Source organism: Chionomys nivalis, chromosome 3, assembly GCF_950005125.1.
Source record: "Chionomys nivalis chromosome 3, mChiNiv1.1, whole genome shotgun sequence".
Taxonomy (NCBI): domain Eukaryota; kingdom Metazoa; phylum Chordata; class Mammalia; order Rodentia; family Cricetidae; genus Chionomys; species Chionomys nivalis.
This window is the reverse complement of record NC_080088.1, coordinates 86504898-86649076: the sequence shown is the minus strand read 5'-3', so window position 1 is coordinate 86649076 and position 144179 is coordinate 86504898. Positions and strand designations below refer to the sequence as shown.

Sequence of the window (144179 nt, the reverse complement as noted above, 5' to 3'; positions counted from 1 at the left end):
GATTGTTTCCAAGATCTGGCTATTACAAATAATGCTGCTATAGACATAGTGGAACAAATGTCCTTGTAGTATGATTGAGCATCTTTTGGGAATATGACCAAGAGTGGTGTTGCTAGGTCCTGAGGTAGGTTGATTCTTAATTTTCTTAGAAACAACCGTACTGATTTCCAGAGTGTTTGTACCAGTTTGCATTCCCACCACCAATGGAGGAGTGTTCCCCTTACTCCGCATTCTCTCCAGGATAAGCTATCATTGGTGTTTTTGATCTTTGCCATTTTGCCTGGTGTAGGATGAGATCTCAGAGTTGCTTTGATGGCATTTCCCTAATGACTAAGGATACTGAACATGTCTTTAAGTGTCTTTCAGTCATTTGAGATTCTTTTGTTTATTCTTTTGAGTTCTATTCCCCATATTTAATTGGGTTGTTTGGAATTTTGATGTCTAATATCTTGAGTTTTTTATATATTGTGGAAATAAGTCCTTTGTCTGATGTGGGGTTGGTGAAGATTTTTTCCCATTCAGTAGGCTGCCTTTTTGTCTCATTGACTGTGCCCTTGCTAGGCTGTATGAGAAGCTTCATGGGAAGAGCAGAGTCCATCCTCACATCCATTCTTGTGCTCAAAATATTGTCTAGTTGCCATGTTTTCAGGTAGCATATTCTGAGCACCACCAAATATGAAATGAAGACAAAGCTCTGTGTATAATTTCTGAGTTGCATACGTGTATGATCCTGAAATGGAGCATTTAGTGCAATTATGAATTTAAACATTAACCTTAGTATACTCTGTTCTGTGTATATCATTTTGAATCATCTTTTCTGTTATCTTTGTTTAACAAATATCTAGAGACTGAAATATACAAGTTAATTCATCTGACTGGAATAGTCTTGACTAAGTCTTTGAGACTTTAGTATTTACAAGGTTAACTTCTAAAGTACAATGGAAAATTTACTTTGACACTTGTAATAACATTATATTTAGATGTGTGTAAAATCCATAGCCGATTAAATACTAAAACCTCGACTGTCCACAGGGATATGCACAACACTAATAACCAGTAGATTTACAACAGAAAAATACATCAGGAACACCAGACAAGATTGTCAGAGGCACAATGCCAAGAAGGAGCATGCTATTTCCTAAATTCACTCTGGAATCTTCCTTGGTGATTTTTCATATTCAGTGGTGGTTTCCATTAAGAACACGCTTACTTACATGGCAGTGTAGCTTCACTTTGTTTTTCCCCGGGTATTACTTTGGTCAAGCAGTTTCTTCGAGCTATACAGAAAACAGTCCTTCCATAAAGAATTGTTACACCCAGGGTGAGCTTTAATTAAGAGCACTAGTCATTTGAAGCAAATGTCTGAATAATCATTCACTTCCTAAGTGCTTGAGGTTCTTCCATTTCAGTATTAGAGGAACTTCAGGTTCCCAGCAGCATTGTGATCAAAGAGTCCACTCAGTGGACAATGAGGGCTGTTGAGAAGTCAAAAACAATAGCACTGGGTTTTGATCCTACTGCATGTACTGGCTTTGTGGGAGCCTAGCCTGTTTGGATGCTCACCTTCCTAGACCTGGATGGATGGGGGAGGACCTTAGACTGCCCACAGGGCAGGGAACCCTGACTGCTCTTCGGACTGGAGAGGGATGGGGAGGGAAGTGAAGCATGGCGGGGGGAGGGAAAAGGGAGGCGGGGAGGAGGCAGAAATTTTTAATAAATAAAATAAAATAAAATAAAAAAAGAAGTGTCTCTGTGAGAAACAGAACCTCCTCCTGGCCATAACTACTTCTTGAGTGTACTGAACAGACTGCCTAATAGTGCTGAACACAATCAAACAGAAGAATATAAAACATACTTCTATTCTGCCTCTTAGGATATAAAATCTAATCTAAGCTCAAGTTAATGTACAGGAATCCCTAGGATACTTATGGAAATAAAGAATTGCTTCCCTGTCACTATGGGAGTTTGAATTGGGTACCAAAATTCTCATCATAGCCCATATGAAAATAAAAGGATTAACTAGGTTAAGTTCATAGTACTGAAATTCTTTCTGATGAATAGAGCTTCTCCTCCATCTATTAAAAACACAAAGAAATTCATGACATGTATAATGGTTCATGCCTTAAATTCCAGGACTCAAGATGTAGAGACTACAGCCTAGTCTACATAGTGAAATTTAGGACAGTTTGGCCATAGTCTCAATAGTGAAATTTAGGACAGTTTGGCCATAGAGTCTCAATAGACAAAACAGAAACAATAAAAGGAAGTTATCAAAAAAGGTGGGGCAGGCATGGTGACACACACTTGTAATCCCAACACAAGGGATGCAGAGGCAATTGGATATTTGTAGGCCATCACAGTCTGCACAATGAATTCCAGGACACCCAGGAAAACATACGGAGACCCTGGCTTAAAATCATCAAGAGCAAGAATCTGACCAGAAAATTCATAAAACATGAACCTACACATTAGAATAGTTTGTGTGTCAGGAAGGATATAATATCCAGGGCATTTAAAAACTCTCTTCACTTTCATTTTATATGTGTGGGTGATTTGCCTGAATGTTTGTCTCTGCAGCACATGTTTGCACTGCCCAAAGAGGTCACAAGAGGGCATAATATCTTCTGCAACTGGAGTCACAGAGGGCTGTGAGCCACCTTTTGGCTGAGGGAACAGCAACCTGAATTCTCTGCAACAGCAATCACTATAAGTGAAAATTTTATTAAAGTATCTGAGTAATGTGTCCCAGTAACACATCTTTGGTACTTTGAATTAAGTCATGCATGAACACCTTCCAGATTCCAAGGGTGGGCAGAGAGGAAGCATTGTGGATGGCAGGTGCTGTTAGCTGTCAACTGAATCAATTGGAAGGCAGTGAAGTCACTTTGTATGCAGGATTGGATGAGATAAGAGGCAGGCACATACAGAATGGTTTTGTGCTTACTTGTCTAGGGTGGATAAATATATCTCCTTGGCTGGAGAAGTGTGTTCATGGAAGTGTGATATCTCACAATTAATTATTGAAAAGGCCAAGCTGTCTGAAGTACCAAGGATGCAACTGGGTCCAGGCCTGTTTCTTAGTTGCTGGAATTTGCTGGCAATCCTTTATACCTTGCTTTCTAGAAACTCACATCTCGGATTGATTTGCAATCATATTCTCTCCCCCCCTTCTCTCTCTCTGTATCTCACTTCTCACTTCTCCTTCTTTACCAGAGCAGCACTCTTTATGTTCATAAAACATTTTCATTCCAGTTTTGGCAAATGCTTTGTTCTTAAATTCCAATAGGAGCTAGTTCTCTGGCTTTGAAAGGAGGATGTGCCAAAGAGCTTCCTTTCTGATGTCAGAGAGGCTCCTGATATGGCATCTTGGTTTCGGGTCATTTTTGGAGTGAGGAAATTAGCCAGAGAGGCAAGGGTTGTAACATGGGCTGCAGCAGACCCCTCCCTAGACATTCTATTGTATCCCTGATAACCCTGGCATCCTATGTGATGTCAGCAGTGCTGTGGCAACACCAATTGCCTGTGAGGCATCTGTTCATTGCCTACAGGTTTTGGTCATAGCCATGTTGGCAAGACTAAGCAGACTCCTTGGGAGACAGAAGGGAGAGCATAACAAGTCTAGAGGGAGGCAGAAGGAAGCTGGCCTTCAAGCTCAATGTCACACATCAAGAAATAAATGGTTCTGGGGAAAACACAGTGAGTCCTGGGTAGGGAATGGGTAACTTTTTGATGACGGAAGGCTTCAGCTTGGTTTTTCATGGCATGATACGGGATATTAGAGCTTTGGGGAGGTAATGGATCTATCCTGCTTATCTTTGTTCCCAAAGAGTAGACCCGGAGTCTAGGGTCTGGGTTTCTGATGGTTAGTTAGGTAGGGAGCCAGTAATGGTCAACCCTGCAGCTGCTGTGCTAGGGGCTCTCTGTTTTGACTCTGAGTGGGAAGGAAGGAGAGAGGGATGAATGAGGTTTCCGTTTTAGCACTGTACTTCAGCACACTGGATTTCTTTTGGTTGTGGGTCACTAATAACAGGGAGAATAAAGTCCCCTGGCCAAAGCTGGCGGATCTCACATTTTACCTCAGAGCCACTCGCAGGGTAGGAGTCATCAAGTATTGCTAAGGCTTCTGAGTTCTGCCTCTCAAAGGCCATCATCTTTAATCTGAGTGTAGGAATGGGCCGTCATTCTTCCTGAAAGTGTTTGTTGTTAGTGTGTGAGGGCTCACCTCTGTGGATGCCCTGTCCAAGTGTCTCCAGCCTGTCCTGTCACTAGGTGATCTCACCTTTGCTAACATCATAATGGATGGAATGTATTCTGCTGAAGTTTGGGGGAAATTTTCATCATTACCCATGTGACTCATCTTTGGTGTGATGGGACACCCACAATCCCCATCACCCCCATGCATTGTAACATCTCTGTGGATCTTTCCTGAGGTACTCATTCACTTCATGGAACTGAACGTCCTCCATATCAACATGAGCTAATTTCTTAGTATCTTTCACTTCTCATCTTATTAATTAGAGATCTTCGGAGGGGAAAACCTTTCCTTGGGAATGCTGGAAAATGAGTCTTGACCTCCACAGACGGTGAAGTATTAAATTAGAATGAATGAAAGTCTAAGTAATCAGAGAAATCTCTGGATTGGAACAGGAATGTGCTGAAGAGCTTTCCCTGTGTCTCAGGGAAGGCATCTGGAACAGACAGCTTGGCTTTTGGTGAACTGGGGAAGAGACAGTTATGAAACAAGTAATGGCAGTTGGCAGTGACCCTAACAGTCCGTTCTCTGCACATTCTATTGCATCCTGGAGAGTCGGTGACCTCTTTGGTGAAATCATCAGTGTTGTGTCCTTGGAGGACTCATTGCGTACTTAAAGGGTTCACCAGAAGACACGTTGGTAAGATTGAGCACACCGGTTGGCAGAGAGATCTGACTTTTGAAGAGGGGTTTGGGGCTTGAGTTAGACCCTCCAGAAATGGGGTCCAGTAGCTGGGATCTGTTGAAGAGATGGTTCTATGCTGCTTCTCTGGGTTCCTAAAGTGCAAACCCATGGTCTAGGATTGGTGATGGTTAGTTTGGCAGAGAGCCAGGAGTTGACAAGGCTACAGCTGCTGTTCTGAGAGTTCCTTCGTTTATTTAGAGTGGCAAAGAAGGCCAGCAGGAGGCACAGACAATTAAGGTGTGAGAGTAGGGTGTTGCTACAACTCATCAGCAGTAGATTCTTTAGGTTCTGTGAGTATCTCATGTGAAAATTCCCATCTGTGCACCAGGGTCTCAGACATTTAGTTACTTTCATTCGTGGGTGAAAAGGGATTCATCATGCTAAGCACTAGAGACTCCAGAAACTTTCTGCATCACATCAGATATGAGTTAATACTTCCACAGCAGCATGGCTGGGTGACATATGTCTTCCAGGGTCAGTGGGGCTGCAGGGGGGCTGATGCACATAGCTAACCACAGTGAATGGAGACAGAGGCATGGCTTATGGGCTCCCAGCTTAAGAATAGGTGTCCTGCTCTTTGGGGTCTTCACCGAGTTTCATGCATTCACTCTTCCTCAGGTCTCTTCATGAACTCAACATGATCTCTCCTGAACCTGTGCCATACAACTGTATAAATTTACTTATGTTTATCTACCTGCAGGGAGTACTGGAAAGACAGCAACCCCAACCTCTGTCACTGAGCAGGAGCAGCAGATGAACAAGGTGGATACACTGACCCTTCAGCTTCAGATGATGACCCAAGAAAGGAATGAACTTCGTGGAATCCTGGCTAATTCTACCAACAAGGACTTGAACAACAGGTAGTCATTTTGTTCAGTTCCTTGGTGATTGCCTTGACCCTACTGAGTCAAACGCAGCATTCCTTAGGTCACTGGAGGCTTCACCTCCAGGGTGCCCTCCTGTCCAAACTAAATATCCTGAGGGCATCTGAGAGGCATAGCTGAACCCTGGGTAGGAGTGATATCAGGACACAGGCTGTGTGATTCTCCAAATGAAAAGCAGAGCCTGTGGCCTGGACCAGTCTGGGGATGAGGCAATAGTTTGTGAGCTCTCGGCATACATTTCATGAAGCCTTGACAGGTGTTGGCTTGTGGACGATGCTCGGTGCTGTGAGTTTACGGTGAGTCTTTGTGCTTAACCAGCAGATGCTTGAGTACCGGCTGCTCCTGGGAGCAGCTGCAGGGGCCTGGTCATCTTGGTCCATCTCAGGGTGTGACTTGAAGTCTGAACTTCATCACTGCTCCTCTCCAGTCTGGTTTCTTATATTTTGAGACAATTCCACCCTCCTATATTTATTTGGCATTCTTTGTCTGTGTCTCTGTGTTTGTGTGTGTGTGTGTGTTAGTAAGTGTGTGTTAGTGTGTATGAGTGTATGTGCATGTGTGTCTGTGTGCGACTGTGTGTCTGTGTGAGTGTATTATGTGTGTGTGTCTGTGTGTGTGTGTGTGTGTGTCTGTGTATACCCCTGGCAGTTGGAGGTGTGTGACAGGGCTTGTGGTTCTTTATGTGTCACAGTTTCCAGGTGATGCCAGCTCTAAGGTCAGGGAACACCACTTCAAGCAGCAATGCTCCTGGCCCATGTCCTCACCTTGGCAGCACATTGGAACCCACTGGAGACTTATAAATCTATCCTTAAGTCAGTTTTTCTTTTAGGAAATACTGATTCTGTGCTTCAGACACCCATGTAGCAATAGGATCCTGGGATCAAAAATCCCCCATTCTGAAGACAGGAACAATATTTTCGTAGATTTCTGGTGGAACCAGACTTTGTGAGACAGGCTGCTGAAGACTTTTCTATTCCTCCAGGCCCATTGATGGAACTGCTGCAGCCCCGGCTCACTCTATTTGCACCCCTGACTGCAGGTATGGGGCCAAGTCAGCAAGTTTAACAAGCAACAGGTTGTCCTAGTTGATAGATATCAGAATGTGACATTGACTGTGCTGGGGTGTTTAGGGCACAGCCTGAATTCATAGGATCATTAACTCCAGTGTTCATGGGGTTCTTTACTCCTGGGCCATACCCTACCACAGGCTGAATTTTAAGCTGGTGATGGTGAAAATGGAGCATAAGAAAGTGATGCTGGACCTGTAGAAATTCCTCAAGAATATTAGAGAGGCCTTGTATAAGTGCAAGGAGCTGACTGAGGAAACTGTCTCCTACAGGGGAGTGGGTGACCTCATTGGGATGCCCCATTCATTGGGAGTGACTGTTTTTGCCATGTTTTGATCTTTGAACCAAAGTGAGGACCTTCGTTCTAGCCTGTTGTAGTGGGCTGCAGGCAGGCCTGTTTTTCGTCCTGCCCTGCTCCTGCATGGTTAGTTTTACACCAGAAATAACAACACACAAACTATATTCATATAAACACTGCCTGGCCCATTATATCTAGCCTCTTCTTGGCTAATTCTCATGTCTTGCTTAACCCATTTCTAATAATCTGTGTAGCACCACGAGGTGGTGTATTACTGGGAAAGATTCAGCATGTCTGACCTGATGGCTGGCTCCATCACATCTGGCCAGAGAGGAGAGGCAAGGCGATTGCCTCACTTCCTCCCAGCATTCTGTTCTGTTTACCCCGCCTATCTAATTTTCTGTCCTATCAAAGGGCCAAGGTAGTTTCTTTATTAACCAATGAAATCAACCCAAAACAGAAGACCCTCCCACATCAGCCTGTCTTATTCTCTTGACTTGGGCCTCTTAGAACAGTTTTGCTAAGAGTGAAGTATCTGTGAGCCCATCCCAGCATTGTCCTGCCAGCCACAGGACCCTCTAGATAAAAAATCTATCTGCACCATGATGGGTGTGTCAATCATCTGTGGGTCTCTGGGAGTTCTGGGAGGGATTTACAGAGGTGATCTCATGGGACCCATAGATGGAACATATTTCCCTTGGGTCTTTTTTCCTCCTGTAGAGAATATTTGCCTTCTACCTCTCAACCTCATAATGTTTTCCCAACCATGAACAGTTAAGTACATGTGGTAGGAGGCAAATCCTGCTCTCGGAAGTACATGGATCCCTTTTAGTGTCGGGGATTTCAGAAGTAGTCTGAGTCTTTCTGGAATTTGATACTTCTCTGACTTTTGCCAGCTACTATATTATGCTGGCATGGTTACTGTGGGCTCTAGTGTGGGGCTGCCTGAGACATGGACCTTGCATGGATGATGTGGGAGTGGTAGAAGTAGGCTGGATGGGACTCATGGTGATTTTTGTGATGGTTCAGCATCCTCCACAACCAGCTACTGAGTGAGCGAACTCAGTTGAAGGAAAAAGTGAGCATGTTGAGAGAGGAGAACCGAAAGCTATGGAGGGAGCAGATTTCACTGCAAGAGTCCTGTGAGAAGGTAAAGAATCTCTGTGATGAGGCCCATGAGAAGATCTATGAGCTATGTGCCAAGGAGAAGCAGGTAGGCTGAAGCAGTGTGGGCAGGCTGTCCACCATCTGTAATAATACACACACACACACACACACACACACACACACATGATCATCCACCCACTTATCCAGCAGCTCACTAGCGTCCCATTCAATTGCTTATTTCTGTGATCATTCACAAGTCTTTCTGGGGATTTAGCATCTTGTGATATCAATGGCTAGGTGCAGCTTTGAAAGAGAACATTCCTGTATAAATGCCAAAAGAGTGGTTCTCTTTGTCATCCTTTTATCTTTTCTCATATATTACATCTCAACATCAGTTCCCCTTCCTTCCCTCCTCCCAGGCCTTCACCGCCTGCTCCCCCTATCCCAGGTCCAGTCCTCCTTAATTTCCCTTCAGAAAATAGCAGGTCTCCCATAGTTATTTGATCTAATTTTTAAAATAACATTAAACCCTGGGATTTGCTCATGTTTGTTATGCATTCTAACAATGAGATATACCACCAGATCTTTTTAAAGTCTCGATATGATCACATTACGTTCCACATTTTAGCTTTGAACTCATAATGTAGTTTGGTCCAGACTTTAATGTTCAATCCTTCTGTCTCAGTCTCTGAGTAGCTAGGATTAAGGGTTTGCATCACAAACTCAAACCTAGTCTAAATACTTAAATTAAAATTGAAGGTTAATCCACATGTCAGAGGTCATTGGATTACAAGTGTGTGTTTTTAAGACATGGGTGCTAAATTATAGTCATCTCAAAAGCATCAGTGAAAATAGAAATTAAAATGTGTTACCATTAGTAGACAGGTAGCTTTAAGATGAATAACATCAAGGTAGCTTTCATTCATTTAACCATTCAAGAGTCTATGTTGGAATCCCATAAATGCCAGGAAATAAGCTATACCTGGAGCAAACAGATAAGACGTCTGTCCTGAAGGAACTGATGAGGTTATTTCCTTTTATCCATCTTTTACACTATAGCTGGATTCTGCTCAGTGCAACCCCCCAGCTCTTGCTGTGTTTGAGACATCCAATAATAGAATTTTCCTTCAGGAGGCAAAATCCAACCCTTCTTATTGTTCCGCCCACAAAATTCAGTCTCCACAGAAAAGGCAATTTTACCTCCTGCCCATTAGCCACAGCATACAATTCCCAGCTATACATGAGAATGATTATATGTCATCAAATCATAGAGATTCCTGCTCCTTGTTAATATTTTAGAAGAATTAATTTTCAGCTTCCCCTTGGGTAGAGACTACATAGTTAATAATACTATTTTAAATTGCTGTTATAACTCTTCAAGGATACACATTTTTTATTGAGTAAACATTTCATTTCCTTTTATTGAAAATAAATTATTCTTACATACAATAGATCTCAATCATAGTTTCCCTCCATTCTTCCTGGCTCCCATAAACATCTGATTTTCCCCAGATCTGCTACCTCTTGGTTTCTTTTTAGAAAGAACAGAGAAGCATGACAAAACAAGACAAGACAAAAGTCCTCATGCAGAGACTGGACAAAGCATTTCAATAGGAGAAAATGTGTCCCAAGAGTAGGCAAAAGGTTCAGAGAGACACCTACTCCCACTATTAGGGGTCCCACCAAAACACCAACACATATGCAGAGAACATGGTACAGACCCAGGCAGGCCCCATGCTTGCTGCACCTGTCTCTGTGAACCTATGTGAGCCCTGTTTACTTGAGTGAGTGGGCCACATTCTAGTGTCCTCCACTCCATCATTCCCTCTGACTCCTAAAATTTCCCCTCCCCATTTCTTCTGAAGGGTTTCCTGAGCTCCTATGGGTGGGACTGATAGAAAGTTCCAATTTAGACGTTCTCTTCCACATTATGTCTGTCTGTGGGTCTGTGCACCCATCTGCTGCTAGAGAAAACCTCTCTGATGATGATCAGCAAGGCACCAAACTATGAGTACAGCAGAACATTATGAGGAATAATAGGAATGATTTCATTGATTTTTTTTTAGTTGTGTTTGGTTCTACCCTATGTCTCTGGGCTATTTGGTCTCCAGTTTCTAGCCATCCAGGGATTGCAGGGCATGGACTGCCTCTCCATGCATGGGCCTCAGGTTAAGCCAGACACTGTATGGCCACTCTCTCAACTTCTGTTCAAGAGTGCCCCGGCATAACTTGCAGGGAGGACAGACTGTAGGTCGAGGGTTTTGTGGCTGAGTTGATGTCATGTTTCTCTTTCTATAACCTGCAGAGTATCTTCCCATGCCAAACAGAATAGAGCATATGGGTGAAGGCTCCATGGAGGCAACACCTTGACCTCCCTAGGTTCAATGAGCTGTGTAGATGTTGTCCACAACAATGGGACCCCACTGTCAGTTTTCAGAGAGCAACACTCTGTCCTAACATGAGCCGGAGCTGTTTAGGGATCTCCACAGAATCCCCTCCAGCCAAATATTCAACTGAATGCAATCCAGTCTCAGCACTGCAAACCTTGCTTGGTTACAGTAGATGGTCAGTTCAGACTCTGTATGTTCCACTACTAGGAGTCCTCACTAGGATCCCCCACATAGATTACAGGAAGTTTTTATCTGTACTAGCTTTCTACAGCAGCCTTTGGAAGCCCCCCTACTCCAACTGGCTCTTGCCACGCACTCACCTTCCATCCCTCACCCGACACACATGATCCTTTTCTATCCTCTCCCCATCCAATCAAAGTTCACCTGCAAAATCTATTCTATTTTCTGTGGCGGCGCAAATGAATGCAGACAGATTATATAGATATATACAGCTTTAATAAGGAAATAAACTTACAGGACCACAGGTTCCCGCGGAGCACTGGAAAAGCGGAGCAAAAGAAAAGGGCTGCTGGGCTCACGCCCGGCAGATTTATCCGTAAACATTAGCCCGAGGCGAACACGCCCCCAATGGGTGGGGCTATGTCCCTACATCTCCCCCTTTTGTCTAAATAAGATAGAACCAAACCAAATACAACTATATACAATAATAACAAATAATAAATATAACAAACAATATTGAGAACAAAACTTTTGCTAAACATTCTATCTCAAGGATTCTAAATAACATAGAGAGTAACTACAATTATATAATCTTCAACTCCATCAAAGATCTGAGAAGGGAATAAATATTACTTAACAATCGAGAGATATCCAAAATGTGCAACAATTGACAGAGACAACTGACTACCTGGGCAATCACCCAAAGTCTCGTTTGCAATGTTGAGTCAACCAACTTTGGCTAAGGCCTAACATAACTGGCATACCATTATTAAAGGCAAAGAACTTTCTTAGGACTATCCTACCCTGTCTTGGCAAGATAAGACAATCCTGTTTCATCCACTTAGGGATATTCTGTATCTTTGTCAGAAGTTGAGGTATGGGCTTTTCTTAACCCAAAGGCCAGTTCTGCCAAGAAGACAAGCTCCCAGTGGAGTGTCTTTGGTGCTCAACGTTCTCTCGGGAGTAGAGTGGTGTTGCCAGGAGTAATTGTGTCTCTTTGGCACAGAAATTTTAGGTTAGATTAAAGGCCATTTTCTACAGCTCTTCGAAGAGGCTGAAGATCATACTATCTATACTAAATATAATCTCTATGTAACTAAAAGACCTGATAAACTTAAAAATAAATATGACAAACATATAATTCTCAATACCTATCTAACTTTGAAGACTAAAAGAATAAACAACTGTGCAATATATGAAGACAATGATCTTCAACTGTAAACAATGTCATAGTATCAGAGGTAGAAATGTACAATGTAATATGGTAGATGTATCAATACAATATGGACAAAGTTATAAGCATACTCATACAAAAATAGAGGTAGGAACACTCATATTCAATATTCAACATATCAATATACAAGAAACAGTACCAGTACAATTTTCTATAGACAGTAATTCACAAATACCAATCATCCCAAAAAACCAGTTACCCCTTCTTCTTCTTCTTCTTCTTCTTCTTCTTCTTCTTCTTCTTCTTCTTCTTCTTCTTCTTCTTCTTCTTCTTCTTCTTCTTCTTTTTTTTTTTCCAAAAAAAAATATCACCCCATCCCCTCAACCCTAAACCAACCATTAAAAGATGTCCCCAACCCTGAGGGCAAACTCTGTTGGGAGAGGGGATGCCGTCCTCTAAGATTTCTTCTAGCTGACATGGGGGCGACGTTCTTCTTAGGGGGTCCTGTGAAAGCAAATGATGGTAAAATTTCCAAATTAACCTTTGACCTAAGAAAATTGTAACTAGTCTCAGAGCGTTTTGAGAAGGTCCGACCAGAGTGTTGTCAAAAATGTGCACCATTCGAAATTGTCTCTTGTAGTTGGTACCAAAAAACAGGTCTAATATTAGCGCTTTAAAAAAAAAAATCATGACGTCATAAAAACCAGATGGAGTTGATGTTGTGGGGCCCCATCTTCATCCTGGAAACTTCAAAGATTACTGTAGGAAAATTTGTTGCTTGTTATGGGAAATTTAAACATTAACAACAAGGACATATACTGACATATAAAGAAAGACACAGATATGAGGAAAAGCAAAGAAAGTTTAAGACATATATATATATATATATATAAATTAATACTTACAGAACAAGTCCCTCCATCAGTAATTAAATATTAGGGGTACCTTAAATTCTTTGAAGATGGGTATTTTCCTGTGGAGATAAGAAGAGAACCCTGCCCCCAACCTATTTGTATTACTTACCATCAGTATGATTGCCATCCATGTGATTGAATTGTTATTTATCTTTCCCAACTGGCTTCTCTTCATCAAAACGAACCTTTATCAATTTTGATGGAATCCACAATTTTTCCTCACCTGTGGAGACAAGAGCAAATCCCCTTCCCCAACGCAGCACATCTCCTGGCTTCCATTGTGAGGTCAGCACATCCTTGAAATAAACTGGTTGATTTAGTTCAGTAGACTTTTCCATTATCCAATGTCTTTCTGCAGCCGATGTTCCCTTCTCATTAGCGTTGAGGAAATTCAAGGTTAACAAAGCATTATGTAACCTATTTCTGGGGGTGTTTTCCACCCCTTTCTGTTTGTTCAACATATCCTTTATAGTTCGATTTGATCTTTCTATGACTGCTTGACCTGTAGGATTGTATGGTATACCTGTAACATGCTTGATATTGTAATAATCAAAAAACCGTTTCATTTTCCTAGAGACATAAGCAGGACCATTATCTGTCTTTATTTGTGTAGGTATACCCATGATAGCCATGACTTCTAATAAATGAGTGATAACTGAATCAGCTTTTTCTGAACTTAAAGCCGTTGCCCACTGAAAGCCTGAATACGTGTCAATGGTGTGATGAACATATTTTAATTTGCCAAATTCTGCAAAGTGGAACACATCCATCTGCCAGATTTCATTCCTTTGGGTGCCCTTTGGATTAGCCCCTGCAGGCAGTGGCGTTTGGTTATAGAAAGAGCAAGTAGGGCATTTCTTTACAATCTCCCTAGCTTGTTGCCATGTAATAGAAAACTCTTTCTTCAAACCTTTGCTATTAACATGATGTTTTTTATGAAATTCAGAGGCTTGTAGCACACTACCAATCAATAATTGATCAATTTCTGCATTACCTTGTGCTAGAGGACCTGGCAGACCCGTATGGGATCGGATGTGTGTTATGTACATAGGGCAAAGCCTGTTCCTAATCAAATCTTGCACCTGGATAAACAAAGAGGTTAGTTCTGTATCATCAGGTATAAATTCAGCAGTTTCAATATGTAAAATAACTCTTTCTGCATATTGTGAATCAGTAACTATATTAATAGGTTCTTTAAAATCCCTTAGCACCATAAGAATGGCATATAATTCTGCCTTCTGGACAGAATCATAAGGACTTTGTTCCACCTTACCCAAGTCTTCTGATTTGTAACCTGCCTTCCCTGATTTATTGGCATCAGTATAGAATGTACGGGCTCCAGTTATTGGAGTATCATGGATGATTCAAGGAAGGATCCAAGAAGTTCTCTTTATGAAGTTAAGCCTCTTGCTTTTTGGATAGTTGTTATTAATGTCTCCCAAGAAATTAGCACAAGCTCTTTGCCATGGTTCATTATCTTCCCATAATTTCTTTAGTTCATCAGCAGTGAAAGGCACTATAATTTCTGCTGGGTCTATGCCTGCTAGTTGACGAAGTCTCAACTTGCCTTTTATAATTAACTCAGAGACTTTTTCTACATAAGTTTTCAGTTTCTTACTTGGTTTATGTGGTAAAAAGATCCATTCCAAGATAATATCATCTCTCTGCATTAAAATTCCTGTAGGGGAAATTTTTGATGGTAGTATGACGAGAATACAGTCGAGCTCTGGATTTACCCTATCCACATGTGCCTGTTGTAATTTTTCCTCAATCATCGTCAGTTCCTTTTCTGCTTCAGCTGTTAATTCTCTGGGACTGTTTAAATCTTTGTCACCATCCAAGGTTTTGTTCAAATGAATTATTAGATCAGGTGTTATCCCAATAGCTGGCCGTAGACTGGAAATGTCCCCTAATAGTCTTTGAAAGTCATTAAGAGTCCGCAGGCGATCTCTCCGAATTTGTGCCTTTTGTGTCTTAATTTTTTGTAAACCTATTTTATAACCTAAATAATTAACAGAATCTCCCTTCTGAATCTTTTCAGGAGCAATTTGCAATCCCCATTTTGGTAAAAGTATTTTTATTTCTTCAAACAGTCTGTTCAAGGTATCCATGTTTGAATCGGATAACAAAATGTCGTCCATGTAATGATATACTATCGATTTGGGAAATTTCTTGCGTATTATTTGCAATGGTTGATTCACAAAATATTGGCACAGGGAGGGGCTATTTAACATACCCTGAGGGAGGACGGTCCAGTGGTACCTCCTCGAAGGTTGAGAATTATTATAAGTAGGCACTGTGAAGGCAAATTTTTCTCTATCTTCTTTTTGTAAAGGTATAGTGAAAAAACAATCCTTTAAATCAATAACTATGAGAGGCCATCCTTTTGGCAATAAAGAGGGCAAAGGAATTCCAGATTGCAGAGGGCCCATAGGTTGAATAACCTTGTTGATAGCCCTGAGATCTGTCACCATTCTCCATTTACCTGATTTTTTCTTAACCACAAATACAGGAGAATTCCAAGGGCTGGTAGATTCTTCTATATGTCCAGCATCTAATTGCTTTTGTACCAACTGTTCTAAAGCCTGTAACTTTTCCTCAGCTAAAGGCCATTGCTTTGTCCATATTGGTTTCTCAGTCAACCATTTTAAAGGCAAGGCTGTTGGTATCTCTGAAGGGACATCAATTGCTTGTTCTTGTACAGCCCGAATGGCCGGTTTTCTCCGTTTGTAATATCTTTTAATATTATCCCCAGAAATATAGGCTCTAGAAGTAGCAGGAATGTTAATTTGGGTATTCCATTGTTGTAATAGGTCACGACCCCATAAATTCATTGCAATATTGGCTACATATGGCCTTAATTTTCCTATTTGTCCCTCTGGTCCTATACATTCAACCCATCTCATGCTCTGCCTTACTCGAGATAGGGTTCCAATTCCCAGGAGCTGAACATTTACATTCTGAAGAGGCCAATATGGATGCCACGATTCTGGGGTAATGATACTTACATCCGCACCTGTGTCCAGCAGGCCAGTAATAAAAATGCCATTTACACACACTCTCAGCTTTGGTCTTTGGTCATTTATAGAAGTTTGCCAAAACACACGGAACTCATCTTTCTGATCATTATTGCTTGTAACAGGCATGGGGCTTTCTAATTGTCCTGACGAGTCATGTTCTCTGTAGTAACTGGAAATGACTGAACCATGTTTGCCATGGGGGCCTGTGAGGCCCCCCCTCTCATGTTTCCCGTCTGTATCAGGTTGCCTTGTCTATCTCTTGTAGACCTGCACTCATTCGTCCAGTGTCTGCCCTTTCCACATCTTCTACATAAACCTGAAGGCTGAGTCCTCCTATTTCTGTTATTTCTAGAAGATGCATTATTATTATTTCTGAAAATCCGTTGTCTACAATTCCTTTTCATATGACCCATTTTGCCACAATTAAAACATTTGGTATTCTGATGTCTCCTTTTACCATTGGAAATTGCTTCTTCTACCCATGCTTCAGTGCCATAGTCAAATGTATCAACATCTAGTGTATGCAAGACCCATTCTTCTAATGGCGCTGATCTGAGCTTTAAAGGTCCCAAAATCCTTTTGCATTCCACATTTGCATTTTCATAAGCCAAAGTCTCGATCATTATACGTCTTGCTTCTGGGTCAGATATCCCTATTTGTACAGCTTTAGTTATTCTTTGTAAAAAGTCACTAAAGGGTTCTCTTTGACCCTGTTTAACTCTGACAAATGATTCCATCCTCTGTCCTGGGTCTTGCACCCTGTCCCAAGCCCTTAAGGCTGCTGTAGTACACACAGAGAGTATGTTTTCATCCAAATTAGCTTGTTCCTGAGGCTCAGAAAATAGCCCCTCTCCCAAAATTTGATCTATGGAAATCTCAATTCCCTTTGCTCTTTCTTGCTGTTCTAAAAGTCTAGCCTCTTGCCTGAATAAGCATTTCCATTTCAATTGCGTTCCACTCTCAAGGACAGCAGAGCTCAGTTGAAACCAGTCATTGGGCGTGACCTTATTCGTCGTGGCCCAAGATCTTAGCATCTCTTTAACAAAAGAGGCATTCATTCCAAAAGTCATTACAGCCTGTTTAATTTCTTTGAGATCATTCATACGGACAGGTTCCCATGTATCTTCCTTGATGACCCTAGGGTTTCTGGAACCAACTACTTTCTCAGTTGTTACAACTGGAAAGGCAGGTAGAACTGTAGGTAGAGCTTTGTGGGAATTGTCCCGGAGGGATTTACCCACAGATTTAGTTAAAATATGTCTTTCTACCTCTTGCTCTTCTTCCTCAGAATTTAGAAATTCCTCAATCTTTTCAATTCTATTCACCATTGCCTTCTTTAATGTCTGAATCTCCTGTCCAGAATTATGTTCTAAAGCCTTCATTGAGGATTCTAAAGTATGAAGCTTGTCCATTAGAGATAATGTCTCATCTTTGGACATAATTTTTATAGCATATACCGTGCCTTCTTGTATAGATAATCTTTCTGTCAATCTGTCATAAGCTTTAGACAAAATCCGATTGTCACATTCAGCAGTTTTATTCTCTCAGTTAATGTTTCTGTTCCTACTGAAAGGGACTGAAGCTTACGATCCAAATCAGCTGTTCCTTCTTCCACAGTAATGAATTTCTCCTTAACATCAGCCTGTACCTCTTCTAAATTTTTTTCAGTTTGTCGAGTTGTGTTAAACAAAGATCTGTTCTCTGCCTGGAGAACTTCAAACTGATTTTTGAGAAGATTGTTGTCATTCTCAATTGTTTTTAAGCGTTCAACCTCGTCTCGTAAAGACTTTATCATATTTCTATTATCAAACCATACAGTACCAAGGAAAACTACGAATCCCAGAAAGATCCATATCTGTGGGCTGACAGACACTTCTTGTAAAATCTCCCACATGGTACAACTGAAAAGGCTGTTAAAGTCTTGAATGGTAATGTTTTCAGACATTTTTCTTATTTATAAAAGAAAATTATGTACCTGTAATGAAGTTTTCCTGCCAGTGGTGGCTAAAGAAATGCACCTGAGTCCACGTGGTCTAAGCCAGAGCCGGTCTGAAACAATTAACTCAAAACAAAAATTATTGTACTGCCTGTTAAGGGAAGGGGTTGGTGGCTTTTACTTCAAAACCGCAGGTGCTTCCCTTAAATCAGGCAGTGAGGGTTTGGAAGAAGCAGGGAGCTATTAACTACTCTGTGGGGGTCGCTGCTCTGCGACTGGAGTGGCCTGGAGTGGGGGAAGGGAAAGCGAGCAGGGAGCGCACTGTAAATCGCCTTCCTGAGCTCAGGCAACTAGCCGGGAAAGGTGGAGCTTGCGCCCCCCCTGTGCCGGGTCGGGGGCAAAATAGCCCCACGTTGGGCACCAAATGTGGCGGCGCAAATGAATGCAGACAGATTATATAGATATATACAGCTTTAATAAGGAAATAAACTTACAGGACCACAGGTTCCCGCGGAGCACTGGAAAAGCGGAGCAAAAGAAAAGGGCTGCTGGGCTCACGCCCCGGCAGATTTATCCGTAAACATTAGCCCGAGGCAAACACGCCCCCAATGGGTGGGGCTATGTCCCTACAATTTTCTCTTCCCAGGAAAATTTTTGTGTTCCCTCTAGTGACCTTCTCTTTACCTAACTTATCTGGGTCTGTGGAATGTAGCTTGATCATCATTTACTTAACAACTGATACGCACTTAAAAGTGAATACATATCATATGTGTCTTTCTGGATCTCAGTTATCTCAGTCAGCTTGATTTTTTCTACTTCCACCTATTTGCTTACAATAGCAATTGGATATCACTTTTCATACAGCCAAGTAATATTCCCTTCTGTAAATGTACTGCCTGTTCTTTATCCATTCTTCCATTGAGGGACATCGATGTTGTTTCCAGTTTCTGGTAATTATGAATAATGCCACAGTGAAGATATTTGAGCAAGTGTTCCTGTTGTTGGAGAGAGCATCCTTTGGATATATGTCCAAAATGGTGTACCTAGGTTTTGCAGTAAATCAGTTCCAAATTTTCTGAGAACCACCTTATTGATTCCATCAAGGCTGGACAAGTTTGGACTCCCACCAGAAATGGAGGAGTGCTCCCTTTGCTACAAATCCATACCACCATGATTTGTCATTCATGCCACTGACATTAGCCATTCTGACAAATATAAGATGGAATCTCAAAGGAGTTTTTAGTTCAAATTCCCCTGATGGCTAAGAATATAGAACATTTCTTTACTTGTTTCTTGGCTATTTGTGATTCTTCTTTTTGAGAATTTTCTGTTTAGATCTGTACCCCATTTCTTTTTTTTTTTTTTTTCCGGTCATGCGTGATGTTTGTTTTTTTTTTTTTTTTTTTTTTTTTTTTTTTTTTTTTTTATTTTTTATTCTTTTTTAATTAAAATTTCCACCTGCTCCCCGTTTCCCATTTCCCTCCCCTCCTCCCAAATATTGCCCCCTCCCCCCACTCCCCTCCCCCTATCCCCACTCCTCTTCTCCTCCCCCCACACCATTCCCCCTCCCTCTCGATACTGAAGAGCAGTCCAAATTCTCTGCCCTGCGGGAAGACGAAGGTCTTCTATCTACGTCCAGGAAGGTGAGCTTCTAAACAGGCTAAGCTCCCACAAAGCCAGTTCATGTATTAGGATTGAAACCTAGTGCCATTGTCCTTGGCTTCTCATCAGTCTTCGTTGACCGCCATGCTCAGAGAGTCCGGAATCAACCCATGCTTATTCAGTCCCAGACCAGCTGGCCTTGGTGGGCTCCTAATAAATCAGTTCCACTGTCACAGTGGGTGGGTGCATCCCTCGTGGTCCTGATTTTTTGCTCTTGTTCTCCCTCCTTCTGCTCCTCATTTGGACCTTAAGAGCTCAGACCGTTGCTCCAAATTGAGACTCTGTCTCTACCTTGATCCATCACCAGATGAAGGTTCTAAGGTGATATGCAAGATATTCATCAGTATAGGATAGGGTCATTTCAGGTTCCCTCTCCTTAGTTGCCCAAGGTACCAGCTGGGGACATATTCCTGGACACCTGCGAACCCCTCTAGGGTCAAGTCTCTTAAATGGATGATTTGGTTTGGTAATATCTAGTCTATTGAATGCTTTATATATTTTGGATATTAGCCTCTGTCAGATGTGGAGTTGATGAAAATCTTTTCCTATTCTGTAGGCCTCCATTTTCTCCTACTAATGGTGCCTTTTGCCTTACAGAAGCTTTTGAGTCCTATGAAGTCCTTTATTAATTATTGATCTTAGTTCCTGCACTGCCAGTGTTCTCTTCAGAAAGTCATCTCCTTTGCCCGTGTGTTCAGAGTGATTCCCTATATTCTCTCCCATCAGGTTCAATGTCTGGTTTTATGTTGAGGTCTTTCATCCACTTGGACTTGAGCTTTGTACAGTGCAAATAATATCTATATATTTGCATTCTTCAACGTGCAGATGACCAGTATGACCAGCACCATTTGTTGAAGATGCGCTTTCTCTTTTCCAATCTATTCTTCTGGCTTCTTTATAAAAATCAGAAGTCCATAGGTGTGCAGATTCATGTCTGGGTCTTTAATTTGATTTCATTGATCAATGTATCTTCTTTATTCCAATACCTTGTGGTTTTTATTATTGTATATGCATAGTACAACTTGAAATCAGAGATGGTGATACTTCCAGCAGTTCTATTACTGTTGAGGATATTTTAAACTAGTCTATGTTTTTCGGTTTTCCATATAAAGTTGAGAATTGCCCTTTCAAGGTCTGTAAAGAATTGTGTTGAAATTTTAATGGGGATTGTGTTGATTTTGAAATTACTTTTGGTAGGATGACTATTTTACTATGTTGATCCCAACTCATTCACGAGCTTGGGAGATCTTTCCAATTTTTAATATCTTCTTCATTTTTTTTCTTCAAAGACTTGAAGTTTCTATCATATAAGTCTTTCACTCTCTTGGTTAAAGTGGCCACAAGACATTTTATAGTGTTTTTGGCTATTGTGAAGAATCTTGTTTCTCTGATTTCTTTTTCAGTCCATTTATCATTCATATATATGTAGGCTAATGATTTTTTGAGATAATCTGGTATCCAGCCACTTTACTGAATGTGTTTTTCAACTGTAGGAGTTCTCAGGTAGAAGTTTTAGGTATATATATATATATATATTCATACCATCTGCAAACAATGATACTTTTTCTTCTTACTTTCCATTTTGTATCCCCAAGATCTGCTTCAGTTGTCCTATTATACTAACTAGACCTTCAAGCTCTATAGTGAATAGATACGGATAAAGTGGACAGCCTTGCCTTGTTTCTGATTTTACAAATACTTTGAATTTTTCTCCATTTAATTTGAAGTTGGCTATAAGCTTGCTGTCAGTTGTCTTTGTTATTTTAAGGTATGTCCTTGTATCCATAATATCTCCACAAGTTTCATCATGAAAGGGTATTGGATTTTGTCAAAGAATTTTTAGTCTCTAGTAAGATAGTCACCATATTTTTCCTTCAGTTTATATGGTACATTACATTTACTAATTTTCATATATTGAACTATCTCTACATCTCTAGGTTAAAGCCTGCTTGATCATAATGGATGATATTTTTGGCATATTCTTGGATTTGGTTTTTTTTTTTTTGAGTATTTTTGAGTACTTTTGCATTGATGTCCATGAGGGAAATTGGTCTACAAGTCTCTTTGTTGAGACTTTCTGTGGTTTTGGAATTAAGAAAACTGTGTCCTGATAAAATGAATTGGGCAATGTTTATTCTGCTTTTTTATTTTGTGAACTAATTTGAGGAGTATTGCAATTAACTCTTCTTTTAAAGTCTGTTAAAATTCTGTGTTATAGTCATTTGGCCCTGGTTTTTTTTTTTATTTTATTTTTGGAGACTTATAATGATGGTTTCTATTTCACTGGGGGATGTAGGTCTGGTTTTAATATAACTTTAGTAAGTGGCACCTACTGATAAAATTATCCATTTCTTTTAGATTTTCCAATTTGATAAAGTACACGATTTAAAGTATGTCCTTGTGATTCTCTAGATTTTCTCAGTGTCTGTTGTTATGGCCCCTTTTGGTTTCTGATTTTATTAATTTGGATATACTCTGCCCATCTTTATTTAGTTTGGATAAGTTTTTATCTATCTTGTTGATTTTCTCTAAGAACCAATTCTTTGTTTCATTGATAATTTTTGTATTCTCTTCATTTCTATGTTATTGATCAGCTTGATTACTTCTTCTGATCTGCTCCTCTTGGACGTACTTCTTTTGTTCAATAGCTTTGAGGTGCTCTATTAAGTTGTTAGTATGATAGCTCTCCATTTTTTTTGTAAAATATTTATTTATTTATTTATTATGTATACAATATTCTGTGTCTGTGTATGCCTGAAGGCCAGAAGAGGGCACCAGACCTCATTACAGATGGCTGTGAGCCACCATGTGGTTGCTGGGAATTGAACTCAGGAACTTATGCAGAGCAGGCAATGCTCTTAACCGCTGAGCCATCTCTCCAGCCCCCTAGCTCTCCATTTTTTAATGTAGACACTTAGTGCTATGAATTTCCTCTTAGCACTGCTTTCATTGTATCCTATATGTATTCATTTTCATTGAATTCTAGAAAGTGTTTAATTTCTTTCTTTATTTTTGCTCCACTTTTCATTCAATATAGATATCTTTAGTTTCCATGAATTTATATGCTTTCTTTTCTTTCTGTTGTTAATATAGAACTTTAATTCATGGTGGTCTGATGGGTACAGGTAATTATTTCAAATTTCTTTTATCTGTTTGTTGACGCTTTATGTTTGAGTATGTGATCAGTTTTGGAGAAAGTTTCTTGGAATGCTGTTCAGAAGGTACACTCTTATGGGTTTGGGTAGAGTGTTCTTTAAATATCCGTTTATTTGGTTTAAGCTTCAGTTAATCCAGAATTTATTAGTTTCATCTGCATGACTTGTACACTGATAACATGCACATTGGTGAGACTGGGGATTTAAGTTCCCAAATATCAGCGTGTGGGGGGTCAATATATGTTTCAAACTATAGTAGTGTTTCTCTTACAAAAGTTTTTAGGGCATAGATGTTAAGAACTGAAATGTCGACCAAACAGCGGTGATGCATGCCTTTAATCTCAACACTCGGAAACCAGAGGCAGGCAGATCTCTGTGAGTTCAAGGCCAGCCTGGTCTACAAGAGCTAGTTCCAGGACAGGCTCCAGAGCTACAGAGAAAACTTGTCTCAAAGAAACAAAAAAAATTAATTGAAATGTCATATTTGTGGTGACCTTCCCCATCTCTTTTGATTAATTTTGGTTTGACGCCAATTTTGTTAGATATTTAAAAAGCTACACCAGCTTGTCTTTTAGGTTCATTTTCTTGGAAGATTTTCTCCAATCATTTACCTTGAGGTAATGTCTATACTTGACGTTGAAGTTTGTTTCTTGTATGCAGCAGAAAAATGGACCCTGGTTTTATATACATTCTGTCATTCTGTGTGTTTTTATCAAGGAAGTGAGACCATTGATAGAGAGATAGCAAATGATTAATTCCTGTTATTTTGTTGTACATGTATATGCTTGTACATGTATGTCCAGGAGTGTGTATTCAGAAATATCTGTGTCTGTGTGCATTTGAGTGTCCAACCATTCACTAAGAACATAATCTTCCAATGAACAGAAACAGGAAAAATTGGAGGAAAGACTGCAATACCTGCTGAGGCAGAGGGATCTGGTCACCAAGCAAATAGTCTTGGCAGAAAAGCTGCAGAATCCCTTCGCTGTCTCCCAGACGAGGTAGGATCCCAGGCCCTGAAGAGGGAGTTATACCCAGTAGTTCCCCGGTACCTGAATCTCTGTCCTACTTGGGTTCCTGGCCATTTGCATAGCCTTTCAGTCACAGCCAGGGAAAGAACATTTGAGAGTATTGGGCTGGCTCAGTCAACAGAAATGTCTGCACAGGAAGCTATATGTATTATTCTTAATCTTTCTCAATTGTGTGCACTTCTTCACTTCTGAGTGCTCTCGTGTGTTCTGAGTGCATTGATGCTGCCTATGGTAGTCCCAGACCTAACAGGGACAGTGTTAATTGTGCAAGACGGTGTCTCCTCCTGCCACTTTATTTTCCTCCAGGAGTATCTCCTTTAGAGATAAAATCCTACACTTGGGCAGATTAGCATACAGCACCTTCTTATTGATTATGGGTTCTCTACAGCTTGCATCTGTTTCCTGTAAGAAGGTTTCTCTGGAATTAAAATCAGATTTAGAGTTTGACATGTTGAACCAGGGAAGTTTTTGTGCTGAAGGAATAAAGCCAGCCTGCACTGCAGTGTTGTGTTTGCTCCCCTAGAGGGCCTCATACAGTTAATTTCCCAGGTTGCTCACAGTTTCCTGGCATCTATCTGTTCAAGGCCATGAATACCTACTGAACTGTGACTCGGACATTGCTATGCTGCTGTTTTTTCAAAAGAATGTATCTGAACTATTGGAGAAATGAACTATTTTTCTAGTTCACCATGGTGTGTATTTCTCAGTTCGATTTCTAACACCTTTAAAAGTGGAGAAGAAAGAAACTCAGGTGTTGTCTTATCCTTGAGGAAGCAAGGAGTGAATGAGCCCAGCTCAAATGTAATGCTGCATTGTGCAGCTGAGTAGAGCTGGTGGGAGCTCAAAAGCTGGCAGGGCAGATCCTTAATAGACCTGTGTCCCAGCTGTCTTCGTCCCCTAGGTTTGAAAACCTCCAGCATGATCTGGAACAGGCCACAGTCCAGGATGAGAGCCTCCTGCAGACGGACCTGCTGCAGCAGGGGCCCCGAGTGTGCCAGGCCAAGGAGCCACCATTGACTCCTATCCCCTGCAACCTTAGAATTCATGGGGTGGGTTTTCTTCCTTGACGTTTGTTTCCCATATGTGGTCAGGCCCTGATTTTGTCTAGGCTGTGGTCCAGTGAGGCTTCCTATGGGTCTGATTACCTCTCCTTCTCTGACAGCTCTGCTTTGGAGAACTGAGGAGGCTGAAGGAAGCTCCACTCTAGTAGCAACACCTGCTGAAAAACAGACCTCTCCTCATAGCTGTGAACTAACCAGTGAGGAAAATCTCCACCTACTGCAGGGGATCCATCCCCAATCTGATTCATGTTCTATTGGCGCACTATTCCTAGAGAAAGAAAATCACTAGAAAAAAGCCTGAGATTCAGAGAACCCACCAAGAATTACTCAGAATCCCGACATCGGTCAGCAGGTGGACCCTGAGTGGCGCACAGCAGCATGGAAAGAATATGTTGCTGAGCAAGGCTTACTCTGCCAGTTTACTCTCCATGTCTTTAATAAACCGGTTGAGCCCTCCATATGTGATGAGGAATCTCAGGAGAAAGACTGTACTGATGCCGTGCTGTAGTCTGTACACACCACAGGGAAAAGAACACAATTCCCTCTCCTGTGCAGTGCTGAGGCGGACTCCATGTCACAGGAAAGTGTTGCTGAAGATAACGCACTACAGAGAATACAGCATCCCTCACCTGTGTTAGTCATTGATCGTCCACAAAGAAAATGACTGGAGATTCTCCGGTTTCACAGCCTGGACTGGCATGTCAGTCCTGAGAAAGGAAGGGTCTATAGAGGAGGTCTGGTCACCTTTGGTGTCTTTAGGGAGCCAGATGTTCTCAATTGATTTGTTGGATCTAGAGCAAAAGAATATTTTTAGCTTAATTTGGGGTGGAGGTTCTGGTTTTGGTTCCGGTTTCGTTTGCTTGGGTATTTTTTCTTTGCTTTGGTTTAAATTTTGTTAGTTTTTGATAATTATTTTTTTCTTGTTTTAATAGTTGGTTAAGGCTCTACACTGTATATACTGACTACCCTTCCTAAAGCCCCTATTGAGCAAAATGACGATTTTTATGAATAAAAAAGCAATTTTCTTTTTTTTTGATTGTTCATTTAGATTTATTCAAAATAATAAGAAAAGAAGATCAATATTAAATTGTACTGGTAAAATGCAATGAAGGAATTTTAGCCTGTTTCTTTTGAGTGAAAAAGAAAACCCAGGTGCAGTGCACGTGATACATTCCTTACTGTCCAACCTCCCTCCTCTTCCTGTGCTTTCATTCAGCAATTGTCTCCCCAAGTCTAAACAATTGGCAATTTTTGTGTGCCAGACCTCACCCATAGAACATGAATTCTTCAAGAAGGATTCTACTTATTTAAAAGAAAAAGATGCTATTTATATTATTTACAAGTCTAGTGTTTGAACATTTTAATAACTCAGAGTTTTAGAGATTTCTGTCTCCAATGGATTTCTTTCTTATTTAATGTTTTCTTTTTTTCCCTTTAAAAAAGCAATTTTCAACTCCTCAATTTTACCACCCTTCTTTTTTTTTATTTTTTTATTGAAAAAAAAATTTCCACCTCCTCCCCGCCTCCCATTTCCCTCCCGCCCCTCTCCCCCTTCCCCCCTCCTCTTCTCCTCCCTCTCCAGCCCCAAGAGCAGTCAGGGTTCCCTGCCCTGTGGAAAGTTCAAGGTCCTCCCCACTCCGTCCAGGTCTAGGAAGGTGAACATCCAAACTGTCTAGGCTCCCACAAAGCCAGAACATGAAGTAGGATCAAAACCCCGTGCCATTGTCCTTGGCCTCTCATCAGCTCTCATTGTCCGCCATGTTCAGAGAATCCGGTTTTATCCCATGCTTTTTCAGTCACAGTCCAGCTGGCCTTGGTGAGCTCCCAATAGATCAGACCCACTGTCTCAGCGGGTGGGTGCACCCCTCGTGGTCCTGCCTTCCTTGCTCATGTTCTCCCTCCTTCTGCTCCTCGTTAGGACCTTGGGAGCTCAGTCCGGTGCTCCAGTGTACCACCCTTCTTGAGTCAGGTGTGGGGTTGCTCTCCCGTGACTCCAGAACTCACAGGCAGAGATGGATTTCTGCATGTTCCAAGAGCCTTGGTTACACAGTGAGTTCACATCCAGGCAAGTCTACACAGGTCTACACAGGAGATACACAGGTCTACACAGGAGATACACAGGTCTATCCAGGCAGGTCTACACAGGAGGGTAGTACCTTGAATGTGTTTGGCCTGGCCTACTCCTATCTTTATGACCTTGACTTTATGTTAACAGCCAGATTTAAGAGAATGTAATGAAGAAGGACTCTGGAAAGAAAGAAACTCCCGTTCTGCACCACATTAGTTCTCTCCCAGTGTCCAATCACAATTGCCCATTGTGATCCTGGGATAGCAAACTACTGAACGTGGCCTTTGAAATGCATGAGCAAAGTGTGCTCGTAGCAGAGAGGAACTGCTGAGCTGCAAGTTTGGATTCTGGAGATGCCTTCCAACCTCTCTCTCCTAACCCATGACTGTTACATTGGGAAGCTGTAGAGAAAGGGCCTGCTCCAGCACTGTCATCTACTGACAGTAGGAATATTGGGAACAGAGTCAGAAGGATTCATTCAAAGCTCTGAAATGGTCCTACCCATTGGTTTTATGTCACAAAACAGTTGATAAAATTCCATAAGGCTATCTCATATAGGATATTCAGAACACCATTCCATCTGCTAAATTTAAGAAGTGTGAGTTGGGCACTTGGAGAGATGGTTCAGTAGTGGAGAGTACTTGGGTTTGGTTTCCAGAACCCATAAGGGAGCTCATTTGAAACTAAAATTCCAGGGGACCCAATACCTTCTTCTGACCTCAGCACCAAGCCTGCCTGTAGTGCATATACACCCATACACACACACTCACTCACCCCATACACACCCACACTCACCCCACACACACAGTTGCCACCAGTTAGAACCAAGTGTTCTCATACACAAGTCTATGAAGATCATTTGTCTTGAGACTGAGTCCCGCCCTTGCATCTACCAAATGATTCTACTTTTGTTTTGTCTTGGTTTTTGTTTTTCTTCCTTGATCCTGCTGGCAACTTCTTCCATCTTTTCACAAGCAGTACACAGGCAGTGCAGGTGTCTACTGAGCGAGTCTAGTGCAACCCAAAACAGCTGTGGAAGTCCTTGTCGTAATGTTTACCGCCCATGAAGCTGGAGTACTTGGCTCTGAAGATGCAGCAGTCCTCAGTGCTTTAGTGTCTTTGGCTTGTGAAAACAAAACATCTTTTCTTCTGGGCCATAGTTTCCATGTGCAGCAGCATCCACACAGTGTGAGCTGCACCAAGACAACTCACTCCAAACACTCACCCTGTCTACTGCAAATCCAGTAAGTTTGCTGTTTTTATATGCTACCTAAGGTTTAAAAAATCCAGAACCTACCCAAATAGTATAGCCTAAAGTGATGATGAATCAAAAATGTTAAGACAAATCCATGATAAAATGATGTGCATGTGTATAAACTTGTCAAAAGTTCTTAAAGTGGTCATGTGGAACTATTTTAATGATTTAATAAAAAAAGATGAAGTCAAAACACAACGAACAAATAAGTTTGACGGGAAATTTGCCAACCTTTTACAGTTCATAGTTCTTCTCACTCATTGTTTGCTCATTATGCAATTTATTTTCAGAGAACAAAAACAAACCGTCTATGTTAATTTAACACTTTTATCATCTCCCTCTGTTTTTAGTCAGAAGGGCACATGGTATATATAGGCTTATGGTTACTTTACCATGATATCAACAATTTGGAAAATAGAAAAATGAAGATGATTGAAAAAAATATGAAATTTTGTCTTCAACTCCTATTTAAGCATCAAAAATAATTCATTTCATGAGCTGTGGTCATGCATGTCTTTAATCCTAGCACTAGGAAGGCAGAGGCAGAAGACAGTTTTTGAGGCCAAGGCTAGCCTGCTCTACATAAAGTGTTCCAGACTAGTTAGGGCCACATAATATAAAACATTTGTTGCTCATTTGGAGTGTAATAGAGAAGACCTGACAGTGTCTGTCTTGGTCCATGCTTTTACACTGAGCATGGAAATGGAGTCTACTAAAGTATCACAATGATTTGGTTTGAGATGTGTTGAACTGAAGAAGTTTGACATCTATTATTTCAGGTTTGTGATACATTTATAAAATGTGTAAACCAATGCCTTTTGGTTTACTAGATTTACACATATGTGTAATATCTAATTTTTTATTAGTAGCATTTTGTTTTTTAGATTTACCACTTGTATATTAAACATGTTGGTCTCTTTGATTCCAACCATAAGTACTCTAAAATCAATATTGTTATCATCATCATCATGTTGGCATAGTAGCCCTTGAAATCACTTCCAGATCCTTTAAAACAGGTTTCCTTTCACATTGTAATTCTGGTCTTCTGTATTTTCTTTAGAAACAGGGTGCTTATCTTAAATGATATTTTATAATTGTGAACAAAATGAATTAACCCTTTGCTACAGTGTCTCTACTAAAACGTACTTTACTATATTTTCAGGACATTTTAAACCAGGATACTGACTCACCTTTGCACAAGTCTGTTTCAGGTATATGTAAAGCTTTGTTTCAGATCTCTGCTTAAAATAGCTTACATAAAGTAGCAGAAACTAAACTTTCAAGTGTTAGTGCCCAATGCTTGCTAAATAAGTATATACATTTAAATTACAGAATAACTTAACTCACTGAAGATTATAAGGTTAGGAAGTAAGTGGTAGACTCTGAAATGCAGTTGTGTTTGTGGTTTTCCTTATGTTTCTAATAGAAACCTACTTGTGTTGATATTTTGTTTATGATCTAACCAATAGAGCTTACCTGGAGATCAGAGTGCACTAGTAAGCCATACAGGCCATGCAGTGTTGTAATTAATCCCAACAGCCACACTAGTTAGCCATAGAGACTGGGAGATGGACACACACACCTTTAACACCAGGACTAGAGAGGAATATAGAGCAGAGTTAGACAGGACCTTGCTCTCTCTTCAGTCTGAAGATTTCATGGAGATAAGAGCTCTCTAGTGGCTTGGATGATTTACTTCTCTGATCATTCAGCTTGAACCTCAATGTCTGTCTCTGGGATTTATTATTAGAGCTACATCTGGTTCCCAACTTTTGGGGTACAAATTCACAAAAAAAGCCCTTTGCCTGTGGCTTTGCAGCCAACAGCATAAGCCAGAGCTCCACACAGCCAAAGTCACCACACACCGGCTAGGTGTTTCTTTCTTCTCTCCTAGTGGGCTTTTCCTGATCCCCATTCTGAGGCTGCTGCCAGCCTAGATAACTGCCTTTAAATCCAGTCAGGCTTTTACTGTTTTATGCAGCAGCAGTAAGTCTCACATCATCCTCATCAGTGGAAGATTTGATGATAAAATTAGGACGTCTTAAATCGAGGAATTAGTTAAAAGAGAGAGATTTTTCTCACATTAAAAAATGGAAGATGCAATTATGGTAGAGAAAGTTAGGTCTCTATATGACTATGTAATGTATAATTTAAAAATGGAACAAATCAATGAAGGGATAATCAACTTAAATGAAATTAACATACTGTTTTCATTTTGATAATTCCTGTTGTTGTTGTTTTGATAATTCTTGGTTTATCTGTTAAAAAGTTGTTTGGTTTGACTCCCAAGATACAAGCCTTAGAAAAACTTAATAAAACCCAGCACTCAGGAGGCAGAGGCAGGCGGATCTCTGTGAGTTCGAGGCCAGCCTGGTCTATAAGAGCTAGTTCCAGGACAGGAACCAAAAAAGCTACGGAGAAACCCTGTCTCGAAAATCAAAAAAAAAAGAAAGAAAGAAAGAGAGAAAGAAAGAAAGAAAGAAAGAAAGAAAGAAAGAAAGAAAGAAAGAAAGAAAGAAAGAAAGAAAGAGAAAGGAAGGAAGGAAGGAAGGAAGGAAGGAAGGAGGAAACAAAAACTTAATAAAACATATCATAGAAATATTCCACATAGAGAAATTTAGTGCAGTCAATTTCAGCATTGCATTATAAGGTTAGAGAGGAACAGTCTAGGGTTTTCAAATAACCAACATTAATATATCCAGTAACCTTACAGGAATTGCCAAATGATAGAGGTTCTCTAAGTGCTAATTTGGCTCTTGTGCCAATGTTGGATTCAAGGAGATTCAAGGAAGAAATATTCTTATATGGCATTAATCCACCTTTTGTGAAGCGATGTTAAACCCGTAGTCAGTTTGTAATAGAATTATTACTAGAGACTGATAGACTTGGTTAAAGCTGCTTTAGAGGCTAGTCCACAATTACAATGGAATGCCTGGTTCAGAGAAGAGGCTAAGACTATTGAAAAATGAAGTAAAGCTAGAGGTACGGAAATCTCCCAGAACCAACTTCTTGTAGAAGGAGATTGTGCTACTATAAAAAGGCAATCCCTATATGATGACCACACCCTGGCTTTTCTGGCTTTATTCTGTGCAGCAACTTTGAATGTGTGGGACAGAATTGGAAAAGTAGGAAATAAAATTGAGTCATTTACTAAAGATATACAGGGCACAATCATGAATTTCTTACAAAGATTAACTTCAGCAATAAATAGAATGATACCAAATTCAGAAGAAAGACAAATAATAATTGAATCTCTGACGTTTGAAAAGTATAATTCTCAATTCTAAAGGATAATTAGACCATTAAAGGCAAGGTCAGCACCCTTGGTGGAATGGATCTGAGGTACGAACAATATTGAATCTCATGACCATCACGATACTTAGATAGGAGAGGAGATCTCCCCAGGTTTGAGGGAAAAAAATCAAAATATCAAGTGTTATAATTGTGACAAACAAGATTACCTTAAAAGGGATTGTAAACACAGCATTCCCAGAAACACTATTTATTGTAAGCATAATCCAAACAGAACATCCTTCCCTTCTGGATTATGCAGAAGGTGTGGCAAAGGCGGGCATTGGACTAATGAATGTAGATCAACAAGAGGTATTCAAAGTGATCCTTTGCCATCAGGAAACTCCTTGGGGGGCCTCTTGCAGGCCCCTATGCCAGATTCAGTTCAGTCATTTCCTGGCATCATAGAGGAAACTCCTTCACAGAGCTACTAAAGAAACTAATGCCTATTTTAAGAAACCATATATATGACTCTGGATAATGGAACAGCTATAGAAAAAAGAACAAAAATTTCAAGATAAACTATAAATAAAGTATTTTGGCAAACTTCTATAAAACATCCGACCTCATACTGGTCTGTCACGTCTTCAAGCACAAGGTAATGCAGAAAATAATCTATTATTTACTGGAAATGTGCTGAAGGCCTCAGAACTTCATTTTAAAAAATCATGTCAATATCAAAGCTTTTAAATTTTTATTGATTTTTTATTGGGTTCTACATTTTTTTTCTACTCCCCTCCCTACCTCTCCCCTTCCCTCCAACCCTCCACCCAAGGTGCCCATGCTCCCAATTTACTCGGGATATCTTGTCTTTTTCTACTACCCATGTAGATTAGATTAAATATGTCCAACTTAGAGTCCTCATTGTTGTCTAAGTTCTCTGGGATTGTGACTTATGGGCTGGTTTTCTTTGCTTTATGTTTAAAAGCCACTTATGTGTGAGTACATGTGATAATTGTCTTTCTGGGTCTGGGTTACCTCACTCAAAATAATGTTTTCTAGCTCCATCCATTTTCCTGCAAAATTCAAGATGTTATTTTTTTTCTGCTGTGTAGTACTCCATTGTGTAAATGTACCACATTTTCCTTATCCATTCTTCAGTTGAGGAGCATTTAGGTTGTTTCCAGGTTCTGGCTATGACAAACAACGCTGCTATGAACATAAGTGAGCACATGTCCTTATGGCAGGACACGTCACATGACAACAAGCCAAGGAAATTATAAGGAATGTGCTACTTGTTCTTTATACAACCAAACACCACTACTTGCAGAAAGTAACACAAAGGGTACTCAAAGTATTGAAATGTTGTGTATTGATATGTTCCATTTTATAGAGTTTGTAAAACTAAAATATGTACACCACACCATTGATACCTGTGCATATTTTCAAAAGGCAACTACTTTGAGTTAAGAAAAAGCTAATTTAGTAATCACTTATTTGTTATAAATTATAGCTATCATGGGTATACCTGTACAAATAGACAGACAATGCTCCAGCATATGTCTCTAAGAAAATGAAACAGTTTTTTGTTTATATAAATCATATTACAGGTATACCATGTAATCCTACAGGGCAGGCAGTTATAGAAAGGTCAAATCAAACTCTGAAGCATATGTTAAATAAACAGAAAGGAATGATAACAAACCCCAGAAATAAATTGCATAATGCTTTATACTAACTTTGAATTTTCTAAATGCTAATGAGAAAGGGACAACAACTGCAGAGACATTGGACAGTAGAACAAAACTATGGAATTAAATCAGCCTGTATACTTTTAAAATGTACTAACCTCTGAATGGAAATCAGGTCATGTGTTACACTGGGGAAGGGGTTTTACTTTTGTTTCCACAGAAAAAGAAAAGCTATGGAGACCATGAAAATTGATAAATATTTAATTTGAACAAGAGATATCTCTTAATTAGAAGAGATGATAGTTCGTCAAGCAGCATGGATATTTAAACTAACTTGAAAAACTAACAAATGCTTTTCATTTGATCAGAAATAACTTTCTAAAAGAGAATATCCCCAAAATTAGGGTTGGAAAGGCTTTTGTTTCTGTCTTTTCAGGAGAATAAAGGTATCCAGCTAAGGAATCCAAAGGTGACTGGACAAATGAGATATACAAAGGAAAAGGACATTTCATCCAGAAAAAAATTTAAAAAATGTCCCAAGGAAAAGAGTAAATTGGCCTATTGGTATAAGACATTTCCAACAGGATAAAATTTCATAAATCTTGTTTCTTATCCTCTCTACCAACATGTAATGCAAATGGTTTTTTTGTAGTCCTAGTCCAACTAAATATTAAAGCTGATCCTGGAGTTGGAGTGTGACTCTCTCCTTCTCTAAACCAAAACATATAGACAATAGTCATCTATGTTTTTCATACTTACAGTTAGACTAATCAGGTTCTTTAGATGCATAGGGATTGTATTCTGCATAGATAGGTAATCTTCAACCACTTCAAAGAACTGTAGAATATGGTATTTAAATAACTTAGGGTTCTATTGAAGTGAGACACAATTGCTCCTGGCAGCACCGATCTATTCCCAAGAGAATGTTGAGCACCAAAGACATTTCACTTGGAGTTTGTTTTCTTCTTAGCACAATTAACCTGTGGGCAAGGAACTGCCCATGCCTCAACCACTGACAGGGTACATGGTATCTGGAAATGGATAAGTAGGACATAAGGAACAAGACTGTCAAATCTTGCCAAAACATAGTAAGACAGTTTTGAAAATTTCCTGCCTCTGAAAATGGCCTTTCAGTTATGCTAGGCCTTAGCCAAAATTGGTTGCTTCAGTGTTGCAAATGAGCTGGGTGATTGCCCAGGTAGCCAGTTGTCTCTGTCATTTGTTATATATTTTTGGAAGTTGCTTGATTGCACTTCCTGCTTACTCAAGTAATATTTTTTCCCTTCTTGGATCTTCGATGGGGTTGAAGACTAGATAGTTGTAGTTATTTTCCTCTCATGACTTGGCCAAGTTATTTATATATTTTATATATAATATATTCTTATTATATATAATTTTATTATTCTTATTATATATATTTTTGTATTAGGCTTAGAACTTTCTTATTTAAACAAAAGGGAGAGGTGCTGTAGAAATTTCTACTGCCAGTAGCCTTTAAGATACCCACCCACTCAGGCATGGCCTCTTATACTATTTATGCAGATGTAAAGCCATGTCTAGCCTCTTTTCCTGCTGCAGGATTCAGTTGCTGTTGTTTGTTCCAGCAGAGGATTGTGACTTGTGAGTCTACCCCTAAATAAATAACCCTCTATTATTCTCAATTCTGAGCTAGTGTGGGATTTCTTTTAAGCATCCTTCTTCATCTGGTGCCCCACATGGATTAGGACTCCACACCTACTGGGTGGATGGCCTGAGGACCTAACTGGTCCACAGTCCAGAAAGTCTCCCAACCCTGCCCACTTGGCTTGCTTTTACCTAAGCAGTTATTTGTAGAATCCCCACCACAGTGGAGCTTACTGCGTGTGGCAACTTGGAAATTTCTCAAGCACACCCCCCCACTGCCATGTTCCCTGGCACAGTTCCCTGGCATGGTTCCTTGCTGTATGGCAACTTTTACAGCTTCCAGTTTGTGCTTCCTGCCCTTGAGTTCTGGATTTCTTGCTCCATGTATAGAATTGATTTAATTGCTTTTAATTTGTGAAGCAAAACATATTTCTCAGTATTTATCCAGTACCAAGGCAGGAAACTAAAGCAGCTCAGGACCCATTGCAACACTGCTAGTCATAACCCTGCAACCACAACACCTGCTGGACAATAAAGATTATTACACCTAAAATAATTTACCAGATCTCATAACAAGTAATTAATAAATCAATATGGAAGACTACATTAACATTGAAACTTTTAATAACTTTTTTGCTAATACTATGTATTGTGTTCTGCAATGTTTATATGGTTATGGTGATACATCCATTTATTGTAAATTGGGCCTCAGTTTTTTCTTCATATTATATCCTTAAGAAAGAATGGGGCACTTTTAGAAATGACACAGTCTTTACAGACTAATAATGAACAGCTAGTTGTCAGTATTAATACCATTGAATGTCAAAAGTTACCTAAAAAAAATACCATTGAAAAGGGTAACATTAATTTGACAGACAAAATTGAATCCATATTTAAGGGTATTAAAAAATTATATGAAAGAATTTATACTGTTGAATTTGGTAATCAAAATTTGTTAAAAAGTTATGATAGGCTAGCAAGTAGAGTATCTCTCCAAGATGCCAATCTGCATGCTATCCAAATAATGTCCAAGGATGAGGTGTTATCTTTAAAGGAGAAACTTCAGACCTTGGAATCACATGTGCAGAATGAGGACCAGAGGGTAGGTGCCTCAATGAAATCACTAGAAATATATACAGGCCAAGAGATTCAGGCTTTACAAAAGATAATAATAAAAAGATTTGAAATGATAGAGGAAATTATTGGAGCTGATTAACAGGAAAGAAGGCACAAGGACAGGATTCAATGTCACCAGTAGCTGTCAGAAATGCATACCCAGGGTTTTAGCTTCCTACCCTGTAATCTACTTTGACAAGGCATCAAGTTCTAAAGGCCTAAAATCATCCAAAGAAGTTAGATGGATACCTATAGGAATGAATGATCTAAAAGAAATTAAGCAAGCTGTCATAGCTTATGGCTTGCATTCCACATTTGTTAGGGAGATAATAAAGACATGGGGTTCTAGCATTAAGACAGCACCACATGACTGGCTTCAGTTAGTTTCACCAGTCCTGGATGGCAAGCCTCAACTGATATTTAAATGTTATTTCATGGAAGAAGCTAAAATTTTAGAACAACAGGTAAAATCAAATGGACTTGAGACCCCCAAAGATCAAATTTTTTGTGAGGGCACTGCACTTATGCTGACCCACAGGTTCAAGTTCTTTATGATGGACAAATCATGTCCCTATGCCACAAAACAGTCTTAAATGCTTGGGACAGGATTCAAGAACTAAGAAAACTAATTGAATCATATACCAGGGTTAAACAGGGCCAGAGAAAACCCTTTAGTGACATTTTACAAATATTAACTAAGGCTGTAGAAATAGGAGTAACAGACCCAGAGGCTAGATGAGTACTTATTGAAAAGCCAACTTACAATACAAAAAGATAATAAGTGAATAAGAACTTTGTGTAGATTTTTATTATACTTTCTCTTCTCTATAGTTACATTTTCATTCCTTAGAGCTAATGAACTTTTTCTATATTTATAAAAAAAAGAAGAAAAATTACCTTGATACAAATCATAAGGTAAAATGTGGTGTGTTACTCTCAAAATGCTCAAGGTTTGATTATGTATAATTTGTTCCCTTTCTCTAAGTGTCCATTTTTTACCTTTCTCTTTCTGCTGCCAGACCCAAGTGGATTTTCTTCAGATGATGACGAACACTCAGAACTACAGCAGCAAAGAGTTCCAGAAAGGTAACCCAGGATGATTCACAGTGTGTGGATCAAGAAACCCAGAGAAAAGAAGGTATCAGGACATATGCATGGGGCAGAGTGGTCCAAGGTCAAAGCTCCTGCCAAATTACAGAAACACTTGTGCATGGATGTTATCTAGGGAGTCCATGAGAGCTTTCTAGAAGTAAACTGGTGTAAATGACCAAGAGCCTGTCGGGTAGCCACAGAGAAACATTTCATGCCTGGAAGTCTTCAGTGGTGGAGAAGAGTCTGATTCTCAGTCCCTTCCAACCCCACTGTTCTGGATCTCTGCCTGGGAATTTGTATCTGGGCCCCAATCAGAAAGCACGCTGTGCAGCAATGGGGATGGTCCATGAGAGTGAGTAGTGAAATTGTGTTTAACATCTTTGTCTGCAATTAATTCTGCTCTTTATAAACAGCATCTGGGAAACTATGTACCCTGTACTACTTCTTCCTTCAGGCCCCCAGGTTATAATATTATTCATGCTAGCTTTGTGACAAAAATTATTATTACTATTACAGCTAAAGAATGACTTTTAAATTCTGCTATTTCATATTTCTAGTTATTAAGCAGCATGAGAAGAGTTTTCAAGCCTTAATTATTTGCTTTTTAAAAAATATCATTCAAATATATATTCATTCATTTCTAGGAGTGTGATCTTTTGCATTCCCTATTACTTTCTTCTTGTGATTAGTTACTTTGCATTTGAAGTTGTCATACATGTCCACTTGGGGCCCTTTTGGCCTCAGGAGGACTTGCATTGTCTGTTCTTTAATTTTGATTGCTAGAAGAGACTTTAGAGTGTTTTTTGGTCAAAGAAAAGCATACACTCCTCCACCACAGTGAAGCATCTGCAGGACAAACACTCTACCATTTCCCACCTGTTTTTGTTTTTTTCCTTGTAGGAAAAATGGTCTCACATTTACTAATAGTAAGGCATTTGTCCTAGTCACTCATCCTGTCACTGTGACAAATGCCTGACAAAACCCTTCAGGACAGGATTATTCTGACCCACATTTAGTGGTTCAGTTCATCATGGTGGGGAAGAGCTGGTGATAACAGCGGGAGACCACTAGTCACATTGTGTTGGTAGTCAGGAAGAAGAGAGCTGAATGCTGGTGCTTACCTCACACTCTTCTCTTTATTTAGTTGGGGATCCCACACCATAGAATGTCCCATTCTAATTTAAGATGGATCTTCTCACATAAATAAAGATAATTCCAAAGGGAATGCCCAGTCTTGTCTCCTAGGTAATCCTAGATCCTGTCAAGTTGTCAGTCAGTATTAACCACTGCATTTCTTATGTTTTTAAGTGTGTATGAGGACAGGTTGTGGTGGGTAGAGCTACACATTTGTGGTGGTGAGTCTGCTCTAACAGGACAGATGGGTCACAGGTGGGCATCAGAGTGGAATTCAGTCCCAGTGACTCTTGACCTCCTTTCTCTGTTCTTCCCTAGACAGCTGGGAGCATCATTTGAATTTCTTCTCAACTGTGATGTTCTACTTTGATCTTCATTATCTACAATATTCTTTTCCTTTTAGCTCTGTCTGATATGGAGATCACAGCCCAATAAGTTGTTTTTATTTTCCCTGGCTGTGAAGTCACAAGCACGTCTACTCCCTTCATGATGTATACACTGGGAACCCACCCTGATGAAGAAACTTCAGGATGAGATTGACAGAGCTCTGCCCAATAAGGTATGCATACCTAAAGAAGGTGTACATAGGTAAGGATTAGTAAGAACATGACTCATCAGTCTCAATGACAATTTTTACAGAGGGCCATCCAATAGTTCTTCCACCCAACAAAAGTCTAAGAGAAACAAAGAAGGGACATAGGAGATGAATGCAACCTATAGAAATATGCAATCTTTAATACAGAGCTGGCTCTGATGTATCTTTATCTATTATGACAATAATACTAAGTAAGAGACACCCAGAAAAGCTGTGTGGCACTTGAAAATAAGCACCAGTCCTTCAGGTGTCTGGACAGTTATCTCTGCTGATGTCCTCCTGGTGCTGTCCCTGCTATCTAAGGTGGTAGGGCTGCCTTCACTCGTCTTGGCAGGCTGGCTGACACTCCTCTCAATTACTCTGCTGTCCAGGTGAATAGCATCGCATTAACATGTGTGGGTGTGTGGGTCAACTAGGGATTCTTTCTTTTCCTGTGATTTTGATGGTGTTTTAGACTATTTCATGTCTGAAGCCCTGATAGCAATTAGCAAGACTTTCATAATTTCCTTGAGTGTCACTGCCCTCTGCTGACCATAGCTTGCATTACAGTCAGTGTGCTGGACAGGTTCTCTCAGGGACTCTCTAGGTCAGACCCTCTGAAGTAGCCAGGGTTTCAGATTCAGGTGTATGGGAATGCACCTAGATATGCACTAGAGGAGTGCCTGCCTTTGTGCTTTTATGAACTCCTAAGTATTGGTCACCTGCTGGTGAGATGCAGCCGTGGGTCCAGTTATGCTGTGGGAAACATCTCATGGTTGAAGTGCAGGGGAAAGACAGCTCAGCAAGATTCCACATCCTTGTCATGCTGTCTAGGGATGGTTTTGTTCGGTGGTGAACAGAACTTTAGAAAATGAGGAAGTTCAAAGAGTTGGGGAGTTTAAGAACACACTGAATCTCTGGCCAACAGCCTAAAGAAGAAGATGAGAGGAGGAGACAGATGTGCCTTTCAAAGCCAACACTCAGAAAGGCAGGCAGACTCTGCAGAACCTCAGGGTGGCAGGCTGGCTTGTCGGAACTGCACTGGGTATGGGTAGAGGAGGGAAAGGGCCTAGTGGCCTCCTGAAAGAGAAAAGTGCATTATCTTCAGGTGAACCTGCGTTCCTACAGGCAATCTCCTACCTGTCCTGCCACCCTGGAGCAACCCTTAAGGACAGAGACAGGACCAGTCTCCACCTAAAGGGAGAGTACATGGTTTATATTGAAATTGTTTTTAAATTTTCCTTAATATTACATATGTATAGTCTGTGGAGGCTAATCTTAGATGTGATTTACACTACATTTCTAATCCATGAATCCAGGCACTGGTGAGAGATTTTATTGATTGGGTGACTTGAGGTGGCAAGACCCACAATGAATCTTGAACACAGCTGCTGGAGTTAGCCCACATAAAAGAATATGAAAAAAGGAAGTTTCTGGGATGCTTTTTTTTTCCATCTCTTTGTCCTTGCTCTCTCCAGCAAGTTCATCTCTCCTGTTCACAAGATACTCATTCACTGGTGTTAGACCCTGCTTTGGGATTTCAATGCATACTGAAGACCAGCAGCTCTCTGGGACTCACCTGGAACCAGCAGCAGACTGGGACTGCTGAGACATTCAGGTTCCTAGGCTGAAGAACTGCCATGTGCTTGTCCTTTCCATTGGGAAACCGCCTTTGTAGGACTTGCTGGACCTCAGTTGTGAACCACTCTAATAAACCCTCCCTTAATATATATGTTTCTGCATTACTGGATCTGGGCTGTGTGTACATATGTGTGTCTGTGTGCATGTATGTGTGTCTGGTGTATGTGTATTATTTCCAGTACTTCTGTCCCTTGGGGAGCACTGACTAATATTGGTTGTTCTGTCTGCATGTGTGCCTCAGCACAACATGAATGCAGTACCCAAAGAGGACAGCAGAAGGCGACAGATCGTGTGGAACTGGAGATGGCACCTGTGGGTGCTAGGAATTGACTCCATGTCCTCTGCAAGAGTAGCTAGTAGTACTTTAAACTACTATCTCTCCATTCCATCTTTATGATTTCTCACCAATATTATTTTATTGATACAGTTCAGTTCTTAAGATGGTTTGAATGAGAATTATCTCCATAGGCTCATATGCTTAAATAACATAACCCCTGGTTGTTGAACTCTTTGGGGAAGGATTAAGACGTGTGGTCTTGTTGGAGTAAGTATGTCACTGGGAGTGAACACAGAGCTTTCAAAAGCCCATTAGCCAAATTGCTTTCTCCCTGGCTCCTGCCTGTGGATGAGATGTTTATGGACACATATTCTTTTTTCTCACTTTTTTATTATTATTGAGCTCTACATTTTTCTCTGCTCCCCTCTCCCCTTCAACCCTCCCCCAAGGTAACCATGCTCCCCATTTACTCAGGAGATCTTGTCTTTTTCTACTCTCTAATTCCCTTGTAGATTAGATCTATTTAACTCTCTCTTAGTATTCTCATTGTTGTCTAAGTTCTCTGGGATTGTGGTTTGTATGCTGGTTTTCTTTGCTTTATGTTTTTATGAGTGAGTACATTTGATAATTGTCTTTCTGAGTCTGGGTTACCTCACTCAAAATAATGTTTTCTAGCTCCATCCATTTTCCTTCAAAATTCAAGATGTCATTACTTTTTCTGCTGTGTAGTACTCCATTGTGTAAATGTACCATATTTTCCTTATCCATTCTTCGGTTGAGGGGCATTTGGGTTGTTTCCAGGTTCTGGCTATGACAAACAATGCTGCTATGAACATAGTTGAGCACATGTCCTTGTGGCATGATTGAGCATCCTTTGGATATATACCCAAAAGTGGTATTACTAAAATTTCCTAATTTTCTGAGAAATCAACACACTGACATCCAAAGGGTTGTATCAGCTTGCATTCCCACCAGCAATGCAGAAATGTTCCCTTTTCCCCACAACCTCTCCAGCATAAGTTGTCATCAGTGTTTTTGATCTTGGCCACTCTTACAGGTGTAAGATGGAATCTCAGATTTGTCTTGATTTGCATTTCTCTGATGACTAAGGATGTTAAACATTTCCTTAAGTGTCTTTCTGGTGTAGGAGGGTCTTCTGTCTATGTGTTACTTTCATTGGTTAATAAAGAAACTAACTGCCTTGGCCTTTTGATAGGCCAGCCCTTAGGTGGGTGGAGTAGACAGAACAAAATTCTAGGAGGAAGAAATCAGAGTCAGGAAGACACCATGAAGCTCCGGCCCAAGATGGATGTAGGTTAAAATCTTCCCGGTAAACCACAACCCCATGGTGATACACAAATTATTAGATATGGGTTAAAGCAAGATGTGAGAGTTAGCCAATAAGAGGTGAGAACTAATAGGCCAGGCAGTGTTGAAAAGAATACAGTTTCCATGTAATTATTTCGAGTAAAGCTAGCCATGCAGGAGCCGGGCGGGATGAAAAGCAGGCCTGCTCACCTCATCGCTACATCTTTCAGTCATTTTAGATTCCTCTGTTAAGAGTTCTCTCTTTAGGTCTGTAGTCTATTTTTTTATTGGATTATGTGTCCTTTTGGTGACCAATTTCTTGAGTTCTTTGTATATTTTGGAGATCAGACATCTGTTAGATGTGAGGTTAGTGAAGATCTTTTCCCATTCTGTAAGTTGTTGTTTTGTCTTGTTGACCATGTCCTTTGTTTTATAGAAGCTTTTCAGTTTCAGAAGGTCCCATTTATTAATTGTTTCTCTTAGTGTCTGTGATGCTGGGGTTATATTTAGGAAGTGGTCTCCAGTACCAGTGCATTCAAGTGTATTTCCCACTTTCTCTTCTATAAGGTTCAGTGATCTAGCTTTATGTTGAGGTCTTTGATCCATTTGGACTTGAGTTTGGTGCATAGTGATAGATAAGGATCTATTTTCATCCTTCTACATGTTGATAGCAAGTTATGCCAGCACCACTTGTTAAATATGCTTTCTTTTTTTACATTTGATATTTTTGCTTCTTTGTCAAAAGTCAGGTGTTCGAAGATGTGTGGATTGATATCTGGGTCTTCTATTCAGTTTCTTTGGTCCTCCTGTCTGTTCTTATACCAATACCAGGCTCTTTTCAGTACTGTAGCTCTGTAGACGAGTTTGAAGTCAGGGATTGTGATGCCTCCAGAGGTTCTTTTATTGTACAGGATTGTTTTGGCTATCCTCGGTTTTTTACTTTTCCATATGAAGTTGAGTACTGTTCTTTCAAGGTCTGTGAAGAATTTTGCCAGGATTTTGATGGATCTTTATTACTCATGGCAACAGCAGGATACCCAAGAAGACTCCTGATGATGTTCCAGCATTAATGGTGCACCATGAACCAGACCAACAACTCATGGCAATGAACATTTGCAAGTAAAGCTGTGTGGGCACAAGGGTCTACTGTGTGACACACCACAGCTCCCAATGCCTCTAAGACAAATGGAGAGGTGGGAAAAACCAAGAAGGGAATATTGTTTTTTATTAGTAGTACTTTTATTTTTTAAAATTTTCTTTTGGGTGTGGACACTGCAAGGATGGATGCTGAATATGGATGGACTGGGAAATGAGTGGCATTGGGGTGCATGATGTGAAATTCCCAAAGAATCAATAAAAGATACTACATTTCAAAAAATCCAATGCAAACTATGCAGTGGCGCGTGTTTTTAATCCCAGCACTTGGGAGGCAGAGGCAGGCAGATCTCCAAATTCAAGGTCTTGTCAGTCTGTCATCACTGAGAAGATCTGTTTCATCTGGTGTGAACCTGTGATGGGGAAGAAAGTGTCAGGTGTCAAGGAACCAGGACCATTAAAATGTTCCAGCCAGTTTTAGCAAGTAAGAGGTATAGCAGGAACAGCTCTTCTTTGGTCAGGCCTACTTCGAGTCTTTTCTTGGATTTGATTCTGTTTGTACTGTGAGTGATGTCCTAGCATCTCAAAATGCTGCTCAGGCTCTTTCACTAGGGGATATCCTTATAGACAATACTTAGGAACTTTACAAGAAAACAAATGATACTAACAAGAACTTGATTACCTTTTTTTCATTAGTGTGGATGTTTTACCTGTATGTATGTCTGTGCTCCAGGTACAAGCAGTGCCTGCAGAGAGGCCTAAAGAGGGCACTGAAACTTGAGTTACCACATGAGCCTCCATGTGGGTGCTGGGGATTGAACCCTGGTCCTTGAAAAAGCATCCAGTGTTCTTAACTACTGAACCATCTCTCTAGCTCTTTGAGAAAACACTTAAAGAAAACTGTGAATGCCATCCCTAGGTGTCCAGTGCCTTTCAATTATTTAAAGGCATTCTTAGAGTGCACAATTGTTTGCATGTTTGGTTGCTTCTGCTTACAGATTCATGGTTCATTTAGGACACTTTACACATTTAGTGCTGGTGACACACAGATTTTGTTTTATGTACAATACCAGGTTTACCTTTAATTCCAGCACATGGAAGGCAGGGGCAGGCAGATCTCTGTGAGCTAGTTCCAGGACTACAAAGGCTACACAGAGAAACTCTGTCTTGAAAAACAAAAACAAAACAAACTTCCATCATATATATATATATATATATATACATATATATATGTATATATATATATATATATATATATTAGCACATTACTTGTTTTGCCAAGGTAAGCAGATATAGAGAGGACAACGTAAATGGCAGGTTTGCTCTCTGGATGGCACTGATGAGGAATAGCAGACATGTCCAAAGAACTTCACTGGCTACTTTGTATGTTGGGAGTCCAGTTATAATGCAGGGTTTTGCATATCCATAAAATATCACTTACTGGGCCGGGCGGTGGTGGCGCACGCCTTTAATCCCAGCACTCGGAAGGCAGAGACAGGCGGATCTCTGTGAGTTCGAGACCAGCCTGGTCTACAAGAGCTAGTTCCGGGACAGGCTCCAAAACCACAGAGAAACCCTGTCTCAAAAAACCAAAAAAAATATATATATATATCACTTACTGGTTTCTTAACATTTATTTAGCTTACATATAACCCTATAAGCTTGTGCAAAATTTTTGAAGTTCAGATTCTTAGCCCCAGCCATTTCTAGTTGCAGAGACATATTAGAGCAGGTGCTTATAAAGTACTCATTTCAGACCTCAACAATGGATACTCAAACAAACCTTGATAAGATAACTCGTAAATAGCCAAAAGTGACAAATTCAGTAAATAACAAAAGCAATTTAATGTTTTTTATGTTTTATTTATTTATCCATTTGTGTGTGAGTGCACGAGCGAGTGTGATGCATGCAATCCTGGGTATGTGTGTGTGTGCACATGTGTGCATATGTGAGCCAGAGGTGAGCCTCAGGTGTCATTCCTTAGGTGCTATTTTTGGGATAAGATCCCTCACTGACCTGAGATTGTATAAGACTGGACTTTCTGGCTAGTAAGCCCCAGGGGTCTGCCCATCTTTCCTTCCTATCCACCATTAAGTCCAGCTTTTGCTTGTTTTCATGTGGATTCTGGGAATCAAACTGATGTTCTCTTATTTGCATGGTATTTTACCACCTGAGCATAGATTCTTGATAATTTCTTGATAATTTTGTGAATAAAAGACTCAGAATGAAGGTTATATGTATACCTCTTCTGAAAGCCGATCAACTGATGAACTTCAACAACTGCAGAGAGGTTGGGATGGTGCAAGCCCAGAGCCAAATTATCTTAGGCATCTGTAGCCCCTTCATAGCCATTTATTGCCATCTTCTCTACATGACCCTATATCTTTGTGACCATTAGGTAACTCTTTGGAACATACAAATAGAGCACTACTTTCCAACCAATCAAAAGCTGAAGATGTCTGTTGACTGAGGTTTCTGTCCCACCTGGTCCCACAGTAGTTCATTCCCAAAGAAACACACAGAGGTCTACATTAATCATAAACTGATTGACCTATTGCTCAGGCTTATTAACTCTTTTTTACATCTTATATTAGCCCATTATTCTTGTCTGTGATAGCCACGTGACTTGGTACCTTTTATCAGCGAGGTGTTCTCATCTTGCTTCCTCTCTGTCTGGGTGATGACTGCAGACTGCATCTTTCCTCTTCCCAGAGTTCTCCTGTTATCATTGCCCCACCTATACTTCCTGCCTGGCTACTGGCCAATCAACATTTCATTAAAAATAGTATTAAGTGGCAGGATAAGGACAAGGATCATTGTCCCACAGCAGATGTCCTCAGGCAGCACCTGAGGCCTATAGATCCCCCATGCTGCTTTAACTCTCCTTCCTAATGTTTCCCCCAATGTATGTGACAGCTGCCCTGATTGATGACTCTCTTTGTTCTGCCACTGTAAAATCTCCATGAAGAAGTTGGGGAAACATAGATCTCTATCCCTGGGCCATGGTCACTCATAATTGGTGTCAGCAACCCATATCAAATGAGATATTAAAGTATCCAATCTTACAGTATTTACCACAAAATGTGAAAGAACCAATATCAGCACAAGACATCCCAAGACCAAGTTCTCAGTACCAAGGAGATTTATCTTCCCCAGATGGACAAAAGTCAGGGAAACAGAGACAAACACGGGAGATAGTGGATGAGGAATAGTACAAAGGGATATTTGTCCCAAAGGGAGAAAGGACTGCCTTTGGATAGAAAGGAGACAGACATGACCCATAGGCAAATGGCAGTTTTTAAGGGTAAAGCGAAATCCCCATTTTAGGATGAGGTGTTTGATTTTGTTTGAACATGTTACTTCAGGTAGTTAAGGGGTGGGGGTTGGTTGCTGGACTTCAATACTTTGATAGCTGGACCTTGGTAGTCATCCTGAGGAAGAAGTTGTCAAATAAGGGAATAGACTTTGGTGGCTACCTTTAGGAATACAATCTAATGGGTTTTTTTTTTAGCAAAGAAGAGGGAATAGGGGTAGGGCAATGCCTGCCTGAGCCATATTCACCATGCTTGGGCCTACTAGAGCCCTTCAAAATGTATTTTCCATTAGCAATCATTATCATAGAAAATGTGCCCATCTCAACATAGACAAAATACATGTGTATTTCATATGAACCAAAGCCTAGAAATCATGTAAAACTATCTCTACAGAGAGGCCAATTCTAAATTAATGTTTAGGATTTATATTTTAAGTTTGATTGTCAAAAAAAGTTTAGAAAATTTCTTAGCATGCAACAAGAGTATTTTAACAATCTAATCACCATTTAAATTAAAGATATTGATCATCCGTCCAGTACAACCTGTAACAAGATAGTTTCACAGCCTCAGCTTCCAGAATTAACATTTGAGAGCACCAAACCATTGCAGCAGCAGGGAAGATTGAAGATCCTATTTGAAGCAGGCAACATTTTGGTGAGGCTTGCTGGAGGAGAGTCTTGTATAACCAGTTTTCCTGCAGTCTTGCATTTTACAGAAATGATTAACTTCTTACGTCTTAGCTGAACATCTTTTTAGAGGAAAAAAAGGGGGGAAGCTCTATGGAAGCAACAGTTTTACATATTAAATATGTGATCTAAAAGTCATTCCCACACACCCTTATCATCAGGGACACATCTTTGAGTGAGGCAGAGGCAGGACACTATAACCACAGGACAGAGTCTATACTAGTTGTTTTGAGATATTTCTCTGCCAAAAGAATTAATCCACAACTCTTCACTTTAGTCTCACACAAATTCTTCAGACATTGGCAAAAAACAGTCACTTTCTTCACCAAAATATCACAATGATCTCTAAGCAACATATTAAAATTCTCCTCTGAAACCTCTTGAGTAAGACCTTGACAGTTTAAATAACTCTTAGCACCTCTGTCTTCCATGCTCCTACTAGTATGGCCCATTATGCAGTGCTTAAAGCATTCCACTGCATTCATAACCCAAAGTACCAAAGTTCAAGATCCTCCAAACAAAAGCATGGTCAACCCTATCACAATGATACCCCAGTCCCTGGTAACAACTTCTATCTTAGTTAGGGTTCTTTTTTTTATTTTATGTGCATTGGTGTTTTGCCTGCATGCATATCTGTGTTAGGGTGTCAGATCCCCTGGAACTGGAGGTATTGATAGTTGTGAGCCACCATGTGGGTACTAGAAACTGAACCCAGGTCCTCAGGAAGATCAGGGAGTTCTCTTAACCACTGAGCCATCTCTTCAACTCTCACTGTTGCTATGAAGAGATACCATGACCATGGCAACTCTTATAAAGGAAAACATTTAATTGGAGCTTGCTTATACTTTCAGAGGTTCAGTCCACTATCTTCATGACTGGGAGTATGGTGGCATGCAGGCAGATGTGGTGCTGGAGTCATAGCTGAGAGTCCTACATCTTACAGGCAGCAGGAAGTTGACTAAGACAGTGGACAGTATCCTGATCATAGGAAACCTCAAAGCCTGCTGCCATGGTGACACCATACCCACTCCAACAAAGCCACATTTCCCAATGGTGCCACTCTCTATGATATCCTGGGGGCAATTACATTCAAACTACCACAGAGGGTCACTGGTACCTTATCTAGTCAGGACTCTCACAGGTGGGACCAGATCCAATGACCTTGTCTCTCCAAACACCTTGTTTGTTCCTACCTCTATAGGGAAGAAAGCAGGGTGTTTTCACAACATACCTACCACAGAATGACTACTCCACGGGAAACATTTTCAAAAATCAAGGAAGACAGACAGATGTCTGACTACTGGTGTGGGATGCTTGTCCCCCTGCCTATGACCCGGAATGAAGCTTGGAGGAGCGGGAATCCTCCTATGGGTGCAACTCCACAGCTCTAGAGGCTCAATCATTGTCCAGAAGCTCACATGGGGAGCTTCTGGACTGGTCCACGGATCTGACCTGCAAGCTGCTATGAAATGACCTGGAATGGTCACTCACTTTGTAAGACACATCTCTGGGAGGTATTTGGGTCCTCAGACTCACACCTTCATTGTGCCAGCACATCTTGGAGACTTCCGACAATCCAGCACAGTGGCAAAAGTATTGAGCTGCCACCTGCATCCCACTGCAGTCTGAGCAGAAGGCTGGGCTTGGAATCTCAGTCCTGTCTCCATGCAGTGGGCTGGCTTCTGTCCTGCTTCCAGTGAGAACTAGAGTAAGAATCATCACAGATGCCCGGGGCGGCATCTGTAATAAAGACTGGATACACCATGTCTTTAGAGACAGTTTACGTTTACTTTCTGTTTACAAAGGTGGGAAACCCATCCTCTCATTTCATCATTTGCCAAGAAGCTGCTTGCTCTCCAGGAGCCTGGGCACAGTGCAGAGGCTTCTGGGTAGGTCAAGTACTATGCTCCAGGCTCTACAAAAATCCAGGCGTCCTGGGTAAAGACTCACAATGCAGGCACAGGGCACTCCTGGTGATAAAACAGCTGTCCTAGGAAGACATATTCGTTTCCTCACTACCTGCACAGTCTAGGCTTGATTTCCAATGCTCCACAAATGAAATGCTACCCCAGCTTGTGTTCTGTATCTAGCCAAGTCACAATAAACAACGTGACTTTACTCTAGATTCCTTCAGCGAAAGAGGGAGAGCATCCTCCTGAGCAGAAGTAAATAATAAAAATACCTCATATGCCACGAGTGTCACAGATTATTTATGATTATTATGGAGACTCAATGTAGCTAAGACCATCACCATCCTGGTCTCTCTGCCCAATGACCATGTTGTCACCATGTCTGGAGTCATCTACTTACACTAGTCCTTCCCCATGGCGTCCACAGAATTCTCTCTGAATCTCTGGTCACACAGAAATTTAACACAGATCATATGGGATCTTCTATTGTCTCCTGAAGACAACGTCAACTAAAGATCCTGTATGTGCCCAGTTTCTTTCCCCATGGAATTGAGCACACCATGTTGTCATAAATAAGCAGAGCCCTGTAGGGTTACACGTGTGATTTTATTTAGATGTTATCTGTGATCTATTGTAAGATATACAAACAGATTAAAAATTGTTTGACAGTTTTTAATACCACTTTAGATTCAATTCACAACTGCATTGATAATACTGCAAGATAAAGATATTCTCCTTCATAAAACAAAAACTCCTTGCCAGTCTCGCTGACACACTCTTTGCAGTCTTTAAGGGATTCAAATGTATCACATATTTCTGTTGAAAATATTACAAAGCTTTCATGACCCTTTCCATCCTCTGCTCATAACAATTCTGATGTGTTAAAAATGTATGGGGATGAAAACATCCATCTTCTAATAGCATCTTAGTGAATAAAATCTAAGTATCAAAGCTCATGGTTTGAGCACTCATTTGCCTTCTGGGGTGCAGTGATGTGCAGACTCAGGCATCGTCTATCCACTACCTACCCATGCACCCATCCATCTACCACCCATCCAGACCTCCACCCATTCGTATATCCACAATCACTTCATCTATTTACCACCCACTCATCCATCCACTCACCAATCCACCCGCCCACCTACCACTCACCCATTCACTCACCCACCCATCTATCATCCATCTACCCACTTACCTACCTACAATCCATCCATCTGTCCACTTCCCACCCACCCCTCCATCTATCCATCTGCCTGAGTCTATAAAATGAGAAAAAAAATGTTAGAAATTCATCTAAAATACATAGGGACACAAAAGCTGGGAACAATTTAAAATAACCCTAAAATTTATAACTGTAATTCTAAGATTGAAATTCATAGAAATAAAATATGCTATGAAATTCTGTTCTTCATTTGTTTTAGCAGATACTTTTTAAAAATAGAAACAGAAAATTTAAACATTTTTGTTTTGTGCTCTTCTGTAAAGTATTGTATTAGAAGCAACTTGGGTTTAAACTTTAGACTAGATCAGATTTGCCGAAAGATACTCTACAGGTAATCTAAACTGGATTTTAGCCACTTTCTATTCTTTCAAGAGTTACAGAATACATTGGGCAAAAGATTTCTCACTAGCTATAAAACAAACTTAAACTAACTGGTTGATGAAACTATAAGACAACCAACAATTGATAAGCTCCCAAATATTTATGAATAAAGTGCCACTAACTTCATTATATGTGATATCAGAAAAGAAATCCTGACAATGGCTGGTAGCTTTAATGTATTTCCTCCACCCTGAGAACATAAGGGTCCTACCAAATGAAGGAGTTCTGCTAAATGTGAGTTCTGGGGTCCATAGGGAACAACAGAGGCAAACTACCGTAAGCAGAACAAAAGACTCAAAATGGCAAAGTCCTGAGGATGATGCCAACATGGTAGGTTTCAGTGCTGGAAAAATAGAAATGAGAAAGAAACATAAAAGCTTCTTTAAATTACTAACATGATAGCAAGTCTCAGCAATGGCCATGTGTGTACAGGATCCAGGATGATCACTGGAAGTGCATGCCAGTCCACCCAGCAGCAGAGAGCACTGGGACACACGCCAAAGCAGGGCACAGGCAGGGGACTGTAGATGGGTTTTTACTGTCAAATTTGATGTGATTAAACCTATACTGGCAGGTGTTACAAGATGGCTGCCCAAGTGGACAAGTGTCCTCTCACACAGAGGGTGATATGGGCAGCTGGGTGATGTCCCCAAACTCATGAGCAAACATCACTCGTTACTACCCCACTGACATTGTGCATCAATGGACACAATTCGTCCCAGCTCTAGATTCTTCTTTTTATCCAAAGTGAGTGATACTAACATCTGCAGTGTACGTACTTCATTTGAAGTGTGCACATAAGGAGTCCTGGGGAATCCGCATCCTAGCACGTCCATGAGGTCCTATCTATAACCCACCTAGAATACCCAGTGACTTAGCTAAATGAGTAGCTGTCCTTCCTCCAGCAAAGCTGACACTATCTTCCTGGAGTCAGAGCCCCACCTACACCAGGGACCAGACAGCAGAGGGAAAGTCAGGGTTCTCTGCCATGGCAACTGGCTGGATCCAGTTTATATGGTGAGGTACTTTTTAACATTAAAATGTGCCAACAACATGAGAGAAGATTACTGTGCTTCAGGAGGGGTGAAGGCCTGTTTGAGAGACTGAGTGTGAATCGAGCCACAGCACCATGGGTCGTGAACAGCTGGCAGCATCTCTCAGCTAAACCCAAGCTCCTAAGGTTCTGAGCAAGTGGGGTGATGTGCTGAATTATGCTCTCTCCATGGTAACAGAGGAGCAGGGATCCCAGGAAATGACATATGTAGGTCTCATCTGCACTGGGTAGAGTAAGAGGGGATCAGATGTGGCAGCTTTGCCATGTAAGCTCTGCAGACCCTGGGCAGCTTGCATCTGGCCTGGCTAACTGGTGTCCACACTATCAGGGCTGGCCACTATAGTGAGTTCCATTTGCAAAGTTGAACAGAAGTCACTAGTGGGCACTTTCCATGTGAGTCCCCACAGAGGCCAGCACTTAAAAAGGGAACTCTCTGTTGTGGGTTCAAAGGTAACAGAAGCAACAGAGCACGCAAGGACAGTGGACACACATTCACTTGGAGGCCACCAGGCCAAGAGTTCAAATGGAGAAACGTCTCATTCTGACTTGTTAAACCTCTCCCTCTAGAACCAAGTCCACCTGGAAATCACCCTGCAGAGAAAAGAAAGAGTAAAGCAGTGCCACCTACTGGTTGGAAGACATCACTGCGACACAGCCATTCATCTTGCAAAGACCTGACGCTGGGCAGCTCCACAGACCTATGGCAAGTCTGCCGGATCAGGAGGAACAAGAGTGAAGACTCTCCCAGCTGAGAGGGAAGCGAGATGCTATTTCGGGACTATGCACTAGTTACAGCGTATTTCCTGGTGTGCAGCACGGTGTGCTGTGTTCAGTGGCACTTAAGTATTACACAGTAAATACTCAACAATCCAGAAGGATGTGCAGAAGCAATAGCACACTGTTAATACAAAAGTTACTAAAGCTACAGGGTAATACCACTATGTGGGTGCAGAGATCACACGCGCTCCTAACACACTTCCATACAGTGCCCTGGCTGTCCCCCTGCTGCCTGGCCCTGTGTGATTCAGTCGGACCAGTCATTCTCGTCAAACTCAGAGTCATCATCTGAGTCACTGTACTCCACAGCAATGCGTCTAGACAAGATTGTGGCCACATCATTCCCGACTGGCTCCCGTTTGGCTTCCTGCTCACGTTGCTCCTGCACCTTTTTCAACTGGATTCCTGAAAACACAATGTGAGGAGGAGAGTCAGTATCTTTGCTAGTTCGCAATGAAGGGAAAAAACCAAACAGGTCTCCCTGTTTCTACTGAGTCTACAAATACAAGGTGGTGGCCATCTGAGGGTGGAGAGAATGTGTGTGCTAAGTCTACTGCAGGTAATGGACACAAAATAGAACCTTCGCACAAGTGGGTGGTAACACAATATGCAGGGAATTTAACCTGGACCATGTTAAACTTTTTTCTTTGACAGAATTTCAGACTTATGGGCTAGCTCTGAAACCAGAAGGAAAATATCCCCACATTATTTGCCCTGACAATGCTGGAACAAGCCTTCCCAGTCTGTCACACACACACATACAGACATAGGCACACACACACACACACACATGCCATCACCTATTCACTTTTCTCTAGACCGTTCAGGAGTTACATGGCACATAATGTCCCTATACCACTAAAATACTCCACGTGGTCTTTCTTTAAGAAAACATCAAAACCAGAAGTTATCATAGATGAGGACTGTTACTATTTTCTCTATAAATATTATTCAAATGCCACCACTAAGCCAATCTACTGGGGGCATTTTCCCTGGCTCAGGTTCAACCATCTCCTTCCTTATTTGCCCCCATTTCTGGTAAGCTTTAATCTGGACGGTGCTTTGATCTCCGCATTCGTGAGCCTCACAGCTGCAGAGAATGTCGGTGGTCTTTAGGAGCATGGCAGTCACTGGTTATGGACTCACTAGACTGGCCACAGGGGTACAAGAGCACATCTAGTACTCTCTTCCTTTGACCAGAAAGCTCACACACACACACACACACACACACACACACGCGCGCGCTTAAGGTATTCTGGCTTTCAAACTTCATCTCTTAAAAAACTGGTCTATCAATGATGTTCAAAGCACATTGGCCTGGTTCAGTGAGCTCAGGCAGAGGCAGAGGCAGCTGCACCTCAGCTCTGTCAAGGGTATCATAACAGTGCAGTTCCTAGGGATGCAGACCAGCAACCGCTTTCACTTATTTTCTGCTGAGACAAACAGTAACTATGAGGCCATACAGTCCCCAAGGCTCAAGCAGCTCCCTGCATATTCCACAGTCTGTTGCTTTCTTGGCCACCCTGGGCTTTAACTGGTTACGGATGAATGGTTCTACACACAGGTCTTCCTGGAAGGCCCTGGGGCAGTCAAACAGGCAAAGGCTGGGCTCCCTCTACTGAGTATACACGATGAACATGACACCACCCCTGCGTTGGGGACTGGGGTGAGAGCAGGATTTTTGCCTGGCACAATCTGTATGCAGCTGAATAAATGCCAGAGACACTGGCTCAGCACGTCGAGCTTCTCTGATGAGTCCAGAGTAAACTTAGATTTGCTGGCAGCTCATTTTCTTCCATTTTATTCTTGTGGTACAAAGTGGAAAAGGGTCCTATCACTTAATCTATCATTTGATGTTTAATTTCTGGTTTCTTGTCAAGTACACCGTTTCCTGAACTTTTAACTTTTTTATTATAATGTGTTTCCATGTTACCTGTAAAAGAATTCCAGCTTATTAAGAAAGTAACAAAGGACAGAAACTGCACAGTTATCTTTTGAGGGTAGTGTAGTCAACTGAACCCCAAAGCAGTCTCTTCCAAAAGGGAGACTGTGACACGGGGTGTGCACTTACCCATCCGGATGGCAGCCAGGAGGTCACTTCTTGCATCACTTATGGGTGGCTGTGTAGGTTCTGGGCGCTTTGCCTCAGCGACAGGGGGACCATGCAGTGGGGAGGATGAAAGAGAAGAGGGGCCAGGAGGGCCAGGTGGAGGAGGTGGGGGACCTGGAGGAGGCGGTGCTGTGGCCAGGAGCCCAGTGGAGGGCTGGTGAGGAGGAGCGGGGTATGTGGAACCAGCTGAGGTGGGGAACGGGGGCTGTGCAGGGATCTGCAGAGGGCTGACGAAGGCAGTTTGTGCTGAAGGAATCATGGGTGGAGGGGGAGGTGGTGGTGGTCCTGAGGGGTTGTAGTATTCAATTATCTGTGCTGGAAGCACCCTAAGGAACAATAAAATACAGTCACCCAAGTGAGCAGGGAGGGTCACATCTTCCTATTTCTAATAGAGCTTATCGAGAGGATCCTGTCAGAGACAGTGCATGCTGCTGCCAGCTGGACAGTCACTGCGGGGTGCATGTGTCCACTCTGAGAGTCAGTTCCTTCCAGTTTTACATTATTCATCGTGACAATGAAAATGCACTGAAATGCACCTAAAACAACCATTTGAAAAGCATGGTCAATTCTTGTGGATGGCTAGGGACATACACGGCAGACTAGTACTCTTTCCATCCTGGGTATCTCAAAGATGCTGTGTAGCTCCTAACTTTATCTCAGGAGGCCTCTGAGGCCAAGGAGACAGGGGTTGGGAGGATGCTGTCTTCCCTGCCCCTGTCCATGAGAATCTCTAGGGTTAAGGTGCCCAGGAGCATGTCAAACACCCCAAGAGACAGGGCAATGGTTTTCAAAATCACTGACTCTCCATGCACCTGATGGAGCAGCCTTAAAAACACATTCTAGTAATCCCAGCTTAGCCAAGGCCTAAGGATAGGAGACACCTAGACCCTGTGCTCTCCTTTTTCAGGCTGTGGGTATAATTGGAAAGCAGGGCCAGCACTCGGGTGAAGACACATTGCTATATTCAACTTTCCTGGGCATAGAAACTAGGGAGCATTTTAAAGAGTAATTCTGAAAGAGCTAACGATAACCGACGAAAATAAAGGGGAGGGGCCCAAGTGAACTCGCACATGATCAGGAAGGGTCTGTACACAGTGGAGACATTCAACTCACAGAGCAGAAAACAAGAAGTGTAGGGCAGAAATCCCCAGGAGCCCGGAGGCTGAGAAAGGGGGATACAGGATGGATGGCGGAGAGTGGCATTCCATGTTTTCATTGTCTATGGCCAGCACTCCCTGAGAAACTCGAGGTGTGGGCAGGCTCACAAATAAGCACTTTAGCCTTTATTGATGCCTGGAGTCAGCATATGAACAGGGACACACAGAAACACACTGCCCAGCTGAGATGTGGCTACGAAAGGAGATGGTCAGTGGTGGGGTTCTATTTTATTTGACACGGATTCTGTCAACACTGACACTAAGCCCAATCATTCCTGACTATATTCTATGTGATAAACTTGTGTCTACCAAGACACAAATTCAAAAGCAACAACAAACATGAGTAGCAATTTACCCATAGTCGGCTGGAGCCACTGAAGTAGAAGCCTGGGACCCCTCTGGGGCCTGGGGAGGAGGTGGGGGCGGTGGCTGCTGAGGTCTGTTTAGAGCCATGTGCCTTGCTGAGGCAGACGAGGGTCGGTACTCATGCTCAGAGCCTTGGTTTGTGGCTCCATGCAGCGGTGCATCCCCCGCTGGGCAGGACGGTGTCACCGGCTGTGGTTGCAAAGAGTGGCTCGGAGTAGCAGGATAAGAGTAATCGGTGACATCGGATGTGTGCGACCTGATTTCGGAGGAAAGGGGATGAGAGAAATTGGAGTTTTAAAAATGTCCCCTAAGAGCAAATAACAGCATTGTCAGTACACAAGGATGGGACAGTTATTCCTTTTAACAGTTAAAGTTATCCCTTTAACTGGACAGCTAGATCCAGTCCCATGAGAACGTCCAAGCACAACACAATTATTTTAGCAGCAAGCCCCAGTGTTAGATGGATTCAGAGTTGATGCTTTGATAGGTCAGACCAGTAAGCGGGGACCGGCAGAGCCTTGCTGTCACAGCATTCCATGTATTTCTTTATGAAGACAATGCTATATGTCAAACACCATTTCATTCACAAACAATATCTCGGATGAACTTCAGAGGCAATAAAATATGACAGCATATAATTAGAACAGCAAGAAGAGAAAGTGGGGGTCCACCATGCAATAGGGAGCCGCACTTGTCTTAAATGGCAGGAATATTTTTTACCCAAAGAAGGAAAAGCAACACTGCCAGTTTTCCTGGGCTGTAAGCACACCGTCACAACAGAGCTCTAAAAGGAAAGGAGACCTTGAGTGAGTTAGTGAGCAGTTCGGAAAGAGGCTGACGATGGGCATCCTGCAGAGCCTGGATGGGAGGAGGATAAGAACCAGCATATGTAGCAGCAGCCACAAGCATGTTAGTAGGAGGCACACGTTCTCGCCTGAGTTACAGGACAGTCAGTAGGGGCTGCACATCCTCTCATGATGCTGAAGCAGGGTTTGACCTTGGGCTGGGGATCCAAGAAAGCAAAACGACAAACCCTCTGGGCCTCCTGTCTTCCTTCGCGCTCCCTGCCTGCTCCAGTCTCTTTGCGTCACTCATGAATTCAATGCCCATTTTCCTCCTCTCCCACTCTTCTCTTCTTGTTCTGACTTTTCTCACATATACTTGTTGGTTCCTGTTAGGATTCAGCTTGTGTTTCTCTCTCTGAAGGGAAACAGGTAAACATACACTGGGGATGTAGAGAGAACAGGAACGAAGATATAAGCTCATGTCTGCCTTTGGGGCTTCGTGGGTAGCTTCCCCCAACCAGAGTACAGACCAAGTCAGAAGAATTTACTCCTTCCCGCTGTCCCCTAACTATAGCATAAGAATTAACAGCTGATTTCTCTCCTCTGTAAGCAGTGGTCTAGATTGCGATGTGCGCATGGCGATGTCTGGCCCACTCTTCCGACTGCTAGCAACTGAGTTACACTATTTTAGAGGTGGAGGCTGTCTGTCCTGTACTCGGGTTCAGTGCATTTCAAAAGTATAAACGGATCTAAAACTATAGTGTCACTGGTGATACCCATACTCTGCTAAGTAACTCGATGACTGATGTGTCACTCTCTAAACAAACTGTCACACAGGAATGCCTCCAGCGAGACACAGGACAGGACACAGCACGTTCTGTGGTACAATGAGAACTCCATTCTTGGAGAACAGACTTGAGCAATAGCAAATAGGAGCCAAGACAAAGACAGAGGTGACATACAATTGATGGGAAAAGAAAAATATAAGATTTCTACAGGGCAGCACTCTGATGAAGGGTGAAAACAGGAGAAGTAAAGGGGACTGACCAGGTGAAGACTGAAGGACCAGGAAACGGGCTTGCCAGCAGGCTGAGGGGGCAGAGGACTTAGAGGATGCTGACTGAGTGGGCAGGCAGAAGTTGCCAGGAGACACACCACCGATGTGGTGCTGAGGGACGTGATCCTGGGGCTCTGCAAGGTCAGCCTCCATGTGTTGCAGCAGAGAGAACGGGTGGGTTAAGATAAAGCGGCAGGAAGGAGAATCCCATCAATCCCCAGGGTTTGTAGAGGGCAACTGGGCAGAGCTGCAGCACTAAAGCATCGCCCAGAACTGGATGGGAGAAACTAGGGCAGGCTGGATGTGAAGATGCACTAATTTCTGACTACAGGGAACATTCCATCAACTGTGTACCCGAAACTTACAGTTGGAGACAAGCCACGCCTAGCAATCTGGAGTTTAGCTCACCTGGGCTGAGCTAAAACACAGTATATACAACTGTCTTGTGCACACACCATGAAACTTGAGATTAAACTTTCCTTGGTATCTTTAATACACCACTAAAACTCATGCTTTTATCAAATAATATTTAAAATAAAACAATATTTAAAAATAAGATATTTTTAAGAAGTCAAAGAGCTAGGTATGTTGGTGCATGCCTTTAATCCCAGCACTTGGGAGGCTGAGGCACATGGGTCTCTATGTGTTTGAGGTCTTCAAAGCCAGTTCCAGGGCTCCCAGGGCTACACAGTGAGACCCTGGGTCAAACAGACAAATAAACAAAACAAAGCAAAAAAATAGTAAGAGAAGTCCATGAAAAATGTGTGGCATGATTATATCCCACACACAGGTGCAGGAAAAGACTAAAGACAGACACAGCAAAATGCAAATGGGCTTCTCTGGATAACGTCAGGATGGATATTTAATTTTAATGTCTTTCTGTAATACCCAGATATAAGTATGTTTTCTTCCATAATAAGATAAGGTTAGGGCTGGAATGATGGACAACTCAGCAGCTAAAACACTGGCTGCTCTTGCAGAGGACCCAGGTTTGATTCCCACATTCACACAGCAGTTCAAAACCATCTGTAACTCTAGTTATAGGGGATCTGACACCCTATTCTTGCCTCTGCAGGAACTGTACACACACACTGTCACTTACAAATACATACAAAAAACTAAAAAGAAAATCAGCATGTTCTTAAAAAGAGAAAAGGTAGCATGTCTAATAAAATAAGCCAAACTTCCCAAATTAATTCAAGGTGTTCAGTCTAAGCCCAATGATGAACTGTGTTCTCTTTGCTGGTAAGTTATGTATGCCAAGAGTAAGTCTTGGGAAAGACTATGAGACAAAAGCAAGTTCTGACAAAATGATCCACCTAGCTCTGTTTTTGTAAGTTAAGAGAAATGAAACCTTATCTAGACCATGTGAGCATATAAGCAAAGTATAAAATAATTCCAATGGCCATCAGCATCATGTCAGGCATGAAATAATCTCATCTCAGGCGGTAGGATGAGAAGGCTTCAACTGAGGAGCTAAAAAAAAAAACCACAGGTTTTCCATCTACACAAGTTTAAATTAGAGTGCAGATGGAGTGAAAATGGGCATGTGACAAAACTAAAATCCCAACTAAGCTATTTGTCAGAACAACAAATTGATGCCAATGAGGAGGACTCTTGGGTCCCTGTATCCCTCACCTTAGGAGCAGACTATAATATCAATAAACTGATACTAAAGTTCAGTTGTGAGGCTAGAACCCAAAGCTCCCAGATTTCTCTGAATACTTAAGGTAGAAGGTGTACAGAAAGAATACCTGGGGTGTGCCTTTTCAAAACTCAGAGGCCTGGGCAGGAAGCAGTATCAAACATCCTGAAACTCCTAAACGGTCTCCTAGCAAACACCCACATAGTCCTTGGGTAGGTAGAGACTGCTCTAAACGCTGAGGTTTTAATGGTGAAAAGAAGAAAGAACCAAAAGGAAAGAGATCAAGCATAAGGTATGTACTTGATTTCTCGCTATTTTTGACTGTCCTTGATAAACACTTGGTGGTTTGCTTGTTGTTGCTATTGTTGTTGTTGTTTTAAAGATAGAGTCTCACGTATCTCAGGACAGCCTCAGGTATGTAGCTTAGGACGACCCTGATTTTCTGACCATCCTGCCTCCACCTCTGAGCACTAGGATTAGAGGCTTATGAAACACCAGGCTTCACACCCAGGCTTCACACCTGCCAGGCGATCACTCTTCCAACTGAGGCGTGCACCCGGCTTGAATTCTAACTTGTAAATGTTAAAAATCCACACAAATGGATGACAATGATTCAATAAGACAGAAGCAAGACATTAAACCAAAGTTAAAACTGGCTGGTCAGTCGCCCGTGGGTCTCGGTGACAAATGCGACCTTATGACTCCACCGTTTGCACCTGCAAGAAATATTCTTACTTAGGGGCTGTCACCTCTTAAAAGAAAACTCGGCAGGACATCCTCCTGAAATGAGACATGTAAGATGAGTTATCTGGAGTGAGACATCAAGCCCTTGGTGTCTGAGTCTTCTTCAAATGAAGGCTTCCCAGGGTCCCTACTAGCAACCCATGATCACAGACAGTTAGATGACAAAGAACAATGGAAATTCAACATTCTCTATTAAAGTAGTAAGGGACACCTAAGCAAAATTCAAGTCATTGGCAGTCACCCAAGTTCAGAATCCACATTTAAACTCCACTTTCCCGATTAACCCCAGAACAAACTTAAGAAAGTTGAAAAAGCATGCAAAGTCACCCAACCTGAAATAGCGCTGCCTTAAGGCATTATTTTGAAAGCAAAATATAGGTGTCATTTTCAAGGACAAAGTGGGGCACACAGAAAGCCAAAATACAGGGGCTCAAACATGGGGAGAGGGGTCCATAACATGCACACACCTAGTATCTGGGGACAGAGATCCCTCGGAGGATGCTCCGTGGTGCACACTCTGAGACAACCTGTTGTCGGGCCTAAGCTCTTTGTCATACGCCATCATATTCCACTCCTGGCGCCTGTTTCTGGCTTTTCTAACCTTTTTCACCTCACGGGTGGTGCCATCTACACGTTTTTGCTCCTGATGTCCAGGAAAAGAAAGCAAGCATGCCAAGACAGAAGGGGAAGGAAAACAGCAGGTTAGATGCAGTGAACTGCACAGCAAACAAGCCTGGTGCACACGCAAGAGGCATTTTCATACTGCTATACCCGACTGTAGTATATGCCTCGGGCCCACAAAGCAGGTCTCTAAAGAAACAAAAGGCTCCCACTACAGTGCTTACCTTCCCCTTTAGGACAGGACTCTTGCTTGCTAGGGTTATGACCAGTTTAACATGCTCACACCTAGACCTGCATTGCCCGTATGACATAACACCATTCATAAAAATCATTTTCTTCATTGATACACTTTGAATGCCCTACATGAATGTGCATGCCCGCACACACACACACACGCACACACACACAAACACACATAAAACTTACCTGTTTATACACAAAGTCAGTCTTATACCAGTCCTGTTTGTCAGGTAAGGCACATTCAGTGCTCACTGGGGTCCCATACAAGCCCCTCCTGTAAGGTGAGACCCTCTTTGTGCACCTACACAGCTCACATCTGTCCTTTTTCTTACACGGGCATCTATGATCTTTCTTATCCTCCCCCTCCCCTCATGAACCTCACCACATTGCTTTAACTTTACAGGAAGCATACACTCAATAAATGCTGGCTGAATGACCAAAGCCACACACCGTAGCTTAAGCACAAGCATGTCCCAGGGACCATGCTCAGCACTCAGGCACTGTTGACACAAATAGCAAACATACACACACACACAGTTTCTATCCTCATAGAGCTTGTACTCTGGAAGGGAAGTCTGAAAGCTGGCATAAACAAGTGTCTCTATTGAATGTGGTAAAATATAAATGTATCTATATTTTAAAATGTGATATATCTTATATACAACTTTATATTAGACACACATATATTTATACATTTTTATATTTAAATATTTATATGTATACCAAATGTCTGCAGTTTAAGGCAATAGATAGAGTGGATTGTTCTCAGGGTGTTTAGAGGTTCTGAAACAAAGAGTAAAAACAAAACACACACGAGATAGCAGACATCAGGGAAGAAAGAAAGAAATGAAAGGGTTGGTTATTTGGAAAGATAAGTAAGACTGACGCTTAGTCAAACCAATGGAAAGAATCCAAACAGGACACAAATTAATAGAATTATAGATGAAAAAGGAAATACAGGAATAGGAATATTCAGGTAACACATGAAAAACTGCTCTACCCCACTGGTCCTCAACGATATGCAAATTCACAGACCACAGAAAAGGGTCCTGCAAGAACCTTCTTAGGAAACCCAGACGACAGTCTGTCTCAACTCAGCCAGAATAGCACTCATTAAGGAAAGCACTGCCTGAGAGGACAGAGAGAGGGGGGAACCATAAAGACTTTCTGGGTGTGGATGTAATGAATCCTGCATCTAGCGAAGCAATATAGAGTTTGCTGAAACCCAAACCAGACCGGCTCCCCCATTGCGAGGATTTGCCCAAAGGACTCTAAGTCAGCTTATCAAAGAGATGGTTCTTCTCCAAAATTTACTGCAGTATTGCTCACAACAGCTAATTGTTGACTGTCAGCAGAGGTGTGGTAAAGACAATGTCGGATTCAGGCACAACGAACTGAATTCAGCTACAGAGAATGCGGGAAAATGCACCAACTGGAAATTCTGATATTACGTGAATTAAGTCTGACTCCAAAAGACAAATATCACATACATTCCCTCATTTATGGACCCTAGATTTTATTTTACACACACAGAGAGAGAGGGAGAACAATATCTTTATAAAACCAGTATAAGAACAATGACTATATGACGGCAACAACAAAAGAATTTTCTTTCAATAGGCTATTGACCAGGAAAGTAAATACTCAGGACTAGAGAGATGGTTCAGGGGTTAAGAACACTGGCTGTTCCTCCAGCAGCCCAGGATCCCATTCCCGGCACCCACATGTGGCTCACAACCATTTGTAATTCCAGTTTCAGGGGATCTGACACCTTCTTCTGGCCTCTGCAGACACCAACCACTCAAGTAACACTAATTCATACGGGCAAAGCATCTGTCAACATTAAACAAACAAATAAAATTTTCAGAAAAGAAACCCTCTCCTGACAAGGAGCCTAAGAAGGGAAGGTCTTTTAGAAGGGCAGGAAGTGTCCCTAGAAGGCCCTCCTGAAAGTCCTGGGTTTTGCACTGAAAGGTGTGGTGCACTGGAGAAAAAATGCCCTTCACTGTTTCTTCTTCCATGAGTGCTTCGCTTGAATTCTTTGTAAAACTCAGCAGTTCTTCCCAGATTCCACAGTTACATCTATGCACACCATGAGCGTAAGAAGAGAGTGTAATCAAACACACATTTTACAAACCCTGACTCAGGATCGGGGCACCCTCCTCCTCTCTACCTGCTCCTTGTCTCTTGTCTTCTCTCTGAAGTGAAGCCATGACCCGTGCATATGATCGGGCGCTCCACTGCTGAGCTACACCTGGCCTGTTCTTTAATTCTATTTGCAACCAGGCAGGCAGTGGTTGGCGCATGCCTTTAATCCCAGCACTTGGGAGGCAGAGGCAGGTGGATCTCTGAGTTCGAGGCCAGCCTGGTCTACAAGAGCTAGTTCCAGGACAGGCTCCAAAGCTACAGAGAAACCCTGTCTCAAAAAAACAAACAAAAAAAATTCTATTTCTCAAACTTCGAGTTCTTATTCATCTTCAACTCTTACTCCAATTATGTTAATACATCTAAATGTTTCAAACCTCAAGACTACCCTACAGAAAGCTAAGTATTTCTTCCAATGCGATTCAGTATTTGTCAAGCAAGCCGGGTGGTTGTTTTGTTATTATATTTTTTGTTTGTTTTTTGTTAATTTTTTGAGACAGAGTTTCTCTGTGTATCCCTGGCTGTCCTGGAACTAGCTATGTAGACCAGGCTGGCCTGGAACTCACAAGATCCACCTGCCTCTGCCTCCTGAGTGCTGGGATTAAAGGTGACGCCACCACCACCCGGCAATATTGTATTATTGTTATTTGTTCTTGTTTTTCTGGTTTGTGTTTGGTGTTTTTATTTTTGAGAAAAATGTCTCAGTATACAGCCTTGGCTGGCCCAGAATCTGTTACATAGATCAGGCTGGTCTTGAAGTTATAGAAATCTGCCTGCTTCTGCCTCCCCATGTTGGCCTAGGGTGTTGATTTCTGAACACAGTTTATATAAAAAATCTAAACTCTCCATCCTAAGGGGACAAGCTTCAAAGTGGAAGTCCCTGAACCTGAATGAGTCACCTTGTCCTTCCAAGACGGTGTGCAGGGTGGCTGTTTCTGATAGTGTTGGCTTGCATTTCTCTCGTCGTCCACCTCCCCGCTCCTCAGGGGAGGTTCATCTCTAGAAAATATCTCTGAAAGCCCAGCTCACTCACGCTTCCCAATCTCTCGCAAATGCCTCACCAAGTCCTCAGTCACAGTGAGGTGGCACCCCAACAACATGAATGTAAGACAAACTCCCCAATGCCTGACAGGAGCGGTGACTGTTCTATGAAGCTCCGAGGGAGCAAAGGGACAGGAGTGACCAAACATGATGAGAAACCAAACTGAAGAGTTCTTCACTTCTTTTGCTAGAGGCATACAGGTGCTGTAGAACAAATCCTGCCATATTTATTTCAAAAGCTGTGCTAAAATGTCAGGATTGTCATGTGAAAAGGGGGCCCCCTGAGCAAACCTGAGCCTACATGTCATCCCTCAACTATCTGAGCAAAGGACCCGTGTGCACACTGATGAGTGCATCCACCAAGCCACGCACCTTCTGACGTCGCTTCTCCTTCCTCTTGTCTTCTGTGTCCTGCAGCATCTTTTCTTTCCAGAGGTCAAAGAAGTAAGAGGGATCCGTGTAGAACTTCAGTCCATCCTTCCTGTCATCCCTATGATCAATGCATCCAAAGTCAGAGCAAGAAAGATCACTAGCGGCCTTCACAGGGATGGTGACATTTAATGCTTTGGATCCTAACGCCTACATGAGGCATCCGGCATCCTAACCACCTTATGTGTTGTACGCTAAACTCCATATTTGGAAAAACATGGAAACAGGCACAAAAGCAATTAACTCTATAATCTTCGAAACTGAGAGCTAACTAGGTGCAAGTCCTCTGTGAAAATTCCGCACAACTCAGAAATATTGAGTTTCAATAGCTCATAAATTAAAGGACCTATTTGGGTTCCTCCAACAGTAAGCTACATATAGAGGCAGCTGGATGCTTGGTGTACACTGACTTCTACTGGGAAGTTCAATACAGTTATGATAAAAAACTAGTAAGTGCTCTGTCCCCTTTTGTCAATTCAGGTTTACTCCACACCATTTGGTAAGGAAGGCAAAATGTTTGTGGTATATGGATGCGACCGAAACACAATGTATTTTCAAGAAACTTCATTCCCTGTGGCTATGTCAGTTTCAAGCACTGCTAGGATTACTATAGTCTAAATAATATTTCAAGTCATATAAAAACTATTCCCTTATTTAACCAATAATAATGTAGCCACTATGAATTAAGAAATCAACAGCACTGCTCAAGGGGCTAGAGAGATGGCTCAGCAGTCACAAGCTCCACCTTCTCTTCCAGAGGACCTGAGCTCAGATCTCAGCACCCATGCCAGGAGGCCCACAACTGTCTTAACTCCACCCCCCTCTTCTAGCCTCTGATGACACTGTACTATTGGGTCCATACACACAGACAGATATAGAATCAAAAATTAAAACTGAATCTTTTAACAATGCTTCCCATTGCTCTCAGAATAAAAATGTAAGAATTAATAAACTACTTCAGCAATGTTTGGAATAGTCATGATGTAATGTGGACACCATGTTCAAAATTAAATCAGGAGGACAAGATGGTGATGGTGCATGTACTTAATCCCAGAATTCAGGAGGCAGCCACACATGGATCTCTGTAAGTTCAAGGCCAGCCTGATCTACAGAGCTAGTTCTAGAACAGCCAGGGGCTACAAAGAGAAATCCTGTCTTAAAAAGACAAAATCAAACCAAACCAAAACATCAACAAAACAAAATTAAAGCAGTTTATTTACTCTATATATCAATATTCCACTAAGTTATATAGGACCATAGGAGATGCAAAATCAGTTAAATATACATAATAGGAGAAAATTTACAGCCAAATAAAGGAACAAAAGAGAGAGAGAGAGAGAGAGAGAGAGAGAGAGAGAGAGAGAGAGAGAGAGAGAGAGAAACCAATTAAGTGGGAAAAGGGTGGGCAGGAGAGAGGTTTCTGACGGGGCACATCTTAGTTTTAAGTATGTGTGTTCTAAATGCTAGAAAAGCACACTTGTCCCATTGAAGCTGAGGAACACCGTAGTGATATTTTACTTGTATTTTAATATATAAAGCTTGCATGAAGAACAAAACACAAAAAAGCCACACAGTTAGTCAAACAGGCCAGGCAGTGGTGGCACACACCTTTAATCCCAATAGCTATACTAGTTAGCCTTAGAGGCTGGGTGGTGATGGTGCATGCCTTTAACCCCAGCACTGAGAGGAATATAAGGCAGGATGAGACAGTAACTGGCTCTCTTTCAGTCTAAAGATTGCAAGGAGGTAAGAGTTCTCTAGTAGCTTAGCTGCTTTGTTTTTCTGCTCCTCAGGTTGAACCCCAATATCTGTCTCTGGGATTTTATTATTCGTGCTACAGGACACTGCCCAGCTCTCATTCCCAGGGTATGTGCCCGTTTGTCTGAAAGAATCTCTCTGTGCTGCAAAAGAAAAGGTGATACTCCCAATTTTCCCACCGAGGCTACTCCAAACCAGACCAAGAGCCTGGGCCCTTTTAAGGAGGACCAAAAGGCCCTGTAGTAGGAATGTCAGGATGGCAACCACAGACAAAGAACACACTTGCTTCTCCGTGGCCATCACAGTCACTCAGTTGCAGCCCTGACTCTGGAAGTGAACACGATTGGCTCCCACTCTGTGCCCCGCAGGTGCTGGTGGGGTGAGATCCACAGAGAGGAGGGAAGATGGGCACAGGGACAAGGCTTGCCATGGGGGACAAGGAGACAGTAAAAATGAGAAAGAAAGGTCCAAAGGTGATGACAGGATGCAGGAGAAGAAAACACCGTGGTGATGGGAGCGACACTCGGTGCTTGCTAAGAGCGTGTGCAGGCAGGCAGTCTCTTCCTATGAATGCCGCCCTGTTGCTTTTCTACTTTTTGCCTCTTGGAGTCTATCCCCGATATGCCCAACCACCACAGCAACAGCAGAACAGCAGCTGTCTGTGTGGTGCCGAAGGGCTGGGACGAGGATTTCACTGTGTTATAAACGAACCATGCCATTTCTCTCCAGTGAACTTGGAGCATAAGGAATGGCATAACCACACCTGGTACGCAGCACGAAGTGCCACTTCCGCTGAAGATCTCCGTGTCTGAGTGCGAATGTCAGAACTCACACTCCAACAATTCTGTAGCCATGGCTCACTTCACTAGATAGGGATGCAGCAGTTAACTATTCTCAAAATGTTCTTTTCAACCCAATGGAGCCCCCAAGGTGGCCCCACCCAGCACATCGGCACGTTTCTCCCTCTGTCGAAGCATCCATCCGCCTCCACTGCAAAGGTGTGGGGAAGCCGGGAGGGAGCCGTACCTGTATGGTGTGAGAATGTTCAGGGGCGGAGGCTTGTCGCTCTGGTTGTAAATGTCAGCAACAGGGTTGGGAATGCTGTTCTTGGAGACCACCTGCTGGTCTTGGATGGTAGAGCTTTTGAACGCTTTCTTCATGTTGATATCCTGTAGTGAGACTATGGAGAGAAAAGTCCCCCAGGCTGAGTTACGGAGGAGAAGTATTTTCTGTTTAGAAATAAGCATCATTATTTGACTCAGAATCAGAAACACCTCCCAGAATGACCCAATATTGGCTTTCTGGAAACACTTTATTTCACATGTGCTTGAGGGATGTGTGCAGTGCCAGCGCAGGCCAGAAGAGGGCACTGGATCCCCTGGAACTTGAGTCATAGGCAGTCGTGAGCCTTCCAATGTGGTTTGCTGAGAACGAGGTCCTCTGCAAGAGCACAGAACACTCTTAACCAATGGGCCATTGCTCTAGCTTCCAAAATGACCATTTTTGTTGCTCCTTAAAACCTTGCATAAACAGAACACCCTTTTCTCCCTCTAAAGAATAAGATTTCTCTAGGACATGAGGTCAAATTACAGCTTTGTTTTCTTTTGTAACAACAGAAATAGTTCACTGGACTGGGGGATCTTTTTGCTGCTGTTGTTTAAGTAGCACTTCTCAGACACCACCCAGCTAACCGATGAGTACAGCAGGCAACGTGCATAGCTCTGGGTATCTTAGGAGAAACCATTAGGACCAGGATCAGCGCGATGCCTGCACAAAACAATACACAGATGGGAGCAGCCTACTCTCACATTGAGGGGGAACAGAGACCCTGAAGGTTTTCCACCTCTGACCCACACAACAGCACTTCGATCTGGGAAACAAGTTAAGCTAAGTAAGCCCTCGGCTGATTGGGTGTGGAAGCCTTCTTGCATTTTTTTCACAACTTTTATATTGCATTTAACTCATCCAACTTTGACAGCTTTTAGGTGTCGAAGCTGGTCCCATCTGCCCTCCCACTAGGTCATCAAAACTATAATTTATATACCTTGTGTGACATCACCAATAAAGTGACAGCCTAGAGAAGGGACCCAGATTCCTTAGCTTTTAGGAAAAGGTCTCTGCAATGTTAATATTCATCCCAATGCAAACAATATAGTAAAACTGTGCCAGGAAAGGAGTTCAAAGATAAGACACATTCCCTGAAACTTCTAGCATTTAACCCAGTCATCTTTTCCAGTGTAGAGTTCATCATGAGCCTGCAATTCTACGAGCCAAAAAATAAACCCAGCAAGAAAAATAACCTAAACCCAACGGTGATGCACTTCTACAAAGTGGATGGTGAAGATAAAGACACTGAGGCCGGAGAGCCAGCGCAGCGGACAAGAGCACTTAGTGCTTTTGCAGGGACCTTAGTTTAGTTCCTAGCACCTCCACTAGGTGGCTCACAACTGCCTGGGACTCCAGCTCTGGGGCTGTGATGCCCTCTTCTGGCTCCACGGATATCTACACTTACCCACACACATACAGAGAGACATGTAATTAAAAAATAAAATCTTTTCTGTTGTTGTTGTTGTTCTGTTTTCGAGACAGGGTTTCTCTGTAGCTTTGGAGCCTGTTCTGGAACTCACAATGTAGACCAGCCTGGCCTCAAACTCACAGAGATCCACCTGTCTCTGCCTCCCAAGTGCTAGGATTAAAGGCATATGCCACCATTGCCCAGCAAAATAAATCTTCTTTAAAAGATACTATGAATTCCTTACCCAAACAGACCAAGTAGCTATTATAATTTTATTTTTTAATCTGTAAATAAAACTTGAAAACTCAGTTAAAATGAGGCCGTCCTGAGATTATTTATTATTATTGAATCCAAATGTAACATCTGCAACTTTTAAAAACAAGAGCATGGCATATGAAGCAGATGAGAAGTGAATCTTTTTTTAAAAAGTCGCTAATTAACCAAGTGTTATGGGGCATTCCCTTCCCATTCTTCTAGGAAGAGACAAGATAAGTGGCAGTGTTCTTGGCAAAGGGAAGCGCAGAAATCACACTGAAGTTGTTAATTGCTACTGTCGTGCCGACATGGTGTGCAGCTCGCGACTTCCATGCAATTACCTACCCTCCTCCACTGTGGAGTCCAGCTGGGTGACTTTGACAGCAAGGCGATCAATTCTGTCTTGAAGAGAATTTGCTCTGATGTAGAAGTTGTTAGCCTCATTAAACAACTCACCAAATATGTCTTCTGCATGTTTGCCTAGAGTCGAGAAGGGAGAGAGGCACCTGCTGAGGAGCTGCGATGCAGGCCCGCTGCCACCACCACACAGGGCTTGTTCAAATGCATATCAAAGCAAGTGTCATGGTCCAAAGCCTTTAGAACAGTAAAATATTCCAGACAGCACAGCGTCTTCCTGGCTGCCCAAGCTGTCCCTCAAGTTACCACTAAATGAAACTTCTCAAAAAAAAAAAAAAAAAACTAAGTTCCCATTTTACACTGTCGAATGAAGCTTTCCTTTTACTGCTCAATGGAATTCAAGAGATCACCTTGGCCGATAAACACAGAATGTCATCAAAAACATGGCATTGATTATCCTGCATTGTGCTTGATGCCTCTGGTGACATTATATTCTCTGAACACTTGGAAATGCGGTACTAAGTCTCACATGCTCTAAAATCAGCAGCTAAGATTTTGGTTTAAAGCCTCTAGCTGGGCTCATCTCTAGTTTCTTATGGGTGCTAGACATAGTATAGACAGAGTCTCACTATGTAGCCCAGGTTGGCCATATCCCCTTGGCTCAGGCTCCCTGGAGTGGGATTATTAGCATTTGCCACCATGTCTGGATCCCTCCTTTTTTTGTTGTTGTTGTTTTGGTTTTTTGAGACAGAGTTTCTCTATACAACAGTTTTGGCTGTCCTGGAACTCCCCTCATAGACCAGGCTGGCCTTGAACTCAGAGATCCACCTGCCTTTGCCTCTGCCTCCTGAGTGCTGGGATTAAAGGTGTGCGCCACCACTGCCCAGCCCCTCCGTCTTTTAAAATCTATTTAACATTTCTGGAAAGATGTATTTCCTCACCTTCAATCTCCAAATTCCATCGCTGTTTTTTACTCCTACTAATGCTCAGTGACTGAGCACTCAGTGCACTTCTGCTGACTGTCATTTTCTATTGAGTCTCTGTCTACCAGACAAAAGAAAATCTGAACACTCCGGGAAGACGGGTTGACTGATGCAAGAAGACTGTGGCGTTTGAAAGGGAAATGATCTTCATAGACTTGTGTATGAGAACACTTGGTTCTAACTGCTGATGAGTGTGGGTGTGTGGGTGGGTGGGGGTGGGTGGGGTGTGGGGAGTAGGTGTGGAGGGTGAGTGTGGGTGTGTGGGTGGGTGTGGGGTGAGTGTGGGTAGGTGTGGGTGTGTGGGTGGGTGTGGGTGTAGGTGGGTGCGGGCAAGTGTGGGTGTGTGAGTGAGTGTGGGGCTGTGAGTGGGTAGGTGGGTGTGGGGGGTGAGAGTGAGGGGGTGAGAGGGTATGTGGGGGGTGGGGGTGAGTGTGGGTGTAGGTGGGAATGGGTGTGTATGTGGGTGTGTGGGGGTGAGTGTGAGTGTGGGTGTATGGGTGGGGGGTATGGGGGTGAGCGTGGGTGGGTGTGGGTAGGTATGGGCGTGTGGGTGGGGGTTGAGTGTGGGTGTATGGGTGGGTGTGGGGGTTGTGGGGGTGGGGATGACTGTGGGTGTGTGGTGTGTGTGGATGTGGGGAAGGTGGGTATGGGTATGCGGGTGGGTGGGTGTGTGAGTGTGTGGGGGTGAGTATGGGTGAGTGTGGGGGTGTGGGTGGGTGGGGGTGGGTGGGGTAAGTGTGGGTGTGGGTGTGTGCACACCCTTCAGGAGGTAGAGCCTTGCTGGAGGCAGTGTTTTCAGCCTCAGCCACTTCCAGTTCATCCTCTCTGCTTCCTACATGTGATGAAGTTGTGCTCCCTCAGCTTCCTGTTCCAACCAACGGTCACCATGCCTCCCCTGATATTATGGACTCCCCCCTTGGGAAATTTAAGCCAAAATAAACTCTTCCTTCTATACTCTGATGTTGGTCATGGTATCTCATCACAACAACAAAAAGTGACTAATACAAACAATCTCATTTCAGAAGACACCTGCGCCTAACCAACTAGGGTTGGTTTTGGTGTGCATGGCAAATCCAGGAGAACAGGTATGTGTACAACTGCTGTTCCAACATCAACTGTGACCTCTCCATCATTCATTCAGCAAATGAACTTGTGAGCCCAGCACACAGACAGGAGTTATTGTGTCATTCTCTAGGTGACCAAACTGAGAAGCACAGATGGTGATCTGTTAGTGACAAATCGTTGACCTTGGATGTGGCAGAAACAGATGAGACAAAATTTTACCTTCTGTTAGTTTCAGCTTCTACCATCTAACGCACTGAACCTCCTTGGCCACATACAATAGTGTGACAGATCCACACAGTATGAGATACAGAACTGCATAGGATCCAGGCACTTCACTTCTGAGCATAGCCCAGGAAAGCAACTGTTTCTGTCAAATAAAATTTTAATGGGCTGGAGAGATAGCTTACTAGTTAGGAGCGCTTTCTGCTCTTGCAGGGGACCCAGGCTGAGTTACCGCATCCACATGGCAGTTCTCATCATCTGTGACTCCACTTCCAAGGGACCCGATACCCTCCTCTTGCCTCCACGGGCACCAGGCACATGCACACATGAATACAAAACACTCATACATGTAAATGAATGAATGGACGGATGGATGGACAGACAGATGGACAGACAGATAAATAAATAAATTAGAGACAGGTGTTTGCACACACATTTACAGAAGCATTATTCAGTATGGCTAAGAGGTAAAAGCAACTCGTGTTCATCAATAGATAAATGGATGATAAAGTAGAATATTTGCCTTCAGAAGGCAGTAAATTCTGGTACATTCTACAACATGGATATGCTTTAAGGACACTATGCTAAGTGAAGCAAGATGGTCACAGAAAGGCAATCCTATCTGATCTCACACACAGACATTATAGAACAGACAAATTCAGAGTGTAGACTTGGGGAAGGGGAAGTGTGGGTGGTTTAATACAGTAGACTCAGTTCCATGAGATGAAACATCTGGATGTTTGCCACAGGGCACTGTGAGCATAGCAGCAGCACTGACTACACAGCTGAACATAGTTACAGGGGTCAGTTTTACGACATGCACATTTGTCACCACCAAACTAACAATGTGGAAGCCCTGAGGAGGCAGGTGGGCAGAGAGGAAGCCACGTTTGAATGTCGATGACTGTAGTTATGGAGACGGACAGTGCTTGCTCACCTTGGAGCCAAGCTGCTCCCACTGACTCTAAGCTCTTGATTTACAGAACAGCTTTCATTGCAAACTTCCTGAACAAACACACTCAGGTTGTTCCTGAGCAGCCACCTAACTAACCAAAGTCAGCAGTTGTCATGATGAACTGTTCTTAGGAATGGCAACAGGAGTTTAGACAATTTGGGAAGTAAAGAATTAAAACACATAAACCAAACCATGAGTTGGTTAACCTAAAACCAAGCTCTCCAGGGTTTGGGGTAAGGTTTCTGGTAAGACATCATGGTACCCAAGTTTGTCTTGCTCCTGGTTCACATAAAGTTAATGTTTTGTTTGTCTGTCTGTTTTTTAACTCACTAGCTTTCTGAACATGTGAACTAAGTCTTTGACCTCTGTACTACTTACACAGAACTGATTCCCAACAGCTTGAAGAGAAAAGACAGGAACTGGCCCAGTGTCTTTTCTACTCATAGAGATTGTTGAGAACATTAACTGAATGGAACAAATTTTTCACTGCGTTGGGCCACCTCAAAATGCTTAACAGGCACAGGAATATGAAAGAAGAGCATTGATCGGACCCTGTGTGAGGAACCTCTGTCCACCAGTACTCAATGTCTGAATGTGTGACATAGCCACATGGCTAATCTGTTTTCTACTGGTCATTTATAGTTCTGAACACACAGGTACAGATACAGCTTGTGTTCACATGCACACACACACATGTTCATGTTTATGCACTCAGATGCATACATGCTTGCACACACACACACACACACACACTCCAAGAAAACATCAAGAACATGTCTCCCTTAGCTTTGTAAAAATCATTCTTATGGACAGTGTGTATCACCAGACAGATGTGTACACCTCAGTCTCTTACAAAAGTCACAGCATCCTTTCAAAGCATGGTGACTCCTGTTGAGAAACTGTACTCTGTACTAGATGCTACACAAGCAGAAGATGACAGATGACATGTAGCCTCTGCCATGAATACTTAACGAGTTGAACAGCATCAAATTGATGCCATCTTTCCACTCGGAAGCTCTCAATTTATAAAGAGATACAGAAATTAAAGACTTCTGTATTTAATATTTTTCCAGCTGCAGAAAGCAGATAAGTGACTAAAAAGGAAATGGAAGGAAGTATATTTTCTGGTGAATATGTATAAACTGTGGCCATTACAGTTTTTAGTTTTCCAAAAAGCTCTGAGCTGCTGAACTCTACTCATTAATATACCGAGTCTGGTAACAGCTCAAGTAAGGTGATTCTGAAGGGAGCAGGTTGAGGGGGTTGCATTTGTTACCAATAGGTTCTGCTTCTAGATTTATCAGGACCTTGTGAACCAATAACATCAGATTGAGAAATATGCCCCCAAAGTGTTAAAGCATAAAGATTATTAAAGGATTTTCATCCATATTTGACAGTTGGGGATATTTTCTTATTTTATGTGTATGGGAGTTTTGCCTGTATGTATATGTGTGTGCACCACATTAATATACTGGGTAAGGTATATTAATGGAAGCACAGAGGGTGCTCCTGTCCACCAGAGAAGGCAGTGATGATTAAGATGGGGACACTGGCAGCAGGGAGGAGAGTGGGTGTGCAAATGAATTATCTATTCTCAAGACGACCGAACTCAGTTGCTATGGAGTGGACGTCTGGTTTGAGAGCGAGGAAAAGCAAAGGTGGAAACTGTACATTGTGTTTCAGGCATATGGAGTCTGATGTGCTTGTGAGAGACAGCTAAGCGAGGATACCGAGTGAGCAGCTGTATACATTTATAAATGAGTTTGAAATCTAGAGGAGAGGTCAGAACTGTACATGTAAACCTTGAAGTCACAGCATAAATATTGTTAGAGTAGCTTACCAAATGTTTGGAAAGTGGCAAAAAAAAATCCTAATGGCCAGTCTCTAGACTATTTGTTCCAACAGAGAGGATGGGAAGATGAAAGCATCCCAGGAGAAACATCACAGTGAGGTGTTCCAGAAGCCAGGCACAGAAAGTCTCTCCAGACCAAAAGCTATCAATGAACAAATGTCAATAACAGACCAAGTAATGTGGTGAGATTGAGGGCACCAGCCCCAGCCACTTGGAAGTCTCTTGATGCAGTTTCAAGAGATTGGGTAGACAAAACCTGAGTGGGAACAGGAGGCAGCAAGGGAAGTGGAGACTGTGGAGGCTGAGTTATTGAAGGAACCTGACTGTGAAGAGAATCAGCAGACGGAGAGGAGGACCAGATTTGGGAGCACACTCACCAGTTTATATTTGATGGGAGGACGATGCAGAAGAGGGAGAATTGAACAGGAGCATGTGGGTTACCATGCTGGAATTGGATGTGACAGATGCATGAACATAGGGAAGAGGGGCGAACAGTCTGAGGATACAGATGCTAACACTGGGTTGACTTATTCAGAGGGGGAATGCAGCTCTCTTTTGCCTTATAAGTGAAATAAACAGCAGGTTCATGAATGTACATGTGAGATGGAAAGAGAAGATATGAAGTGTCAACTCTAAAAATACAGAAACTAATTAATGAAGAAATTATAGCAGCATCGCTGAGCAATTTCCCATGGATTTCCATAAGTAAATCCCACAAAGACACTGCTGTTTTGAGTTCATTACCACTATGTTTCTAATTCCCATCTTGAATTTTTCTTTGACCAGGAATACTTTTAAAAATATTGCTTGATTTTCTAACATTTTGAAATTATCTTAAAGATAATTATCATCTCATTATCATCACACTCGATATATTAATCTCTTCATGCAGACTTGCTACCTTCTAGCAGATGTTCCATCTGGTGAATGCTACTTGGGAATTACAACAGTGTATATTCTTTTAAAAAGAAAAAAATTATGGGCTGGAGAGATGGCTCAGTGGCTAAGAGGCCCTGGGTTCAGTTCCCAGAGTTCACATGGCAGCACACAACCTTTGCAACTCCAGTTCCAGGGCATCTGATGCCTTCTCCTGGCCTCCATGGGCACTGCACATATGTGGTCCACAGAAATAAATGCAGGCAAAATACTCATATACATAAAAATAAAGTTTAAAAAAATTTAAGTGTGTGCACATGTGTGTGCACATGTGCATGTGTGTGCATGCTACCCTTCACATGGCAAGGTCAGAGGGTAATTTGTGCTGCTGGAGCCCTACTCGGAAAGTTGTTTATACCAGTATCTTAAAGTGTTTCCTCTAGATGCACACACTGAAGACTGGTCCATATTCTTTGCCCTTTTAGCTCTATGAAAATGAAACACCTCCATCTCTTTCCTAGTCTCCTTTGTCTTATATTAACCAAACCAGCTTTCCTATGTATTGCAATTGAACGATATATTTTCTTCCCATGATTTTAAGTCTGTGTATTTATCCTAAATTATATGTATTTTAGCCTCATTATTTTAACTTGGTAATCTCTCTTTTAAGAGGACTGCACTGACTATTGGAAAGCAGCAACTTTTAAATGAATGAATTCATAGAAGTCTAGGTCATTTACAGAAACTATCTCTCATTATGAGTAAGTTAATGGCTATTAAGATGGTAGAGGTGGCTGGAGAGATGGCTCAGAGGGTAAGAGCACTGGTTGCTCTTCCAGAGGTCCCGAGTTCAATTCCCAGCAACCACATGGTGGCTCACAACCATCTGTAATGAGATCTGGTGCCTTCCTTGCCAGCAGTACATTGTATGCTTAATAAATAAATCTTTAAAAAAAAAAAGATGGTAGAACATTTTTGCCAAAGCACCCAAAGACCTGCTATATATTGTAAAATAAATTTATAATAATGTCCCCCATCAAAGAGCTCTCATCTATTCTAACACTGAAAAAATGGTTAAATAATTCTACACATATAATAATTCTCAGCTATTAACAACATGTCTTAGAAAAACCCACAGAATTATTATGTCGGGAGGATGGAGTATTTTGTATACTGAGAAGTCAGTCTTATAAAAACAGATACAAGGCATCCTCAGTAACTTCCTTTGGTTGATGCAATATTGTATATTGTATATTTTGTATAACTTTGTGCTATAGTTTTACACATAACTGATACTACGAAGTATAATATGTTGTAAATGTGTGTAGGAACACTAACTTCTTTCTTTGTGACATCATGGAAACATTTGCAAGAACAAAGAGGAATTCAGTAACAGTCACTCTTGTCTCCCCTAGCATAGACTCCCAATGTTCCTCTTTCTTTAAAAAGAAAATTATATTAAAATAACATTCTAATGGTGTTGAGTATATTCTTATGTGCATATTTGTTAGCTCATTCTTCTTTGGTGAAGGTATACTATTATGTACCCACTTTTTAAAAAAGATTTATTTTTGTTTTATGCATCTGAGTGTTTGCCTGCATGTGTGCATATGCACCACATCCATGCAGTGCTCACAGAGACCAGAAGAGGACATCAGATTCCCCTGGAACTAGAGTTACAGATGGTTGTGGCTTCCATGTGGGTGCTGGAACTGAACCCAGGTCCTGTCGGAGCAGCCAGTGCTCTTATGACTGAGCCATCTCTCCATCCCCCGGTATTTGGGGTTTTTTTGTTTGTTTGTTTGGTTGGTTGGTTTGGTTTGGTTTGGTTTTTTCGAGACAGGGTTTCTCTGTGGTTTTGGTTCCTGTCCTGGAACTTGCTCTGTAGACCAGGCTGGTCTCGAACTCACAGAGATCCGCCTGCCTCTGCCTCCCGAGTGCTGGGATTAAAGGCGTGCGCCACCATCGCCAGGCTTCCCCCGGTTTTTGTTCTCTTCTTGATTAGTTCTCTGCTTTGCTTATTACTGAATTTTTAAATTTCTTTGATAAATCTTCTATCAGATGTGTGTATAAAACATATTTTTTTCTATTTGGTGGCTCATCTTTCCACTCTTTAAAAAGCATCTTTCTTGGTTCTGGATATCACATAGTTGAACAAATGCCCTTGTAGTATGATTAAGCATCTTTTGGGTATATGCCCAAGAGTGGTATTTCTGGGTCCTGAGGTATGTTGATTCCCAATTTTCTTAGAAACTGCCATACTGATTTCCAAAGTGGTTGTACAAGTTTGCATTCCCACCAGCAATGGATGAGTGTTCCCCTTACTCCACATCCTCTCCAACATAAGCTATAATTGGTGTTTTTGATCTTAGCCATTCTGCCTGGTGTAAGATGGTATCTCAGAGTCATTCTGATTTGCATTTCCCTGATGGCTAAGGATGTTGAACATTTCCTTAAGTGTCTTTGGACCATATGAGATTCTTTTGTTGAGAATTCTCTGTTTAGTTCTGTACCCCATTTTTTAATTGGATTATTTGGAATTTCGATGTCTCTTTGGATGAATACCTTGCTCAGCCTAGATAATAGTAGAGAGGGACTTGGATCTTCCCCAGAGCAATGTGCCTTTCCCTCTCTGAGGAGTGGATGGGGGGGGCGGGTAGAGGGTAGGGAGTAGGTGGAAGGAATGGGAGGAGGGGAGGGAATGGAACTGGGATTAATATGTAAAATGAAAAAAGATAGTTTGTTTTCTTTCTTTTAAAGCATCTGTCTTGAAAGTTTCTAGCTTTAATAAAGTTTGAACTAATAAAAACATAACACTCTAATGCCAGCAAGGAGCTGATTGCAAGCGCTACTGTAATTTTAACTGAGCAGCCGCCTGAGAGAGCCAGAACTTGGGATTATTAATCAAGGAAGAGGGTGGAGAAGCAGTCTCAGTTTCATGTTAATTGGTGTGCAGAACTGATGGTCATTATCTGAAGGAAATGCCCCAGCGCTCCTCAGCTGGACACCAGGCAACACAGAGTGAGCCAAAGCTGTGCCGGCAGGGCTTTTCTTCCCCACTACTCCTCCAGTCTCCTGTACTGGAAGTCAGTACCATTCAAAACTAATCTGAAAATTCATAATGAATACTTTGTAAATGTTAGTGGATAAACTCTGAAGGCTTGTGGGCCTTTGTCTTTCAAACTAACACTGTTCAAATTACAAGTGTCTTCCTTCCTGTCTGTGACTGTAGACATAGTAGTAGCAGTCAATATCTGTTCATTGAAAAGGCTGCCTTAAAACCCCACTGAAAAACAATGCTGTAAAAGTCCTCTGCCTTGAAAGCTGGTGCTCACTTAGGCTGTAAAAGGAATATGCCGACATCCCAGAGGCACACAGGTACAAGGCTCTAGAACCTATTCAGTATACAGGACCAGAATCTTCAAGTTTTAAATAGTATCTTCAATCTTCACTATCTTGAGTTTCCAATAAACTTAGGAGAATGAGAATGACCAGGTGAGTAACAGACAACCACTACTCTTTGGGGATTTCTGGTGTCTTTGTCTACTCTACAATCACAAGAAAATGGTGGGTCCCCAGCAAGCCTCTGCTCTCAGGAGAAGGATGACCAATGTAAGGTAAAGGCAAATACTTTAGCTCCCGTTAAAATCCTCCCCCTGACCATGATGGCCAAATTTTTCTATTGCCCCCCCTCCACATTTAAAGGAATTCCACAATTCATGATTTCTTGGTCCCTGAATATGCTTATCCTAAGGTAAGCTGCTTTACGAATGTTCCTTTATGTGTAATTTAGACACTGACAGGTTTTAAGCACAGGGACATGACTACATCTGGAGGGTATTTGGGGAGTACATACCGCAAGAGCTGCCTGCAAAGAAACAGGTGGGAAAGCCAGTTACATGTCAAAACAGGGAGAATAAACCTGATTAATATAACATTCTGCTGAATACCACAGTTCAAAAGATAGTCTGGTTATTAAATCTTAAGTTTAAATCAGTTTTTGTTACTTCTACTTTATGTCATTAGACATTCTAGCTACAAACAAGAAAGCAAACATGCAAAAGCACACAAAGGCGAACAGAAAGTGTGCCTATCAGTAACTTGCTAGGGATTGTTTTTCTGCAATTACAGAAATGTACGTATTGTATGAATAACCACTACCCCAAAGTCAGTTGTAATGAGGTTAGATTCCCGAGGAAATCCATTTCAAAATACATGTTAATCAATTTCCAAGTTATGTTTTCCTTAATTAACAAATCTCCTTAAAAGATATCAGTACCAAATACAATTCTTATAAAGAAATAGTTACCTGCAGTGGCTCTCCTACAAAATAAATACACTAAAGCACTTGAGACTCTCTTTCTCTTTCTCTCTCTCTCTCTCTCTCTCTCTGTCTCTCTCTCTCTCTCTCTCTCACACACACACACACACACACACACACACACACACACCTACCTTTTGTGCTTAAGGCTACCAGAACATAGAAATTCAAGGACATTTTCCAGCTATTACCAGTTCCTACAAACTTTAAGTGTGAAAATCTGTCACCACTAAAAAGAAGTGGAGACAAAGTGAGAAAGCAAGGTCAGGATGGGAAAGTCAAAGTGGGAAAAAAAAATAGTACAATATCAGAAAGCTTTGAAGAAAAAAGACGTTGCATGCATATTTGAGTCCACAAAAGAATATCCCTTGGGTATTTAATATTAACTTTCATTGACAGAATGATGGAATCTTTCCTTCCTTAAGAATATCCACTATCAATCAACTCCATATGTGTACATGTGTAATATGTATGCGATAATCAGCTACCTGTTTATTTTCTATTTGGAATTGGGCAAATATCTGTTGAACACCAACGGCATACTGTTACACTGTGATGCTAACTACCGTTCAACCTAACAGGTAAAAAAAATAAATAAAAATAAAATAAAAAAAAAAAAACCTTGGTCCTGTCAAATTTAACAAGACAGTTCGCTAAAGAAAAAAATGTAGTGCACAATCAAGTTGATCTTAAAAGGCATTAAAATGAGCACGATGTGAAAGCCGACACACTTGGTCCCCTCTAATGATGTACAAGCTCATATCTTCACGATGACAACTATAAACGCAGAGTCGGGAGCCTAGGGCAGACACAGCCATTGGCCACGGCAGATGGAGGACGATTCTTTTCTTCAGTGCTGTCAGTCTTGAGTCAAAACCCACTGGGTAGTGTGAAGGCCATAAAATACTGCCAATAACTGGGGGCGGGTGGGGGTGGGGGAGGAAGTGGGGACTTACTCAGACTGCTTAGCTGGCGGATGATCGCGGCCAGAGTGCTGTTAGTTACACATTCAAGCTCACTGGTGATCCCTTCTGGTAGAGCTCCACGGCACAAGTGCCGGGGTTCGATGCTCCTCTTCACTAAAGGCATGGCTGACAATCTAAAAATCAAAAAGATATATACATATACTCTTTAACAATAGAAAAAGAAAGAAAGAAAAAGAAAAAAGGTCATAAGGTCATGGTCTCATTTAAACAAATCTAGAGTTTTAATTTTTTTGGAAATGGACTCTTGGCCAGGAATTTTAATTAGCCTTTCAATCCTATGTGAAAGAATCGGCTAGGTGATACATGTTTAATTACCTTAAAACTTCATCGATTTCAGATAGACACAGAATTCTCCTTTAATAGAAGAATGCGCTAGAATTCTCAGTACATGTAAGAGCCTGAACACATGAATCGTCCCCTCACTCCCGCGCCACTGAAATGACAGCAGACAGAAAAGGAAAAAGGCAAGAAAAATATAAATTGCGACCAGACATGGTGGTGCTGCTTTTAATCCCAACATTGGGAGCCAGAAGCAAGTGGATCTCTATGAGTTTGAGGCCAGCCTGATCTACAAATCAAGTTCTAGGACAGCCAAGGCTGTCTCAAGAACAAACAAACAAAACCCACTAGTATTAAGTAAAGCAAAATATATACAAAATGACTCCTACATCTCTCACAGTGTTCAAAGAAGCTTTGAAGAACTTGTTTTATTTCAGTGGGATAGGGATTGCTGGCATCCAGCAATGTCCCCTCCCAGACACAGCTCCTTTCTCACTCCTGGAGACTCTGAGTGTCTGGCAGGGTCCCCAGTCCTTTCTGCAGAGCTTACCACCTATGCATGAGGCTCGAATCGTGCGGTTTAGTTTTTGACTGAGTTTTACATAACTGGAGTCATACCAAGTCTTGTGAGTGCCCCTGAAGGAGGCTGGCAGACTTTAGTCACTTCTCCCTTTGGTTCTTAACTTAAGAAAAGCAGGCAAGAAACAATATAAGACTCTGTGTGTGGTTCATTTGGGAGCTGGGTGACAGGCCCTCCCCAAAAGAGTCCAAAGAGAAAAAAACATCTTACAACAGATGGAAACGAACACCCACTCACTCCAGATTAGGGAAGCAGACAGACCAAAGGATCCCACTACGGTCCAGCGTAGTGAGCCAATGCGTTTGCTAATGTTACTCACAGGAGCAGAGATGACTTAGACGCTACACCACCAAAGCCCACCCTAGTCTGGGAGGCTGCTCATAAAAGCTGCAACCCTACAGCTCTCTGTACAACTTGGGGCTGGAAATTTCCTTCAGGACAGCTAGTTCTCATGGTGCCAAAAAGTACTAGATAGTAGCTGGCAGAGAAAGGTCACCAGTGGTTCTGCCCAGCTGTGGACTCAACCGGTTACAATAATGACCTGCAAGATATGCTTGCTGACGCAATGGAAGCATGACTTTGTGGGAGTAATCAACCTTCTATTTGGATGTGAGTTGGATGTGAGGCCCTTTCCACAGGAGGGGACTAGAGCCTCGTACTGGAAACCTGGTCAAGAGCCTGCGGCTCATTCTACTCTGCTTTCCTGAGAGGAACTCCTTTTCACAATGAATGGTGGTGAATGCAGAGACCCAGAACTCTTCAAAGTGCTGACAGTACGTGACGGTGGAATGCTTGATCCTACACAAGCCACCTATATCACCCCGTCCAATGCTCAAGAGCATCCTTGAGTGGGGAACAGGAAGACTCTAAGTCTCAGAGGTAGAGGAGGAGTGAGGCAAAACAGGGCTCTGGTCACGGCATGGCCATCCCACTCAGGAACTCACTGCAGCTGTGCTTACCTGCATAAAACCTGCACAGGACTGGGCTAGGCACCATTTTGTCATGCACCAAAGAGGAGTCAATGCGGCCCCATCCCTCACAGAGAAACTATGGGCAATTAATGGTCACTGGGGTGAAATGGTGACATTGATTGTAATGGTGTAGCAACTGAACACTGTCTATGAATAACCCCCATGGACACTCATGTAAAAAAAATCTCAATTAAACTCAGTAGGACACACACGTACATGCACACACACCCAAAGTCCTAAGGGTCATGTTGGGAAGGAGGATGTCAACAGGAGAAGGAGATAGGTGAAAGACAGATGTGAAAATGGCCATAGGTCAGTATATGCATGCATGAAACTGTCAAAGAATTAAAAAACAAAGTCATCAAGCAATAAAGTCAGCTGGGATGGCAAGAGCTTCTGAAGAGAAAGCAGGAGAGACGATGAAGCAGATACCAGATAGTACCTCAGATAGTACCTGAACTGCAGCTCCCAGCGTCGCTGTGAGACTGCCTAAGCACTCACTGCCTTGTAAGTCCTTTATTCCCCACAAAGTGTGACTCTTGAGTTGGACATAATATTCTCTTCCACACTTGTTTGGAACTCAATGCCAAACTTTTAACCTTTAACCTGCCCAGAAATAAGGTCGGTATAGAAACCTTCTGGAGAGAAAGTCATTATTACCCGTATCTATTTGGAATGACAATCATTCAAATACACCAAACCTTAATCGCTCATGTATCACTGGTGCCTCACTTTCAAGTCTACAACTTACCTAAAATGAGAGATCTGAGTTCCGTTTTCTCCAGAGCTCTTTGCCATCTCCCAGGTTGGGGATTAAACGCACATGCCTGTCCTTTCGGTCAACCAGGCCGCTGGTTTGGGTGGATTCCCACAAAAATAACATTATATCTCTCTCACACACACCCATATAAGTCTTTGTCCTGTGCCTTCCCATCCAAAGGGTAAAACATCTTCCTCAATCCCAGTAGGCTGCTGGCTAAGTGGTGTGTGGTATGGGGAGGCTCAGGACGTCCTTGGGAGACAGCTGTAAAGGCTAACCTGAGACAACAAGATGTATTTAGGGCACCCCTCATAGTCCTAGTGGAATGTGGGCTTTTTCCTGGCTTTTCAGCCCGCCCCTTTGAGAGCTGCCAATCTCTAGAAACTTCATCAGCTAAGCCAGAAGTGTGCTCTTAGGTGCAGCCTTCCCGACCCAGAACCTCACACCCACTACCTCCTTTGCCAGGTCCTTCCCTGGTCACTGTCCACCTCCCCTAATCCGCTCTGGGCCACCTGTCAAGACAGTTACAGACAGCCCCCCATAACCCAAAGACCACGAAACTATTCAAACTAGAAAATTCTGAGTCTTTCCTGCCTCAGAGATTCTTTCCCACAGAAAGTATGATGAAGGCCTTGTTCAGGGTCCCCTTGACCCTCACCTCCTAATGGATCAGGCACTTCCCTTTTGGCATGGCCAACCCTGTCCTGTTGGGGACCATCTCTGGAGCAGTAATTGTCTCGCTGGCTGGTGTCCCCGCATCTCAAGTCTTCACTCAGCACACTACACAGCTACTAGGAGGTCTGAGGATGACGCAGTAACCTGGCATTTCCTCTTTCCCCACTTAAAATTCATTCTTGCAGCCTGCAAGAATGCATGATGCTATTACAAGGAGGCCTGTGGCTGCCTCTGCTCCAAGGTGAACCAAGTCTGTGAATTCTGCTCACTCTGATGCCATGAATGGCCCTCCGTACAAGCTGATTCTGGGAAAATGAGTCAGCTGATTATCCAGCCACATGCAGATGTGCCATCGTTTGCCCCCCTCTGCTTGCTGTTGTTGACTAATTTCTCACCCGTCTCTCACGCCTCTGTCTCTCTCTGGAGCTCTCCAACACAGATACACACCACCAACACACACAGGGCTAAACTCCCTACCTGCAATTTTAGCAAGACAGCTTTTCAGTCCCACTGTAAGCAACGCTTTCTGGGACAGTGGGAAGCACTTGTATACTTTTTCCAGGGTGCCTTTATTTTATCTGACATAATTCAATCTACAATTAACCAAAGTACAAGAATGCAAAAGGCAAACAAATGTTGGGTTGGTCGCCACTCCTGAGAATGCTTTACAACGACAAAGACATAGTTGATTAATCCAACTGTCGCCCACAGAGGAGCTCAGCATGAGTCTCTCGTGTTGAAAGGACCAGGATGCATCAAACCACGCTTTCAAGTCTGTCTGCTAAGTGTGAAGCGAAGGTTGCCAGAGAAATGTTTATGGGTTATCAGGCACTTTGTAAGGAATTCATGTTAGCGGTGTGGTTGGTTTGCCCCACTTTTCTGGGAAATGTTCTCAACTTAGCAAGAGACAACCTAGATCCCAGACCCATGAACTAGATCTCAGACCCCTAGGAATCTGGGAATGGGACCACAGTGACTGCACTCTTTAATGGAGGAGACAGACAGATCTCACTGCCTGAGACAGATCGACAAAGTCTGCAGTGAAAGACTAGAATGCAACACCTGAGGAAAATGCAGGAAAAGTCTAGGTCCCCCATACCTCTGCTGTCTCACGCTGCCAGAGAATGGCGGACCAGGGAGGACACACTGTCTCTGCAGGGCTGTACTTTGCTGGCATTCTGGCTTCCTCAGCCACCCCACCCCTGCCCATCTCTTCACAGAGGTGACTTCCTTAGTCACATCTTAGCTTCCATTTCTCAAAAACTAACACAAGTGTCGCCAAGAACGGTGAGAGAGCGCAAGCAGGCAGATTGTAGCGACTTGTTTAAAAACCAGTCTGCAGGTGGGAGTGAGGGAATGATGCCCTAGCTGACAGGTGGCATGCAGTCCGTGTCGTGTGCATTATTCATAGATTTCACTGGGTAATGTGGGAAATGTCCTGGTGGAGGGATATGGAATGGCAGGGGCAACAGTACAGACATCTGAAAGATACAGAGGGGACACCAGCCACAGAGCAGCCACACAGCCAGTGACAGCCGATCTGTGCTCACGTTCCATAGGAAGTCACCGAGAGACAGAAAGCTAAAAATGAGCAGATTACAGCCAAGGTTGAGAACCATAAGGCTTTGCTGGTGGTACAAAGGGGTCCGTTCAGGGCCTATACCTGAAGCAGGGACATAATGGAAAACTGTGAGCTCAATATCCACCTGCGGAGTTAGAGTTGGCAACGTCTGCCAGCCAGGACAGGAGCGACGTCTAGGCCCCAGTGGGGAAAGCTGGCATCCTGAAGACTCAGAGGGGACATGTAGGTGGATGCAGAAGATGCTGTTGAGTCCAAACCGCTTCAGCAGGTGCTGTAGCATATACACTTCCTCTGTAACAAGATGACTAGCGGCAGACAGTTGCATGACCCAGCCTTAGAGGGGCTGAGCCCCATAAGAAAGAAAGACATCACCGGGCATCAAGCTGATCCGTCAGAAAGAATGCACGGTGGGTGATGCTGGAGGCCTATGTCCTCAAAGGGTGAGAGATAAATTCTAAGTGTGAAGACCCTTAGAATGCCGGCGTTGGATGGGACCCAGCAGCTGTTCTGGGATATCGCCTCTACAGTGGCTTGAAAGAAAATTCCCCCCAAAGTGTGTAACACTATTAGGAGGTGTGGTCTTGTTGGAGGAAGTGTGTCACTGCGGAAGTGGGCTCTGAGGTCTCACATACATACTCCAGCCAGGCCCAGTGAGACAGAGCACTTTCTGTTGCCTGCAAGTCAAGATGCTCCACCTCCAGCACCCAGCCTGCACACCATGTTTCCCACCATGATGATAATGGACTGACACTCTGAACTAAGACAACTGATGAATTGTTTTCTTTACAAGAGATGCTGTCTGTGGTCATGGTGTCTCTTCACAGAAATAGAAACCCTGACTAAGACCCCTCCTCGATAAAAGGCAAAGTGCTGTAGTTTTCATACCTCAACATAAGGAGGACAGTCAGTCAGTGCCTGTTATGGTGGGCTTTGGGGGAACAACAGACTTGGCCCTCACACTGGGTTGAAACCACAGCTCCCTGGTTTGGGTAGACTGTGGCATAGGAAGCCCACCTGCTTAGTCTGTATAACCCAGAGACCCCAGATGACAGAGAGGTGCCCATGGTGGAAAGGTGGAGCTTAAGTTGAACATTAGCAGAACTGAATGCATGCCCAGGGACTCTGCCATCACTTCAGACAAGGCCCTTGGTACAAAGCTTTTGTCACCAAGAGACCACACGACATCAAGGGATCCCCAGAATGAGTGGAGTCCTGTCAGCTAAGTTACCAATGTCAGACAGCAACAGTGCACGGGATAGGATGCTCAAGTCAGAGTAGAACCCGAGAGCAAAAAGGAACCCCATGAGTGTCAAGGCCAGACTCCCCAGTCTCCACTGGAGCTGCAGACTCACATGGCCAGCTGGAGGAGGGGAAGCCCTAGCCTGGTGTTCACAGTGGTCACCTCAGCACGTGGGTGCTGACCAGAAACTCATCGCAGCTGCAATAGGACCAGTGAAGACAGACAGGAGAGAAAAACTCAAAGGGGCTGCTATGGGCAGTAACCGGCTTGTCCACCTTCTATGCAGACAGAAGTAGTCTGAGTCCAAAGGTCACCAGAGGAGCCAAGTCTGGGTTTCTTAAGGAGTTCATGATAAAGGCATAAAAACGTCTGTTCTGCAAATTAACACACACATCCCATTATCATGTCCCACAGTGCAAGACAAACTAAATATGAAGGGAAAAAAAAAGTGCCTGTCTGAGGCAATGGTTCCAGAGGATTCCTGCACAATGTCTCAGGAAGTGTGAGGCTTTAAATGTGGCAACTAAAAATTCTGAATTAGTTACAGTCTTCCTGGAAGGATAAAGAAAACCGATGACTTCATCCATTGGGAGATGTGGCATCCCATCCAGACCTGCATCCCATCCAGACCTGCATCCCATCCAGACCTGCATCCCATCCAGACCTGCATCCCATCCAAACCTGCCTCCAAGAAAAGAGCTCCACCCTGATGGTGCCAGTGTCCTCCTATACTATAAAACCTCAGGAGACAAGCTTTCAGCTTGCTACTGCAAACACATGTCAGCTTCGTCCCAGGACACACCCACACTGACTGGAAACACTGGGGACACTCACCTCCAACTACATTAGCCATGCAGCGCCCAACACCTAAACATTTCTTTTCTTATGTTTCTTAAATTCTTTTTAAATTAGATTTTTTAAAAATTTCGTATAATACTTAGTATTTTTTGGTCTATTCCTAGATAGTAACGCAATATTGGTAGTATTAACTTTTAATAAAGTTATCTTCCCTGGGAATTAGAGCAGGTTGTTCCACATGGTTGTAGCAGTAAGATCAAACTGGCCAGAAGATCAACTAAAATTAAAAGGCAGTGTTTTTTTTTTCAAATACTCCAACAATAAAATAAGCTCATACACTACAAGAAACTGTCAGTACAGGAGGAAACTGGCACTCAATCAAGTATTTTCAAAATTGTAAATTTCAGTTGTTTAAATGATCTGTTTCCCTCATTTGCTTTGTTAGCCCTCCAGTGTTCTTGATTGTTTTAATTTTAAATTACCCCGTGACCTGTCACATGTCATGACAAATACAGACCAAAGCATAAAATCTGGATGACATTGGTTAGTAGATTTTGATATGATCCAATAATTGCAGCTCTTTCCTAATGGCAGCCATTACCATCTCCTGAAGACTGCTGCTCTGCCTAGCATCGGTTCCCTGGAGTGAAACTTTCCTAGTGATGTTAATAACATTTAATAAATTTTACGCAGTCCCCACATGCACAAAATGTGACTCATGGCCAACACCCCCTCCCCATTACTGTCAACCGAAGCCCCTGAAGGGAAGCGCACTAGCACTGGCCCTTCTGTAAGGCCGACTGACCGATCAGAACCTCACTGATTGCAGAGACGCTGGAACAGTGCAGGTCCCGACCCTAACTACAGTTTATCTTGTATATACAATATACATTCGGCCTGCTAAATAGCCATTCCTGACCCACTTCTGTGTCTGATCTACCATTGTGCAACTAATAGACGAAACCTCTTGGAATATATTAACTTAACAGAACCCTAGTTTCCATCACCCGAAGGCTAAGAATGCCACCAAACAGCATCTGAAGTCACAGCTGAAACTTCCCAGCCTTGCTGTAACGCGGTATCCTAACATTTCTCACAGTTTATTTGAAAAGTGCTTTGATTTATGACTTTCTCTGTTCTGTTACTATTACCATGTTGGAATGCATTATTTAAGATAAACTGAGTCTGTGTTTCCAGGCCATGACTACTCACATTATGTAATATAGAGTGTAATACATTACACTCTAGAAAGAATAGAATGAACTGCCTCTTAACCCTTGGGAGGTGAGAGCTGTGTTTTTGTGCTGAGAGTTCCTTCATGATTAAAAAAAAACTAAAAAAACAAAGAATAGAGGGGCTGTACCTCAACAAAGCAAGGGCATGCATGAAAACTTGGGCCAGCATTGTACCAAATGGAGAAAACATCAAAAGCTCTCCACGAAGAGCAGGGGAAAACAGCGCATTTGGTCTTCATTCATTCAACACAGTGCTTAAAGTCTTCACTACAGCACTCAAACAGGAGAGGGAAATAAAAGGGTTAAGGACAGGAAAGGAAGGAGTGAGGCCGTCTGTATTTGTAGATGATGTGACACCTAGAGGCTCCATCCGCTTGTAAGACCCGGCAGGGCTAACGATTCTGTCTTTTCTATTCCTGGTGGGCTCGTGACCTTTAGTCTGATTGCTGCATGCCAGGCAATTAAGAGTGAGGCATGAGGCAGAGTTAAATTGGGTGGCATGGAATACATTATACACACTGAACCAAGTTGTACATGCTGCAGGTGTTGGCTTTCTAATTACACGAACTTGTAATTCACCTCGGAAGACAAGCGATCCCAGCGACATCCTTGTGGCCACAAACAGCAAGTTACATGATGCTGACAAGAGCCCACAATGTCTTCACTTGAGGGTGCCCCTTTTTATTTCCAAGAGCCAGGTTTCAATACAGATCGACTTGCCTCTGCATTACAGTTCCCTGGATGGAGTCAAGTGCCTCCTGCTAGCTCCCAGGAAACAGCCATCACTAGCTCTATCTTCCCACAGTCAAATTCCCATTAGTCACAGAGTCCTCTGCAGTGCAATCTGGGGATATCCCCTCTGCTACACTTCAAAGAAATGTAGTCTGAGGGGGCAGAGTGACAACTAAGATCACACTAACAAAGCACTGGCCTGGTTACCTCTGCTGCCTGCAATGTGGCCTGTCAGCTTGAGATCTGGAGATGCCCTTGACTTCCGACGCAATGCTTCCATTTTCTCTCCTTCCCTCTCCTTGAAAGTCCCTCTCAGTTTAACTCATATTTGCCATGAGTTGGTCAACTCCAGCATATAAAAGAGATAAATTAGTTTACATTTCCGCTGTTCCATTCACATCAGAGATTAATCTCACTAACGGACAACCTGCCTGGTTCCTCACTTTCCACAATGCCTTGCGGCTGACAGTATGCATGAGCTGAGATTCCCACCTTGCTCCTGGCTGCACTTGCCACATACACGACTAACTTCTAGCTGACCACTGTACAGATGCGGATATTTGTGCTTTAACCATTGCTCAGGCCAGGGAAACGGTCCCGGCTCTCTGTGGGCCAGGATCCAGTATGGCTCCTTATAACACAAATTCTAGTTGGTATCTGTAAGGAGGCAGAGTGTGAAAGACTAGAATGCACAGAGTTGCCAAGGAGACTCAGGGAAATGCTGTGGCCACGCCAAGGAAAAGTGCAGCTTCCCACCGGAGGAGGAGGAGCCTTCGTGCTCTCCATCAGTGTCCGTGTGGTCTAGTCTCCTTTCTAGCCCCAGTACATGTCAAACATGAGAAATGCATGATGAGGTGTGCAAGTGAACAGGTATATCTTGAATGGTAACAATTATTTATAGGAATTATTTCAAAAGTTTTATAATCAATAAAAAAGACATTCCTGTGTAGGTTTGTCCTTCAGGTTCCAATTCATAGAAATAAAGACCCAGATTTCAAATATCTGACTGATACTGCTGAGTTACAGATGACAACTCTAACAGTTAAAGGGCAATGAAGAAACCACCAATAAAAACAAGCCGGTCAGCAGGCATGGCTAAAGAGACATGACTGGAGAGGGAAGGAAGTCCCATTCAGGAAACACAAATGGCAGGCACACAAGAGAGCAAATGATGATCCCTTCCCTCGAAATAAAAACATCAGACTTCGATCAAATACGATCTTTCCCTTAGGAGGCCAGTAAATTGACAGTCAAGCCTGCACCTCCCACCCCTTCGCCCACAGCCCTAAACGATGGGCTCCTTGGTGCAGCTGCTACTGCCATCCTAGGGGTCCAGATGGCCCACAGAAGCACAAATCAGCCTAGACCAGGCCTGGCTGCCGGGAGCCTTGGCTCTGAATCCTGGACTTCTGCATCTTAGTTGCCACAACACCTGTCACAGCTTCTACTGGGGATGAGGATTCCACTGAGTGTGTGTGAGTGTGGCTGCTTGAGGACTGACCTACGCTATTATTCTGACAACAGAGAAAGCCCCTTTCCGGCACTATCACTTCTGAAGTTGTTATAGCAACCACCAGGGGGGTTTTAATCCCCGTCTTAGGGTTTCTGTTGCTGTGATGAAACACCAAAAGCCAAGACACCTTAGGGAGGAAAGGATTCATCTCAGCTTACAGTTCCACATCATAGTTCATCATTGAAGGAACTCGGGGCACTAACTCAAACGGAGAATGAACCTGGAGCAGAAACTAAGCAGAGGCCATAGAAAAGTACTGCTCACTGGCTTGCTCCTTTTGCCTTACTCAGACTGCCTTCTTATACAATACAGGACCACCTACCCAGGGCCAGCACCGTCCACAGTAAGCTGGGCCTTTCCACAATAATAATTAATCAAGAAAAATGCCCATGGGCTCGCCACAGCCAGTACGATGGGGCATTTTCTCAATTGTGCTACGTCAGATTAACATAAAGCTAGCCAGCACCACTCCTGGCACATTTCCTCCAGCCCGTCGTACAGCGATCCCTCCGCAAGTGTCTCTGGACACAGCCTCGGCACTCGACCAGCATCCCCCCCACCTATGAGAGCCAGGGTAGGTAAGTCTAATATGCTTGTACAGGCTGCCATGGCAGTACGGGAAGTTCATAGTTAGTGAGCAGCAGGCTGCGCATGAGCCCACCCTTTATGTCTACATAAGCAGCACTCATCCTGTCCTCACTGGGCCATGTCAGACCTCTGCTCCAATCACAGCAGCTTATGCAAACCCCAGTATATCCATGTTCTTAGGGTTTTATCATCTGTTCATGTCTGCGTCAGGGATTGAGTGGGTTGAGTTCCTTTCGCTGAGAGCTGGTAACACCAGGAGCTACTACCTTAGGAAATGCTAAGCAGACAGAGTTGTGAGAGAGCTGCCAGGAGCTACTGGCTCCGGTTGGGGACAGCGACAGAGAGCTGCTAAGAGGGCCGCCAAGAGCAGCCATCAACACTAGCTGTTGACAGCTGCTGGAATGATTGGGAGCTCAGAGCTGCTGAGGCTTACTGCTGAGAGCCACTGACACGTGAAGCTCAAGGCTGGAACACTTAGGAAGACGGACTTTGCGTTTCTCATTACTTCGACCCAATTTAAGCAAAAGAAGAGCAGCTGACTGATAGCACGTAACTCTGGCTACTCTGCATTCAGGATTAATGTATGAGCTACTGTACTAGTCCACCCCATCACACAGAGCACATGGATGGAAAGGCTTCTATAAACTGTCGAAACATCCTACCTAGGCCAGAGTAAGTGACGTATTTCAAATTGTCTCATTTCAAATAACTCAGGAATAATTCTGAGAAAAGCACCCACAGCCACTAGACAGGTCACGAAACTATTCCAAGCAGTTGGGACCAGAACTCAAATTTCATCAACTCTATACTGAAAACCTCATAAAGATGAGTAAAGACTTGGGAAGCACTAAGCAGAAATCAATAGCCATAATATGTGACTTATAGTGATATACAGGGTGACTCAAATGATAAACACCACACAAGCACACACACACGCACATGGGCACAAACGCATGAGCATGCACACACACATACGCAGGCATGGGTGCACACATGCACACACATGTGCTCACATACGTACACACACACAGAGCAGACAATGTCTACTGGCAGCCAACATTCATTTCTATTTCCAAGCCTCTTGTTAGAAATAGGTTGCTATGGTCCATCTTCAGTATGAGGTGCATTCAGAAGTCATCAGAGTTACGGGTGTTGGGGGAGCGACCCCTTCTGTTATCTGTTGGACCCTGGTTGTTTCAGAACTCTTGAGCACTGGAGAGTCACAGGCTATGTTATGCTTGGGAATTGAGTCCACAATTAGAAATGGGGGCAGCCTCAAGCCCCAAAGTATTCTTCAGCTAAGTCTCCGGCCTAAACCGATAGGATGGGGAACTTCTGAAGAGGGCAAGTCTCGGCCTGTGGGGAAAAGAACAGAAGTTTCCAAGAACTTTAAAAGCCACTGTTCTGTGCTTTATTAGCACGCCAGCTGTTTGACCTTTTTCCTGTTTGTCTCTTTCTGTAGAGGCATGTTAAAAACTGCGCTGCCTTCACTACTGTCTAGATTTTATTATCTTGTTTCTCATCCTTTCCCCTACTTCAGAGACTGGAAAGCTAATTTGATTTCTTTTTTCTTCCTTTCTTGGGTCCTCTTATTTCCACTCCTGCTTCATTGTGCTCACGGATCTCCAGACCACCCTTGTCTTGTTCCTAACCTCAGGGAAAAACACTACTCTCTTACTATTAGCTAAAGGGTTTTCACAGATACCTTTATCCATTTCTGGAAGGACTTTTGTATTCCTAGTTTTAAAAGTGTTTCTTACATTCTTGTTTTTCTGAGACCTTATCAATTATGGATTTTATCATTACCCGAAATGACGAGTATTGATAGATGCATCTCCATAAATGATCACAGGAATTTAAAATACTCTGCTGCTTAGTCTGTTAATATTGTGAATCATACTGATTTCTAAATACTGTCAGATTCCTGACTGAAGTAAACAGCACTTGGCATCACTATCTTCCTTTTCGCACTAATGAAATCGAGTGCTAAGGATGCGTCTGTTTCCAGAAGTCCTCAGCAGCTGATAATTGGGGATGCACAGCCACAGTGTTTCCTTTCATTGCTGAAGTGCTGCAATCAGCAACAGAACCTTTGATTACATTTGGATATGGGACGAATGGTCTGGTAGTTAGGGGCCCCTGACGAGGAGTGAGCACAGAAGAATAAAGATGTCCTGGGGTGTACCTGACCTTCTGACACTGTAGCACAACACTGTCATATACAAAGGTCATTTTTGAGAACTGTACATACAGTTCCATTGATGGGGGGAGGCAGTCCTGAAGAGATGGCTCAGCAGTACAGGGCACTGGCTGCTCTTGCAGAGGATCTGAGTTTAATTCCCAGCACCCACATGGCAGCTCACAATCATTTGCCAGTGGATCTGAGCCCTCTTTCTGACCTCTGCAGGCATAGCATGCACATAGTACAGATAGATGCATACATGCAGGAAAACACTCATATACATACATTGTTTTTTTAAAAAATCTTATTTAAAAAAATATCATGGGAGAAATAAGAATAGGACTGTTTTCATTTTTTTTGTTTGTTTGTTTTTTTGTTGTTGTTGTTTTTTTGGTTGGTTGGTTGGTTGGTTGGTTGGTTGGTTTTTCAAGACAGGGTTTCTCTGTGTAGCTTTGGAGCCTATCTCTCTGTAGAACAGACTGGCCTCGAACTCACAGAGCTCCACCTGCCTCCGCCTCCCAAGTGCTGGAACTAAAGACATGTGCCACCACTGCCTAGCTAGAATAGAATTGTTTAATAAGACATAAACTAGATAGCCATATGACTTGCTTCACACAAAAATGAAATTAATATATCCAGTCATAGTTTTTCTCTTTTAACATCCCAAAACACTGATTAGAATCAAAGGCCTTGAGTTATTATCACTATATTAAATTACACTGCTAGTAAATACTCAGCCATCGTTATCTTTTATGCTATTCTGTTTTCAATTACATTTCTAGATTACACTGTTGCTGATCTTGAGTGACCTTGAAGCTAAAAGGCTGGCACTCCTACCATGTAGGTTGACTTGTGGGCTGCAGAGGTCTTGGCAGCATCACCGCTGTGGCTCAGGTGTCAGCAGGGACAGCGAGCAGGATCAGAACTAAATGGGAAAATAAAGGAAATAATTAATAACAGTAGCTGAAACGTTCAAGTCTTCACCTAAGCCTGAAACCCAAATTTTACAACTCAACAATTTCACCAAAAGAGCCCTAATCCCAGAACTACTAATTTTTTAGTTAGCTCAAGCAAAGATGTAATATAGTACATAAAGTTCTAGGTCATAAACTAAAAAAATACATAAAGAAATTCTGGGTGTAACTTCAAAGATTCATAGTTAGTAAGAGTTAAAGGACCAAAAAAACGCCAATTGTATTCTAAGCACCTTCAGCTAAGTGATTGAATTTGTTCATTCAACAGTAAGAGTTCTTTTCAGGCACTGCTAACATCTCTACAGAAGTAGTCAAATAATATTGATCATTCAGGTAAGGACCGCTCATTTTTCCCAAAAATATCTGCATTTAATTAAATCTTGATAATTATGTTACAAGTATTTCAATGATGAAAAAATGGAGATAAACACACACACACACACACACAAACACACACACAAAAAAGACAAGTCAGCCCCTTACAGACACCGAACACATAAAACCATCGAGGAACGACTGCTCGCGAAAGAGTCTGAACGAGAACGCATGGGGGATTCTGATGCAAATCAGTTCGTGTGAGACGCTGAGAGCAGGGCAGCCCATGAGTGGGATGCACCTTATCAACCCCCTCATAGTGGTCACCAGTGGCAGAAGGAAAACCTGGAAGGCAGGCCAGGCACAGAGGGGATAACAGAAATGGTACAGGTTCTGATAGAGAGAAAAGCAACTTCAAATCTTCCAAAAAGAACTATCTGAACATGCCTCAGCTATACTAGTTCAGAAGACTTTGAGAGCCATCACGGCAAAGACGGCCACTACCCTTTGAGAACACTTGTAAAAGTCAGCTACGTACTTGCAATTGGTTGTGAAGAATACAAGAGACAATCGGGCACCGGGGAGATGGCTGGGCGGTTAGTCGCTCCTGCCTACTGCCCCTGCACAGCAGGCAGCTCAGACCAACTGCGACTGTAGCTCCAGGGCTCTGGCACCCTCCTCTGACCTCCACAGCACTCGTGGACACACACAGCAACACACATGTATACATAAAACTAAAAAGAAAATAAACCCTTTCTTAAAAAGATGACCTTTTGCCCTAAGTAATTTCTGCATGTTAGCAATTTACTTGTAAATGTGGAAAATTATCCTTGGATTTTGGATTATCCAGGCCTCCTTTTTCCTGTACTAGAAATACCATTGCCCCCACCTGACGCATGCGTTTGAACAGCTGGTCCCCAGTATGTGGCGCTGTTTGAAAAGGTTATGGTATCTTTAGGAAGTAGAACCCTGCTGTAGGAAGCACATCGTTGGGGTGAGCTTTGAGGGTTTATGACTTCTCCCGCACATACACACACACACACACACACTTCCTGTTTTCTCTCCCTGCTTCCCATGTTTGGTCGAGATATAATTTCTCAGGTTTCTGCTCCTGCACCATGCCATGCCTTCTCCTCCACCAAGGACTCTATGCCTCGGGTTTGGTAAACAAAAATAAACTCCTTCTTCTACCAGTCGTTCTAGCCATGGTATTTTACCAGAGCAACAGAAAAGCAGCTAATCTACCAATACCTAAGCTCACTTTAGCGATGGATACAACTAACTGACTGTGCCTCGGGGAAGGAAAGTGCCCAGTGTCACGGTTTCCGGATAATCAGTTATACCCAGGAAGTCTCCGATTTGTGGGGAAGTCTATCAAATCACAACTTTTCCTATGAGCTAACATTTGGTAAATACCGTAAACAGGACCAATCCTAGAACCAACATCACACATGTGTCCAACTTAGTTTTCGGAGCAGGCAGAACCCCTACTGCAGTGAAGAACTGGAGAGTCAGAGGTGACTTGATCACAAAGGACAAGCAAGCACCCAGATGACATACCGGGACCTGACACAGCACCCATTACTAACTGGATCGTGTGGTCTCTCTTCAGATACAAATACATGAAGTTTTCTTCCCTGCAAAGCTGCTAACATTTGAGAATTAACTAGATAGTGTTAGTGGTCAGAGCTATGACATGTGAAACACAGCACAGCTAACAAGAGGTGAAATTTGGCTTAGTGGTTAAGAACACTGGTTGCTCTTCCGGAGAACCTGGGTTTGAGTTCCAGCACCCATATGACAGCTCACAACCATCTGTAACTCCAGCTCCAGAGGATCTGATGCCCTCTTCTGACCTCCATGGGAACTAGGCATGTACGTGCAGGCAAAATAGTCATACACATGAAATAAAATGAGTAAATCTAAAAGCAATTTTTTCTTTTTTCCTTTCTACCTCCCACCCCCGCTTTGATTTTTTGAGACAGGGTTTCTCTGTTTAACAGCCCTGGCAGTCCTGGAACTCACTTTGCAGACCAGGCTGGCCTTGAACTCACAGAGATCTACCTGCCTCTGCCTTCCTGCTAGGATTAAAAGCATGTCCACCACCACCAGGCTCTAAAAACAAGTTTTTAATGAGGTGAAATCTTGCCAGCTCAGGGGCACATGGTTCCAGCTCTCCTCATGCTCAGGGTTAAACCCAGCAGCCCTGTGTGGCTACCATCCAGGAGCAGATGACGGCTCCCCACCAGTTCCCGCCTGTCATGTTCCTCTGTCAGGAGCACTGATGTGTTCATGCCACTTCTAGCTTCCAGGTACCCATCTCTACCCTTCAGAATGCATCCTAGTCCTGGCTCTTTCATCCCCTTCCACACCATACTTCTCAATCGATACATCCGCAGTCACAAGTCACACAGCAAATGTATTCCCACTCTGCGACCACCAAAGCCCCATCCTGCATACCAAAGTGTTTCTCAGTACACCAGAAGGAGCAAGTGAGGTTTTTGGTAACAGGTACTTTACAGAGGTTACAGTGGTGCAAAACAGCACAGGGCAGGGACCTACCACCTGGAGGGAGGCAGTGGACAGGCTATGGATTCAGAAACTGACTTTAAGTCATAATTCGGATGGCTGGTGACACAGCCCTGCACTAAGATGAGGGAGACATTTACAGGGAGTGAAGAGAGAGACAGGTCACAATCAGAAGTGGAAGGGAAAGCTGAGCTTTCTCCCACACGGGGGAGTTGAGGAACACCCTAAGGTATCCTACCCACCTAAGATCCCTGCCATGAGGGAAATGCTCCAAAGAATAATGTTCAATCAGACAGCCTCCAGCTACCTGGAGCACTGGGTCTGGGGGCCAAAGACCCAGCTAGTATGACAGAGAGACTTAAAGTTTTATTTAATTTTAATTAATGCTAACATAAGCAATAATTTGAAGTTACTGGCCATTGTCAAACAGCGCCACCCTGGGGTTCTGGCTCAGATAGTTGGATAGAAGCTCCTATTACAAGTATCTAAGAAAGAGTGTGAGGAATAACACGCACACATTCAAGTATTCACTGACTCCAAGAACAAACAAATCAGTAATGAAAGGGGTGGTCTTTGGGGAGCCACACCCCCTTCCAAAATCCCATCAAAGATGGATCTACCCTTGGCCATTTGGGCTCTGATTAACAACCTCAACATGGCAGCACCAGAATGCACTCTTGTGATTTCCAAGTAACTGTTAAAATGTTGCTACCAAATAAAAATCGTTTATAATGAGTACATCACAGAGCCATAGTGAATCACAGCTTTGGATAAATAACTACCTAGTTTTATTATGGTTATTGCTTTCAAGTCTTTTCCTAAAAGCAAGAGAGGAGAAAAGGGAGAGGACCAGACATCTTTTATGATAACGAACATGAGTTCAGGTAACTCAAATGCACTTCAGAACATTATGTCAACAGCAGTACAAATTACCTTCTGTTTCCATTTCTTAGCCCCCAGCATGAAAGACGATTGGATGATGCTCAGGAACTCTCTTCTATGGGACATCTTCCAAAGCCAGTGATAATCAAATTTTCCCTGGAATCAGTCTGCTGATCTCACTTGCTCACGGCATTTAAAGTCAATATGAAATAAGGAATTCTGTGATATGAAAATGTTTCATGTCAAAACAAACTGTGTCTAAAGTGCTCACTGTTAATCTGCCCAATTGCCCTAATCTGATTGCATTAAACCTGTTGACTATTTTGGTCCATGACATGGCTCTTAAGCCTCCCAATCCTAGCTTCACAGCAATCAGAAGCTGACATACACACGACTCACATGTGGCTCCTCCTGGGGCGGCTGTTTGCTTGCTTGCCTCATTTCCTTGTTCCTCTCCCTTAACTAAACCCCATTTCCATCTACCAGATCAGGCCAGCAGCGTTCTCAACTATTCACAAATGAAGTTCTGTTTGCAACACCCTGCTCAACCCCATAAAGCGTGTGGACGCTATTAGTGTTAGAAAAGCACACGTCATAAGATATGACATTACAGGGGACTGGGGATATAGTTCAGCACAGGAAAGGAAGGACAGAAGGAGAGAACAAGAGAGGAGGGGGAAGAAGGAGAGGAGGGGAAAGGGGGGACAGAAAGAGGGGTCATGAAGCATACGTCTGACACCAAGAGCAGCTTTTGTATTTTCTCTGAGGTCTCTGAAGTTTAGTTCTCACTGCATCACACACCCACACCTTTTACATCAGAACAGCAGGACCGTGTTTACCTGGCCCCACGACTCAATACAGCATCTAACTGAACTGTTAAGAGACGGTAGGGGAGCCACTGTTGAGTAATAAGAAAAGGTCCTTATCATTACAAGTCTTTACTAAAAATTTAGGAAGACACAGGTAAATATAAAACAGGTAATGGAGGAGATAGTGGAGTACGTTCAAATAAAAACACCAGGTGGCATGTATTAAGTGTAGCAAATCACACTGCCAGCTAATGTTTATGCGTCTGAAAATTCTTTTCAGATTATTTTATCTTATGTGCATAAATGTTTTGCCTGCATGTATGTATGCGCACCACAAGTGGGCCTGGTGCCCATGGAGGTTAATGGAGGGTGTAGGATGTCCTGGGAACAGGAAGTGAGGATGGCTGTGAGCATGATATGATATGATATGATATGATATGATATGATATGATATGAAATGATATGATGGAAGGAAGGAAGGAAGGAAGGAAGGAAGGAAGGAAGGAAGGAAGGAAGGAAGGAAGGAAGGAAAATCAATTCCTGCCATAGTATGACTTTGCAGAAACTCAGGACTGGAATGTGTGTTTGACCAAGCTAACCGTGCCTGGGTGAAAATTCTGAAAGGAAGACCATGGAAGGCTGTTGTTTGGACTGAACTGCAGCAGGCCTCTGTGGGTCAGACCTAACAAGAACGTTGTCATTCATGCTAGGCGCCACACCATCAAACTGAACTCTGAAAAGAACCGACTTTCAAAAGGAAAAGAAAAGGCAAATCTGAAGGAAGAAACACTAACCAGTCAATCAGAAGAGGTCCAGTTACCTGGGCTGCTGTGTAAGAGCCCTCTGTTCTGAGTGTAGATGGACAGGGAGGCTAAGGTAGCCAATCCACTCTTCATTCCTTATTTCTGCCAGTGAATCCACGCCTATCTGCTCAGCACACGAAAACACTGTCTTCACCTCCCACTACCTGTTAGAAAGACACCGCATCCCAGGCTGGAAGAGCGATGGCGGGGTATATACGGAGCAGAGAGAAAGCCAGCGCCAGCTGCTGCAAACCAGAAGGATCTAACATCCACCCGGGGAACAGTGACACACCAGAGCAACAGTGACACACCAGAGATGCCATCATTTGGATGCAGAGTATATAAAATGAATGTAAAGATAGAGGGTTGACATCATCTGAACACCACGCTATCAAGCTGCTTGCTCCTGACACATTACATAGTGTGCATTCGCCTCCAGGGAGACAGGGCCTCTCACAGTTGACTTCAGCAGCGTCAGGTTAAGAAGCCTGAGAGACACACCACCTATTTGGTGAGGGCTCCCCTCCACCAACTCCTGTCCACTTCTACTTGAACACTGCGGAGGCCCAGAGGGAGTTAAGGATTTATAATCCCCGAGACCAAGCACCGTGTTTTGAAATAAGGCTTTGGTACTTAGGGGAAGTCTGCATCCTTGAAACATCAAACCAGTACTTCCTGCTCTAACCTAACACCAGTGCCTGGAATCTCCAGCTCCACCACCTTCCTGCGGTCTAGCCCAGGCCTAAAGGTGCCACAGGAGAGATGCCTGCCCTAAAGCCATGCCCAGCACACAAGGTCCACTGGGAAGGCACACATCCTTCTAGGCTACAACACCAGCTTGTCCCCTCAGTAAATATCCACTTCCTCAACACTGTCAGCACAAGCTGGGTCCCTGGTCCTTGACCCTGCAGCACTCCAGTGAGGGTCTGTTCTTGAGCATAGCATCCAAGGTCTTACATGCAGGGTGCCAGCTACTTTTCCAAGGTGGCCTTCAGGTACTTCTCATGAGCACACATCTCCCCAGCCCTAGCAGGCCGGCACTGGCATTTCTGATCCCTTTCTTACCAGTGAGCAGCCAGCAGTGACTCTTGTTGAGGAGCACCGTCAGGCGCCCCAGCAATGTTCATCTCCCCTCTCTATGCCCACTGCACAGGATGCCACCGTGCAGTGGGCACAGGAGCCAGTCTCATCTAGGCTTCCTCCACTTACTCACCAAGAGACTAAGGGCAGGCCTTTCAAAGCCATTTCCCAAGCTTCGAAGAGGACACTGCGAGACTCACTAACTGACCCAATGATAGAAGAGCCAGCCTCAGCACATAACACCGGCCACCAAGCACCGTCACAGTCTGACCTGCAATCACCCCATCAGATCGAAGACTGCAGAGCTGGATCACCGCACACGGATCCTAACCCCTGTTGTCACCCAGAAAGGACTTCACAGCAACTTCTGATCAATGTTAGCTTAGAACAAAACCAACACACACACAAAACTAAACCCTGAGATCTCTTCTGGAAAGGTGCATCTAAGTCCTGGTATTAAATTTGTTGAGTTCTTCATTGGTATATTAAAATTACTGATTCACTGGAGAGTAAAAAATGTAGAGATTGAAGATGGCCAGACATTCATAGCAAACACACTTGGTTTTCAAAGGAAAAATGGATTACCCGGTTGTACAATGCTTCAACTTACACAGACTAGGCGAGTGTTTCTTTTATGTTAGTCTCCCTTGGTGTGCAGATATGGCCCTAAAAGTTGTCAGACTTTTATTCCTAATCCACTCTTTACCTCCCCTGCCTCCCCTATTTCACACTGAGTACAAACACAATACCCAATCACTTAACAAATAAGTGAGTTTTCTCAAATGCCTAACCTGACCTATTTGAGCAAGAGAAAGCTGGCTGTGCCTTGGACTCAGTGACCTCCAATCGAATCTGTGGTCACCACTTTCAAGAGTCACACGCACTTAGCATGAGAATGCGTGCAGGGGGAGCAGCTGTTTCCAGGCCACCAAACAGTTAATGAGCCACTTTGGAATGAGCGTCGAAAGATAAAAATAAGAGTAATTTGTTCAGGATGAAATAAGTCGATGACGAGAAGCATGTGGTCAGGCTGGGGAACGGCACCACCGCACACCGACAACGTGGACTGGTCCCAGCTGGCTCCGGGAAGCAGTGCTCTTGAGCTGTACTCAGAGGCAGCCCAAGAACTGAGGAAAGAAAGCAGCAGCCAGAACGGGACAGCAGACAGGACGGGGTCCAGTGGGTGGACACCAATTGCTAACAACAGGACCCATGGACAGGAAAGGCGATGGGGCCACGGGATGCCTGATTGACTCCTTTGTCCGGCCTCTCAGATAGAATACAGCTTCCTCATTAGGCAGTAAATACAGCTTCCTCATTAGGCAGTCCCAGATTGCAGAGTTTGTAGAAGTGGAGCAGCATGGCCTTGGCTGATCTCTGGCTTTCTCTCTCCCCGTTGCTCTTGCTCCTTCAAAGACTGCAAACCAGTGGCTCCCAGGAAGTGACCCTGTCACATGGTAAAGTCTGAACCAGATCTGGGCCGAGTGGAAAGCGTCCTTGCCTTAACTGGCTTATATTTTTCTCTCCTTTAATGGTTGAATCTTGAAATGAGAATTCATCACTGATTCAAAGAGATGCTAAAAATAGCCCGCTACAGAATGCAGAATAAGAAGCATCACATCATCTTGCTCTTAGTGTTTTCCCAGCTCAGTTTCCTTCAGTGTATCCTTCAAATGTGCTGCCTTTTAATACCCAAAATGCACAACACTTCAGATACACAAAAACATTAATTTTCAATATCAATTACGTATCTATTGTTGAAATCTCTGCAATACATCTTACTTAAAAATGGTTTCCTAGCCAGGTGTGTTGGAGTGCGCACCTTTAATCCCAGCATGTGGGAGACAGAGGCAGCTGGATCTCTATGAGTTCAAGGCCCCAGCCGAGTTTATGTACAAAGTGAGCTCTAGGACAGCCGGGGCTACATGGTAAGACTCAAAACAAACAGTGACACAACAGTACTGGCTTACTCCCTCTACTTCTAATCATGACCTTCATTAAATGACTCTGATTACAAGAATACAATCTTATTTACGTATGATGAATGAATTAAAACAAAGCAATCATTCATCCAGCTCTCCATCGAAAGGGCAAGTTGTTTTTATTAATAACAACTTACAACTGAATCCAGAGGGTCGTTTACAAAAGACTTTTCACATAAATTATCTTATTTAATCCACAACACTGACACCAGCAAGGTAAGAATGACTTTTAAAGCATTTATGTGTATATGTATGGGTGCACCTATAAAAATGTCTACCGTGTGTGTATGAACCTGTAGAGACCAGAAGTGGGCACCAGATCCCCCCAAGAGCTGGAGTTCCGGGCAGCTGTGAATCTCTTGACATGGTGCTGAGATCTAAATAATGATCTTCTAGAAGCATGCCTGCCTGCCACTCTTAACCACTGAGCCATTTCTCCAGGCCTAAGAAGTACTTTTATATATTTAATAAATTATGTCACAAGCTAAACAGTGAAAAATGCACACTTACAAGTCACACATCAAGGATTTGGAACATAGCTTAGTAGCAGAGCATGTGCCTAGTATCTTGAGGCATTAAATTCAATTCCCCACACTGGAGAAAAACAAAAGAATCCTACATGAAGAGGACATGGAACACACCACCCACAAAGCCCGCTCCTTCCACTCTGCATCCCATTCTCTTCTCTGCACGCTCTGGGACCACTTCACCCAGAAGGTCCACCCCTCCCAATAACTGCAAATAATCTCAGAACCCACGTGATGCTCAGCACACGCTGCCTTCTATCACTCTGATATTGCACTGCACACTACATAAACAAATGCAATTAACACTGAATCCTCAATACTCCACAGGTGCCAAATCAACCTCCTGAACTACCCACCCCAACCCCACAGCCTATCCTTTCCTCCCCTCAGCAGAAGGGTTGTTCTGTTCCTTTTTTTTTTAACTTTTGCTGACAGCTGGAACTCTGCATGTTACAGTTCTTTGGCAGAAAGAAAAAAAAATGTAACAACAGCCCTAACAGCTACTCCCACCTCCCCTGAACTCTGACCTCCTTCTGTTTCCTGCTTCCGCTTCTAAACAGGCGACAGAGACCCTGACCTAAAACACCATGTCCAGCAACTACCCAACACTGAAAGTTAAGTCTTAGCCTGATCATGGAATTACTCTAGTTTTGACAATGGAAATAATGAGAATTATTACATAAGTGAGCAAAAATATTTGGGCAACCTGCACCTGTATTAAATGAAAACAAAGAAGCCCGAGGAACACTACAGCAAGATTTTTTCCCATTATTGCCATGAAAATTTTTAACATTCTAGAAGCAAACTATATTTCACAGCTAGCTGTAATAATAAATCTGATACAAAGATTTTGTGTATAAATTACCTGAGAATAAAGTATGGTCATGGTTATTGTAACAAACAGGTCTATATACTTCTACCCACAGAAGACTATGTTCAAACACAATTGACAAACACAGCTGAGCTGCTTTACAACACAGCTCCACCCCACTCTCCCAAGCCTCTGGTCTGACCCATATAAAGTAACAGAGAGCTAAAGAGCCACTGTTATCAGACACTGTGGCCATAGCAACAGGACAGTGAATAACAAAGAAAACTGGAACCTCAACATGGCATCTTTGTTGTGGTCCATGAGCCTTTGGAGCTGGTTTGCTGGAGGAATGTGGAAGAGTCTGAAAATTCAAGCTAGATAAGCCCTTGAATGTTACAAACAGAACTTACTGGATCATTCTGGTGGGAGCTAGGAAGACCAGAATGCTGAGAAAAATGAAGACAATTGATGGTCCGGCTCATGAGGTTTCGGAAGGGAACAAGGACTCTACCGGAAACTCACCTAGAAGTCATTCACATTACATTCCAGCAAAGAATGGCTACATCAATGTTGAATTCAAAGGCAATGGGCTAATTTGTTGGCATGGGATGGCATTTAGGCTACTGGTATCATCCAGGTCTACAGTGACCAGAGCAAAAAGTAAGGCGGAAAGAAGATGAAGATGTGCAGTTCGTGCAGGAAAGTGTGAGCAGGTTCAGTCTTGCAGATAAAGCGGGTTTGAAGGTAGCTGTGATGGCTGAAGAAAGCAAAGCCACTAAAGAGAAACCACATGCTCTGCACTAGGGCAACACAAGAGGGGCCCGAGAGGCAAGACCCTACCCACTGAAGGGTCCATCTACTGAATATGCAAATTAATCTGAAAGGGAAGGCCCACCCAAGGGATTCCCTGTTTGAAAACCATCACCTAGGCAAGTCCAAATGGATTGAAGACCTCAATATCAGTCTGAACACACTGAAGCTGATAGAGGAGAAAGTGGGAAGTACTCTACAACATATGGGTACAGGAGACCACTTCCTACATATAACCCCAGTAGCACAGACATTAAGGGCAACATTGAATAAATGGGACCTCCTGAAACTGAGAAGCTTCTGTAAAGCAAAGGACACTGTCACTAAGACAGAAAGGCAACCCACTGACTGGGAGAAGATCTTCACCAACCCCGCAACAGACAAAGGTCTGATCTCCAAAATATATAAAGAACTCAAGAAACTAGACGTTAAAATGATAATTAACCCAATTAAAAAATGGGGCACTGAACTGAACAGAGAATTCTCAACAGAAGAAGTTCAAATGGCCAAAAGACACTTAAGGTCATGCTCAATCTCCTTAGCAATCAGGGAAATGCAAATCAAAACAACTTTGAGATACCATCTTACACCTGTCAGAATGGCTAAAATCAAAAACACCAACGATAGCCTTTGCTGGAGAGGATGTGGAGTAAGGGGTACACTCATCCATTGCTGGTGGGAATGCAAACTTGTGCAACCACTTTGGAAAGCAGTGTGGGGTTTCTCAGGAAATTTGGGATCAACCTACCCCAGGACCCAGAAATACCACTCTTGGGAATATACCCAAGAGATGCCCTATCATACTACAAAAGTATTTGTTCAACTATGTTCATAGCAACATTATTTGTAATAGCCAGAACCTGGAAACAACCTAGATGCCCTTCCATGGAAGAATGGATGAAGAAAGTGTGGAATATATATATACATTAGAGTACTACTCAGCAGTAAAAAACAATGACTTCTTGAATTTTGCATGCAAATGGATGGAAATAGAAAACATTATCCTGAGTGAGGTAACCCAGACCCAAAAAGATGAACATGGGATGTACTCACTCATAATTGGTTTTTAGCCATAAATATAGGACAGTGAGCCTGTAATTTGCAATCCTAGAGAAGCTAAAAAAGAAGGTGAACCCAAAGAAAAACATATAGTTATCCCCCTGGATATTGGAAGTAGTCAAGATTGCTGGGCAAAAATTTGGGAACTGGGGGGTGGGGTGGGATGGGGGAAGGAGGAGATGGGGAGAGAAAAGTGAGAAGGGGAGGATGGGGAGAACTTGGGGGAATAGGATGGCTGGGATAATGGAAGGTTGGATATGGGAGCAGGGAAGTATATATCTTAATTAAGGGAGCCATTTTATGGTTGGCAAGAGCCTTGACTCTAGAGGGCTTCCCAGGGGTTCAGAGAGATGTACCCAACTAGGTCCTTGGGCAGCTGAGGAGAGAGAGCCTGAAATGGCCTGATCCTATAGCCATACTAACGAATATCTTGCATATCACCACAGAACCTTCATCTGGCGATGGATGGAGATAGAGACAGAGACCCACATTGGAGTAATGGACTGAGCTTCCAAGGTCCAAATGAGGAACAGAAGGAGGGAGAACATGAGCAAGGAAGTCAAGACCGCAAGGGGGGCACCCACCCACTGATACGGTGGGGCTGAGCTATTAGGAGATCACCAAGGCCAGCTGGACTGGGACTGAAAATGCATGGGATACAACCGGACTCTCTGAATATGGTGGACAATGAGGGCTGCTGAGAAGCCAAGGACAATGGCACTGAGTTTTGACCCTACTGCATGTACTGGCTTTGTGGGAGCCTAGCCAATTTGGATGCTCACCTCCTAGACCTGGATGGAGGGGGGAGGACCTTGGACTGCCCACAGGGCAAGGAACCCTGACTACTCTTTGGACCAAAGGGGGAGGGAGAGGAGTGGGGCGTGGGGAGTGGGGGGAGGGGGAGGGAAAAGGGAGGCGGGGAGGAGGCGGAAATTTTTAATTAAAAAAAAATTTAATAATAATATAAAAAAAATCACCTAGGGAAGTGTTTCCCATCCCAAATTAGCAGCAGAACTTGGCAGTGTTAACCATGGCTTCTATTGTGATCATGAACTAAACATGAGTAAGGAGGATGTGGAGTCTGATGCCAAGGTTCCACGGAGGCACTGAGGCTAGGCAATGTGTGGCAGGATCAGACCTGCTGTAAGGAGGCTCCAAGAGGCGAAGACAAAAAGCTGTGAGGATGAAGTGGGTGCTGTAGTGGAGATCTCAGAATATTAGAGATGCTAAAACCATGAGACATCTGCTGAGGAAAGCTGAAGACTTGGAGTGGAATTAGCCCAAGAGAGAGGCTATGTGTGCTGCAGACAGCTACCTAAGCCCTTCGGAGCCCAGGTGATTCCATCATTAGCCCCATATGCCAGACATGGAGCTGCAGGTTTGGTGTTTCCCTGCTGAGTTTTAGTCTCGCTTTGGTCTGATTATCCCAGTCTTCCCTTTGGCAATGGTGATGTTTACTTGATACCATTGCATGTTGGAAACATTTATCTGGCTTTTTTTTTTTAATGTTGTAGGGATTCACAGATAAAAGACTGCCTTAGTCTCTGAAGATACTCTGTACCTACCTTTTAACAGTGTTGGGACTGTTAAAGATCATGGGGACTTTGAAGTTGGATTGCAAGCATTTTATATGATGAATTAGGAGATGACCACAGGTCTACGGGGACTGTCGGATGTGGGAGAGAGAATAAGGTTGTGGTTTAACAATGATGTGTGTTAATGTCAAATTGACAAGACGGTAGATTTTTGATGGTTAACACTGTTAGCTCAGTATCCATAATCACCTGGATCTCTGGGTGTGTCTGTGAGGAAACGTCTAGATTATGTTAATTGAGGCATAAAGACCCATCCAATGCACTGGGATCCCAGACTGAATGAAAAGGAGAAAGTGAGCTGAGAACCAGTATCCATCTTTCTACATCCTGGGTGTGGGTACCATGTGACCAGCTCCCGCTGCCATTGCTTCTCACCACGATGGATTGCATGACTTGGATCTATAAGCCAGCATGAACCCATACATCCTTACTTGCTTAGATTAGGCACTACTGTCACACCAAATGAGAGAAATAGCCCACACAGCGATTCACCAACACGAGAGTATCTCTAACATTAAACCCCACCTCTGATTAGTTAAGTGGCAGTACTCATCCCATTACAGCATCCAGTACAATCTTGCCCAGAACATTTTCTGTGACTCCCAAGCCTATGGTAAAAGGAAAGGGATGGGGATGGGGGAGGGGAGGGCAAAAGAAGTCTGCAGAGATCTGAACTCCATCAGTAGATCAACCTCCCAAAACTCTGGGCACTGGTGAAGATACTACTGACAGATCCTCAAGTGCCCCCTTTCAGAGCGTGAAGATAGACAGGCTATCCCAGGCCACGAGCACAGGGGAATGGGAGGCACATTTCATGAATGGCAGCTATCACTCCTCTGTGGTGCGCAGCACAGTGTGGAATCTGTCAGCAGATAGAGAAGGCAGCAGAAGAGGACAGCTGCCACACTCAGCTGCTTCACCAGGATGCTCTGAAGAGGAAGAGCTAGCATCACCTCACACTCGTGTGCAGGTGGATGAAGAGGAAGTGTTAGCATCACCCCACACTCGTGTGCAGGTGGATGAAGAGGAAGTGCTAGCATCACCTCACACTCGTGTGTGGGTAGATCAAGAGGGAGTGTTAGCATCACCCCACACTCGTGTGTCGGTAGATCAAGAGGGAGTGTTAGCATCACCCCACACTTGTGTGCAGGTAGATCAAGAGGGAGTGTTAGCATCACCCCACACTCATGTGCAGGTGGCACGCCCCTTTTTCCATCCCTGCATGTGACAGTGGGAGCACCAGTTCAAAGGACAGTGCAGATGCTGCGGCAACTGACCAAAGTACTAGATGTCCCTGGCCTCTACACATGGTACAAACAGAAGTGAGTGAGAGTCAAGCCTGGAAGATCTGCTTCTAGAAAACAGTCTAGAAAGCAGGACTTCAGCTTTTTTTATTAGCCTTTTATTCAGAATAAAATCATCTCACTCTAAAGACATTTCTGGAAATAGAAAAATGCCCACTCTACTATGAAAAGCAAACATCTCAAAAACGCTCTCTGCAGGAATCAAGGCAGCCATTCAAGCCCATGCAGTTGCTATGCCCTTCTGTATACACTCCTCCACCATCTTCAGAGTGAGCCCAAAGAGAATGGCAGATTAATGAATGAGTACTTCTGGGGATACTTACTGAATCCAAGCACAAAACTTCCAGCGATCAAAGCTGACATCTGAACAGCCCATTTCATTCACAGATGATGCCTCTGGAAAACTGTATCCAAGGGATCAAATCAAACCATGTGGGGACAGTGATGCTCCGGGACTTAAAATAAGCCCAGAACAAAAAGGCACTTAAATGAAGGAAATGCCAGGTGTCAACAAGCTTTCCCTAGGAAAGCAGACATCCACAGCTGTGCTCGGCATGGCAGCACAGCACCAGTGGGGATGAGATGGGACCAGATAATTGCTGAGCTTTATAAACAATGTGTGAGCTGATAAGAGGAATAGGACCTCTGGGGCCAGCCCTGAACAAGTCTGCATCTACCTGCCAGTCTTCCCTGTGAGCCACTACCAAATACACAAGGGTAGGATGCTGCAGGGGGGAGAAGAATCGAGAGGTTTTCCTTGGCACACCTGTGGATGTTCTTGAACACACAGGTTGCCTGGCACTGGGAAGGAGGCTGGAGGCTGGAGCACAGTCCTCCTGAAGGAAGGCAGAGAAAAAGCTCTGACAGCTGTAAGAGAGAGAGAGAGAGCTCTGCTGCTCAGAAGCTCAACAGCTGGTCTATGGAGCACAGAGAGCTCGCAGGTCCTGCCAGACTCTGACTTAAACCAGAATAGGAGACAGCAGAAGTGAAATTTCTCTGACTAGTGCTGCTACGAGGCCAAGCCCTCCTTAGAACCCCACACGGCAGTGTGAGAAGGGGTGGACAGGCCCTTTGCCTGAAGCAGGACCCATGGTCTTTGCAGGATTTGTTGTTGTTGCTGTTATTTTGTTTTGTTTAAATAAATAAATACACTCATATATTTATTTATTTATTTTACATCCCAGCCGCAGTTTCCCCTTCCTCCTCTCCTCCCAGTTGCTCCCTCATTCCCTTTGTTCCCACCCCCAATCCACTCCTCCTCCCTTTCTGTTTAGGACAGGGAAAGTCTCCCATGAGCATCAACAAAACATGATGTCAAGTTGCAGTCAGATCAAGCATCTCCCCATGTATTAAAGCTTGACAAGGAGACCCAGTATGTATTAAAGCTGGACAAGGAGACACAAGGCAAAGAATCCTTTGAAAACCAACAGAGGTAGACCTAGACTTGACCCTGATGTTGCGACCAGGAGAAGCAACCCTGAATGAGACCATAAAGGATCTGGTAAGCGCTGTTGAGTAATGCTCTTACAATACTGTAAAGATTTGTCGCTCATATTGGTTTAATAAAACACTGATTGACCAGTAGCCAGGCAGGAAGTATAGGCAGGGCATCCAGACTTATCCCATAAAATTCTGGGAAGAGAAAGGCAGAGTCAGTCACCCACCAGGCGCAGAGGAAGCAAGATGAGAATGCCTTACTGAGAAAAGGTGGTATCAAACACAAGGATAAACATAGATAAGAATTATGGGTTAATTTAAATTGTAAGAGCTAGTTAATAATAAGCCTGAGCTAATTTGTCAAATGGCTTATAATTAATACAACTCTCTGTGTGTTTCTTTGGAACTGAACAGCTACAAACCAGGTGAAACAGAAACTTCTGTCTATAAATGGCACCCAAATGTTTGGCAAGAATTTTCACATAAAGCCTGAGAAAGCTTTTTTTTTTTTATAAAAAAAAAAGGATTCTAGACAAATAAGAACACAGTCAAGCACAGCTTTTAGTAACCATTTTCACTCCAGTAGGCTCTGTTTGCTGGCAGTGAGCAGAGGTGTGGCTCCTTTAAGAAAGGCTTCCTGACTCAGCATTAGCAGCAAAAATTTTTAAGAGGCCCTGCCACCAAACATGTAAAATGGTGTTTATGAGCAGCAGTGGCATGCTTCTTGGTGACTGCATACACCTAGAAACTCCATAACGTTGTGGCAATAAATGTGGCTCCCGCCAGTACCTCCACCACGAAGCTAGACTCTCAGGAAGCCAAGAAATGGAGTGAAGCCAGCTGCCAAAGTCGCATCTTTAATCCTAGCCATATAGTTTAGCAGATTAAAAGACTCATGGTCAGAGAAAGATAGAGATATACAGTAAAGACGAATTCAGATTTAAAAAACATACACACACACACAAACCTTAAACAGTTTACAGTGTATTTAAAAATACACATAGGCTTGGGAGAGGAGATAGAGAAAGTCCTTAAAAAGCAGAGATAAGTGAAGGACAAGACGCCCTTCAAAATCAAGCTCCTACTAGCTTACTTGCCCCAGCCGAACCATTGCCCAATGATTCCATAAAGTATGCATTTTCAGAGTACACATCCAATGATGACACCAGAGGCCTCACGAGCTGATCATCCCTGAATGGTTAGAGCCCTGAGCCTTTCTGGGAGGCGCTTCATCTACAAACCAACAGCCGGACTGCTAAGTGAAGAGAAAACAGTCAAAGCAACCAAAAGAAAGAGGCCTGTTCAAGAGATGGGTGGAAGCATTAAGAGAAACATAACAGAAAACTAACTCACCATGTCCTCGGCACAGCGAGGCAACTTGGACCTGACTGGGGGTGGCAGGAAGACCCTCACACAGACAGAAAGGGACAGAGGTCTGGGCTCTCTGGTGGAAAAACTGTAGCCCCCTGAAGCTCAGTGTGTTTGTTGCATGCAGCTGAACAGGGAGGAACAGTTACTGCATACACATTAAACAATGAGGCGGGATTATTCTACACAGCTGAACCAGGAGGCAGGCTTAGCTAATCTCGGTGGGAACAGTCTCTGTAGGGGAGCAGTCTTCAGGTTGGACACATCTGGGGAGGGAGAAAGCTATGGTGGATGTTTTCTTTATATCCTATCAACACTTGACTCGGAGAAAGGCTTTGCCATCCTTTGACATGACTGTGCCCATGCTAACGGGACACCTTCACTCAGGACTTAACTCACTTGGGGCTTCCTCTGCTCTCTATACTAATTCTTACCAAAAATTATGGAAGCCTGAATAGAATGGACCGTGGGAACCAAGGAAACCCCAAGTGAATGTGTAAGGAGAGGAGAGGATGGAGTCCTGAGTGGATGAGCAGAGGATGGGGTCCTGAGTGGATGAGCAGAGGATGGGGTCCTGAGTGGATATGTGAGGAGAGGATGAGTCCTGAGTGGATGAGCAGAGGATGGGGTCCTGAGTGGATGAGCAGAGGATGGGGTCCTGAGTGGATGAGGAGAGGATGGGGTCCTGAGTGGATGAGCAGAGGATGGGGTCCTGAGTGGATGTGTGAGGAGAGGATGGGGTCCTGAGTGGATGAGGAGAGGATGGGGTCGAGGTGGATGTGTGAGGATGGAGTCCTGAGTGAATGAGGAGAGGATGGGGTCCTGAGTGGATGAGGAGAGGATGGGGTCCTGAGTGGATGAGGAGAGGATGGGGTCCTGAGTGGATGAGGAGAGGATGGAGAACTGAGTGATGTATATTATTGACAAGGATAAATGCCTCAGATCTGTGGGAACTGGCAAAGCTTTCCTCTGGTATTCCTAAGCGTTTGTAAAACTAGCAACCACAGTTTCTTCTTCCCAGATGACTGAAACCTGAGACTCACCTACAGAGACCTCCCATGGAGAAGAGCTAACCCCTCCCCCTGGCAGTGAGATTCCAGGTTGTTGCTTCAGAGTGAGCCCAGGCCAGGGGCACCAGATTTTATGGACTTGAGTCTGTGTGTCTTACTTTCTTCATTCCGTTATCTCAGTCAGGTTTCCAGGACCATGCTGAGCATGATGCAGCAATGGACACACATTTAGACTGCTTAGATGTGAGAAAATGACACAGTATCCTTCACCCAGCAAGATTTACATAAAGAACTCTCAAAACTCAGTGAAAATATGGGGTTGGAGAGGCGGCTCAGTATTAAGAGGCGCAATTCCCAGCACTCTCTTGGCAACTGTCTTAACTCAAGTTCCACAGAATCCAGCGCCCTCTTCAGGCCTCTGTGGGTGCTGTATGCACAGGGTGCACAGACACACACACAGGCAAAACACCCATACACATAAAGTAAAAATAAACAAATCTCAAGTAAAAAGAACTAGGTGAAAATAAGCCAATTATGAAACTAACCAAAACACACACACACACACACACACACACAAAAATTGCCAAAGAGGACACTCTCAGATGGGAAATGAGCAGCTTTAAAGATGGTGACCAACACGAGCCATAGGAAAATGCAAATCAAAACCAACATGAGAGAATGTTCCACACGATAGACATTTGTAATAAAACACCGGCCGCTAAAAATCCAATCGATGGACCATTCGTACTCTTCTGGGGCAAACTGAAATAGTAGAGTTACTCCAGGAACTATTCTAGTTGGTTGCACAAAACCAAATACCCCCACAACCCACTGCTCAGCAACCATTCTCTTAGGTCTTCCTCTCACTTGGGGTTACAGAAATGAAAGTTTTTAATCCCACAGAAACCTTATGTGAAGGTTCATTTCAGTTTTACTGCTAATACCAAAAAGCTATTTGGATGGGTGGTTAAACAAGCTGCATAGTGACATAGTAGTCAGCAATAAAATATACATATAGTGGATATAACCACCTGCACAGACCTGAAGGGTGTTTGCTTCATGATGAAGGGAAAGCTAAAAAGACAACATTTGAGACTGGAGAGATGGCTCAGCAGTTAAGATATTGTACTAATTATGAAGGATGTCACCACTGGGGTACCTGGGCAAAAACTAGATGGGAAACTGATATGGCCAAGCAAGCCTGAGCAGACACAAAGCCCCTCCAGCTCCTGGGGCTGAATGAAAGCACTGAACCATGCAGAAAGAAGAATGCAGGAAAGTCAAGAGCACTGGGCACCGTGAGTTCCCACTGAGACATCCCTTAGTTCAATGCACACTGCGAGTCAGCTCCTCCACAGAAGTCCGTGGTAGTGGAATCAAAGAGCGGAACAGCCAGTCACAGGGGCTGGCACACCCCCCGCTATAATCATCACCAAAGGACTCAGTGAAGGACTCGTGGCGGTCGCACAGAGAAAGAAGTTGTCACTGGGGAGAAAGTCTTCACTGAATGGATCTAAAGATGAATGTAGTCAATCGTGAGCAACGATACTCGGGTACAGAACTGCGAGTGTACAAAGAAGACACGTGAGGGAAGTGCAAAGGGCTCCAGACACCCAGGAGAGAAGAGAGAGAAAGCCCTAGGGAACGACAAAAAGGGTGGGTAGGAAGAGCACAGGGCCTCTGCTGAGCCAAGGGTTCAAACACCACTCCACAAGCAACTGGGAGGGTTTGAGGGGCTGGATCCACTTAGGAAAGTAAGGGAGGGGTGTTTTAGGGAGGTAGCTGGACAATATGGACAATACATACCAAAAAAAAAAAAAAAAAAAAAGACAGGGCAATAATAGAGCAGTCCAGGAGAGTATAGATTCATCCAAAGCAACATCAAAAAACACAGTAAGGAAAGGAGTGCTGCTACGCCATCACTGAGGCAAAAGGCCTGAGAGAAACAGCTTGAGAGATGAGGGGGTCGTCTGGGCCTGGCAGCTGCAGCAGCTTCCCCATCCAGGCTAAAACCGGGGCCTCAGAACAGGAAGCAGAGGGCGGGATGGGAAGGAGGGCTGGGCTGTCACCCTCAAAGGTCCACCCTACAGACCCATGTCCACCCACATCTGCCAGTCAGGCCCCTCAACCAAAGCTTCTATAACCTCCCCAAACAATGCTGCTTGCTGGGGATCAGGTGTTCAAACAGACTCTGAGGGATGGTTCAGCTTCAACTGTAAGGAATCACATCTACAAGCTAGTTAAGGATAAAAGCAAGACAGAGCTGAGAATTCCCTACAATTCCACTTAAGATTTTGCTGTCATCTCTCTCAGAAGAGTTACAGAGGCAGGAAACATATTTTGATGGAAAACTAAAAATTACACATTGGGAGACAGTGAGTTCCCGGTGCAGGGGAATGTCCTGCTATCTCCAAAGTGCAGAGCTGCAGCCGGGAGCAGAAGCTGCAAATCAACAGCTTTGGCTGCAGTCAAAAATGTGGTTTGGACCAGCCACAAATGAGACGCCCACGGCGGCGAAGGCAAGGGGAGAAGAAAACAGTACGTGGACCGGACGCGAGGCTCCTCTCTGCTTCCTTCGGCTCTCTGTGTGTCAGTCTTAAATCACTTCAACTGGCATTGGCTCTGGTAATAAACTCAGATATAACTAAATATACCAAGCCAAAGAGTTAAGGCAAATTATGTCAGATCTACAAATATGTAGTATCCATATTGTTATGGTTTTCTGTCTCCTATAAAATATATACTCTGTTAAATTTGAGAAGGCTCACATTAATAAAAATCCTCTTTATTACTAAAATTTTCTTAGCAGGTAGTAAACATAACAATGAGTTTCATGCTGATATTCTCATGCACCTCAGACCACTAAGTCATTCTGACACCAAAGTCTTTCCTTCCACACAGCCAAAATCGGATCACTCTACTGCTTCAGTCCTAGCCTAAGTCTTGCACCTGGTTTTCTGGTCTTTTCTTTTGTTCCTAAGAGGCTGATCTCCAACACACAAAAACCAGAGTAACCCTGTCAGAAGAAAGAACTCTTCCAAGGACTGAAGGGAACCACCCAACCTACTTCCCTCCCTGCCCTCTGGGGTGTGTGCGTGCGTGCGTGCGTGCATGCGTGCGTGTGTATGTGGTGTGTGTGAATTATGTGGGGTGTGTGTGAATTATGTGGGGGGTGTGTGTGTGTGTAGGTCTGTCTTTCATTCTACTTCAGTCTTGCGCAGATCTTCACATCCACAGGCAGCAACCACCTGAGGATTTAGGCTCCAAAGCAATCTGTTCTGGAATGTTCTTCCCCAACCCCCACCCTGTTGTATGATATTTTGATCGTCTTCTGATAATAAAGTTTGCATGGATTCAGAGGATGGAGCTAGCCACTAGCTGACCAAAACCATTAACCACAGAGGTTTGAAGGACTCTGGACAGAGAGGAGACAGGAAGTAGTAAGGCAAGGCTGAGAGAGGGCCTCAGCCCTTTTGGATGGAGGAACAGAAGAAGCAGGAAGTCAATGGTGGCTGTTCCCCTGCTTCTCTGATCTTTCAGGTTCTTATCCCCATACCTGACTCCCGATTTTTTGTTGATAAAGAACGAGTAGATAAACGCATCATTGCCCCCACTTCTTTCACATCTCTGCTTAAACATCACCTGCTCTGACCCCACTTCAACTAAAACTGCCACCCCCAGCCTCCTTCCTTTCTCAAAAGAGCGTCCTTCTCCATTACCACCTGTGACCTTCTCTGCGGTACGCGCCTCTTCTCCCATGAGACTTCCCCTCTGAGTGCCGGGCAGGAAAGGGCAGGGACTTATTAATATTTTGTTCAGTCATGTGTCTCCAGTGCCCTAAACAGGCTGTGGCATACATACAGTTGTTACTAACTAGCTGCTTAAAATTAAAGTGGAAAGTGTATCTGGCATTTCATTCGAGTTTATAAGAAGAAACTAGAGAAATGCTTTCAGAAAGTCCAGGTGGTCCTTGTCTCTGCAGTTTTGTTTCTGCAGATTCAACAGAGGCAGGTTGGGTAGATGCAGGGGAAAGCCTCACTCCACTGAACATACACTGACAAAGCAGGCTAAAGTATCATTGAAGTAACCTCTTTACTCTTAACATTCAACAATATCCCAAAGAGGAAGCCATCTCACAAATGCATCTACTACGGATGCCAGAGCAGACCAAATCTCTCCACTACAGTAGGACCTGACTGCTGTCCAAGCAAATCACTTTCTGCAGCACACAGTGTTCCCTTTCTTCTGAGTTCAATTTGTGGTAAAGTTTGATATTTACCAATCAAGACATCTCCCAACACAACACCCTAGTCAGAGACCATGAGGTGGTTTAAGTCTCCCATCGGCTCCTGTATTTGAAAACCTGGTCCCCAGCTGGTGGCACTCTAGGGAGGTTTAGGAGTGGCTTTTCTAGATGAAGTTCACTGAGAGGACAGGTTTTGGGTTGTCGTTCCTGCTTTCAAAGCGGGCACTTGTCAACTCTGAGATTAACCATGAGTAACATTAAGCTTCCTGATACAACGAATAAACTGGCTCCATACCGACTCTCCCAACCAGAGTCTTAGCAGTGCTCACCAATCTGGTTAGAAAAAAAAGAAGAAGAAGAAGAAACCAAGTAAACAGCCAAGCGGTAGTGGCGCACGCCTTTAATCCCAGCCCTCAAGAGGCAGAGGCAGGAGGATCTTTGTGAGTTTGAGGCCAGCCTGGTCTACAAGAGCTAGTTCCAGGACAGGCTCCAAAGCTACAGAGAAACCTTGTCTTGAAAAACCAAAAAAAAATAAAAATAAAATAAAGAAAGAAACCAAGTAACCATGCACCTAACTAGTTAAATCTGGTTGTACCTACAGCCAGCACCTCAGAGGTGGGGGGCAGGAGGAGCAGGGGGCTCAGCAGTGTCAGTGCAGCCTAAGCTACATGGGATACTCAAAAAAAAAAAGTCAATACCTGTTGGGCACGTGGTATGCACCTTTAATCCCAACACTCTATAGGTAGAGGCAGGCAGATCTCTGAATTCCAAGCCAGTCAAGGCTGCTAGGTGAGACACTGTCTCAAAAACTAATTAATTCAATAAAATGTGTACCTGCTGATCATTTGGAAAATAGGTATTTAAAAAAAAAATACAGTCCAGCCTCATAAAGAAATAGAAGCCAGAGGCACAGTACAATGCAATGCATAATAATTTTAATTTATTAGATTAGCAAAGATGAAAACATGAAAAATCTCAATGCAGACCAGAATGTGGGAGCAAGAAGGCACTTGAAGGCTCTAGCGGTGGAAATGTGGAGAGCTGAAAGGGGGTCACAGCTCGAATTCAGCTCTAGAAGAAACAAAGACGTAATCCGTGATGGCAACTGAACACAGGAGTCAACTGGGACACCGGCAGAACTTCATAAACCTGGGGAGGTGCCCACACAGACACGGCCCAAAACGGGCCCAAGTTGCCCTCCTGAAAAAGAGAAAGGGTAACTGGGCAATTCTGGTTTTATCTTGTCACGCACACTCTGAACAATGAAAACATACAAATGCCATCAAGAGCCCCCTCCTGCTCCACCCCACCCCCTGGCCCCAGAAATTCACTACTACTATTTAGGGCAAAATAAATAACATTTGAGGAGTCATTAAACTAACCCTGCTTTGAATTTTTTATACTTACCCTCCAGGACTTTATAAATATATTCTAAACTCCCTTCTCTCATCTTGATAATTTCAATAATGATCATTTATATCAGTCCATTTGGTTATTATATTTACTTCCATCTGAGAACATTATTTATAATTCTTCAATAGATTGTCTAGTGTAGCCACATAACTTTGAAACCTCACCCTCTTCTTTGGAATATGGTTAAAGTTTAAGAAAAGCTGTTTTAAATCCTGTGACAATTTTAACAAATCCTCAAAATAATTTTCCAAAAGCGACAAAAAAAAAAAACCCACCTCATTTAAAAAATCCATTTTCAACTAACAGACCCTCATTCACCAACAACTGAAGGTCAATGTTCTCTCATCGTTTGTTCTATTGTTTTCCAGTCTTCCACAGAGTTACATGAACCATGGATTTGATCTGCCCATCAAGGTCTAGAGTTCAGCTTTCACAAGCTACCAGTCTTGACTGTCTTCAGTAAACCAACCGTTCTGATGGTGGCTCTCAGAAGAAGGCTTCCTGCAACCATGAACAACGCGCAGAGAACTCAAGCCCTTCCTTCTGCTGCAGACACACAATCATGTTCTGTGCTCAGATGTAAGGGCCACCCTCACTCTGTCAATGGAGAACTCTGAAAACCTGGACGATATGCTTATTCTCCAAACACTGACTGGGTTAGAGGAAAAGGCAGAGAGAGATGAGCTTGCCAAAACCATCTCAGAAGCCTCTCTCTTTGCAGGAAAGCCCTTTTCCTACCAACATTTCAATTCACCCCTTAACTGTACTGGTGGACAATGGCCTTCCATTCTTCACAGCTGGGTTTCATGGGAACACGGAGCTGAGCTGTCTGCCACGAGAAGACTGCTGTCTGCGGTCTCGTGGATTTGGAGAATTTCTACAACCCTGGTGTCTGACAAAAATGCAGACAAAAACCGCTGCAAAGCAAGTCTTAAAGGACCAGGAAACACTGTCTAAGAATACAGCATAAACCTAAGTACTGGTTTCCAGAGCCAACGTCAGACTGAAGTCTACAAACGAGTTTCCAGATCAGAACCTGGACAGGGCCCCCAAGAACTTAGGGCAGAGAGAATGTCTTTCTTGGGTATCTCTGACCATCTTCTACGAACCAGACAGGCTAACTTTAAAATTATTCCAGAAAAACCAAAGAAAATCTCTAAAAGAAGAATAAAGAACACATACTAAGACATTCTAAAACACAATAATTAAAAGTGCTGTGTGAGGCGGAGCACCATAACCAAGGAACAGGAAGGGCAGAAATGGAGCCCACTGTGGTGACCCACGGCCAGGAATCTCGGCTCTTGGGGGGCTGAGGAGGGAAGACTATGGAGAGTTCAAGGCCAGCCTGGGATAAACAGTGAGTCACACAGGCCAGCCACAATTACAGAATGAGACCTAGTCTCAAAAATGAGGAGGAGGGGAAGGAAGAAGAGGCAGGGGGAGGGAGAGGGGAGAGAAGGAAAAGAAAGAAGGAAGGGAGGAAAGGAGGGAGGAAGGAGAGAGAAAGAAACTGAATGTACAAAAACGAACACATTCTGTGTTAACATTACCAGAAACACATTAGCAGGGGGTCATTATCGGACATTTTATAAAAAAGAAGAGTCAAATATTTCAATGGTAACTACTAAGGTCTAGAAGATACAAAATTTTTCAGCAGTCTTAAAGCAGAAAGGTCTTTTAAATCATTATGAAGGGGACTGGAGAGATGGCTCAGTGGTTATATTGTAGGGGCTGGAGAGATGACTCGGTGGTTAGAGTCAGGGTGCTGAGGGGATGACTCTGGTTATATTAAGGGTCCTGGAAAGATGACTCAGTGGTTATATTGAGGGTCCTGGGGATGTCACTTGGTAATTATATTGAGGGTCCTGGAGAGGTGGCTCTGCAGTTACAGTCACTGGCTGCTCCTCCAGGTGACTACAGTTTAACTCCCAGTACCTACACAACCACCTGTAACTCCAGGGGACCTACATGCACTTGGTGTGCATGCATACACTCAGGCACACACTACAAACCCTAATACAATAAATATTTTTTTAAAAGTTTTTTAAAGAACTATCTTTAAAATCCTAAAATATTTTAGTGGGTAATGTTAAAAACTGCAAGAAGATTTTTGTTCAGAAGTGTGCTTGTTGGTACACTGTGGAAAAGGGAGGCAAGCTTAAGACTGGACCAAATCTTCACCATCTGCCAGGGCAAAAGACGGGTCAAACCACTGAATTCTCTTACCAGATGCCAGCGAGAGCAGAGGCAGCACGGGGGAGGGGACACAGGCATGGAGTAAACGTCTGGAGAAACATCCCTGAGCATAAATGACTTCGCCAGGATTAAGAAGGGAAAAAGCGCAGACCTGATACCTTCAAAAGACCACTAATGGGGCATAGCCACTGCCTTGTTTACAAGACGAATATCCTGTGGGTTTTAGTGAGATTCGTAAGCCACACACCAGAACTCTGATCACGAGAGGCCACCAAGATATTTTATTTGGACAGTCCTGATTTAAGTAAGGTTGGCTTGCAGGGACAATCCCAGTTCTGTAAACACTGCCACCGCTGCCCTTTCTAAATAGGGGGTTGGATTTAATTAGTAAAGCTCAACTCTCTGCTGAGATGGGAAATGCCAACTCCAAGCCTAGTCAATGCTTTCTCACTTATCCGGATACAACTGTCTTTCACTAGATTTACACTGCCTTGGATAAGTGTTTAGTGCATAAGCCTGACAACCTGAGTTCAATTCCCAGATCCGAATCCCACAGTAAAAGAGGAAAACTCACTCCTGAAATTTGTTCTCCGACCCCCACCACACACACACACACACACACACACACACACACAGGGCATGCATGCATCCACACTCACATACACACACATCATACACACATTTACAGAAGATGTTTAAACACGGGGAGACTCACTGCCACAGATTCAAGCAGAAGACTCCATCCCCTGAGTGTAAGCTAGTGTTCACTGGCCTGTTCCTGTTTAAACACAAGGAAGCAACTGTCTCTGTTCTTGATGATGTCAATTTAACTAGAATTCCCTACTGTCATAGAATGCCGCCTTTCACTAGCAAACAACATTTTTGAGTGGTTTGGGTATAATATCAAGTAAAGAAGATTTAATACTCCTCAACGCATGAAAAAGAGCCCACAAGAATCACAAGGTAAGTTCAAGTCATCTGAAAAAAAGAGTTGGGTCGGTAGTCATCAGGGAAATCCGACCATCTGATCCCATGAAGAGCTGGAAGAGGGAACAGGCTCCGCAAAGTTTGTCCTCCGACTTCCATAGTCATGCTGTGGTGTGCTGCACACACTCGCAATAATAATAATAAATAATTTTGAAGTGGTTTTGTTTCGTTTTTTTGTTTGTTTTTGTTTTTCTAGACAGGGTTTCTCTGTGCAGCCATAGCTGTCCATAGACCAGCCTGGCCTCAAACTCACAGAAATCCACCTGCCTCTGCCTCCCTAGTGCTGGGATTAAAGGTGTGCACCACCACTACCCAGCCTACAGTTATTATTTTTTCAGTTAGGATGGGTCCTCCCAATTATTTTATTTTATTTTATGTGTTTGGGTACCATGTGCATGCATTGACCATGAAAGCCAGAAAAGGGGGTCAGATCCTCGGGACTGGAGTTAGAGCCATTTATAAACTGCTGGGAATGGAACCCAGATCCTCTGCAAGAGCAGCCAATGCTCTTAACTGCTGAGCCGTCTCCAGCCCTATCAGCCTCCTAATTTTGATACTGCAGTAGTCCCAACAGATGTGATATTGAGCTGAGAGTGTGAAGGATTGTTCAGCACCCTCCTTGAACTATGAGCCTGCAATTGTTTCAAAATAAAAGTTAAAAATAAGTCGGGTGTTGGTGGCACACGCCTTTAATCCCAGCACTCAGGAGGCAGAGGCCGGCGGATCTCTGTGATTTCAAGGCCAGGCCCCAAAGCTACAGAGAAACCCTGCCTCGAAAAACCAAAAAAAAAAAATAAAAATAAAAATAAATTGTAATTAGCTATGCCTGGTGATGCAGGCCAGAAATCCCAGCTTCTTGAGAGGCAAAGGCAGGAGTGTCTCAAGCTCAAGGCCAGCCTGGGCAATTTAATGAGACTTTGTCTCAAAATAAAGCTTAAAATAGGAATTGAAGGGGCAGCAAAATGGCTTGGGTGACAGTATTTGGTACGTAAGTCTGACAACCTGAGTTCAATTTCCAGATCCAGATCCCACAGTAAAAACGGAAAATCACTCCTGAAATTTGTCCTCTGACCCCCGCCACACACACACAAACACACACACACACAACCAGGGCATGCATGCATCCACACTCACATACACGCACATCATACACTGTTAGAGCCCGTGGGCCCCAACACAGATAACTATTTTCCCTAACTGGACTGGTACGGAGTCACGAGGAATAATAAGACACAGCTTACACGGTCATCACGGAAGGGCATCTCAGGCTTCTTCTCTCCTGAAGATCTCTTGCGTTTATTATCCAAACAACTTTTATACCAACACATAAACTGAGTGGGAAAATACCTGTCTCCTAGGTAACCAGGTGAATGGTGTTTTGTCACATCCTCATCTACCTGTCTGCTGTGTATGCTAGCTGTCATATAGGCTTGAATCAGCATCTCTATAAGGCATCCTCCAAATTACAAAGAAAGGAGCAACAAACATCCTGACCTTTTGTTAGGCAGAGACAGCTTGTCTGCAGGGCTACATAACCGCCTCAGATGGGGCCTATGGCTTTTGCGCCTGGCTACCACACCATATAGAAATATGGGCCTATAATACACATAAAAATAATCAATGAATTTCATATTTAAAGGAGGGAAGATGGATATATTTTGGTAGTACAGAACTTGCCTGGCATGAACAACGTCCTCCATCCGATGTTCAATATTAGTAAGTAAATAAATATTAATTGCATTTCTATATAACAGCAAACCCCCAAGAAGAAAATGAAAATATGTAGATGATCCTTCTGTGTGTTTGGGAACCTATTTTACATCTTTCTTGAAACAGCACATACAACGGTTAGCATCAGCAGCATGCAGCTCCACACCACACTAGGCCAGTCATGTTCCCAGACACACCGAAATCACCCGGTTAACACCCCCAAAACCTCAGATCCCATGTAGTGCTCCAGAGGGGATCACAATTCAGAGACTAGATCCCAGAAGTCAGGATTTTGGAAATCCCAAAGGTAAACCATCCCTATAGGAAGCAGTACCTTTCAGACGTATGTCCCAGGACCATTTTATGGCACGGAACCTCAGCCGGTGCTAAGAAGAGGAGTGCTGGATAGCTTTATGTCAACTTGACACAAGCCAGAGTCATCTAAGAGGTGGGAAGCTCAATTAAGAAACTGTCTCTAAAAGGCTGCTCCAGAGGCAAGCCCGTAGAGCATTTTCTTAATTAGTAATTCATGGGGGAGAGCCCAGTCCATTGTGGGTTGCTGGGCAAGTGGTCCTGGGTTCTAAAAGAAAGCAGGCTGAGCAAGCCATGAGGAGCAAGCCAGTAAGCAGCACCCCTCCATGGGCTCTACATCAGCTCTGCCTCCAGGTTCCTGCTCTGCCTGAGTTCCTGTCCTGACTTTCTTCAGTGATGAACAGTGATACAGAAATGTAAGAAGAAGAAAAAAATCCTTTTCTTACCCATCTTGAATGCTTTGAATCAATAAAATAAACACAGAAAATCATAAAATTATAGAAAACTGAACATTAAATTCAATGCCCAAAAACATCAAGGAGAGTCAAATGTCAGTTTAATCAAAAATTACTGAAGAAATGTTTTTTGAAAAGAAGGGATAGAAGGAAGGGAACATGGTTTAAATGGGATAATGAAGTATGAAGAGTCAGGAAGAAAAGAACTAAGACACTGGGAACAACAGTCAGTGTCAGGTATAACTGGAAATAAACAGACTTTCAAGTTATATATAGAAGACTTTGAAGAAAAAAGCCCAAAACATCAAAATATTGGAATGATATTCAAATAAAACTTTCTGAAAATAAAGGACATGAAATGACATATTTTAAGAGCCAAATGGGAATGCTAAGGACAAAGAACTTTAAAGTATGCCCTGGTAAACTATTAAATCTAAATCTAAGCCGGCCGGTGGTGGCATACAACTTTAATCCCAGCACTTGGGAGGCAGAGGCAGGAAGATCTCTGAGAGTTCAAGGCCAGGCTGGTCTACAGAGTGAGTTTCAGGACAGTAACGGTTACACAGAGAAACCCTGTCTTGAAAAAATATTTTAAAAATTCTAAATCTAGTACGCTACATTTGAAGAGTACAGAAAATGTCCTCAGGGCTACAGAGAAACAGATGAAAGCGTGGAGAATGAATGCCTGCATCAGATTTGACAAAACAAAAGCAACACAGAAGTCGAAAATCATTTTAAAAATTAAGGAAAATAAATGAAACTAAAGATAGACAACTGAGCTTCCTTCCAGTATCAAGGCCATTTAAGTACAGATACACATACATGTGAACAAGCAGACTCAGAGAACTTACACACCATCCCTCCTGAGGGTTCCACCCATGCTTCTAAAACCCAGGCTCATCACTTGGGCCACACTCACAGCCGATTATCTCAATAATAAGTTCTCAGTTATCCCCCACATGGTACGCAACTAACACCATCCTAGGGAGATCATGAGCAAGAGGTGGCTCATTCTCTTCAACAGGAGCATCAGAGCCGGAAGTCTCTCAGACTGAGGGGTTACTCAAGCAACCGGAGGAAAAGGAGAGTGAAGAAGTGGACATTTTGTGTATTGAGTTGTAGCATGAAGGAGAAACAAGACTGGGGCATGAGGCAGAGGAGACGGCTCAGTGGTTAAAAGCACTGTTGCTCTTCCAGAGAACCCAGGTTGGCTTCCCAGAACCAACATGGCAGCCCAAAACTCCACAGTCCAACTCCAGGGGATTCAAAGCCCTCTTATGGCCTCCATAGGTACTGAATGCAGGTAGTGTGCATACATACATGGAGGCAAACACTCGTATACATGAAATAAAAATACATTAATTAATGACGGCTAAACCTTCTATGCCCTAAATATGTAGAATACCACCAAGATATTGAGAGGTAAGGGGAGAGAGAGGAGAACACAGTGAGGTCACTATGACGATGCAGGTAATAGGCGAGAAGAAAAGGATGCTAGTCAAAACAGGCAGGCCAAAATGAGCAAGACATTAAGGTGCTCCTGAAGTTGCTATTTCAAAGGTAATCACTAGAACAAGAAAGTCTTTCCTGACATCCAAAGAATTTAATCAATGAAACAAATCTAACAATGACTAAGTAAATAACGTGAACTGAAATATAGACATAATTGTAACAGTGACAGAACTGAAAACAAACATAGCTATTATATAGCAATTAATGTAAATGATCCTAACTTGCCTATTGAATGGAAAATACTTTTCAAATTGTTTAGAGCAAAGTTTAACTATTTTGGTTATATGAGTCATGTTTGAAATGCAGAATAATTATGCATTTATAGGAGGTTCAAATGCATACTCAAAAGGTTGAAGAGTAGACAAAAAATTATTAGGCAAATGGAAATATTATGTTTTAATAATATCAGATAAAATAAAACTCATGACAAAACTACTGACATAGATAATGACTACTTAAAAGACTGAAAGTCTTACATGCTTCCAATGAAGGAAAAGCTAATGACTTACATGACCAAATAACACATAGAAAACAGAAAGATTGAAGAAACACCATCAAGGGGTCATACCAGGAATGTAACAATGTTTCACTATTAGCAACTGTGGCAAGATAATTCACCAAATTAATAAACAGCAAGAGAAGAATTATATTGTTACCTCCAGAGAGGGTGAAGAAGCTTTTTGATAGAATTCAACACCCACTCACAAACACAACAACAACAAAAAAATCTCTTGAGGCAAGAGAGATAAGTTCAGTGGTTATAGAGTGTATATCCATCTTCCACAGAACCTTGGATAGGTTCCCAGCACTCACACTAGGTGGATCACATCGCTATAATTCCAACTCCAGAGGCTTTGGTACCCTCTTCTGGCCTTCACAGGAACCTGCATTCACATGTACTTTCCTAATGCATGCGTTTATGGCTAAGAATGTTACTCTGAGTACAACTTTAGCTGCATCTCATGTCCTTACATAGAGTATTTTCATATGGATTCTAATCAAAATATTTCTAAAATGTGATCATTCCTATTATAACATCTTCTCTGACCATGGTTTACTTAGGGAATCATTTTCTGGACACATTTGGCTATTGGATTCTGTATAATTTGAAGAACAGCATTCTTCTTTGTTTGAGTCCTCTAGCACCTGCTGGGATTTTCCTTTGCTTCAATGAGCTGGGAGCTTGTGTAAATGTCTGCGTGAACTTTAAAGAATGTGTGTTCATAGCTTTTAGGAGCAACATCTGGGCATGTCAGAGAAATGTATTAATTGTGTCATTCAAATCCTTATGAAATTTAGTTCCAGCTGCTGTAGAAAATGTGTTTATTAAAAAAAAATCCTACAAGTTATGGCTTTAGGTTTCATTTTAAAACTAACCTATCAAAACTAGAAATATTTCTAATTATGTAGACACTCTGTTATGGAGAATAGAAAAGTAAATTACCTCCCCCACAATTATTTTTTAAAAATCACATTTTTTTCAACTAACCATTACTCAAAATAGCTTAATGTCACCTGCCTGGAAAATAAAGTAATTTCTTTAGACATCATCCCAAGTTTAATTGGGTCATATCCATAACTCTGGGGAGCACAGCAATTTGTTTAATTACACAGAGGTACATTTTGCAACTAATTCATATTGCTGGGTACACATGAAGACAGCAACTCTCCACAAGACACTCTCGACAGATTACTGACTTTTTATAGCTCAGGGAAACTGTTTTCCCCAAATTAAAATTACCATGGCCCTGCTATGCAAAAACAGGCAAATGTCACTCCCCTCTTCAGTGCCCACAGGCTGTCCTTCTGGGCTGAGAAAGGGCTTAGAATCATTCCTGCTCATAGGACAGACAGCCACCGCTGCCATGGCCACCTGATCTAAAAGTCAAACTGCCTGGACTCTAGCAGAGGCCCTCACAATCCAGTCGAGAGCCTGGGTTGGGTGAAATACCCGTGTACAACCAGTCCTTCCAGGAATGTCAGAAGTTCTCTCTCACTGGCGACAGACTACGAAGTACACATCCCATAAGAACGGTACTAAGCTGATCCTCTGAAACTGGGGGCAAGTGTTTTGGCTGTAAAATGTCACACACTAAATATTCCATTCTTTGCAGCTTGCACACTTGCCATTGCCACCACGGACATCCGGTCCACCCTCACCAGCTGTCCTAAGTCACACACCACACAGAAATGGTATGGCTGTAATCCTACAAAATCAAGTAACAAGCCGGGCTTGGCTCCCAGGATGCAGCTTGCCAACTGTTCTAGCTCACATTCTGATGATGTGATAAAACATTCTGACCAAAAGCAACTCGGGGAGGAAATGGTTTATTTCCCTTACACTCTCAAACATCATCCATTATAAAGGAAGCCAGGAAAGAAACCTGGAGGCAGACACTGAAGCAGAAGCCTTGGAGGAACACTGCTAACTTGATTGCTCCCCCATGGCTTGCTCAGCCTGGCACCCAGGCCTGCCTGGCTAGGGATAGCCTGGCCCACAGCAGACTGGGTCATCCTACATCAGTCATTAATCAAGACTCTGAAAGAGGCAATTTTTCAGCTGAGGTTCAGTCTTCCCAGATAACTTTAGCTTGTGTCAAGTTGACACAAAAAACAGAAAACGAATGAGCGCACCAACCTCTGCTTCAGCACACAGGAAGCAGAACACTCCAGATAAATGAAGCAACCCTCTTTGGTCTCTAAATCTACCTTTACTATACAGCACAAAATACTGTGCCCTGCCCCCATGCTGAGAAATGTCACACAAATCCTATAGCCATCTTACACACACACACACTCCATTTAAACTATGTTTCTGAATGGCAGCTTGAAGGATATGCGATGTGAAATCAAGGATTTATTACAGAAACTGGTGTTCTTTTGATGAACAGTCAAACTACAGCATAGAGCTGAGTTTGGGTGCCCTCACTAAGGATACAAACTACCACTCTCAGCCCTGGGCTGACCGACATCATCTCTTCTGTGGGGGTTCCTAGCTACACTACATTTTCTAGTCTACTAAATCAGGACAAATGAGGTTGAGCCCTAGCACAGCCAGCAGTTTGAGACTGGCTCTTATTTTCTCCCTAGCTACCAGCTAAACCACCCATGACCCCAGCTCCTGCAGAAAGCATGATGCAAGGTGAAAAGAGGCTGCCTACCAGGGCAGCCATGCAGAAGTCCACTAGGGACGCCAGCTGTGCCGAAGACAGAAGCCTCCAAACATACAGATTTCTCTGGCCAAGGCATTGAAATCTTGCAGTTACTGAAGCTGTTAGCTCTGCCATTTAAAATTCTGGCCATGGAGACTTAACCATACCAGAGGGACGGGTCATAGTGTTTCACTCTCGGTCCCCATAGATTAATGATCCTCAGAATTCACATTTAGCTCTTTATTGTTACGGGTACTTCCTGTGATCTAACTCAGATCTTCACTTAATGGAAGACAAGCAAGAAGCCTCCACCGGCTATGGCCAATAAAACCACAAGCATCTCAGACAATAAACACACCCACTTAAAAACAACTAGCAACTTTCATTTACCCACAAGCAGACCTAAATTCTTTGTACAAAAAGAGAAAGCACCCTGAGTATATAAAAATGCAGAATAAGATGCTGGGTCTAAATTAAGTCTGACAGTCATTAGATATCAAAGACCAAAACAGTAAAGCCATAAACTTCCAAGTGCGTACTGGCAAAACAGAGTTAATAAATAGACTGAGAGTGTGGCAGCTGTATGCCTGTCCTAACCATTTTATTGCCTGTCCCAGCTGGCTTTCTGCTGTTGTAATAAATGCCTGACCAAAAGCAAATTGGGGAGGAGGTTTTTTCGGTTTACAGATTACAGCCCATAACTGAGGAAAGCTGAGGGAGGAACGTGAAGAAGGACTAAAGCAAAAGCCAAGGAAGAATGCTATGGTGCTCACTGATTTGTGATATAGATATGAATAATTTGCATTGGCACTGATTTTGGTCTATTGATATATATTTCTGCTCTTGACTAAGGTATTATGATTACACAGTTCATTTAAAAATGTAATGTATAATTAAGATAGATGAGCATCTTTAATAGTCAAGCTTCGTAGTCATGTTAGGTTTTTTATTAGATATATTGAGATATATTTCAGTTAGATAGGGATTCTTAAAATCTTTCAGAGATCTTCAGAATATGGCATTTAAAATGTTTAAAAACTTAGGACTTTTCATAACATGAGACACATCTGCTCCTGGCAGTACCAATTACTTCAAGAGGAAGATGGGCACCAAAGAGGCTCCTTATGGCATTGATTAGCGATTTGGGCAAGAAACTGCTCTTGCCTGAACTTCTTGATGCTATGCTGTATGAACTGGACATGCAGGACCCACAGAGAAATGACTGCTGAACTTTCCTAAAGGTGAGACGATCCTTTGGGGTTTCTGTTTCAAGAAAGAGTCTGCAAGACATTCTGCAGGACACAGAAGAAAGTGACTGACAAGCTGCCAATATAGGCGGAACTGTCTTTCAAATTTTCTTCTTCACGGAAAAATCTTCTGGATACTATGGGCCTGTAGGCTGAAGATGGATACCCCAACGGTATGGAAGAACTTTGGGTGACTCTCCAGACAGTGAGATGTCTCTGTCAATTCTAGAGTTCTGGAAGTAGCTTACAATGCCCCTTCTGTTTACTTAGGTACTATTATATCCTTCTGGAGTCTTTGATGGAGTTGAAGAATATATAGGTATAGTTTTCCTTAGTTATGATAAAAGATAAAATGAATATAAATAGTGTAGCTGTAATTCTTGCTTGATAACTGTTATATGTAATTTTACTATGTTAAAGTTAAAACCTTCCATTTTATTTAAACAGAAAAGGGGAGGTGATGTGGGATTCCTCTCTGTATGTTGCGAATTCCATTGGTTAATAAAGAAACTGTCTTAAGCCTACAGAAGGCAGAACTTAGGTAGGCAGGGAAAACTAAATTGAATGCTGGGAGAAAGAAGGTTGAGTCAAGAGAAGCCATGTAGCCCTGCCGGAGACAGATACTGGAACTTTACCTGGTATGGCAATATACAGATTAATGGAGATGGGCTAGTTTAGGATATAAGAGTTATCCAGAAATACACTTAAACTATTGGTCAGCAGTATTGCAAATAATATAGTCTCTGTGTGGTCATTTTGGGGCTTAGCAGCCAGGAACTAACTAGCAGCCTCCTACTACAGGTTTGGTCCCAGGCTCGTGTTCAGCTACCTTTCTTAAACAGCCTAGACCTTACTGCCTAGGGATGGCATTGCCCACAGTGGGATGGGCCCTCCTAAATTAATTAGCAATCAGAAAATGCCCTACAGGTCATACTCACAGGCCAATCTCATGAAAGCAATTCCTCAACTGAGGCTCCCTCTTCCAAAGTGGCACTTGGTTGTGTAAAGTTGACAGCTAAAGCTAACTATAACAGCATGGGAGCCTTCTACAATTCTTCAAGATTCGACGCTTTTGTGATTCTTTGTGTTTGTTTTAAGGAAGTATAGAGCTTATGTAAGACACAAACAGCAGAGAAGTTGTGAAAACTGTGAGTACAGCTCAGGTATGAATTTATCATTATCCCGGACAAACCTTGAAACTGCTATAAACTGTGATGTCAACTTTGAAAAATAAATAACAGTTTAATAGTCAGAATATTTCAAAGAATGATTCAACTGCAGTGTAGTCTTGAGAAACGATATCGCATTGTATAATTAAAACCAGTTGCCCAGTGACTGGGGAATTGGGGGACTTCTGCAACTTCTAGTTTTATGTTAAAAATCAAAAAGCCAGGCTTGGTGGTACTATTGAGGCTGGGGAGTAGATCCAAGAGTGAAGCCCAGGCCTCACACAAGGACTGCAAAATTAGCATCCAAGAAAAAAAAAAAACCTGCTGGCAAAGAGGAAGAGGGACACTTGACCCAACAAAGCCAGTGAGTAACTGACTCCACACACATGACAAGGCGCAACACAAGCACCTGGACCTTTGGGGCACCTCTCCCAGGAGCCCCTCCCTGCTCAGATCTGCTTCCTACCTATCCTTGCTCAATACAGCCAAGCTTTATAAGTATCAGACGCGGGCCTCTGTCCATTTCCCCTTTCTGTTCAGAGACACAAAATCCTGGAAGTCCCAGCAGCCACCTCCGGAACTCCACACTGCTGATGTGGGAAGGCAGGGTCCCTTCTTCAGGTTGGCAGTCTCAAGGACGGAAGAATTTTACAGCTGACACAGGTTTTAAGTGAAGGGGTCAGAAAAGTAGAAGAAAATGGTAGATAAAGAGGGAGAACAGAAGACACTGAGTTCCAACTCAGAAAAGCAGGAAGGCTCAGCAGTGAGGAAAGGACCTCTGGGTATAAAAGTTCATCTCTCAGGGGCAGTAAGCTGGCTAGATGGGTAAAGGAACTTGCTACCAAGCCTGAGGAACTGCATTTAATTTCCAGGACCCATAAGGTAGAAAGAACTTCTTCAAGTTGTCCTCTGATCTAAACAGGAGGAGGGGAGGGGAGGGCAGGGCGGAGAGAGACAGAGACAGAGAGACAGAGAGAGAGAGAAAGGGAGAAAAGAGAGAGAGAGAAACAGAGAGGGTGAATATAGTGAATATAATAATAAAAATATTTTAAGTACATCTCTTACTAAAGGAATAGTTATTATGAGATCTTTAAAGTATAACATAGCTTAAAGTATAACTGAGGGCTGTTTCTGTCCATTTATATTAATATTCTCTCTCTCTCTCTCTCTCTCTCTCTCTCTCTCTCTCTCTCTCTCTCTCTCTCTCTCTCTCTTTTGGAAACAGTGTTTCTCTGTGTAGCCCTGACTATTCTGGAACTCTCTCTGTAGACCAGGCTGGCCTAGAACTCACAGAGACCCACCTGCCTCTGCCTCCCGAGTGCTGGGATTAAAGGTGCACGCCACCGTAGCCCAGCTCATGATATTAACTCTTTTTTTTTTTTGGTTTTTCGAGACAGGGTTTCTCTGTGGCTTTGGAGCCTGTCCTGGCACTAGCTCTTGTAGACCAGGCTGGTCTCGAACTCACAGAGATCCGCCTGCCTCTGCCTCTGCCTCCTGAGTGCTGGGATTAAAGGCGTGCGCCACCATCGCCCGGCATGATATTAACTCTTAAAGTAGGATGTTCCTTGTAGTCTTGTATTCTTTTGGGCAATTTAACTATCACACAGCTCCATCTAGCACAGGTCCAGGGCCAGAGGCACAACTTAGAACCTGCACTCTGACTAAGATCACGTAGCGGTAGTTTAAAACAAATAAACGAGAAAGACAATCTATAAAATAATCGTGATTTACCAGGAGAAAACAGTTTCTCTGAGTGGACTGAACACTGCTGTCCTGTTTGCTTCCTCTAGCTGTGAGAAACACCATGGCCAATAGCAGCTATGGGAGAAAAGGATTTATTTGACTTACCCATCCTGATCAAAGCCTATCATGGGGGGAAGTCACGGCAGGAACCTGAGGCAGGCGCATAGGTGGGGGCCACAGAGGAGCACTGCTCACTGGCTTGCTCTCCACAGCTTTCTCAGACTGCCTTCGCATAGGACCCCAGACCACCAGCCTAGTGGTGACACCACCCACAGGGGGCTGGGCCCTACCACATCAACCATTAGTCAGGAAAATGTCCCACAGACACTCCCATGGGCCAACCTGACAGAGACAATTCCTCAGTTAAGGTTCCCTTTTCTCAGGTGACTCAACCTGGGTCAAGATGACAAACACTAACCAGTGTATCTTCTAATCCAAAGACCAAAGCTAACAGGATGGCTCAGTGGGTAAAAGCTCTTGCTGTCTGACTCCATGTTCGAAGGAAAAGACAGACTCCTGAAATGTGACCTTTGACCACACACACGCCAAGGCACACACAGGCACACAGACACAAACACACGCACATAACAAAATAAAAATTTAAAAACCGAAACTTCATAAGCTCTGACATATGACACAAGTAGAAAAATCCCCACCACAAAATATTTTATGCAAAAATATATTATAAACGTTGTGCAAGATTAACTTGAGGCCATATGTATGATATACACAAAACACTAGTGAATTCTGTGTTTGTACATGGATCCCATACCCATGATACTTCATTATGTTTATGCGGAAACTTCCAGCATCGAAAGCACTTCTGATCCAGAAGAAGGATACTTAAACAGGAGCTTGATCACGTCAAGCAACTACAATGGTACCTACGACACAGGCATCCAAACATAAGGATTGACTGCTAAAGTTGAGATGTCAGCACTCCACGGTCTGGTTTAAAGTTTTGACTGCCAGAGATATGTGCCAGGGAGATGGTAAGATGAGAGACGAGGCCTGGTGGGACGTTTCAAGGCATCGGGGCTGTGGTACTAAAGGACCTCGGATTCCTCTTCCCACACTTACACTGGCCTTGAAGCACTGAGTCACTTATATCATGATGTGACAACTTGTCATATGCCTAAAGACAAAAGAGGGCCAATGGATCACAGCCTAAAACACTGAACCAAAACAAACCTTATTCACTTTGTTATAAGTTTGCGGACATTTGTTACCCTAACAGACTAAAATGACGAGCACACTGAAAAGAAAGGAAACTGTACAATTACATGGCAAAAGAGTCAATATATACGTATAAATATATATAATAAATAAATGTAAAATTACATGGTAAAAGAGTCTACATATAATACATATTTACTCACATTTATATTTATATCTAAAATATGTAATACGACAGAAGACACTTTCGACCAATTTCAGCATTTATTCAGGATTTATTTGGCTCCACTAATCTGATGGTAAAGAGGACCCTAAAAATGTGTTCCAGGAAAAGTTTCCAAAAAAAAAAAAATAGAAAGTGAAGTCTATGCCTGGTGATATAGGCTAGTAATTGCAGCTATTTATCCCAGCTATCCAAGAGAGTGAGGCAAGAGAATCCTAGGATTCACTGGAGCAGCCTGGGTAACTCAGTGAAACCTATCTCAAAATAAGAAACCTTTAAGAGGACTCGGTGGATGGCATACCTAGCATGGCCAGGGCATAGGTTTGTTTGTACTAATCGTTTGTACCACCCAGGAAAGGTAAAACACAAAGCTGAAAATCATCCCAGATGCTAAGAGCAGAACCAAGGCATAAAAGCTTGAGCTGGAAGATGAGAGTGTACCCTAGGATATTTGGAGCATCTAAAATTGAAATAAAAAGTTATTTAAAAGTGTCCTCGGGGCGGGGGGGGAGACAAAAACAGAAGAAAAGAAAAAAACGAAACAAGGTGGTAACCTCCAAGAGTGGGCATGGGTGCAGGGAAACGCGAAGGAAGAAGCGACTGAAATGTGAACGTGGAGAAGTCTCTGTCAAGGGCTGTCTGCCAGCCTAGGAGCACGGGCTCTGACCAAACAGCCGGCCTTGAGGCAAGTGCAGACATAACTCAGAGAGAGTACTCATTCATCAATGAAAAAGACCGAAGGAAAATAAGGGGGGATACTCCCCCATTTGAGGACAACATGACCTCACAGGGAACCCAAAGACAGACTAGCCCAAGCTGGAATCCATTCAAATAAGAACTACCCTATTCTTAAAACTCCATGTCTTGAGAAAGAAGGAAAAAAAATATCCTGTACCAGATGCCTATCTCTAGTGCCCATCTGGAAGAAAGAATTTCTCCTCTTCTCTCTTCCTGGAGTTTTCGGAGCCCAACTACATTGACTGGCTCCTCTCTTTTCCTTTCATTTCTTAATCCAAAGCAAAAAGGTTTGGGAGACCACTAGGGAGACTATGGCACCCCTAGGCCAAAGCCAACAGTTACCTTGAAGTCTCTATGAAGAGATACCTTTCTCCAATATCTCCCATCCAAGTTCTTTACACTAACTCAGACCCTTCCAGGTAAAGCCAAAATCAACAAGGCCGTCCTTCACCCCCACTTTCTGCATCCACCCTTTACTGTTACCACCAAAGTCCTAGAACAAGGCAGTCTACACTCTAGATTTCCACCCACTGTGAACCCTGGTGCACACGGGCCTTAGGGCTCTCACCACTAGGTGTCATTGCCGGCAGAGGCTCCCTTGGACACCAAGACCCTTCTTGCTTCTCAAACACCTCATACCTATTTTTCAAACACAGAGTTCCTCAAATCTCATGCCACCTACCACTGTTCTTACACTCCAGAACACTTGTCCCACAGCAGCTGAGATTTAGCCTGGACAAGCGAACCCACCATCTCCCCATCACTAGCAGCAGACGTGGCTGTCCTGTCTAAGCCTAGATGTGACTGGGTTGCCAACCAAGTCACAAACCACCAAGGGCAACAGAGTACTGCCCTAAAAGCTATCATCCAGCTAGCCTGAATCACAAACAGTCACCCAACCAATGATGAAGTTCTAGCAATTCTACCTCCTCAAATTTCCCTCCTCCCAGCCCTTCCTCTTCCAGTTCATTTCCTTCCCCCGCCGGGGTCTGGGCGGCCAGGAAACGAACAAGCGGCCAAGTGGCTCTCTCCTTCTACAGCCAACAGAGATATCTGCCCTGTTGATCGGTATATTCATACCATGCATGACAAACCCTAAAGTATCCTGAAGGTTGAAGAGAAGTAAATGAATACATTAAGTCATTCATGAAGCTTGTCCATCATAATGCTGACCACACCCCACTGTCGGTCAGGATAGGGTATGGAAATCTGAAAATCTCGTATCTCTGACTTCTGCAACCCAGTGAGTTCTTGGTACTGAGTAGGCACTCACCTATATAGAAAAGGCCACTTGAAAAAAAAAAAAAACTCAAATCTGGGGGCTGGAGAGATGGTTCTGTGGATAGGAGCACTTGCTGCTCTTCCAGAAGACTCAGGTTCAGTTCACAGGGCCCACATGTGGGCTCAAAACCATCTATAACTCCAGTTCCAGAGAATCTTATGTTCTTTTTTGGCCTCCATGTGTACACTGCATAGACATCCATGCAGGCAAAACACCCATAAATAATTAATTAATTTCTAAAGAATCTGGAAAGACATACCCCATAGTATTAAGTTTGGTTAGCCCTAAAGAAACAGCATCAGTGCAGACACAAGGCGGGGAGGGTAGAAACTGATACTCTTTATTCCATACATCTCTATGTTGACATTAAATATTTTTCCCAATGTGCATGTGGTTCCAAATGCCCAAAAGTAAGTTAGAAGCAATGCCTAAGTACAATATAATGCTCTGAGGACCGTGCTCATTCTGGGAAGCCAGGAGCTCAGTGGGTGTTTGTTGCACATATATGAGGACGCAGGTTTGGATCTTAAACACCCCTGTAAAAAGCCAGGTATAGTTGTGCACCTATAACCCCAGCACTGGGGAGCAAAAGGAGGCAGAGACAAGGGGACTGCAGAAAAACTGAGAGCCTGAAGTTTAGTGAGACTGTGCCTCAAGAAAGTCAAAGATCGACAGAGGACCCACGTACACATATACACATATGAGCACACATACACACATAAACTGAATTTAAACAAGCACTTATAATCAGTTAATTAACTTTTAAATAATTGAGAAGGTGAGAAATTTGAAGTCTGTACAGCAATTTAGAGACACACTCCCAAGGGAAAAGCACAACCTACTTTCTTCAAAGGGCATTTCTGGAGTCAGAAATCCAGTGGAGCATAGTACAGACAAGTCTTTTCATATGTATCGAATGAAGATGTTTTCATCCAAGCATCCCAATAACCATTAAAAATTGCCTGTCAACATATAAGTATCTATGAAAACTGTAAAGTATGCCTACACCTACTGATGATGAACCAAGTTTAAGCAGGGGCTGTCCGTGTTGGCATAACCACCTAGCAAAATTGGTTCCGGATTTATTTTCAGAATTTTTGAAATGACCAGCATCCATCAGTAAGAATGAGATTATAAATTTTAAGCAAACCAATCAAGCAATGCTCTAAAGCAGCTTCCCTTGGAAAGCTGCGCAAACGTGATGTTTGTGCACGGCTCTAGAACAAAATCCTTTCCCCTGTTGGAAGTGAAGCAACACAAATACCAGCCCAAGGAAAGTCTCCTTTACAATCCAGGGAGCTTTGAACATCTAAAACAACAGAACTTTCTTAAAAATCAACTCTAACGATCTTTTAGATTCAGAAAATTGAGCGCTACAAGGCAACTGTTAGAACCCTGGGAGAAGGAAGCTGAGAGGATGCGATCTTTAACTGCCTTTGGGAAAGGTCAAACCTGCTCTCTCTGGTTTAGCCTCTCAAGGAGATGAAAGAACTGACTGAAAAGATCCACTGACGGCATTGTCTCGCTGCTTGAATAGGAAAGTTTGGTAAAGCATGCACAAAAACAGCCAGTGCTCAGGAGAATTTGCCCTGGGCGAGACAGAGAAACCAGCCAAGTATATAAAACTCGGTTTACTGTACAGTCGCAGGTATTTTCACAGTTTTTGGACAAGCCAAACTTTCAAAATGTAAAACATTTCAAATGGTCAGTCCCTCCCCTTACAAAAACGTGGATTCGGAATATTAAAAGTCAAAATATCATGTCTCACTAGGCATTTGAATTTAAGAGCTTCGACGCCAAATAAAAAGGACCCTTTCTAACCTTCGGCTTTCGAAAACTCAAAAAAAAAAAAAAATCCCTGCTAGAAGGCAATCACCATATTAAAGCCAAACCCTAAATAATAAAGAATTTTTTATTCCACTCAACAACTGACAAGCTCCCTTTAATCCCAGGCCTATCGCATAGTTTCTCAATAATTAAGAACTCTGCTCTCCACTGCAGAGAGGCTAAACCAAGAGGGAAAACCGGCATTTCCTGGGAAGTACCAAACCCAGAGGGTGGGAATGATGTTCAGTCCGGGAAGCTGAGCCGTGGACCAGGCCGGGAGCAGCCGAAGCCACGGTGCACGCGGCCCGCAGGACCCCGGCGCAGGCCAGGCCGCACGCGGGACGGGAGCTATCGGGATGAAGGATGCGCAGGGAGGATGCGGCGCCACCTGCGGCCGGGAGGGACCAGGGCAGGTCCGCAGCCCGAGCGCCGCGCCCCCGGAATTCCGCCCCCCGTCCCCCGGAGGTCGGCCAGGAGCCTGGGAAGGACGACAGCCGCACTCACCACGCCGCGATCCTGGATCCATCGTCCCGCCGCCCGCACCGCAGCGCACAGCGGCGACAGACGCCGCCCCCGGCCCGGCACCGCGCGGCCACGCCCCCTTCGCGGCCAGGGGGCTGGATTGGCGAGCGCTGCGGCCAATGGTGAGCGGTCAGGAGCTGGCCGCGTAGGCGCTGCGGGGGCGGGGCGCTGCGGAGGAGGAGGTGCCTCCTTAGGCCTCCTCCTCCAAGGTGGGGGAACCAGGAGACTTGGGTACCCCTCTGCTTGCAGACCCTTTGAGTCACCACCTGTAGCCTAACCTTCACCTGTAGCCTAACCTTCGGACCCAGGTTGTGTTACCCACCTCTATGTCCTCAGACACCGTGCAGGGCTGAGCATTCACCCAAGCCTGAGAGGATTATAGCCCTGTCATCAGTTGGCATTAAGCCCCGCTCAGATCTGTTCAGAACCCTCCCATCTTTTTCATCTACAGATTCCTCTTCCTGTCTTCACCCATTCCCAAATCCTATTCCCCCCACCTATAGGAAAGCCACACTGCCTATTAAATAGGATAGTCTTGAACTATCAACTTATCCTGGTCTCGGGTGATGTCAGATAACTGAAGCGAAAATAAACAAGATAGGAAGGAAAGGGAATAACAGAGAAGGCAGTATGCTTTCCGAGGTTCCAAAGGAAATGAGTTTTACAAACAGAAATATCACACATGCCTTCTATTTTTATTTACAATTCATATCACAAAATGGAAACAGTTTTAGAGAGAGAGAGAGAGAGAGAGAGAGAGAGAGAGAGAGAGAGAGAGAGAGAGAGAGAGAGAACCAATTGAATCCCAATAAGGAGCTCAAGAAAAGCTGATTCAGGTTTAAGGCCTTTAAGGCATGTGACCAATTAGCCACTAGTAAATACCTGTTGATAGAGATTTCAGCAGAGTTCACGCAGTCAAGACAGCAGGAAAAAAAAAACATGCACCATTCACAAAATCTACACTGCTTTCAAAGCATTTTTAAAACTCTATCCCCAGTTTCCATAACATAGCAATGTGGAATATGCAGGTAAACAAGATTTTAGTTCCTCTGTAGTCTAAACATTGGCACTGGGATGGTAAATTTATGCCCAGCCCAAAGAAGAATTGACATTCAGACTAAAATTGTCTTTTCTCCTTTTCATCTGCTCTTACTCAGAGTAATGGCCGCCATGTGTATATTCAGGTCATTGATCAAGAACTCAAAACCCTAGAGGTATATGATACCCAGAATGTCTTTCTTGTGGTTGCTAGTTCCATTTCCCCCAGTTCTCCTTCTTCAGTAATCCTTACTTTACCTAAGCTGCCTCTGGACTCACTTTGAACTCACCGTGATCCCTAATTGCCCAGTTCTGAAGTGATGGCATTTGCTGCATCCACATCACTGCCCTTTCACTAGAGCTCAGTTACCTGGGGAAGACCTCACTTTATTCTCCGCTCCCATACATATACTGTCGGCCTGAGCATGCAGTGCATATAACTTACCATTAGCATCATGTCCACAGCATACTGAAAGTATTTCAACTTCAACTACATCTCTAAACAAGAAGCCTGGAGCAAGCACTAGGACTCCTGCAGCATCTCCAGGGGGTCACATGTCTTAGACTTTTTAGAGTCACTAGTATTATGTCCCTTGTCATGTGACGTTTGCCATCATCTTCACAAGATGGGTCTTCTAGACATTGCCTCACATTCAGGAAAATGATAGATGGACCGACAAAGGGCAAAAGATCAGTGATTCCCATGCCAGCGGGGGTTCTTTCTGCCCCTTTTAACAGTCTTTCCAGGAAACCCCACCAGAACAATGTCAAATGGCTACAAAGGAGTCAAAAGTGTTACATATCTGGATACAGAAAGACCTCCAGTTTCTGTTAGTAGAAGAGAAAACGTATGCAGAGCCTATGTACAGCCAGTACCTGCCGAAGTTGCTAAATAAGTAAATTGATGACTGAGTCTCCCATGGGGCTTCCTCATGAAAAGACCCATGTTATAAAAAACTACTGAAATCTCAGCAAGAAAACAATGTACAGGGTTTGAAAATGAGCAATATATCTGAACTAACCTTTTGTCAACATGGGCATAGGAAAATACGCGGATCGAATAGGCATATGCGCCCCCCAAATATGCCATTAGGGAGTTTTAAATTAAAACACAAATTAAATAGCACAGCATACATACTGGATTGACTGAAATCCAAAACTGCAGCAAGGCCAAATGTTGGCAAGGACACAGAGCCACAGGGCTGCTCATTCTCTGCTGCTGGGAATGCAAAATGGAACTGCCACTTTGGAGGACAACTTGGCAGTTTCATACAAGGCAAAGGCTAATTTTTCCGTAGGATCCAGCAAACACGTTTTTAGAAATTTATTCAATGGAAATAAAATTGATCCAAATGCACATAAAAGTCACACCTTGGACTGAAGAAATGGCTTGATGGTTAAGAGCACTTGCTGCTCTTGCAGAAGACAGGGGTTTAGTTCCCAGCACCCATACAGCAGCTCACACGCATCTGTAACTCCAACTCCAGGGGGTCAGATACCCTCTCCTGGCTGCTATAGGAACTGCATGTACATGGTACACATATATACATCAGTCATACACACATACTCATAAAATAAAAACAAATCATTTTTAAAATCTTAAAACATATGCTTAAATGTTTAACCATAACCACTAAACACTGAAAGAAACCAAAATATCCTTGCTTGGAAAGTAGCCAATGGTGTATCCATATAATGGAATATTATTCCACAAGGAGAAAAAGTGACCAATGGTGCCACAAAAGAATGATGAAAGCACTCACACTTAAATAAGAGAAGTCAGTTAGGGAAAATAACTATGTGTTACATGATTCTGAAAATGTGACATCCTGAAAAAGTGAAAAATCGGGAGAGCGTAAGCTCAGTGGTTGCCAGGGGTCAGGGGAAGTAGAAAAGCAAAGACTAAGTAGATCCAGCTCAGACCGTTAGGACAATGGAGTTATACTGGGGGTGATGCCATGGTGGTCATATGTACATCACACATTTGTTCAGACCCAGTTAAACTTTGGGCTCTCTTTAAACTGCATATACGTGGGCCTGCCAATTGTAACAAGTGGGCCACACTAATGCATTCATAATCAAAACCTAGGAGGAGAGAGTGAGTGCCTGGAAATGGGTGCGCTTACCCGCTCAACTATTTCATAAATCCAGATATCATTTTTTTAATCATTGACAATGGCAAACCCATAGAAACTGTAGTAAACACGAAGAAGACAAACTTTCATCATCTTGGAAGGTCATCTTTGCCTTATCAAAGCCACAAATGACATTCAAGTCCTTCCTCACATAGATAATAACTTCTTTAATGACTTTATACTGAAAATTTTCCAAATGCAAAAGAAAACATAAGGAATTGTAAAATAAACGCCCATTTTATTTTGTCATTGTCCACACACTGCCATGCTGGCGTTTCCTCCTGTCGGGGCCTCACTCCTGCTCCCTTTGGCCCTCACACGTTTTTCCGTCTTCTTTTCTCTCTCTCCCTCCCCCTTCTTCTCTCTCCATTGCCCCCCTCTCTTCTCTCTTCCTCCTCTCTTCCTCGTGCCACAAGAGTTATTTAACTAAACCACTTAGAGGCAAATTCCAAACACCGAGACATTTGACCCCAAATGTGTCAGCTTTCTATCACCGTGAAGAGAAAATTACTTGAGAAAATTAACTGTAAAGGTGGGAAGATATGTTTTGACCATGGTTTCAGAAGTGGAGGTCCTTGTTGGCTTAGTTCTGTTGCTTTGGACTCCTAGTGAGACAGGACATCATGATAGGAACCTCCTGGTGAGTGCTCACTTCATAGTGAAAAAAAAAAAAAAAACAGAAAGAAGAGGTGGAGACCCTACTATCCCTTCCTTATTCAAAGGTAATTCTGCAATGACCCACCTCCTTACACATGGTCCCAGCTCACACAGGGCCCACAGCCTCCCAACAGCACCTTCACACGTGGGCTTTTGAGAGACATTTAAAATTCAAACCATAGCACTTAATACTTCAACAAGTATCTCAAATGTGAAACTTCCTTCTTCCTAGCATATAAGAAAGGCATATAACGGCATCCTAGAGACCAGACACTCCAGACTTAATTCTATTTCCTTTTTTATTTTTGCTATAAATATTCAGCCAGCTGATATGAACTAGCATCATACTAAGGTGGCAAAATTAAATTTGGGACAAGGCGAGAGGGGATCAGTCATCATGGGGGTGAGAATTCTGGTGATGTGAGTGATTTTTAGCGTTCTGTGAAATCCTGCATAAGCAGCTCAAGGTGTAGCCAGGCTTGAGCCCACCCCTCTCCATGTATGGGATGCAGCTGTCCAGCGTTATTAATCAACTGAACAGCTTTCAATCATAATCCTAGTAAGATCATCACGGTGACGTCTCGAAACCTCTTGAAACACGCCATCTTTGTTCCTTAGTTAACCACACTCTTGAAAGGGTTTCCAAAGATAAAAGAACTAAAGCTCTAGAATTCCATCTTTGCTTAAAATTGATGGTGATGGCCCAACATTGTTTTTTATTAATTTATTTATTTATTAAAGATTTCTGTCTCTTCCCCACCACCGCCTCCCATATCCCTCCCCGTCCCCCAATCAACTCCCCCTCTCTCATCAGCCCTAAAAGCAGTCAGGGTTCCCTGCCCTATGGGGAGTCCAAGGACCTCCCACCTCCTTCCAGGTCTATTAAGGTGAACATCCAAACAGCCTAGGCTCCCACAAAGCCAGTACGTGCAGTAGGATCAAAACCCAGTGCAATTGTTCTTGACTTCTCAGCAGTCCTCATTGTCCTCTATGTTCAGTGAGTCCGGTATTATCCCATGCTTTTTCAGAGCCAGTCCAGCTGGCCTTGGTGAGTTCCCGAAAGAACATCCACATTGTCTCAGTATGTGGGTACACCTCTCATGGCCCTGAGTTCCTTGCTCGTGCTCTCTCTCCTTCTGCTCCTGGTTTGGACCTTGGGGTTGTAGTCTGGTGCTCCAATGTGGGACTCTGTCTCTGTCTCCTTTCATCGCCTGATGAAGGTTAATATCCAGGAGGATGTCTATATGTTTTTCTTTGG

The 144179-nt window shown here is 43.1% G+C and overlaps 1 protein-coding gene across 2 annotated transcripts; it reads right to left on the bottom strand.

Annotated features, from left to right (window-relative positions):
- Positions 1-49419: 49419 nt before the first annotated feature.
- On the bottom strand, positions 49420-139168 carry Wasf3 (WASP family member 3). 2 transcript variants are annotated; one of them, XM_057765413.1, is made up of 10 exons: positions 139074-139168; positions 94724-94811; positions 80722-80864; positions 69480-69614; positions 67391-67544; positions 64550-64667; positions 60598-60773; positions 55889-56155; positions 54338-54702; positions 49420-52671 (listed from the first exon to the last, which is right to left on the bottom strand). In XM_057765413.1, exons 3-10 carry the CDS (start codon positions 80852-80854, stop codon positions 52514-52516), a joined length of 1506 nt encoding a protein of 501 aa, XP_057621396.1. In that variant the 5' UTR covers positions 80855-80864; positions 94724-94811; positions 139074-139168; the 3' UTR covers positions 49420-52513. The 2 variants fall into 2 exon arrangements, with proteins under 2 accessions (XP_057621396.1, XP_057621397.1); XM_057765414.1 differs by lacking the exon at positions 60598-60773 and adding an exon at positions 56933-57099.
- Positions 139169-144179: the final 5011 nt, after the last annotated feature.

Bases quoted from the DNA above. Each gene is read 5' to 3' on its own strand.
- Wasf3 (XM_057765413.1), bottom strand. From the start codon at position 80,854: ATGCCTTTAGTGAAGAGGAGCATCGAACCCCGGCACTTGTGCCGTGGA. The intron at 64,668-67,390 runs GTACGGCTCCCT...CATTGATCATAG, and splicing joins AACATTCTCACACCATACAG to GGATGACAGGAAGGATGGAC. The intron at 54,703-55,888 runs GTAAATTGCTAC...ATTGTTCCTTAG, and splicing joins GTGGCTCCAGCCGACTATGG to GGTGCTTCCAGCACAGATAA.